General features: G+C 43.7%; 2 protein-coding genes across 2 annotated transcripts in view; both read left to right on the top strand.

The window, feature by feature from the left end:
* Positions 1–8762, top strand: part of C20H5orf47 (chromosome 20 C5orf47 homolog) — an 11807-nt gene extending 3045 nt beyond the window's left edge. The window contains exons 2-5 of the mRNA XM_003936192.3: positions 2514–2599; positions 4033–4132; positions 5533–5568; positions 8428–8762. Coding sequence (XP_003936241.3) covers positions 2514–2599; positions 4033–4132; positions 5533–5552 — 206 coding nt within the window. The 3' untranslated portion in view covers positions 5553–5568; positions 8428–8762. The remainder of the gene's footprint in view (positions 1–2513; positions 2600–4032; positions 4133–5532; positions 5569–8427) is intronic.
* A 30212-nt stretch (positions 8763–38974) lies between these two features.
* On the top strand, positions 38975–100084 carry NSG2 (neuronal vesicle trafficking associated 2). The gene is made up of 5 exons (XM_003936134.3): positions 38975–39156; positions 40057–40207; positions 57048–57131; positions 95344–95454; positions 98216–100084. Exons 2-5 carry the CDS (start codon positions 40079–40081, stop codon positions 98405–98407), a joined length of 516 nt encoding a protein of 171 aa, XP_003936183.1. The 5' UTR covers positions 38975–39156; positions 40057–40078; the 3' UTR covers positions 98408–100084.
* The last annotated feature ends 44095 nt before the right edge of the window (positions 100085–144179 follow it).

The raw sequence follows: 144179 nt of genomic DNA, 5'->3' as shown, positions 1-144179 counted from the left end.
AGCTCTAGTGGATCAGATTGGCAGCAGACCACCAAACACTGACCACGATCTTTTTTTTGGTGGACGTTTGGTTTTGGGAAGTGCTTTGGAGTTTCTTCTCGGTCCAGCCATTCCCACCTCCTAGTTCTCCTTCCTTGGCATCTGATCGTGTTACCCCTGCCACAAAGGAATTGGGGGTGGGAGAGATTGGAGGCCAGAAAACAGTTAATGAGGCAGTTACAGTAGTCCAGTGGAAAGAGTGAAGGCCTGAACTAAGGCACTGGCAGTGGAGGCAGAATGGACAAGATGGTATAGCTTACTGAAAGAGAGAATTGTGGCCAAGTCTGAAGTCTCTGTGCTGGGTGACTGGATGGATAATGGAGCCACTAATGTCAGTGACCACCCTGCTGTGCTTGTGAAGCTAAGAATATAGTCAAAGGAAGGGTGTCCTGGGGTAGACTTATAATAAACCAAGCCAGAAGTGCTTAAGTGCTTAGGTTTTACTCAGTGTTGGGTGTATTTGATGTCTGTTTTTGTTTTTATTTTGAGACAACGTCTTGCAGAGTCTCACAGGCTGGAGTGCAGTGGTGTGATCTTGGCTGACTGCAACCTCTGCCTCCCAGGTTCAAGTGATTCTCCTGCCTCAGCCTCCGAAGTAGCTGGGACCACAGGTGTGTGCCACCATGCTCAGCTAATTTTGTATTTTTAGTAGAGACAGGATTTCACCATGTTGGGCAGGCTGGTCTTGAACTCCTGACCTTGGGTGATCCACCCACCTTGGCTTCCCAAAGTGCTGGGATTATAAGCGTGAACCACCATACCCAGCCCTTAATGTTAAGTAGACATTCATTAAATGTGTCACCCTCCATGGATAAAAAGATGAGTTATATATTCAGTAACATTTACTTAACACCTATCGTGTTGTGGGCACTAGATCAGGTATTCATGACACAGGTAAATCAGACAAGTATTTTGCTCTCAAGGGACTTATTCATGAATAATGGGAATATAAACTAGTAGACATGAGTGTTGTTAAGAGCTGAGAATGGCCTTGATAGTCAAGTTCAAGGAAAGAAGAGGCATAGATGCAGGCAATCGGGGGACATGTATAGAGAAATCACTAGTGGGACAGTGGGAGTTATCAAGAGCATTGGCTTTGAAGTCAGAAAGACATAATCCTTAGTTTTGTCACTTATCAGCAGGATAATATTGACCAAGTTAGTTAATCACTATTATTCTCGGTGGTCTTATTTGTAAGATGGGGGTAATGGTTCCTATCTTAAAGGGTTGCTGCAAAGATTAAATGAAATAATATGTGTAGAGTGCCTAGCACGGTGTTTGACACAGAATGAGTGCCCAGTAAATGCTGGCATATTGAGCAGAGATGGCTTGAAGGGAAGGTGGTGATTAGCATGTCTAGCACACAGTGGACATGTACTATTTATTGAATGAAAATAAGTTTTGGACCAGAGTATGGAATACCTTGGAGACTCATTTTTTATAGTCACTGAAGAGTTTTGAATGGTGGAAAAAGTTTTTGGAGACAGGCGCACTTCTGGAAGACAAACTTGTAAGCTGTTTGGAAAATGTACTGAAGTTTAGATTCAGGAGTAGGCAGAGCAGCAACTTTTCTAACATTTCAAGTAAGACTAATAAATCAGGCCAGCTCCCTGTCCTTACAGAACTTGAAAGAAACATTTATAATTTATATATGATGGAAGATGGTGAATGCTATTGTGAAAGTGCAAATGAATGCTTTGGAAGTGGTGAATAATTTGGGGAATGAGAGAATCAGGGAAGGCTTTATCATGGTGGAAGCTCCATGAGATTTACACTTGGGGCTGATATAGGAAAATTAGGTGGAGAAAACATGTGAGCAAAGCACTGAGTATGGATCAGTGATGCAGTGATTAGAACAAGTGGGTCAGAGTGGGTGGAAAGAGGATTGGGAGAAAGATCTGAAACATAAGTCAGGAATGAAATCCATGAAATACACTGGAGCTAGTCTCAGCACAATACACAAAACGAGTGGAAGAAATTTGCCTGGGAGATGTGTCAGTGTGTGTGTGTGTGTGTGTGTGTGTGTGCGTGCATGCGTGCGTGCGTGCGTGTGCTGAAAGGGTCAGGAATTAGACACATTCGAGGAACCACGAGGTTTGTGTAGTTGGAAGTGTAACGTCTGCCTGGAGTTGCACTTAGAAGAATGAAGCCTGTAGGGATAGACTGGAGCAAGATGTGTTATCTGGTATTTGTTCATTCTGTTGTTGGTATTTCTGGGACTAGCCTGACAAATCAGAAACGGAAGACTGAACTAGCTGATGATTTTCTAGGTACTTAACAGATTATGTCTAGTTTTTTTTTTTTTTGGTTGTTTTCCACGTTACTAGTGAATTGGTAAACCAGTATTACCTGGTGATCAGAAATACAACGAGTGTAAAAATTCCCAGAGACCTCAAAAAACATGTATATGGTCTTATTTTCAGATAGTAAATTCTTATATATGTTGACCTTTTCACTTTCTTCTTAAAAATTAGGTTTAATCCAGAAGGATGCAGCTAAAAAGTTTGATTTTCCCATACCATTGAATGAAGCATCTAAAATGATGAAGAAAAAGAAAAAGGTATAGTACTGTAAAGGAGAATGAGCATTATTTGAATTTTAGATCATCCTCTCTAAATACAAATGTGTAAAGATATTCAAGACAGTGAAAATAGTTTCATCTTTTGAATAATTTAATTTTCTGAAATGAGAAAATAGAAGTAATTCAGCAGAAATGGAACTCAGTTTGGAGATATTTATTAACCATAAAGAATTGTTCTTTCAGTGTTTGAAGGTATAAAACACATTTTAACCAAAATGTAACCGCACTGGATGATTTTTCAAAGCATGATATATGTTCCATAGACTATAATAAACTGTGATATATAATGTAGTATAAGAAGAAAATCACAGATTTCATAGAAAAGAATAATGTATTTATATTGGTCTTTTTAAAGACAAGGAATATGTAATATATTTCTAGCAGGCAATCTGAGAAGGATGAACCACTGCTGCTAAACCGTTCTCACTGCTAGTTGTCCAAATGGCATGGCAATTTGAGTGTCTAGAACATATTCAAGATCATATGCTCTGCGAATCTTTGATTGCCACTGTATGTTTATACCTCACAGCATAGTTTATATTCAGTTTAAAGAAATTATTGGTTGTTAATGATACATAACATTGTGTTGCTTCTGAGCTTTGAGTTTGTTTGATGTCTGTATGGTATAAAATAGCATTAGAAGTGAATAACTCTTGTACCAAATATATTTTGAGTGAGCATCTAATTTTCCTACTGTACTAAGAGATGTGTCTTCTGAGAACCAGTTCCTTTTGGGTGAGGAGAAAAGAGCAATGACCAATACTTACTTTTAATTACTATGTGCCAGATACTGGGTACGTGCTTTATATATGTATTAAATATTTTTTCATTAATTCTTATAATCTGATGTATGAAGTTATTCCTAGATGTGATTAGAATACTCTCAAAATGTCAGGCAACTGGAAAACGGCAAAGCCAGAATTTGAGCCTAGATCTATTTGTTTGATTCCATAATCCTCATTCTTTCTATTCCAGTATATTCATACTCTCTAGTACTATTGCTAGGAGAAATAATTATTAACTGGAATAAAGTACATTTAAAAATCAAGTCATTTCCCAATGGTTTAATCATTGGAATATAAATTCACAATTTTTAAAAATTACCTTTCAGAATGGAATGTGTTAGAATCAATTGGGTAGGACGTTATAGATATTGCCTTTGAAAGGAAACTTCATCCAGGACAGTTAATTTAAATACTACAGGGAGGAAATTCTAGGGATTTCGAAAAAGGGAACAGATAATTCAGATCATGGGTAAACAATTACACTTAAGTTTTAGTTCTCTAAATGCTAGTATTATAATAATGATATCAGTTGACATACAACACAGTTGAATCATTCCCAGTTGCCTCTATGAAAATATATTCCTACTTTTCTGCTCAGCATTCCTTTACTGTGCTTATCTTTTTAAGGTTTTAGTATGGAATAGAGTACAGAAAGTCATTTCAAGAATGCTTGAAGAAAATGAAAAATACAGACACAGGCTGAAATGCCAAAGATTATCCGGTGAAAGTAAGTGAACACAGTTTTTATTGTATTAAAGCAAGTGGCCTCTGTAACAGTTCAGTTATCCTGGGATTGCATGAGATCAGCAGTTTTCTTAGTGGTCCCATGTAACGTATACTATAGAAATGAGGCTACCATATTTTCACTATTCATCATATTAGAAGTACAGAGCACCTCCAAGCAGTGAGTGCAGAGGAGAGCACAGGTATAGGAGTGAGTGGAGGAGTGTAGAAGGTGCATGCTGACTGGAATTTACTGAGTAAAGGGGACATACTTTTCTGTTAAATGTGAATCTTAATGCCAATTAAAAAATACAAATTACAAAGCTCATCAGTATTGATGAAGAAGAACATTTTAACTACAATATGAAATTGCACATTGTGTCACTGCCTATAGTCATTTCCTTTCCATGGAAGCTGCAGTCCCACTTAATGCATTTAACAAAGTCTGCCCTTGGTTTATGGCCTTGATGTCATTATTTCATTCCTGGAAAATAGCTCATGAATTAAACCTGTGTTCTAAAGCTGCATCAATATTGAGTTGATATTGTGGTTAGAGTGAAATTAGATGTAGTCTAGTATGTTTATTAAAGTAATTTGTAGTTCTGGATTTTCAAAAAATTAAGGTGGATAAAATTTGTGTAACTAGTAATGCCATGTGAATGGAAAAGTCAAAACTTTTCTTTCCTTAACATGCATGTGCTGATACGCATGCTATTATGGATGTTTCTGTGAGTTCCTAATATAGTCATTCTATGGCAACTTCTATTTCATAGTCAGTAAACCTGCAGTATTTAATTTCATGAAGAATATTTTCATAATATAATCATGAAAACAGAATGCCATTTTGCAAGCAGTGGAAACTTATGGTTCATATGATGTTGCATCAGTGGTAGCATGCATTGTCCACAATAATGGCAAATTAGTGATAATTTGTTTCACTTTTCTTATCCATTTAAGGAGAATGAGGTAGGGGGCTGATAGGAAAAAGAAAAGTAGTCAGAGGTAGCTTAAATTAAAAGGATGTTTGAATAGGCAGAACAATGTGCAAAAAACCTGGACATATTTCTGAGTGCTTATTCAGATCAGCGCATAACTTTGAATCTGTTGGGTTCTTTTCTGCCTCAGCAAGAGACCTTCTCTTAAATATGATCTTGTAAGGATTATTTAACAACTTAAAATAATATGCTGTGTTTTCCATAAACAGCCTCTTGTAAACAGAGGTATCCTTATATAGTTCATTATTTTGCATTACAGTATTAAACTAGATTACAGAACTTCTTTATAAAGCTAATAATTATGTCTAAAATGTATTACAATATTCATTCCTTAATATGTATTTATTAATGGGAAAAACCAGTGCTGGAGGACAACTTAAATTTTCCTTATTTTTTATGTTGTTTGCAGACTCAAATTACACAAGATGAATCTTCTTATCTTCTGGTAAGAATCTATTTAGGTAATAATTGTGTAATTTTTTTTCTCTTCCTTTCTATATCCTCCCTTCTCCAAACATTACTGTATAACCATTGGTAGTTCCAGCCTATTTTCTTTCTTAAATCCAATGATTGGCACACAATAGACACTCATTAAAATACTTATTGACCTTTAAAACTTCATTTGGGCCCCATCTCCATCATGCTCTTAGAAATTCTCTCTCTGTAGTCCATGTTTTTCCTTCTACTTCTTTTTTTTCTGTTGTATAGTCTGAGGGCAGAATCTTCTTTTTGTTCATACCTCTACTTAATTCTCTTTTCCTTTGAACATACTGTCATATTTAATACTATCTTACTACTGCTGCTTTTTATTTCTTACTGTCCTGCAGATTGTGTCATGGCCCTCATCCTACCTCACTTAACCATATTTACCTTTGCTACCAACTAATAACAAATGCTGTCCTGGGAGTAATTGTTGGTCCCGTTCTCTCTTTACATATTGACTCTGGAATAACTCACAGATTTTTGGAGCTTCGACTACTCTTCCTGGGTATAGTACCCTTACATCTGCATCCTACCCTTGACCTTTGGTCATGTACTTCTAATTTTCTTTAGGCTGTTCTACTATTACTTTTTTTTTATTTTTTTATTTTTTTTGGGTCACCACTGCTGAAATCTACATACAGTTAACAGTTACTTTTTTTTTTTTTTTTTTTTTTTTTTTAAAAGAGACATGGTCTCACTCTGTACCCAGGCTGGAGTATGGTGACTCGATCATAGCTCACTGCTGCTTCTAACTCCTGGGCTCAAGTGATCCTCCCACTTCAGCATACCTTATTAAGTAGATAGGACTACAAGTGCACACCACCATGCTTGGCTAATTAAATTTTTGTTTTGTATAGATGGGGGTCTAGCTGTGTTGCCCAGGTTGGTCTCAAACTCCTGGCCTCAAGTGATCCTACTGCCTCAGCTTTCCAAAGTGCTGGAATTGCAGGCATGAGCCACTGTGTCCAGCTGAGAGTATGTTTTAGACATGAAAGTGAACAAATTCATGCAGTCAAGAAAAGGATTAGGATATGTATACTGTACTTTGAATAAAGATTAACACGATAACCTGAGAAAGGTATAAAAGTATATTGAGATAGTACATCAAAGAGTCTCACATGAATTTTGGGCTGAGGATTTGTACTTCATTCAGTAGGGAAAGAAGAAATGGACCACTTTCTTAACCTTTTATTTTAAATGATTTCAAATGTACAGAACGATTATTAGACTAATACAAAGTACTCCAGTAAACTCTTTACCAAGATTCACTGTTTTTTAGCATCTTGCCATATTTGTTTGCTCATTCTTATTCTCTCTGTGTGTATAAATACTTCAATGTGTATAACCTAAGAGCAAGGGTATCTTTTATATAACCACATTACAGTTATCAGATTCAGGAAATTGAACATCAGTATCCTTAATCTGTAGCAGTTTGTCAGCCTTTCTTTGTCTTTTGTGATATCGATATTTTTGAAGAATACAGGCCAGTCATTTTTCAGACTAATTCCTCAAGGCTTTCTGATGACTACTCATGATTTGATTCATGTTATGCATTTTTTTGGCTGGAACGTTGTATATATAATATAACTTTCCAGAGGATCACATCTTGAGTTACATGATCTTCACTGATCCCTTATTGATGATGTTAACTTGGAGCTCTTGGTTATGTTGTTATCCATTTGTAGTTACTATTTTTTCTTTTGCAATAAGTATTTCATAGAAAGATAATGAGAGTATGCAAATATCTTGTTCTTTATAAATATATAGAATATTTTAAAGCAGTGGAGCTATCAGATTTGCATTTTAGAAAGAATATGATGTCATTTGTGGAAAGATTTGGAATGGAGTTGAAATAGGAGGTGAAAAAGAAAATATGATTGTAATAGCATCCACATGAAAAGTAAAATGCACTTAAATGAAGGTTGTAGAGAGTGCAGAGAGAAGGCGAATGATCAGGTATGGGGATAAGATGATACTGAGTTTTGAGAGTAAACTTCATAAAATGAGTTTTTAATGAAGGTACTGAATTTTACTTTTGGCATGTTGAATTTTAGGTAATAGTGAGGGACCCAGGTGAAAATGCTAAGCAAGTAATTGGAACTGTTGTAAGGGAGGTAGTGTGATATCTATAGTGTATAAAGGTCATATGTAGTTCTAACAGTAGATGTAGATTAAGACTTTAATGTGAAGAAAGAGAGAGAGGAGAGGACTGAGTACAGAGTATCAGGCAATGCTGAGGATAAAGAGGAATTTTTAGTTTCGGAGTCAGGGATTCTAGGGACTTAGGAGTAATGAGAGAGATGATTGTGGGGCTGAGGAGGGAGACAAATGAAATTTGCAGGAGATCAAGGGATTGGGAGTTCAAAGGAGGGCAGAGACCTTATCTAGTGAGAGTATAGGGGTATAAAAAGGCGGAGCATAAAAATATGTCATTTAGGAACATTTGAAAAGTTTCAGCACCTAGAGGTAAAGCACAAGTTCCAGTGATGACAATGTCTAAGCCATGTCCTTGCTTGTAAGTAGCCTGGAGGTGAAGGCCTGTGATACAGTGTTTCTGTGACACGTTTCTTGTAAATGGGACTGTTGAAGTCACCAAGGGTATTGGCAGGAGTTGGAGTGGAAAAGAAAATTATGAGATACACATTGAGTCTGTTGGAAACTTTTTATGTTCAACAAGAGAAAGTAAAAGTCATTAAAATCATAACTACAGGGAATGTCTAGGTCTTGCTTTATAGTCTTAGAAATGCTAAAAATTTTCAGTGACTACTGATGATGATATTTTGTCTTAAAAAGAATTCAATTTTGTCATTTTTAAATTTAGGATTAACCTATCCTTGGATGTTTCCCAAAGAAGATTGTGAAGAATCTAAAGATGAAACATTAAATGAATCCTAATTATTTGTTAATTTTGATGTGCATTATTGGAATTGGGACTTTAGTAGTCGAATAGAAAAACTACCTTCTTTATAAATTGATAGTATTTCTTTGCAACTTAATAATACCTTTAGTTAAATATTGTTACCACATGCGTGCAAGTGTTATTTTCAAAATTTAGATTAGCATATCAATGTAATTGCATGAATTTTATAATTGCCAATGTAATTGAATGAATTTCATAATTGCCAGCTTTTTCTTTTTATTAATGAGTCTACCATCGCTGCTTTGTTCATCTCTTCTTTTAGATGTAACTTTTAAATTAAACTTGGATTCATTTAAATTATTTTTGGCTTCCTCTAAACTTCTCAATTATTTTATGAAAAAAACCTTAGAATTTTCATAGCAACAATTATTTTGGATGTTAAAACTAAGCTAATGATTATTTAAGCTATCTTTTTATCCTAAGGAAAATTAGCAAATTTATACATTTATAACATGGATATATTATAAAGGACTATATTATAATATGGAGTATTTTAGAAACATTTTTGGGCAAAGATTAGAGGAGATGCTCTTTCACCTTGCCAGGCCCCTAAGTAATAGATAAGTTATTTATTTTTTAGTTTTTGACATTTAAAGATTTTTATCAGGCCTGCGACACATACATGAATTTTTGACAGAAGATGTAAAAAATATTTTTAAAAACCCAACCATTACTTGTTAACAAAAAGTGCAGAGAAGCTTTTTGAGCAGATACCACAGTGACCCTTCCATATGAGCACTTTTTCTTAGGCGGGAAAAAATGGATTCTTTCTCCATATATTTACAGCTAGTAGGAGTAAACTCAGGGTTTTACAAAATTCACTTATAAATCACATTTTAATGTTGCAAAATGTTATTTTAATGAGAGGATTAGAATTCTGAAAATCATTTAGAAGTATTGTTTAACAATACCTTATTTTCTATTCAATATTAAGCAGTAATCAACTTCTACCTCTGCCAGTTTTTCTGCTTTTTTGCTGGTGTGATATCTGTTCCTAAATTGAATCAAAGTCTTAAGTGGAACTGGAAACTTAGGAGGGAAAGACAAAATGAGGCTTGTTTATGACCGAACTCTGTGTAGTCTAGTTGCTTCTTCCCCTTGCAGTGGCAAGTACTTTTATATCCTGGATGATTACAGTGATGACTTCTATTCTTTTTTGGGGGCATTGAGAGGGTGGGCTTCCTAATTATTTTACAAAGCTATTACATAGTGTCAGTATACCAAATTCTCATGAAATAGTAAAAGTTGTAAGAACTGTGAAGCAATTCATAGTTTTCTTTCTTCCTGTAATAATTATAACTTAATTACTTCAGGAGACTACAGCAGTATAGAATTTGTGGTAACATGTTCTTCTAGTGACTGTTTAACAAGTCCACCTGTTTCTAGATGGCAGGACACATTGCCTGTGGAAATGGCCTTGGTTTTTTTTTTGCCATGTGGGATCTCAAGTTTCCCTGCATGAAGAGTCACGCAACCTCTTTGTATTATGCTGGGTAAATTTTCAGGCTGCTAAATCCTTGGGTGAAGCTTAAAATTTTAGGTTATGCAACTTAAGTCTGTTGCAAAATGAGACATATTTACACTGTTTATACAGTAATTTATGCTGCATAGTGTTGTGGTGAATGTGAATGAGGATTTTAGGTTTGCTTCAGTGTATATTTTTATTTATGTGACATACAGCATGGATAGTAGTCTGTTTTATTAGGTATATCAGATTTAAGAATCTAGTGCTGGATACAAACTCAATTTGTTTCATCGTTTTAGAACCATGTAGAAATGAAGACTCCCACTGAAATGAATGTTCTAAATATTTGTTCTAAATCTTTTAATTTTTAATAATTTCTGGTGAATATGTGTTGAATCTTTTATGTTAAATAGAATAGAATAAACATAAGACTTTACTGATACATCACTGAACATCCGCTGGAATACTGTGACTTACTTCTGTTCTGTAATTTCAGTAAGGGCCAATGACCCATCCCTGCTACATTAAAGACTTCACACTGCAATGTGGTCCTGCCTTCTCTTCGTCTTCAGCCCAACATGTTGTTTGTCTAGTTTCCCTGAGAAACATTCACTCACCAAATCTATATCTGGCTCACCAAGTCTATATCTGAAAGAGTCAGATATAGACTCTTTCCTCTGTGTAGGTGAAAGGCACTGTATTTTAGCCCAATAGTCTAATATTTGTAATTTATGTTTTGGGTTCTGCAGTGGTTGTTTATGCTTAGTTGTGCAGGGAGGGGAAGGAAGAGATCTTCTAGTGGTTTAAATGAAAAATTTTGGTGAGTACAGAATAGAGAAGAAACATATCGCTACTTCAAAATATTCAGCCATTTATTCCAGGTCACCTGGAAGGTTTCATGTCAATTTTCAAATTATGAGAAAAAAAAAGTGGAATCTTTTAAGCATAGGAACTAATTAAATTCAGGGTATTTTTACATCCAGTATAAACTGAGGAAATTTTAAAATTTGGGAAAAGTTCTTGGATAATCTAGGAATCTCATGGGAGTAAACGTAAAATAGTGAAATATTGGTCTTGAGTTTAGGAGCAGGTCTGTGGGAGTAGAAAAGCCTGGGAGTAGAGGGGGAATAGCACTAGTGTAGCATTTTGTTTTAGGGAGAATGCCAGGTTAGGTGGTGGTATGCTACTGCAGTAGTATTCTGGTTCCCGAGTCATGGACTATATGGCAGTGATGTTGAATATTGGCCCCCAATCTCTTCTGGTTTGTAGGGTTTCTGCTGAGAGATCTGCTGTGAGTCTGATGGGCTTCCCTTGTGGGTAACCTGACCTTTCTCTCTGGCTGCCCTTAGCATTTTCTCCTTCATTTCAACCCTGGTGAATCTGACAATTATGTGCCTTGGGGTTGCTCTTCTTGAGGAGTATCTTTGTGGTGGTCTCTGTATTACCTGGAATTGAATATTGGTCTGCCTTGCCAAGTTGGGAAAGTTTTCCTGGATAATATCCTGAAGAGTATTTTCCAGCTTGCATTCGTTCTCTTCATCACATTCAGGTACACCTATCAAACGTAGATTAGGTCTTTTCACGTAGTCCCATATTTCTTGGAGACTTTGCTCATTCCTTTTTACCCTTTTTTCTCTAATCTTGTCTTCTCATTTTATTTTATTGAGTTGATCTTTGACCTCTGATATCCTTTCTTCTGCTTGGTCAATTTGACCGTTAAAACTTGTGCATATTTCGTGAAGTTCTCATGTTGTGTTTCTCAGCTCCGTCAATTCACTTATATTCCTCTCTAAATTGTCTACTCTCCTTAGCATTTCGTCAAATCTTTTTTCAAGGTTCGTAGTTTCTTTGCATTGGGTTAGAATAAGTTCTTTTAGCGCACAGAAGCTTCTTCTTATACACACCTTCTGAAGCCTGATTCTGTCAATTCATCACACTCATTCTCCATCAAGCCTTTTTCCCTTGCTGATGAGGAGTTGGGATCCCTTGTAGAAGGAGAAGCATTCTGGTTTCGGGTATTTTCAACCTTTTTGTGCTGGTTTCTTCCCATGTTTGTGGATTTATCCACCTGTCATCTTTGCAGTTGCTGACTTTCAGATTGGGTCTCTGAGTGGATGTCCAGTTTGTTGGTGATGAAGTTATTTATATTTCTTAGTTTTTCTTCAGCGGATGCTCCTCCCCCACAGAGCTGGACCTTCCCGGGTTCAGCTGTGCTTGCTGTGAAACTCTCAACCCACAGTGTTTCCAATTGCTGTTTTTTTGTGGGTGTGGGACCAGCCGAACCTGATGACCTGGCTCCCTACCTCAGAGCTTTTTTTTTTTTTTTTTTTTTTTTTAGTTGAACGGTCAATTCTCTTCCAGGTGTTCCAGTCACCTGTTGAAAAGGCACCGGGATCTCTGTGATTTCCCATGTGGCAACCCACTGTGTTGCTGAAACAGCGGCATTGAAATTTGTGGCACTTTTTGCCCAGGGATCTTCTGGCCTGGCTCACTGTTTCAGTCCCCTCTTCAATCAGCTAAATGGGTGACTCTGTCTTCCTGGAGTTCCAAATGCCAACCAAAGGGGCACCCTATTCTGTATATTCTGCACTGAGAACTGCTGTGCTGGGGGTGGCAAAACAGCCTCTCTGACCAAAAGAGTTGTGTTGGTGACCCGTGGGGCTCCTTTGCCTGGGAGTCTTCTGGTCCGTGGGCAACAAAAATCCGTCTGGAAATGCGGCGTCCACTCACTCTCTGCGCTTTCACTGGGAGCTGCAATCCTGAGCTGCTCCTAATCAGCCATCTTGGATCTCTCTCGTATTTTTTTGATTTTCCTTGAAATTTCCTCTTTGACCTATGGATTATATAAAAATATGTTTACTTTCTAATTGTTGATATTTTCCTGTTATTGTTCTTTATTGACCTCTAGCATGATTCCATTTTGGTCAGAGAACACATTCTGTATGATTTCAGTTTCTTTACATTTGTTGAGGTTTGTTTGATGGCCCATGATATGGTCTATCTTGGTATAGGTTTCATGGGCACTTTAAAATAATATATATTCTGCTGTTCAAATGTCTATTAGATTCTCTTGGTTGATGTTGAGTTCTTTTGTAAGCTTGATGATTTTCTGTCTAGTAATTCTATCACTTGTTAAAAGAGGTGTGTTGATGTCTTCAATGGTATATTTTTCTATTTATTTTTTAGATTCTCAGTTTTTACTTCACATATTTTGCAACTTTATTATTTGGTGCATACTTGTTTAGGACTGCAAAGTCTTTGGTAATGGATAGTTTATCATTATATAATCCCCTTTTTTGGTCTGGTAATTTTCTTTGTTCTTAAGTCTACTTTATCTGATAATAATGTAAATATTCCTGCTTTCATTTTATTATATCTTTTTCCATTCTTTTACTTTCAACCTGCCTATATTATTATATTTGAAATAAGTTTTTCATAGATAACATATAGCTTGGTCATGTTTTTTAATCTACTCTGTCAATATCTGTCTTTTATTGGTATGCATATATTTAGATCATTTACATTTAATGTAGTTAATATTAGTACTTAAGTTTTCCATTTTATTTTAGTTTTTTTCTGTTTGTTATTTTTGGTCTGTGTGTTTTTTTTTTTTTTTTTTTTCTCCCCTCTGGCTTCTCATGTGGTCTCCAGTAACACTGAGTCAGTGGGAAGAGTAGGAAAATGAAGGGGAAAAAAGGCTCATTACTGGATAGTGGGGTGAAAGTCTGGGGTCTCTTAACTTGACTTTTCTAGCATCACCCCATTGGGGGTGTTGGGGCACATCAGCATAGCCTCATGAGTGTGAAAGCCTGGACTTACTACTCAGCTCTTAAACTGCTTTTAATGTGGTTGGGGACCCAGTTTTTTCTGTGGTATTTGGCTAGTTGAGTGGTTATCATTGTAAAGTTTTCTGTCTTGCTCAGCTGTTCCTTTCCTGGTCCTTCAGGTAGAGAGAGCTTGTTTTCGCTGGGCCTTTTTTTTGTCTATGCCCTTTAGCATTTCCAAGTTCCTGGCATCTTAAGCTTCAAGTCTGGAATATATGAAGCAAGAGGAAAGCCTGAGAACTCACTCTCGTGTTATTCCTTGCATCTTGAGGTTCTTAACTGGTCTGTTCTCTACAACTTTCAGAATGTTCTTATGTTTGTTTTATATATAATGTTCCAAGTTTTCAGTTTTTAGTACTTGGAGACAGGAATAGGGAAAACTATGTCTACTCTGTTTCCCTGGAAGCATAAGCCTCAGCTGATATTTTATAAATGAAATGTGCAAATGCAATTCAGTAAAGAAAGGGTGGTCTTTTCAATAAATGGTGTTAGAACAATTGGATATCCATGTGCAAAAAAAGTAAAATTTTTCTAAACCTTACATCTTTTTTTTTTTTGAGACAGGGTCTTACTCTGGCCCAACCTGGAGTACAGTGGCATGATCATGGCTCACTGCAACCTCAACCTCCCAGGCTTAAGTGATCCTTCTACTTGAGCCTGCCAAGTAGCTGTGACTACAGGCATGTGCCACCATGCCCGGCCAATTTTTTTTTTTTTTTTTTTTTTTTTTGTAGAGAGAAGGTTTCGCCATGCTGCCTAGGCTGGTCTTGAACTTTTGGGTTCAAGTAATTGCTTGGCTTGGCCTCCTAAAGGGCTGGGATTACAGGTGTGAGCCACGATGCCCAGCTCTCACCTCTTATATAAAATAAATATTCAAAATGGATCATAGACCTAAGGAGGAAAAAATGCAAATTTCCTAATTTGCATCGTTAGGGAAATGCAAATTAAAATCATGATGAAATAACACTCACACATATTAGAATGGATGAAATTAGAAAAATACTGACTATAACAAAAGTTGATGAGGATACAGAGCAGCTGGAGCTGTCACACATTGATGGTGGGAATGTAAAATGCTGCAGCCACTTTGAGAAATTGTTTGGCCAAATTTTTTAAAAATGAAACACTCAACTACCATACATCCCGGCAATTGGGCATTTATCCCAGAGAAGTGAATTTATGTTCACACAAAAGTCTGTACACGAATATTTATAGCATCTTTATTTGTAGTAGACAAAAATGGAAAACAACCCAGATGTCCTTTAATGGATGAATGATAAAACAAACTGGGGTATCTTCATACCATAAAATACTACTCCTCAATGAAAAGAAACAAACCATTGACACATACAATGCACCTGAATCTCCAGAGAACAATGCACAGTGAGAAAGCAAATCCAAAAAGGTTATGTACTATATGATTCCATTTATATAACATTCTTAAAATGGCAAAATTATAGAAATGTAGAACAGATGAGTGTTTGCCAAGGGCTAAGGAGAGGGTTGGAGATGTAGAGAAGTGCATGTAGCTATATATGTGCAACCTGAGAGATCCTTGGTCTGTATCTTGCACATATCAATCACGCTATCCTGGATGTGATTTTACACTATAGTTTTGCAAATGACATCTTGAGATATTCACTGGGAGAAACTGAGTAAAGAGTATACCGGATCTATTATTTTTTAAAATTGCTTGTGAACCTACAGGTATCTCAAAATAAAAAAATTAAAAAACTGTATCCTATTAGGCTTTTTCCTTATTATAATAATATATAATAAACAAAGGTTCCTTTAAAATATCAATTGATCATATTTCTGTGGGTTTATTTCTGGATGCTCTAATACCATTCTGTTGATCTAGGTATCTGTTCTTTCTCCAATACCATACTATCTTGAGGCAGTAGTAATTTTGGGGTAGTTTGGCCTATGACTGGCTATAGTAACTTTAGAAAATAAGCATTGTGTCTTACAGCTTAAGGTATTTCTTTCCCAAAAATTGTTTTGACTATTCCAGTTTTTTTTTTTTCTATATAAATTTCAGAATTAGCTTGTTGATTTCTACAAGAAACACTGGTTTTTTTAAATTGTACTTTGGGCTCTGGGGTACATGTGCACATCGCAGGATTGTTGCATAGGTACATACATGCCATGGTGGTTTGCTGTCTCCATTCCCTCCAAACCCATTGCATACATCAGGCATTTCTCCTGGTGTTAGGTGTTATCCCTTCCCATCCTCCCCCTCCCACCCTGCTGTTCCTCCCCTCCCTTCCCCTCACCTCCACCCTCCAACCTAGTCCAGTGAGTGTTGTTCTCTTCCCTGTGCCCAAGTGTTATCATTGTTAATCACTGCCTATAAGTGAAAACATGTGGTGGTTGGTTTTCTGATCTTGTGTCAGTTTGCTGAGAATGATGGTTTCTAGATTCATCCACATCTCTCCAAAGGACATGTACTTGTCATTTTTTTATGGCTGCATAGTATTCCATCATGTATATGTGCAGTATTTTCTTTGTCCAGTCTATCATCAGTGGGCATTTGGGTTGGTTCGAGGTCTTTGCTGTCATAAACTGTACTGCAATGAACATATGTGTGCATGTGTCTTTATAACAGAATGATTTATAATCCTTTGGGTATATACCCAGTAATGGGATTGCTGGGTCAAATGGAATTTCTATTTCTAGAATCTTGAGGGATCACCACACTGTCTTCCATAATGGTTGAACTAATTTACACTCCCACCAACAGTGTAAAAGTGTTCCTTTGTCTCCATATTCTCTCCAGCATCTGTTGTCTCCAGATTTTTTAATGATTGCCATTCTAACTGGCATGAGATGATATTTCTTTGTGGTTTTGGTTTGCATTTTTCTAATGACCAATGATGATGAGAATTTTTTAATATGTTTGTTGGCCTCATGTATGTCTTCTTTTGAAAAGTGTCTGTTCATATCCTTTGCCTACTTTTGAATGGGTTTGTTTGTTTGTTTGTTTTCTTGTAAATCTGACTTAGTTCTTTGTAGATTCTGGATATTAACCCTTTGTCAGATGAATGGATTGCAAAATTTTTTCCCATTCTGTTGGTTTCTGGTTCACTCTAATGATTGTTTCTTTTGCTGTGCAGAAGCTCTTAAGTTTAGTTAGATACCTTTTGTTTATTTTGGCTTTTGTTGCCATTGCTTTTGGTGTTTTAGTCATGAAGTCCTTGCCTGTACCTATGTCCTGAATGGTGTTGCCTAGGTTTCCTTCTAGGGTTTTTATGGTGTTAGATCTTATGTTTAAATCTTTAATCCATCTGGAGTTAATTTTTGTGTAAGGTGTAAGGAAGGGGTCCAATTTCAGCTTCCTGCTTATGGCTAGTCAGTTTTACCAACACCATTTATTAAACAAGGAATTCTTTCCCCATTGCTTGTTTTTGTCCAGTTTGTCAAAGATCAGATGATAAGCTTTTTGATGTACTGTTGGATTTGTTTTGCCAGTATTTTATTGAAGATATTTTCATCAATGGATATTGGCCTGTAGTTTTCTTTTTTAGTTGTGTCTCTGCCAGGTTTTGGTATCAGGTTGATGTTGGTCTCATAGAAAGAGTTAGGGAGGATTCCCTCCTTTTGTATTGTTTGGAATAGTTTCAACAGGAATGGTACCAGCTCCTCTTTGTATGTCTGGTAGAATTCAGCTGTGAACTCATCTGTACCTGGACTTTTTTGGTTGGTAGGCTATTAATTGCTACCTTGACTTCAGACCTACCTTGTTATTGGTCTATTCAGGTTTTCAACTTCTTCCTGGCCTAGTCTTAGGAGTGTGCAAATGTCCAGGAATTTATCAATTTCTTCCAGATTTCCTGGTTTATGTGCATAGAACTGTTTGTAGTAATCTCTGATGGTAGTTTGTATTTCCAAGGAATCGGTGGTGATCTCCCCTTTATCATTTTTTATTGCATCTGTTTTATTCTTCTCTCTTTTCTTTTTTATTAGTCTAGCTAGTGGTCTATTTTGTTGATCTTTTCCAAAAACCAGCTCCTGGATTTATTGATTTTTAAAATGTGTATTCTGTGGTTTTGGGGTGGAGTGTTCTGTAAATGTCTTTTACTAGTACTCTTGGTCCAGATCGGCGTTCAAGTCCTGGATATACTTGTTGACTTTCTGTCTTGTTGAACTGTCCGATATTGTCAGTGGAGTGTTAAAGTCTCCCACTATTATCGTGTGGGAGTCTAAGTCTCTTTGTAGTTTGTTAAGAACTTGCTTTATGTATCTGGGTGCTCCTGCATTGGATGCATATATATTTAGGATAGTTAGCTCTTCCTGTTGCATTGATCCTTTTACCATTATGTAATGCCCTTCTTTGTCTCTTTTCATCTTTGTTGGTCTAAAGTCCATTTTATCAGAGACTAGTATTGCTACCCCTGCTTTTTTTTGCTCTCCGTTTGCTTGGTAAATCTTCTTCCATCCCTTTATTTTGAGTCTATGTGAGTCTTTGCACATGAGATGTGTCTCCTGAATGCAGCACACTGATGGGTCTTGACTTTTTATCCAGTTTGACAGTCTGTGTCTTTTGATTGGGGCATTTAGGCCATTTACATTAAATGTTAACATTGTTATGTTTGAATTTGATCCTGCCATTTTGTTATGGGCTGGTTGTTTTGCCCATTAGTTGACATGGTTTCTTCATTGCATTGTTGTTCTTTACCATTTGGTGCGTTTTTGTAGTGGCTGGTACTTGTTGTTCCTTTCCATGTTTAGTATTTCCTTCAGGAGCTCTTGTAAGACAGTTCTTGTAGTGACAAAATCTCTCAGCAATTGCTTGTCCATAAAGTATTTTATTTCTCCTTCACTTATGAAGCTTAGTTTGGCTGGAAATAAAACTCTGGGTTGCAAGTTCTTTTCTTTAAGGATGTTGAGTATTGGCCTCCACTCCCTTCTAGCTTGTAGGATTTCTGCCAAGAGATCTGCTGTGAGTCTGATGGTTTTTACTTTGTGGGTGACTCAACCTTTCTCTCTGGCTGCCCTTAGCATTTTTTCCTTCATTTCAACCCTGGTGAATCTGATGATTATGTGCTTGGGGTTGGTGTTGCCCTTCTTGAGGAATATCTTTGTGGTGTTTTCTGTATTTCCTGGATTTGAATGTTGGCCCACCTTGTTAAGTTGGGGAAGTTCCCTTGGATAATATCCTGAAGAGGGTTTTCTAACTTGGATTCATTCTCCCCGTCACATTCAGCTACGCTGATCAAGAGTAGATTAGGTCTTTTCACATAATCCTATAGTTCTTGGAGGCTTTGTTCATTTTTTTCACTCTTTTTTCTCTAATCTTGCCTTCTCATTTTATTTCATTGATTTGATCTTCTATCACTGATATCCTTTTTTCTGTTAGATAGATTCGGCTGTTGAAACTTGTGTATGCCCTGCAAAGTTCTTGTGCTGTTTTTCAGCTCCATCAAGTTGTTTATGTTCTTCTCCAAGCTGGTTATTCTAGTTAGCATTTCATCTAACCTTTTTTCAAGGTTCCTAGTTTCTTTGCATTGGGTTAGACCATGGTCTTTTAACTCAGAGAAGTTTGTTATTACCCACCTTCTGAAACCTGCTTCTGTCAATTCATCAAACTCATTTTCTGTTTTGTTTTGTTCCCTTGATGGTGAGGAGCTATGATACCTGGGAGGGGAAGAGGTGTTCTGGTCTTTGATGGTTTCATCCTTTTTTCACTGGTTTCCCATCTCTGTGGATTTATCTCCCTTTTGTCTTTGAAGTTGGTGATTTTGGGAGGAATCTCTCTCTCTGAGTGGACGTGCTTTCTGTTGTGGTTAGAGCTATATCTTTTTTGGCCTGTAGAGGCACTGTTGGGCTGCCTCAGATTCAGTCAGGTTGCTGGGTGTGTGTCTTTCCCTGGAGTTTGTTTGCAGGTTAGATTAGCCCTGCCTTACCAATGGCATCTCTCCTTCTCCCAGCTTGATTTTCCCAGTTGGGGTCAAACTGGTGTATTCACTGCCAAGCTCTCTAGTGTGCAGGCTTTAGTTTGAGTTGTATGGGGTGGGGCCTGCCAGGCCTTCTGGCCTGTTTCCCTGCTTTCAACTCTGCTTCTGCCCAGCTCTATGCAGTTAACTTGCAGCACCAGTTGGGAGCCATCACTCAGATATGCATTGACAACCCATGGTGCCCCTCAGTTTGGTGGGGCTCTCATGGACAGTGGGTTGCAGGAGGGATGAGGTAAGCACAGGATTTGAATCAGAGCACTGAGGGGGTGAAGTTCCCGATCCTCCCTGCCAGCTGCATGTTCCAGGTGGGGATGTGCCCCACCCTATCTCAGTTCACCCTCCCCGGGCGGCTCTCTCCATGCTTTGGCTCCTTCCCTGGTCTATTTTCAGAGTCCTTCCAGTCCCACTGAAACAAACCTGGCACCACACTTGGAATTGTGGTGTCCTCTGGCCCTCTACATCTCATTTGCTGGGAGCTGCATAATTCTGGTGTTGCCTTCTCTTGGCCCAACACTGGGGATTTTTATTTAATTGCATTGAATCTATAGATCAGTTTGGGAAAAATTACCATTGTAACAATGTTGAATCTGAACATGGGATAAGTCGTCATTTATTTAGGTCTTTTTACATTTGTTTAGGTTTTGAATGTGTTTTGGTTTCACTCTATGATCTTGCACATAGTTTGTAAGATGTACTTCAAATATTTTGTGATTTTTGGTTCTATTCTAAATAGCACTTTTAACTTGAATTTTCCATTGTTAATTGTTAGTATACAGAATTTTTTGGGATTTCTACAATCATTTTGTCTATAAATGAGAGTTTTATTTCTTCCTTCCAATCTGTAAATACCTTTTACTTATTTTCTTTGTTTTATTGCACTGGCTAAGAATTCCAGAATGTCACATGCCATGTTGGGCTTTTTCTGACCTTAATATGTTCTCATTGGACCCCATTATTCTAGAAATCTGATGAAGTTTAGAGAATTTTTTTTTTAACAACTGAGAATAGTCTAGTTTGATTATTTGTGACCCCATTAGTATTAGTATTTACTATATGCTTTTCCTCCCTTTCTTCCTGCTTTACTCCTCTCTCTCTTCTCCCTTCCTCTTTCTTTCATTTCTCTCTGTTTTTTCTTTTTTTTAAATTTTCTTTCTTTTCTCTCTTTTTTCTTTTTCTCTTTTTTTTTTCTTTCTTTCAAGACAGGGTCTTGCTGTGTTGATGGCTGGACATGAACAGGGATATTTCCTTTCTGAACCACTTCTCTCCATCCCTAACCCCTAACAACCACTCATCTGTTCTACAATTTCTACAATTTTGCCACTTTCAAGAATGCCATATAAATGGAGTCATATACTATATAACCTTTTGGATTGGCTTTCTCACTCAGCATAAGTCTCTGGAGACTAAGATGTGTTGGATGTATCAATGGTTTGTTTCTTTTTATTGATGAGTAGTATTCCATGGTATAGAGATATCATACTTTGTTTCATCATCCATCCATTAAAGGACATCTGTGTTGTTTTCCATTTTTGTATACTACAAATAATGCTACTACAAATATTCATGTACAGTGTTTGTGTGAACATTTTTCTTTTCTTTTTAAAAAATTACCATGAAATGGAATCTTCCAAACATTAAGAGGCAGAGACCAATTTAAAACTGAAATTGCCTCAACAAAAGGCAATGCCAAGTAGTTAGCAAACATGTACTACCGACTCCTGCCTGAAGGTGGGAGTCTTCAATTATGTAATGGTCTAGGGCACGACTTGGGGAGGACTGGTGACATCCATGCACAAGGCCCCTACTTATGTGAGTGAGGTTCAAGTGAGACACTTATCCATTCCTTCCTTCATTCATTCCTGTAATATTTATTGCGTCTATATCCTGTACCAAATTCTGTTCTAGGTACCAGGGGAGCAAAAGTTAACAAAACATACAAAAATCTGTCTTTAAGGGAAGACAAGTGATAAAAAAAATAGCTAAAGTATACGGTATGTTTTAAAAAATAAGTGCTGGGAGGATCCAAGATGGCAGATTAGACACAACTTCAGCGCACGAGACGCAGAAACCCAGAGATCTCCTAGCTCCAACCGAGGTATCAGGTGCATTTCAACGGGTCTGGTCCGAGGGTGAGCAAAGCCCACTAGGGGCAAACCGAGGCCGGGTGCTGCTTCACCCAGAAAGTGCATCTGACTGGAGTTGGAGCCTCCACCTCTGGTGCTCCAGTCCAGATACAGCGCTTCCCCCAAAGCCTCAGCAATACACAGAACAGGGGATCTTTGCCAGTCAAATGCCGGGAATTACAAGTTCGGAGTTGAGTAAGAGTCTGCAGACTGAGCTATTGCCCCCTTCCCCCACCCGGAGAGAGAGAGAGCTGTAATCAGCAGCAGCTGGGCAGGCCCTACCCCATGACCAGAGAGAGAGAAAGCTGAAAGAGGGAGACTGCCGGGTGCAGCTGGGCGGGTCCCTACCCTCCCCCGCAAACCCCAGAGGGCTGAAGCTCTGACTCTGGTGGGTTGCATAGCCAGTGCTGTAGTCTGAGATGAACCCTGAATGATCCAGCCCAGTGGAGGAAGGGCACAACCCACCACTAGAGGGGTGAGACTGGGCTACATGTTTTAACAAAAAACACAGGAAGCCTACGTAGCAACAGGACAGCGTTCTTGACAACCCAGCAGCACCTACAGGTCAGCAAAAGAGGTGGACATAATCTCCCAGCATAAACAAAAAAGACACAGGAAGCTTCCCTAGTAACCTGAAGGAGTCCCTAGAAACGCAGTATCGCCCCAACAGGCAGACAAGCGACTTCATCAAGCAGCTCTCTAACACTACAGCCAAGTAAATCTATAAAGATGGGAAAAAGTCAGTGCAAAAAAGATGAAACCATTAAAGACCAGAACACCTCTTCTCCTTCAAGGGATCACAACTTCTCAACAACACAGGATCACAACTTGACCAAGAAGGAGTGCAAACAACTGATGGAAACAGGATTCAGAAGGTGGATAATAAACTTTTCAGAGCGAAAGGAACATGTTCTAACTCAATGCAAAGAAACGAAAAACCTTGAAAAAAGGTTAGATGAAACGTTAACTAGAATAACCAACTTAAGAGAAGAACATAAACAACTTGATGGAGCATGAGAACGCAGCATGAGAACTACATGAAGCAAACACAAGTTTTAATAGCCGAATTGATCAAGAGAAAGAAAGGATATCAGAGACTGAAGATCAACTCAATGAAATAAAAAGAGAAGGCAAGACAAGAGAAAAAAGAGTGAAAAGAAATGAACAAAACCTCCAAGAAATATGGGATTATGTGAATAAACCTAATCTACGCTTGATCAGTGTACCTGAATATGATGGGGAGAATGAATCCAAGCTGGAAAACATGCTCCAGGATATTATCCAGGAGAACTTCCCAAGCCTAGCAAGGCAGTCCAAATTTCAAATTCAAGAAATACATGGGCTCTTTCATAAGACCCAATAAACTGTTACTTAAATATTTGGTTTTATCATGTTGGCTTACTAGAATGCAATAAGCTTACTGTTTTAAAAAATAATTTATATTTTCTAGAACTCAGTGGATTTTTTTTTCTGGCAGAAAATTATTAATGTTTTTCCCATTGATTTGAAAATAAATAACAGCTGGCATTGTGATTCATGACTGTAATCCCAGCACTTTGGGAGGCTGAAGTGGGTGGATCACTGAGATCAGAAGCTCGAGACCAGCCTGAGCAACATGGTGAAACCCTGTCTTTACTGAAAATACAAAAAAATTAGCTGGGTGTGGTGGCACACATCTATAGTCCCAAATACTTGGGAGGCTGAGGTGGGAGAATCACTTGAACCCTGGAGGAGGAGGTTGCAGTGAGCCAAGGTCACATCACTGCCTGGGTGACAGAGAGAGACTCTGTCTCAAAAAAACGTGCATGTATTTGGGGGACATGAACAAGAAAGTATTTTAAAAATAACGGAAATCACCCATAACATTCAGAAAAAAAATCCAATGAATAGTTTTATATTCTTTAATCTTTATGTTTTCTCAAGGTTGAGATGATAATGTCTATACAATTTTTATTCCCCCTTTTACTTGAAATTATGTCATAAACATTTCCCAGGTTATTCCATATTCTATGCCATCATTTTTAATGACTGTGTAATATTTCATCATATACAATGAATCGAGATTTACCCATCTATCCCTGCTTGTTGATATTTAAATTGCAAAAACTCAATTCTCATTCTCATTAAGTCACAATGACACAACTAATTATGTAGTTTTATGTATCATGGGTATTTCAACCGTGAACAGGGTACTGGAATTGGATAGAGTCCAGAGCCTCAGGGGGGCTTCTCTGAGGATGTAATATTTAAATGGCTTTGAAGAATCCAAGGAATCAGTTAAGGGAGTGGTAAGAACACTCCTTGAAGAGGGAACATGAGAGGAAGCATCAGGGGAGAGTCTCTGGGCTGGGAGGGAATGCTTGTTTGGGAGGCCGGGGAAGCTGGAGTGCAGTCTCATGGGGAAGAGAGGAACAGGAAGAAGACAAGTCATAAAGTGCTTTGTGGGCTGAATTTAGATTTGAGACTGTGATCTTACAGACTGTGTGGGCTTTAGCACTGGTGGGAAGGAAAGCATGGTTGTTAGATAGGGAGATGGAGACAGACCAGAGTAGGGTGGAGTTGTGGAGACAGGGGTGGACTGATTTGAGTGATATCTGGGAGGGAGAATTGCCAGGACTTGGTGATTGGATGTAGGAAGAAGATTTCTTCTCAGGTTTCTGGCTGGAGCAATGGATGGGTGGATGATGGGACAGATTCCTGAAGGAGGCATGGCAGGAGGAGCAGAGGATTGGAGGGTAGAGGCTTAGTCTGTTCTGGCCACTTTCACCCAGTACCATAGATTGGGTGGCTGATAAACAGCATAAATGTATTTTTCACAGCTCTGGAGGTTAGAAGTCAGAGACCAGGGTGCCAGCGTGGCCAGGTCCTGGTGCACTCCCTCTTCTAGGTTCCAGATGGCTGATTTCTCCTTGTCACATGAGGGGTAAAGAGGTAGACAGCTCTCTGAGGTCTCTTTTATAAGGACACTAGTTCCATTCATGAGACCTCACCTTCTAATATCATCACTTTGGAGGTTAGATTTCAACATATGAATTTCAGGAGTACACATGTATTTAGTTCATAACAGAGACCATGAATTCAGTTTTGGACATGCTGAGATTCGGGCATCTTGAACCATCAAGTGAAAATATCAAGGAAATAGCTGTATATACGGGTCTGGAGTCCTAAAAGAATCTCTGTACTGAAGTTTACATTTAGGAGCTATCTGTATAGTGATGATATTTGCAGTGAGTGCTGAGTGAGAGAGTGTGGTATGAGGACAGCCAGGATAGAGACTGCAGTGGATACTGAACAGCCCAGACAGATCTCCCTTTGGGTCTGAGAGACTTTCGTCCCTCGGCTGCTAGCTGACAACCCTTAGCTATTAGCCCTCTCTGGGAATTGGCCTTAGCTGAAGACAGACACGTTGCCTAGGGTCACGCCTTCTTGGGAAACGGCCTATCTGCATCTCAACTTGGAGAAGCTATCAGAAGGGCCATCCCAGCTTCATAGCTACTTGTGGGGTCACTTGAGGACTTCATTGAGGCCCACCATGTTCCTCTGACCAATCCTGCTTCCTTTTCTTCCCTTCTTCATCCTGGGACAACCCCCAATACATGTCATGTATCCAGAGCTTCCCAGAGCTGGCTTTTTTGGCAACCTGTCCTGTAACTGAGAACTTTCCATTCAACTGTGGTTTATTTTACAACACAGACTAGGAAGGGTTTTGTTGGAAGAGACAGATGAATGGATCCTTTAATGGGAAAATAGTCTCTAGGAATGCTCTTTAAAGGCATTAATTTCTAGGCAAAATTCAAAAACTTTCAAAAAGCTCTTATTTCCTTCTAAATGGATTCCTAGACCTCAGTTGGAAAGGTTCTTTGTAAGTCACCCTGCTTGCATTAAGTTGATGTCAAGGTGTCACCCCTAGGGCTTGTCTCCTTTCGTCTTCGTCTATTTCTAGCCAGCTGGAGGAGAAATTTTGACTGGCCTTTCTGTCACTTCCTTTCTGCCTCTCTATTGTCCTTTTTCTGTTGAAATCAAAAGTAGGCAATGTCTCCTTCCTTTTAAAAGAAGAAAGAGAATCTCATGCTTTTCAGAGCTTTCTAACTGTGATTATTTGAAATTTAAATATAGGACTCCTAGTAATAGTCTGAGCATAGCTTTCTTTTGTGCTTGCGTCTGCGAGATTCTTAGAACAGATTTCTAAAAACCTTAATTCTTATCAGACCATTAAATTTTGAATAACATTCTTAAACTGACAACAGGATTTAAAATGAGACATTTAAAGTACTTTTATCACTCCTTTCATTGGCAGTATGCTTATACCCAGAAACAGAACACTACATGTAGGATGTAATGAAAACCCATCACAAAACATCACAAATCCTTTGAAACCTAGGTATGTAAAATAATTATTTTCAGATAAAGCATTATTTGAGGCCTTCTGGAAAGAGACACTCACATTATATCAATTTTTCTCCTACTTCCAATTATGATGAAAGTGTCTCAGGAAATGGAAATAAAATAAGAAAAAGTATGTATTAGTGAAAATAAAGACTTGGGTTAACCTAAGGTTTGACTGGCAAAGGTAGAAGAAAGAAGAAGCAGGAAAAGGAGAGAGAGAAGGATCTTGTGTGCTGATGATCTCATTTTACATGGAGAAAGATTGAAAGTGTGTTCCGTTTCCAAGGCTAAGAGATAAGTGTTGTTTCAAATGCTTTTGATTTATTAAGAAACAACTAAAGATGTAATTTTAACAAACTATGTCCACCTTCCAAACTATTGGGAGAAAAAGTTTGTGTAGAAAACAATGAAGGAAATGAAGAAAATGGCAAAGAATCAGAAAAAATTTTGCAAGTACATGACAATGCATGTTCTCCCAAGAACTACTTTTTTAAAATGTATTTTTAAGAGACCTGGTCTTGCTATTTTGTCCAGGCTGGATTTGCACTCTTGGGAACCCAAACTGTCCTCCTGCCTCAGCCTCCTGAGTAGCTGGGGCTATAGACAGTGCCACCATGCCTGGCCAACAGTTAATTTTAAGGGGTTAAATTCTTATATTGAAAATTACCTGTAATATGCAATGACCTAGTGAAGAAACAAGTCCAAGTTAACAGGCTGGGAAGAGCAAATAGAAACCATAGAAAGACGGGCTTGCAATTGTATTTTAGATAAAGAAGAATTCAAAGCATGAAATGCTAAATAGGATTAATAGATCATTTTACACTTATAAAAGTAAATTTCAAAGAAGATATGACATCAGGAAACAATGTGCTGAATATCATAGCTTTAATGCAAGGCGAAATTTGATAACAATGATGTACAATAGAAACACCCCTTTCATTTCTTGACAAATTTAGCAAGTAAAAAAATAAATGGGCCAGGCACAGTGGCTCACACCTGTAATCCCAGCACTTTAGGAGGCTGAGGTGGGTGGATCACGAGGTCAAGAGATCTAGACCATCCTGGCCAACATGGTGAAACCCTGTCTCTACTAAAATACAAAAAAATTAGCTGGACATGGTGGCAGGCACTTGTAGTCCCAGCTACTCGGGAGGCTGAGGCTGGAGAATCACTTGAACCTGGGAGACAGAGGTTGCAGTGAGCAGAGATCGTGCCACTGCACTCCGGCCTGGATACAGAATGAGACTTCATCTCAAAAATGAATGAATGAATGAATGAATAAATAAATAAATAGGGGCAGAGAAGACATAAATGGCATAACCAGTAGACAAGTTGTAGTAGCCATGTATGCAAATCTGTGTTTATGAAGGCTATGGCTTCTTATGTCCAGAGAATTTTAGCAGAAATAGTTCATATGTTAGGCTATTGAGAAAATACAATACATTCCCCAAAGCAGAAAACATCACGACTTTGGACTACACTTAATAAAACCGAAAAACTAGTTACAAAAGATATACATTATAGTGACAATGAAAACCAAGCATTTGAAAATTAAAGCAAACCAAAACTGTCTTACTGAACAAGTTGTGAGTCAAGGGAAGTAAGTCTTCAGGTATACGTTAAAAATTATAATGAACAGCCGGGCGCGGTGGCTCACGCCTGTAATCCCAGCACTTTGGGAGGCCGAGGCGGGTGGATCACAAGGTCAAGAGATCGAGACCAACCTTGGTCAACAAGGTGAAACCCCGTCTCTACTAAAAATACAAAAAATTAGCTGGGCATGGTGGTGCATGCCTGTAATCCCAGCTACTCAGGAGGCTGAGACAGGAGAATTGCCTGAACCCAGGAGGCGGAGGTTGCGGTGAGCCGAGATCGCGCCATTGCACTCCAGGCTGGGTAACAAGAGCGAAACTCCGTCTCAAAAAAAAAAAAAAAAAAAAAAAAAAAAAAAAAATTATAATGAACAAGCAATAATCATCAGAGATAAAGTAAAAAGTAATAGCATTAACTTGTTTCATGATAAAATAGGAAGAAGGCAATTCAATAAACTAGATATTTGTCCCAGGAAGTTCAAAAGACAAAAATAAACTTAAGGAAATCAGACAGTATAAAATAATTTTTAAAAAGTATAAATTAATATATTAGAAAATGAAAACACCACCACCAATCAATGTAAGACTGTTTCTTTTAAAAAAAATCACGATAGAATAATGAGTAAATGTTTGTTTGCACATACATGTATTGTTTTAAGCACTTTATAGATATGAACTCATCTAATCCTTATAATGACCCAATATGGTATTAGTAGTATCTTTACTTTTCAGTGGGGAAATTGAGGCACAGAGAAGTTAAATGACTGCCCCAAGGTCATAAACCTAGCAAGTGGCAGAGCTGGAATTTGATGCCGACAGTCTGGCTTCAGAGACTGTGTCCTTAATTTCCATACTATACTCACAATTATTAAGGAAGATGCTTCCAAACTCACAGAAGCAATATCAATTTAAAAATTGCAAGTGAAAACAATGCATATACTATAGTAAAAACATGGATGATTTAAAAACATTCTTTATAAGTTATTTATCATGAAAGCCATCTGGCAATATGAGATAATGCTCAAATGAACAATTATTTCTGTGTTTCCTCCAGGTCAGTGCCAGTGCATTGCCTTATGGATGTATTATTATTAAGCTAAGGGTAAGGTTGATAATGTTGGCACTCTTCAGAATGGTGCGGTGACAGATACCTGTTGTTTGTAATTGTCAGCACTCCTTTCTGCTTTTTGGAAATGCTTCCTTCCTTCCAATAAATGCCTTTGCCCAATTCAGTCATGTGGTTTGCATTGGCGTTGTCATCTTGTAAGTCTCATTTCCCTTGTCAGATGTGGGCACTGGACTCTACTTGGGCCAATCAGAGCCTTTCCTCAGAAGTTTTGAACTTAGGACTGGAGAGAGCAAATCTCACATTCTTCTTTGTTGAGGTGGAGAATCTTGTCTTAGCAATACTTCTGCTGAAAACAACTAAAATTTTGGTCAAAATAAAAAACAGGTTTTTGAAACAGTAAGCTACCACTAAACACATATTAGAATGACTAAAACCTAAAACATTGATACTGATGTGGGGCAACAGAAAGTCTTGTTCATTGCTGGTGGGAATACAAAACGATATGAACACTTCAGAAGACAGTTTGGCAGTCTCTTACAGAACTATACTCTTACCATACAGTCCAGTAATTGTCCTCCCTGGGACTTACCCAAATGAGTTGAAAAATCATTTTCACATAAAAACATGCATACAAATATTTAAAGCAGGTTTATTCATAAAACCTAAAACATTGATACTGATGTGGGGCAACAGAAAGTCTTGTTCATTGCTGGTGGGAATACAAAATGATATGAACACTTCAGAAGACAGTTTGGCAGTCTCTTACAAAACTATACTCTTACCATACAGTCCAGTAATTGTCCTCCCTGGGACTTACCCAAATGAGTTGAAAAATTATTTTCACATAAAAACATGCATACAAATATTTAAAGCAGGTTTATTCATAATTCCCCAAATTTGGAGGCAACCATGATGTCTTCAAGAGATGAATGGATAAACAAAATGTGGTGCATCCACACAATGGAATAGTATTCAGTGGTAAAAATACAGGAGTTACCAAGTCATGAAAAGACCTGGAGAAACCTCAAATGCTGAGATGATGGGGTTCTCTAGATACAGGGTCATGTGTTCTGCAAACATAGAGAATGACTTCCTATTTGAACATGCTTTATTTCTTTCACTTGCCTAATTGCCCTGGCCAGAACTTCCAATGCTATGTTGAATAGGAGTGCTGAGAGAGGACATCCTCATCTTTTGCCAGATTTCAAAGAAAACGCTTTCAACTTTTGCCCATTCAGTATGATATTGGATATGGGTTTGTCATATATGCCTCTTATTATTTTGAGATATGTTCCACCAACACCTAGTTTGTTGAGAGTTTTTAACATGAAGGAATGTTGAATGTTATCTAAGGCCTTTTCTGCGTCTATTGAGATAATCATGTTTTATTGTCATTAGTTCTGTTTATGTGATGAATTACACTTATTGATTTGTGTATGTTGAACCAGCCTTGCAACCCAGGGATGAGGCCAACTTGATTGTGGTGGATAAGCTTTTTGATGTGCTGCTGGAGTCAGTTTGCCAGTATTATGTTGAGATTTTTGCATTGATGTTCATCAGGAATAGTGGCCTGAAGTTTCCTTTTTTTTGTTGTTGTTGTGTCTCTGACAAGTTTTGGTATCAGGATGATTCTGGCCTCATAAAATGAGTTAGGGAGAAGTTCCTCCTTTTCAGTTGTTTGGAATAGTTTCAGAAGGAATGGTACCAGCTCCTCTTTGTACCTGTGGTAGAATTCAGCTGTGAATCTGTCTGGTCCTGGGCTTTTTTTTGGATGGTAGGCTGTTTATTACTGCCTAAATTTCAGAATTTGTTATTGGTCTATTCAAGAATTCAACTTCTTCCTGGTTTAGTATCAGGAGGATGTATGTGTCCAGGAATTTATCCATTCCTTCTAGATGTTCTAGTTTATTTGCATAGAGGCGTACATAGTATTCTCTGATGGTTGTTTGTGTATCTGTGGGGTCAATGGTGATATTCCCTTTATCATTTTTTATTGTGTCTATTTCATTCTTCTCTCTTTTCTTATTAGTCTAGCTATCAGTCTATTTTAATAATTAAAAAAAAAAACAGCTCCTGGATTCATTGATTTTTTGAAGGAGTTTTTGCATCTCTGTCTCCTTCATTTCCACTCAGATCATAGTTATTTCTTGTCTTCTGCTAGCTTTTGAATTTGTTTCCTTTTGCTTTTCTAGTTCTTTTAGTTGTGCTGTTAGGGTGTCAATTTGAGATCTTCCTGTCTTTCTGCTGTGGGCATTTAGTGCTGTCAGTTTCCCTCATAACACTGCTTTAGCTGCATCCCAGAGAGTTTGGTACATTGTCTCTTTGTTCTCATTGGTTTCAAAGAACTTCTTGATTTCCTTGTTTACCCAGGAGTCATTCAGGAGCAGTTTGTTCAATATCTATGTAGTTGTATGATTTTGAGTAAGTTTCTTAATCTTGAGTTCTAATTTGTTTGCACTGTGGTCTGAGAGACCATTATTATTTCACTTCTTCTGCATTTGCTGAGGAGTGTTTTACTTCCAATTATGTGATCAATTTTAGAGCAAGTGCCATGTGGCACTGAGAAGAATGTATATTCTGTTGTTTTGGGGTGGAGAGTTCTGCAGATATCTGTTAGGGCCACTTGATCAAGAATTGGGTTCAAGTCCTGGATATCCTTGTTAATTTTCTGTCTCAATGATCTGTCTAATAGTGATGGTGGGGTGTTAAAGTCTCCCACTATTATTGTGTGGGAGTCTAAGTCTCTTTATAGGTTTCTAAGAACTTGTTTTATACATCTGGGTGCTCCTGAATAGGGTGCATATATTTAGGATAGTTAGCTTTTCTTGTAGGATTGATCCCTTTACCATTATGTAATCCCCTTCATTGTCTTTTTTTATCTTTGTTGGTTTAAGGTCTGTTTGTTCAGAAACTAGATTGCAACCTCTGCTTTTTTCTGTTTTCCATTTGCTTGGTAAATTTTTCTCCATTCCTTTATTTTAAGCCTATTTGTGTCTTTGCACATGAGATGAGTCTCTTGACGACAGCACACTGATGGGTCTTGACTCTTTATCTAGTTTTTTTTTTTTTTTTTTTTTTTTTTTTTTTTTTTTTTCCAGTCTCTGTCTTTTAATTGGGGTATTTGGCCCATTTAAATTTAAGGTTAATATTGTTATGTGTGAATTTGATTCTGTCATCATGATGCTAGCTAGTTATTTTGCACACTAGTTGATACAGTTTCTTCACTGTGTCATTGGTCTTTGTATTTCAGTGTGTTTTTGCAGTGGCAGGTATGGCTTTTTTCCTTAGCATATTTAGTGCTTCCTTCAGGAGCTCTTGCAAGACAGGCCTAGTGTTGATGAATACCCTCAGCATTTGCTTGTCTAAAAAGGATTTTAGTTCTCCTTCACTTATGAAGCTTAGTTTGGCTGGATATAAAATTCTGAGTTGAAATTTTTTTTTTCTTTAAGAACATTGAATATTGGCCCTCACTCCCTTCTGGCTTGTAGGGTTTCTTCTAAGAGATCTGCTGTTGATAGTCTGATGGGTTTCCCTTTGTAGGTGACCTGGCCTTTCTCTCTGGTTGCCCTTAACATTTTTTCATTCATTTCAACCTCAGAGAATCTGATGATTATGTATCTTGGGGTTGATCTTCTCATGGAATATCTTACTGGGGTTCTCTGTATTTCCTGAATTTGAATGTTGGCCTGTCTTGCTAGGTTGCGGACATTTTCCTGGATGATATCATGAAGCGTGTTTTCTGACTTGGTTTCACTCTTCCTGTCTCTTTCAGGTACTCAATCAGTCACAGGTTCAGTCTTTTAAAATAGTCCCATAGTTCTCAGAGATTTTGTTCATTTCTTTTCATTCTTTTTTCTCTAATCTTGTCTGCCTGCCTTAATTCAGCAAGATAGTCTTCAATATCTGACATTCTTTCTTCCACTTGATGGATTTGGCTATTGATATTTGTGTATGCTTCATAAAGTTCTTGTGCTATGTTTTTCAGTTCCATCAGGTCATTTATGTTCCTCTCTGAACTGGCTATTCTAGTTAGTACCCCCTGTAACATTTTATCATGGATTTTTAGCTTCTTTGCATTGGGTTAAAACATGCCCTTTGCCTCAGTGATGTTTGTTATTACCTACATTTTGAAGCCTACTTCTGCCAATTCATCCATCTCATCCTCCATCCAGTTCTGTGCCCTTGCTGGAGAGGTGTTGCAATCGTGTGGAGGAGAAGAGGCACTCTGGCCTTTTGAGTTTTCGGTGTTTGTTTATTCTTTCTCATCTTCATGAGTTTGTCTAGTTTCAGTCTTCAAGGCTGCTTATTTTTAGATGAGGTTTTTGTGGGGATGCTTTTTGTTGATGCTGTTGTTGTTGCTTTCTGCTTTTTTGTTTTTCTTTCAATAGTCAGGGCCTTCTTCTGTAGGGCTGCTGCAGTTGGCCAGGGCTTCACTTCAGTTCATCTGGGTAACTCCCACACCTGGAGCTGTCACCTAAGGAGGCTAGAGAACAGCAAAGATGGGTACTTGCCCTTTCTCTGGAATTTCTGACCTCAAAGGGCACCAACCTGATACCAGTAGTAACGCTTCTGTCTAGGGTGTCTGGCAACCTCTGTTGTGGGGATCTCACCCAATTGAGGGGCATGGGAACCAGGACACACGTAACAAACTACTTTTGCTGTCCCTTGGTGGAGGGATTGTACTGCATTAGCCGGGAAACCCACTCAGACCTAACAGGAAGAAAGACTAAGTCTGCTAGTCTACAGAGACCATGGCCACCCCTCCTTCTAGAGGCTCAGGCCCAGGGAGATCGGAGCTCTGTCCCTAAGACTCTGGCTAGAGTTGCTGGAGTTCCTGCAGTGGGGCCCCACCCAGTGAGGAGGGATGTGTCAGGGTCCAGCCTAAAGAGGCAGTCTGGCCATGATTCTGCAACAACCAGTGTGCTGTGCTGTGGGGAATATCTCTTGGGACCAAGCCGTTCAGTCTCCCTGACTCCAGCAGGGAAAAATCACTGGAGCTATATTGACGGCTGCCACCCTTACTCCCAACACTGGGAGTTCAGTGTCTTAGGCAGCTAGGAGCTGCAGTGATGGCTGCCAACGCTCCCCCAGGGAACTTGGTAGTCTTAGGCAGATTCCAGCCAAGTGGTTGTTGAGAATCTGTGTGGCTCTGTGGTTGGAACCCAAGGCACTGGTGGCATGGGCTCTCAAGTGGTGTCTTCTGATTTGAGGGTTGCACAGATCTGTGGAATAAGCACATTTCCCATGCTGAGAAGCATGCTCAGTCACCGCCTCCCTTGCCTGGGGATGAGGACTCCCCTTGCCCTGTGTGGCTCTCAGGTGGGCCAATGCACCACCTTGCTTTTCATTGCTCTCGTGGGTCATGCCAACCACCTAGTCAGTCCCGATAATAGAACACGAATACCTTGGTTGCCAGTGTAGGATTCTCATGTTGTTTTGCTTCTTCTCAGTGGGAGCCTCCCACCACTGCTAGTCAGCTATCTTGGCTCTGCCCACCCTTCCTTGTTTTTAAAATTTTTTCTTCCATTTAATCATGCTCCATTTCCTTCCCTGTGAAAATGGGCTCTTGGGAAATAATCTAATAGATTCATTCACACAAAAGCTGATTAAATTAATTATGTGATCTCCAGGACCATAATTGCTAATGATTTTGAACATCCTTTAATGTTCTTATTTGCTATCTATTCATACTCTTTGATGAGATCGCCGTCCAAGATTGTTGCCCACTTTTTAATTTTTTTTCTTCATTGTCAAATTATGAGAGTTCTTTATGTATGCTGAATACAAGTCTGTTGTCAGGTACATTTGCAAATATTTTCTCCAAGTTTATAGCTTGTCTTTTTATTTTTTCTTAACTGTGTCTTTAGCAAAGCAAAAATCTTAAAGTTTAATGAACCAATGAACCCCAATGTATTAATCTTATCTTTTATAGATTGTGCTTTTGGCGTCAAGTGTATGAACTATTTGCCTAATCCTAAGACATGAAATATTTTTTTCCCATGATTTATTCTGAACATTTTACAGTTTTGTATTTCACTTTTAGATGTGTAGCCTATATTTATATAAGATGTGGGGTTTAGGTCAAAGCTCATTATTCAACATCATTAAAAAAAAATCTTTATTGAATTGCATTTGCGCTATTATAAAAAATTCATTGGCTATACTTTTGTGGGCCTATTTTTTTGTTCTCTCATCTCTTCCGTTAATCTATATGTCTATCCCATTGCCATTACAGTGCCGTATAAAATACTATAGCTTTATAGTAAGTCTTAAAATTGGGTAGTATGATTCTTTCAATTTTATTTGTTTTTATTTTTATTTTTCACGGGATGTTGATGAAAAATTCTTTCAATTCTATTTACTTTTTGAAAACAATCGTGACCAGGCATGGTGGCTCATGCCTGTAATCCCAGCACTTTGGGAGGTCGAGGCAGGTGGATCATGAGGTCAAGAGTTCAAGACCAGCCTGACCAGGTCTTGATGGTGAACTCACCAGGATGGTGAACTCTGTTCAACATGGTGAAACTCTCTGCTAAAAATACAAAAAAATTAGCCAGACGTGCTGGTGGGCGCCTGTAATCCTAGTTACTCAAGAGGCTGAGGCAGGAGAATCGCTTGAACCTGGGAGGCAGAGGTTGCAGTGAGCTGAGATTGAGCCTCAGCACTCCAGCCTGGTGACAGAGCAAGATTCTGTCTCAAACAAACAAAAATCAATTGTTTTGGTTATTCTAGTTATTCTGCCTTTCTATAAATATTTTGGAATAATCTTGTTTATTACAAAAATTCCTGCCAGAGGTTAGAATTGAAAATTGACCCACAGATCAATTTTTTTATGGATTTGACAGCATTATTACGTTCAATGTCCAATTAGTGAACTTAGTATTCTTTAATTACTTAGGCTTTTAAGATATTTTATAAACATCTTGTCATTTTCATAATACAGATCCTGTATTTTGCTAGATTTATGCCAAGATTTTTTTTATTTTTGGGAACTATTATAAATGGTATTGTAAAAAAAATTTTGATTTCAAATTATTCATTGCTGGTAAATAGAAATACGATTGATTAATTTGTGCACATCAATTTATTCATGATACTAAACCCGCATATTAAACTGGTTCAAGGTATTTAAAAATAGGTCTCTTGGTTTTTTTTAATGCAAGCAATTATGTTCTCTACAAATAAGGATAGTTTTATTTCTTCCTTTCCAATCTGTATGCCTCTTACTAATTTTTCTTGCTTTATTGCACTGGTTAGTACACTTCTAAGTAAGAGTGGTGAGATTGTTGCTTTGTTTCAGGTATTAGGAGGAAGCATTTTGTTTTTTACCATTAAGTATAACATAATGCTAATTTTTAATTTTTTTTTGTAGAGATGTGGTCTTACTATGTTGTTCAGACTGGTTTCAAACTCTTGGCCTTAAGTGATCCTCCCACCTCTACCTCCCAAAGTGCTGGAATTACAGATATAAGCCATTATGCTTGGCCAAGTTTTATTTTATTTTTAAGACTCCCTTTATCAGGCTAAGTTTCCTGTTGTTCCAATTTTGCTGAGAGATCTTATGGTGAATGGACATAAATTTTATTAAATTTTTTTTTCTTCATCAATTTTACTCCTAGGACAAAGCCCATGGGGTACTTTTCTTTATTGGTGGATTTGATTTTCTAATATTTTGTCGAAAAGTTTTGTACCTATATTCATAAGGTATATTGGCCTGTATTTTTCTTGTCTTGTACTGTCTTTGGTTTTGGTATGAGAGTCATGCTGGCCTCATAGAATAAATTGGGAGCTGTTTTTCTCTTCTTCTATTTTCTAGAAGAGATTGTGTATAATTTTAAAAAAATATTTGTTCCAACAGTGAAACTGTCTGCTTTGAAGATTCATTATTGGGGGAAGATTTTTGCTACAAATTCAGTTCCCTTAATAGTTAGGATTATCGTTCGGATTATCATTTCATCTTCAGTAAGTTTTACTAGTTTATGGTTTTTGAAAAATTGAAATTGGCCCATGTAATCTACTTTATCAAATTTATGTACATAGAATTGTTTGTGGTAGTCTCTTATTATCCTTTTAATATCTTCGTGCTTTGTAGTGTTAGCTCCTCTTTCATTCATGATATTAATAATTTGTGTGTTCTGTCTTTTCTCTTTGTCAGTTTTTCCAGAGGTGTATCACAGTTACTAATCTTTTTTTTTTTTTCTTCTGAGATGTAGTTTCACTCTCGTTGCCTAGGCTGGAGTACAGTGGCATGATCTCAGCTCATGACAATTAGGGACATTGAGCACTTTTTCAAATACGTATATGTTTTCTTTAGAGAAATGTCTATTCAGGTCTTTTGCCAATTTTAAATCATATTTTTGGGGGGCCTTTGAGTTGTTTGGGTTTCTTATATATGCTGGATATTAACCCTGGTCAGATGCATAGTTTGCAGATATTTTCTTCCATTTTGTAGGTTTTCTCTTTAGTTAGTTAGTTATTCCTTTGCTATGTAGAATCTTGTCTTGGAATTATTAAAAGTGTGATTTCTATGTGTGAATCAATCATAAGACATGTCAAAAGGAATTTCTTTTTCCTCTGGAGGCAGCAATAATAGGATTAAACACAAGTGTTCACAATTGACTCCATGTGGTTGTCCACATTGTGTTGTCCTGTTATCCTTAGACAATGATTGCACCTGAAAATATCTAGGTCTTAGGAAAGAAGGGAGTTGAGAACTAACATTTATTGGGACACTCCCATATCATATATCTACATACTTCTATTAAAATAGCCCTGTGTAGCTCAGATGTGTTAACCTTTGTTGTCTTAGAAAATCTTTCTCTCTCTTTGTCTACACACACACACACATACACATTTCATTACTGAACAATATATATAATACATAAGTTTTCTCCTGGCCTTTTATCTAGTAGAATGTATGCTCAGCACGTGGGCACTAACTACGGTAACCTATTTATCACATAAACTAGAATACTTTTGAAAGCAAAAGGGGACCCTATTACAAATGCCAAGACAGCTGGACCTCATGAAGTGCATCATAAACAGCACTGTGGCTGGGGAATAAACAAGCAACAGTGACTTAAGCCACAGCTTAGTGAAAACAGTGGCAACAGCCTTGACCATAGAGGATTTGAAGAGAGTCTATGAGCAATCCCCAGGGATAAAATAATTCAGCCATTCAGAACCTTGTCCCTAAGTAATAAGGGGTTTCCTTGAGCGTAATCTCTTCTCATATTCACAATTACTCTGCAAGAGAGATATTATTATTCTTATACCAGAGATAAGGAAATGAAGGTTTAAAGAATGAATGCAAAATGTACAGAATCCTTACAGCCAGAAATTGGTAGAGCAGACACTAGGACTTTGCCCTCTCTGATTCCAGACACCAACTTGGAAACCATATAATGTCCTGGGCTGGATACAAATTTTGGCGGTCATGGACCAGGGTTGAAGTCCCAGCTCTGGTTACTTTGGCTGACCTGTAAGATCACAGTGGAATGATGAGTATAGTAGCTTATGTGAATATGGTGCTTGCCATAGTCCCTACTCTGTACTAAATGCATTCCCTATGCTATCCCATGTCATACTTTGTACTAACCCCATCATGTCTGTACTATTGGAATCCTCGTTTTGCAAATGAGGGAAATAATCTGAAAGAGGATGGAAAAGTGCCCACTGCATGAAAGATACATAATAAATGTGTTTTCCTTCTGTCCTGACCACAGGGTCAGAGCATGGTAGAGATCTTGAACCATTCTGTTTTATGATATTGTTCTGGAAGGTCTTAGGAGGCAATCCCTTCTCCAAACGAATGTACCTGCTTTTCCAGTTTTTCCAAAGGCTCAAGGATTCCTTGTTATATGGTGCAAATAATTTTTTTTTAATGTGGCCAGAATCCCTCCCACTTTCTTAAAACCATTTTGTCCCATGCAGCGGTTGTGGCCATGCATAGGAAACAGCAGGTGGTGCCAGATGACAGATGGTGTGGGAGCGCGTTCCCCAGTAGGAGGGGGCGCGAGCGAGCAAGCAGGCAGGCAGCTGCCAGGAGCTCTTCCCCGCTCGCTCACGCCTGCTCTCAGAAGCTCCGATCCAGACACACGCGAGGCGCTGTCCTTTCAGCACCACAAGCTCGGGCTGAGGAGGGAGGACCCCTGGCCGTCCTCCTCCTCTTCAAATTGGCTTGAATCTGTTCTGACCCCCAAGAGTGCAGCACAGTAAGTAGGCATTTGTTTTTATTATAACCACTCCCCAATATCTTCCAACCCCTTTCACTCCCACAACAACGCTGTTTTGTCTAATAACGTTCCATCAGCAGGATTGAGAGAAGAAATTCAGTTGTGTTGAGCTTCTGGGGGTGGGAGGGGAGCACCATTTGACTTCCAAGAGATCTGGAGATGAATAAATGTGATTTGTTTATTTAGTTGGCAATCTTGCAATATGGGGGCTGCTAACTTTCCATGGAACCAAAAAAAAAAAAAAAAAAAATGGCCCTTCGCTATTGAGGAAATGGAGGCATTCCATGGCTGAATAACAGGATCAGGTTCAAGCTAGCCTTTTTGTTTTGTTTTGTTTAAGGAAATTGCACCTCATGTACAATCCACATATGATGTAACAGGGTACGCATAGAGACATTGAATGTATTTATTGTGTTTTAGGGTACTGCTGATGGAAAACCAGCATAATAAAACAGCAACCAGAGTGGTGAGGTGAAATTTATCATACTGCAGGAGGGGGTGGGGGGATGGGATAATAGGACTTCATTTTGTACTAAAAATAATCTTTTTACTGGCATTGTGTGAACACTTCAGCTTTAGTGTCTTGGGTTTTTGTTTTACACATATTTTTTTGTGTGTGTGTAGCTTTAGGATTTTCCTTGAATTCCTTAAATTTCAGTGCTGTTGAACCCTGTGGGCAGGTGGCATATTTTGATGATTAAAGAAGTTTTATTGGACAATGGGAATCATGTAAGGAAATCTAGTGGAAGATCAATGACTGATCACTAGATTTCGAGCCACTTGAATGGAGCTGTTGAGGACAGTGCTATTTTCTCTGTCGTCAGCCCTCTCTTTCTGCCTCACCTCCTGCTGTAACCAGAATCCCCCTGCTTGCTTTAGGTCTGGGAAGAAAGGCATAAGGATGGTGAAGCTGAACAGTAACCCCAGCGAGAAGGGAACCAAGCCGCCTTCAGTTGAGGATGGCTTCCAGACCGTCCCTCTCATCACTCCCCTGGAGGTTAATCACCTACAGCTGCCTGCTCCAGAAAAGGTAAAGCAGGTGCTCTTGCTCGCCTCAGCCCCCAGGCTCCCCCCATCTCAGGAAATAAAGCAGCAAACAATTCCACCTCACAAACCCTTTCATTCCATTATCTGCCAAATGTGCTCCATTTCTTGTAAAATATAGTTATTCCTTCCAGAGCCAAGACATCTCTTATGTTATTTCAGATTTATGGTAAGTGTTTATTCCTTTTTTGTTCATATCTGCATAAATGGGCAAGCAAATTAATCTTTCCTTGTTAAAGTTTTCTTACAGCTGATGAATACTAATAAGCTTCTAGATGGTGACAGAAAATTCATCTTGATTATTTTGGGAAGGTGTTTCAAAAATTGACAGGTCTAGATTTGAGGACAGAGGATTGGATTCACTCCAACAAGCATTCAGTTTGTAACTGCTAAGGCGCTGTCCCTGTACTATGAGTTGGTTATAAAAAGACAAAATTACAAAATCCTTTTCCAGGATGACAAATTAGTCTAATTCATCCTGTTACATGCTATACGCGAGGATTACAAAGATTGTGAGGGTGCGCCGGTGGAAACAACTCGATTTTGTTGGGGTGGAGAGGGTTTGGGAATGGGACTGAGAGGAAGGTTAGGCAAACTGCAGAGGAAAGCATTCGAATTGGGCTTTTAAAGGTGAGTAAAAAACCTTCCTGGCAGACCATGGAGCGGGGAAGGGAAGGCATTTTTAAGGCAAAGGGCACACATGTGCAAAGCATGGAGAGCTTTCGGGGAGCAGCATGACTGCAGGAGAGTGTCTTTGGGGGAGGCGTGGCTGGAAATGAGTGACTGGCTGATGGCACATCTCCTGACATGGGAGTAGTCCATGAAGAATGGAGGTGGGCATTCATACAAAGGTGGGGTGGGGGTTATGGACACATGGATACAGAAGGGACAAATAGTATCATTTAAGGTCCACCTGGGACAACTTGGGGTTTTATTATGTGAGCTTTTGTACATGGTAAGGGAGAGATTTGGAGGCCAATGATAGAGTTCCCTGGCTGAAGAGCGAACAATGGACCATTCCATCTGTTTGATTTCCCATTGGCATCTGTAGGAGGGCATTGTGTGTCTTAACCAATTGGCTTCAACCAATCAACAGAAGAGGAGCCAAAGCTAGATAGAGGGCCTGCTGATTGGCCAGGGGTTGAATCATTTGTTTTGAAAGTGCAGAGATTGTCAATATAAGAACGTGTAGGGGTGGGGTGGCAGACAGAGAAAATTCTTAAGAGCCATCCTGAGGAACTGATAAATCCTTTAAAGATAAATTCTGAACAGGCAACTACCACTAAAGAGATGAGAAGGGGCAGTATAAATAGAGTACCTGACACATGTATATCAGAGCTTCTTGGTTTTGAACTGCATGTTAGACTCACCTGGGGAGCTTTTGAAATGCCTGCTTTCTAGGCCACACCCCAGAACAATTGTTTCAGAGCCTCTGAGAGTGAGACCCAGGCGTTTATATGAATGAAATCTCCCAGGTGACTCCTGTGTGCAGCCAAAGTGGGGGACCAGTTTTAGGTGTGCATTACCCCTGAGAGTCAGGGATTATTCATTCACATTTATAGATGAAAATTTGGTGAGTTATACAAGCTCACAGAATGAGTAAGTAGAAATATTGAAGTTCGAACCCAGCTGTAAATAGAAGTTGGGTAGAAGAAGAGAGGGATCTTTTCTTGGGGCTTTGTGAGGCCAACAGCTATAGCTTTGCAGATCTGCATGTTCCTAACAGATGTGCAAAGAAAAGGGATTGTGTTGAGGTCATCTCTCCCCTAGCCTTCTACGTGCCTGCAGGTCATCTAGAGATTAGCATGGTCTCTGTCCTCCCTTACTCTCCCACCCACCTTCCAGGGCTTTATTCTTTCCTTGAGAGAAAACGCAGGTCTGATAACCACTGAGCATCCAGCCAGGTGTACCAGACAGTGTCCCAAAGCCTGACGGTTGATGCATTTTCTCTAACAGTGGGTCTGCATGTGTGCAAGAAGAAACCAATTATCCTGGAAGATCCGGGGAGCCCAGTGTGACACATCCTCACAGGGGCACACTGAAGACTCCCTCTGATTGTCACACACAGTCTTTCACCTGGGTGGCCTCAGTTTCCTGTTTTGTGATATGGGGAGGATCATACCTACTTCAAAATAGTCATATGTAAAGTGCCTGGTTTAAAAAAAAAAACTATAAGAGAACAACATTGCCATTTTTCAGGTGCTTCCTAAATTCTTGATGCTAAGCTGTATGTGCACACACACACACTCTCACACATGCATGCAATTTCAGTTCTTCTTCTCAGGAGTTAATATGCCCCAGTGAGGGAGTCACTACTTTGGTTCGAATTTTACACAAACTCAGACACAGGGTGGTAAAGTAGCTCCCCACAGCAAATAGCTGGGAAAGCATCCCGGATGCAGAGCCCAGGCAGTGCTGTTCCAAAACCTTCCTCCTCCGCAGGAATGAGGAGTGAACCGGCCTGGGAGTCCCCAGGTGTGGTCTGTGGCTTGAACTCAGCCAGTGACCTGCAGCGCACTCCATTCTTCTCTCTTAGGTCTCTGTCTTCTCTGACTGGGGAATTGTATTATCAGTTTTCTGTGCTAATATTTAGATTTTTTGAATCTTTACAAGAGTAAATTTTTTCCCCATGAGAACGGACGTGTTAAAAGTAATTTTTATTTAAGAAACTGAAGGTCTTCTAAATGCTTAGAATAGCATCCTGGTGACCAGCAATGACTCTGACGCCACCTCTTTTGGTGGATTCAAATCCCACTCCAACTCTTACCAGCCTGCTTTCGCTAAGAACTTGGAGGGTAGTTTCTTAAGCTGCCTCAGCCTCAGTTTTCTAGTGTGTAGAATGGAGATGCTAATTTGGGGACTCACCTCACAGGACTTTTGTAGAGGAGGCAGAGTGAGCCCTGACACAGCTGTAAGCCCTTTGGTTAGGCTCCAGTCAGATGGTGAATATTTGAAGCTAAGATGGTTATCAGAAAGAAGAATATTTGACCCCAAAGTCAGATCATGGCTTTCCTTTTTAAAAATGTAAAATACAGAGTGTGCTTATAATACTGAAAATCAGTCTTCTGAGTCTCCTTTAGCAGTATGAAATCTGAGTATCAAGAGAACATCTTGTGGAGGCTAGCTAGAGTCCTCCCATGGAACTTGTCTGAAGACTTGCTCAGAGCTAGGGGTGGGGAATCTGCAGGACATTCATGTTATTTCAGTTGATCTTCTTAGCACCCATTTGAGGCGGGTTTCAGTGCACCTATTTCACTGATGAGGAAACTGAGGCTCAGATCAGTATAATGACCTGCCCAAACTTTATAGAAGAATGGAAGGGCTGGGGTTGGAACCTCAGTGTACTTGATGTTCCAATGCACTGCCTTCAGTAAGAAGCCTCCTATTTTTGGAGAGTACTTCCTCAAACTCCAGACTCCCTCATCTGTGACTGCACCTACCCCGTGAGCCCTCCCCCTGGCAGGCTCCTGGACCTGGAAGGGACCTGGACTGGTCCCCCAAACAGAACACCAGAACCCCCAGTGCTCTCTCCCTGCCTGGTGCTGGAGAGACTGGTGTCTGCCTCTGGGAGGAGGACCAGTCTCATAAGTGGTCTCCTGCCTCTCCCTTTCATGAGCCTTAGTCCTCCACACTGCCCCCAAGCCTTCCCAGGACTGTGCCTGGGTCCTTCCCCAATGGAAACCCTCTGCATCCCCTCACCCCGCAATATCTCCTCCCTGAATCCTAACCTTACCACTCCAGCTCCTTCACCCCATCTGGTCTGCTGGCCTCCATTGCTTTCACTCCCACGTTGTGCCTGGAATGTCAGCGTGCCAGACCTTCCTGGAGCAGCGGAACTTCAGGCAGTGTTCTCTCCCTTGGGGACAGTTAGCAATATCTGAAGATATTTTTCACTGTTACAACTAGAGGGAGGATTCTACTGGCATTTTATGGGAGGAGGCCAGGAATGCTGCTAAATATACTGCAGTGTTCAGGACACCTCACTCCTGCTTCTGGGAAGAATTATCCTGCCCCAAATGTCAACAACACCAAGGTTGGAAAACCCTGCCCTAGAGTCTCACACACTCCCCAGGATGTTCCATGCCTCCTCCTCTATGAACATGCCATTCCTTCTTCCCAGAACGCCCTTCTGGCCCCTTTGCTTGTGTGATGTCAATATTCATCTTTCTAAACCCAGTTCAGAAAGCAGCTCTCCTGAACGCCTTCCTCAACCACCCATAAGAATAGCTGTAGTTGTATTTATCACACTGGAAGGCATTCCTTCATTCATTCATTCTTCATCTCTCCATCCATCCATCCATCTGTCCATCTGTTCACCACCCATCCATCCATCCAGCACATCGTGTAGGGTACCATCTGTGAGCCAGTCACTGTGCTAGGCCATAGATACACAGCCATGAAAAGACAGCATTGGCCACTGCTTTCATGGAGCTTCCAGTCCAATGGGGAATAGAGACTTTGAACAATCCATTGTACAAATAAAAGCATATAGATGCAAATTGTGAGAAGGACTGTTAAGGAAAGAACAAGGTGTTGTAATGAGAGGAGAAATGAGACATATAGGGGACCTGATTATAATAACAGGGTTTCAGGCAGCAGGCCTGGCGGAGCCCCCAGGAAGGTAGAGGAGGGGGCCACATTGGCTGGAGATATCAAATGATAGGGAGAGACTTAAGACATGAGGCAGGGTGGGCACCTGTTCATGTGGGGCCTGGTGCTTTTTTTTTTTAAAGTGATTTAAAGCATGAGAGTCATGCTTCAATTTTTGGAAGATTGTCCTCATTGCTGTGAGCCACCCTAGGGACAAGGGACAGGTTCAGTCTCATGCCTGGTCTTCTGACCTCCGTTACCTTTTCTTCCCAATAAGTCCTCCATGCAGCACAAGATTAGTGTCCCCCAAAACAGAGGTGGCTGGGTTGCCGGAAGCACCCCAATAAGGGGGTAGAAGAAAATGATGGGAGGCCTGACACCAGCTAGGAGGCCACGGCCACGTTCAGGGAGAAGAGGGTAGTGGGGCAGTGGCAGTCAGGTGGGGAGGCTGGTGGTATTTAGAGATGGTGCCAGGTTGCTTAGGAGGACAATTTGCTTTCTTTGCTCCATTTGCCCCCTAGACCTGAGGCTGTGTCATCTCGGGAGCCTTAGGCCTGGCATGCAGTGGGCAGTGGAAATTACTGGCGGATCCCTTTTCTCTTGCCTAGCTTAAAACTGGGCTCAATTTCTCTACTTGGTAGCTGAGGGAATAGACTCAAATCTAGGTGGCTTTTCTCTGGTCATGGGAGCGAGTTCTTGAGAAGCTGAAACATTAGTCTGCAGACATCAAATTTCAGGACAGGCCTTTGGGGCCTTGCTGCCTTAAGTAGCCACAATAGCTCAGGTGTCCCCACAACCCCTGTGACATGCTACCATGATCCGCATTTTACAGGTGCAGAAACAGGCTCAGACAGGTGGAAGGCAGTCCTAGGATACACCAAAGGAAAACAGTGCAGCCAAGATCTGCATGCAGGTGCGCAGGAAATGCCAGCTAGTGAGTGGCAGGTCTGCAGAAAGCAAACCACAGGCAGGCACAACCCACCTTGGGAGAGCCCCAGGTGAACTGTAATCACCAAGTCTGCTGCTGTGCTCTGGGCAAACGCTCCTTTTCTTTCTCTTGATTATTAAGTCTTTACGCATCTTGGAGGAGGCCACTTACCTGCTTGTGGGAGGAGAGGAACACAGACATTTAGAAACCAATGACTAGTGTATGGCATGCTTCAAATTTTGCATGGTAGGCCACATGCACTTTATAGTCCTAGAGACTGGGTTCAAATCTCAGCTAAGCTCTTTACTTACTGTGCAGCTTTAGGCACATTGCTTAGTGTCTCTGGGCTTTGAATTTGTTCATCACTAAAACAGGCAATAATATCTACCTTAGAGGGTGCTGGTGAGAGAAACAGTGTGACAATTGTCTAATGGGCCCGCTCAGTGCAAGGCATACTGAGGGAGCACACAGATACAGTTTCCTTCCTTTCACTGGGCATCCAGAATATGTCTCTTGAAGATGACAGGTTTAGGAGACTGCAGAAGTAGAGCATGGTGAGAAGGATAGGGTTTCACAGGTGGGTGTGGGGAGTTGTGGGGCCTGGTGATGCTCTGCCAGGGAGGCCTGAAAGGGAGACCTAGGGCTGTCACTGAGGACTGCGTGCCTTCTGGGCCTCTCTCTGGGCTTTCTACAGGGTTTCTTTTTCTCCCTGAGACACAGGATAGGAGAAGCATAGCCTTTCCCCAGGGAGCAGCAAAAATGCATATCCCTGCAGGCTCCAGGCTCTAGAGCAGGCGTCCCCAAACTATGGCCTGCGGGTCGCATGCGGCCCCCTGAGGCCATTTATCCTGCCCCCCCCACCCGCCGCACTTCAGGAAGGGGCACCTCTTTCATTGGTGGTCAGTGAGAGGGGCACAGTATATGGCAGCCCTCCAACGGTCTGAGGGACAGTGAACTGGCCCCCTGTGTAAAAAGTTTGGCACTCCTGCTCTAGAGCCTTATGGTTCTTCAGAGAATCTCAAGAGATGAAATATAAATCATCCCAAATTGGGACAACATCTCTGACCAGGCAGATCCAGCAAATAGGTACTGACCAATAAACATAATGAAAACACCTTATAATCTGAAAACATAATTTAAACAAACTGTACTTTTTAACTTATCAGATTGGCACAAAAAATGGATATTTCCTCGTGTTGACAACACGGGTGGCAAACTTGTCCTCAATTCCCTCTCGTTGTTATGTAATGTGATGCAGTGTTTTTCAGAGGGTATTTTGACATTGTCTGTAAAATGTAAACTGTGGATGCCATTTGACTGGTATGCTTTTCACTGGTAGGAAATTACCCTCTGGGTATATTTTTCAAGTATGCAAAGGCCACTGTATATTGAAAAGGACTGAGAGCAACTGGGACTTTTCCCTGAGAAGGGCCTGGTTAACTGAGCCGTGGCGCACGCAGGCGGAATCCTCAGCAGAGGTTTTGAGAATGAGGTTGATCTGCACACACCAGCATGGAAAGATGCCGCAGACACACTGCTCCATCCAAACAGCTTTAAAGAGAGTGGTGTGGAGTGATCCCATGTCGGGAAACACACATAGTGTGAGCATGTTTCATTCTTGTAATTCATAAGACAGTTTTGGAAAGACACACAAGGAACTGTTACGTTTTTGGGAAATGGGGATTGGGGTGGGTGGGTTCCATTTGAAAAATTTTATTCTATACTTTCCATGTTTTTTGTTGTTGTTGTTTTTACCATAAGAATGCATCAAATTTTATTCATTTATTTTTAGAGACAGGGTCTTTCTCTGTCATCCTGAAGCTGGAGTGTAGTGGTGTGATCCTGTATCGCTCCCTGCAGCCTCAGATTCCTGGGCTCAAGCAATCCTCCTGCCTCAGTCTCCTAAGTAGCTGGGACTACAGGCACATGCTGCCATGCCCAGGCTGATTTTTAAAACATTTTGTAGAGATAGGGCCTTCTTGTCCAGACTAGTCTCAGACTCCTGGCCTCAAGCGAACCTCCTGCCTTGGCCTCCCAAAGTGCTGGGATTACAGATGTGAGCCACTGCATCTGGCCTCAGAATTTTTATTAAAAAATCACTCCCATTTCATGGCTGGTGAATGATCTCAGGGAGTGGATGTAACTTGTTCACTTTCACACACAGGGAGATCACTGTGAAGCCACTGTCTCTGTCTGTACAGGGAGGTGTCACAACAGCACAGTATGAATTCAAATCCTAACTCCACCTACTTGCAGTGTGACCCTGGGCAAGTTTATTAACCACTCTGACACTCTGTTTCCTCATGACACTAACATCTTCCTCTAAGGATTGTTGTAAAGACAAAATGAGGAAAATACATAGTAAATATTTATCATAGTGCCCAGCACATAGTAGATGCTTAATGCTATGGTATCATTATTATTGCTGTAGTTCTTAACATTATCTGTTTAGTCCTAGAATCAGGCTCCTTGTTTCTGGAGGTCACAGGGACCACCCCAGGCAGCAAGGAGAGGTGAGCAGTGACATGACCTGTGGAAGACTCAGGTGGCAGAGCTACGAGCACCACTGTAATGACTCCAGGCCAGGCAGCTTGCCGCTGTTCAGCACAGAAGGAGCTGGAAGTCCCTCATAGAGAAACCCACGGAGAGCACCTTGTCTTGCTCCATGTTGTGCATTGCTGTAGAACTGGGAGTTACAGATTTGTTACACCACGTGGTTCACTTGAGGCCAACTTTTATACTGAGAAAGCAAAAGTCTAGCAAGAAAAACAAAGTTTATTCCATAGCAAGAACTCTGAACTGGGAGTTGGCATTCATACTAGAGACCTGCTTCTGACTCAGTCTTACTGTGTGACCTGTGGCAAATCCCTTTCCCTCTCTGTGCCTCAGATTCCCCATTTGTGAGTTGATGGGGTTGGACAATACTGCCACTAAAGTCTTCTGAGCACTGACATTTTGCCCTATGTTCTGGGCCCAATACCAAACTTCAAGGGCCCCAGGAAAAAACTCAGACCCAAAGAGGGAGCGTGGAGTGAGCAGTGAGAGGTGCTCAGTTTCCCACTAAGGATGCAGGCCCCTTCGGGCAAGTTTGCCTTCTCTCTTTAGAAATAGGATTTCTTTGTTCACTCATTCCTTCCACAGTTTTTATGGCCTCCATAATTATGTCCTGGTTCCCCAGGATCAAGGTTCAAGTGTTAGGTGGTACTTGGATCTGAGCTTAGGTTCAAGTCTGGGCTCTGCCTCCTAGTGGCCATGTGAGGTTGTGAAGTCGTTTCTGTTCTCTAGGACTCAGGCTTCTTTTCTGTAAAATGGGAATAATTACCTTTACCTCATAGAGTGATTGAGAAGACTGGCTTGGATAGAGGATGTAAAGTGTTCGGCACAGTGCCAGGCATGCGGTGAATACCTTTACAAAAAACCAAAAACCATGATCAATAGGAAAAAGTATGATATTCTTGAGTTTGAATCCAGCTTAACCTGAGGCCGATCATTTGATCACAGGCAAGTGAGTGGTCTATCAGAGGCTAAATGTCCTCATCTGAAAAATGGGAATAATAATAATGATTTTGAAGGAGAGAACTGAGGGTTGGAGAGAATGTTGTCAGGAGAATTAGGAGAATTGAATGAGTCCACATCAGCAGGGCACCCAGCACCATGCCTGGCTCATAGTAGGGACTCAGTGCCAGCCGTTCATTGTCCTGGCTCTGAACCTGTCTCTTTGCTCCAGGGATGAGCTGATGGATACAGCTTAGATCTATTTTTGGACCTTGCAAGTCCAGCTCATAAAAATACAATCTTGCTCCTTGTCAGCACTTCTGCACTTTTATTTATTGTTCCTGCCAATCCTGGGACCTCTCCATGTGGGAACCTCTTCATTATTGATAATCCTGGGAAGTAGTATTTTAAATTTTTATGATCTGTACTTTGCAGCGTCTAAGCCACCATGTATTATCTGGCCTTGCCAGTGAAATGGGTATTATATCCAGACAAGGGGTCTTTTAGGGATGAATAATTTATCCCATTTTCACAATGCCAAGTATGTTAAATTATGTTCTTCATATTAGCAGCTGACAGGACCATGGGGATCCAGTGTGTAAATATGAAAAGAAAACAAAGTTATTGCTTTGCCCGAGTCCATAATCGTATTTGAAAACCTGGAGTTTTATTTTTCCAAATATCTATAAAAGCCCACTTTTAAGAATAAAAAGAGTAAAAGCAATTTTGCCTCTCCCCTCTCCACTTTTCCGCTCTCATTTCTGTTGATAGACAAGGTGCTCAGGTCTCTGTCTTGCTCCATTTTCTTTTAACTGTGGGAAAAAATAGAATGTCTAGAAGAGAGGCTTTCTTTGCAAATTTATTTTGCTCCTCTCTTGCTCTCTATGCCTATGCAAGCTGATTCCTCTAAGGTACAATTAATAACGATTGGCTAACATTTCTTATGCTTTCCCCTTCAGAATACTAGGCCGGGCGCGGTGGCTCAAGCCTGTAATCCCAGCACTTTGGGAGGCCGAGGCGGGTAGATCACGAGGTCAAGAGATCGAGACCATCCTGGTCAATATGGTGAAACCCCGTCTCTACTAAAAATACAAAAAAGTAGCTGGGCATGGTGGCACATGCCTGTAATCCGAGCTACTCAGGAGGCTGAGGCAGGAGAATTGCCTGAACCCAGGAGGCGGAGGTTGCAGTGAGCCGAGATCGCGCCATTGCACTCCAGCCTGGGTAACAACAGAGAAACTCCGTCTCAAAAAAAAAAAAAAAAAAAAAAAAAAAAAAAAAAAAAAGAATACTAAAAAAAGTAACTGTGACTATATTGTTTATAGAAGGGAAATGTTTCTGGCTTTACTCCATAGGAACAAAACACCAAGTTTTATGAACGTCCTCTAGCTGGCTGGTTGCAGTAACTCTGTAGGGCTGTACTTTCCCTGCTCTCTTCCAGTCCCCATGCAGTGTACCTTCACTGTGGCCAGAGGCCTCTCCTGTGCCTGACTTGCATACCTGCAAGGGCATTTTCTCATTTATGATCATTCCTCAGCTCTTCACTGCCCTCACATTAATCTTCAAACTAGCATGGCTTTCAGAGCCTCTGTGTGCCTCTCCAGCTTCCTCCCTGTTACCCACTCACCTCACCTGACCTGTTCCCAGGCCACTTAAAACTGCCTCTCTGGAGTTGCCTCAGGTTTTGGCCTCCCAGGTGTCTTCTGAAGGTTTGGTGGTATTGTCTCTCGATCTAGAGGGATCTTTCTCCTGGCTTTGGAAACAAGGAAGCTGGCCAGGGTAAAGGTCCAAAGAGAGATGATGATGTCCTGGACTGGGGTAGAGGCTGTGCAACTGGATGGCTGGGTTGATTCAAGGGAAATTTTTGAGGAAGCTGGAGCTGGAATGGGTGGAATAATGGAACGAATTTTGAGACTAAAGGGAAAAGAAGAATCATGAGAGATTCCTGTATTTGATTTGACATAAACAGTGTTTTGGATAATGCTGCTATTGTCTTCTAAGTTAGGGATTACATGGCATGATGATGTTGAGGGTGAGGTGGCTGGGGCAGGAGGGTCAAAACCCAAGAGCTTTGGTGCAATCATCGTAACTTTCTTGTGTCGATTCAAGGGAGAATGTCTGGTAGGATCATCTGAGTGTTAAGTGACATCTGAGTGGAAGTATAAATTTGGGGGTCATGAGGATAAACAACTTGATTAGCCAGGTGTGGTGGCAGGTGCCTGTAGTCCCAGCTACTCAGGAGGCTGAGACAGGAGAATTGCTTGAACCTGGGAGGCAGAAGTTGCAGTGAGCTGAGATCATGCCACTGCACTCCAGCTCGGGCAACAGAGGGAGACTCTGTCTCAAAAAAAAACCAACCAAACAAACAAACAAACAAAAAACTCCAACCAACAAACCAACCAACCAAACAAACAAACGAAAACGAATAAACTTGGAAGTGATGGGAGTGAGAACATGCAGAGGGGGCTTGTAGATGGAAAGAAGAGTGGTCGTGAGCTGGCTTTGAGAAATCCCAACACTGAGAGGTCAGGAGAAAGAGGAGGAGCCTGGAGAGGAGACTGAAGAGGGCTGACAGGTGAGCCAGCAAGAGAACCAAGAGAGAGGCTGCCATGGTCCCAAGGGAGGAGAACTTTTCAAGGAGGAGGGAGAGAACAAGCCTGTCAAAAATGACTGAGAGGTCAAAGAAGATGAAGGCAGAGCACTGTCCATTTGTTCCAGGCAAATAGGTCAAGACCTTTTGAAATGGAGATGGAATTCCAAAGAGCTAACACTTCCTCGGGGTGAAGATAAAATACCGGTAGCAGCCTGAGTTGCTTTTGGAGAAAATGTGGCTTAGCTAAAGAAAAACGCAGATGACTGAGGACTCACATGGTGTCAGGTACCTGCCTGTCTCTTGGCCTGTGTTTGAGCTTTGTGGTTTGAGGAGTGAGGCCCTGAAGCTAAAGGAACTGTTTTCATTAGAAAGTCACTCAGAGCCTAAGTAGCATTTCATAGGGGTTCAGAGCAAAGCAGGACATGGATTTGAAGAAAGGTTCTGGCCCCAACTCTGCCTAACTTCAGTACCCTCTAAGCCCATGACTGCAAATGGTGAGTGGTATATTTTTTATGATAAATATATTATACATATAAATTATTACACTTGAAGCTGATGTAAATGACATCACACAACATATAAAAACCTCTTGGTGTCTGATTATTTTGTTCAATGTAATGTCTATGAAATTCATCAATGCATATGCAGTATAGCTGTGAGGCATTCCATTTTATGAGTAAACCACAATTTATCAATTCTCCTATTAGTGCACATTTGAGATCTTCCCAGTTTGAGGCTGTCAGGAACAAAGCTGCTATGAACGTTCTGGTATCTTTTGGTGGACCCATTGTGTTTTTGCGTGGACTTTTTGCTGACACCTAGGAAATCTGTTGATTTTGGTTTGCTTATTTAGTTTTTGGCTACTTTACCAAATTGTAATTGCTTTCCAGTTCATTTTCTTGGGTTTTCTTGGAAGACATGTGTATCAGATAGAAAGCTTTTAGTTTCAAGTAACAGAAAACCCAGCCAAAATTGGATTAAGGCCCAAAGAGTATGTATTTGCTCCCATAACTGTGGAGCTCAGAGTAGGTCTAACTTCAGGCAAGTTGCAACTCCGGGGTAGTATGTCATCTGGACCCAGCTCCATTTCTCTGAGTTCCTCTTGACTCTGTCCTTCTTTCTGTGCTGCCTTTGTTCCTCTCCTGGTTCCCATCAAGGTGGCAATAGTTCCAGGACTCAAGTCTTCACCACACCATCCAGAGGAAGAGTCACTCCCATGAAGACCTACAAGGCTTCTTTCATCAAGACACTAGTCAATACTACCTCATAGCTCATTGGTCCAAACTGAGTAACATGCCCATGTCTGAGCTAATCAAATTGTGTGATCAATGGGATGGTATGCTCTGATTGGCTCAACTTCACTAGAGCCCATTGCTGTCACTAAGGAAGGGGTCAATCCCACCAAACCACATGGCTGCCGCAAAGTGAGGAAGGGGTGGGTTCCTGAAAGGTATATCGTAGAGCTTTTGGTTGAAGAAGGAGATGGATTTTAGAGAAGCAACCTCAAAATATTTATTACTATGAGAATAAGAATGATATTGCCTGTAATGATTATTCATGGTCTTGTTCTGACAGTAGTATTTTTTAGTTCTGTCTCCTGCCTTAACATGTTGGCTAGAATATGGGATCTTTTAAGTTTACACAGAACGGAAATGGTTTTGAGCTTTTTCAAAAGCTCTGGGAAGGATGTTTATAAAAATAGGAAGAGGGAAAGACTAAGAAGCAAGTACTTCTTAATACATTTTAAAAAATGTTACTAGTCTCTGATTTTGCTTCTGACATTTGATGTGAAGATGGTCAAGACCAGTCTGAGGACTGTGGATCTAGAAAGGAAGGGATCAAGCCAAGAGGTGATTGAGATAGACTCGGCAATGTGGGAAGATGGACTACTTTTCTATCGCTGTATGACAAATTACCAAAAATTAAGTGGTTTAAAAACCACAAAGTTAGTATCTCACAGTTTTTGTAGGTTGGAAGTTGAGCCATAGGCTAGCTGGGTTCTCTGCTCAGGGTCTCATGAGCCTGAAATCAAGGTGTTGGCCAGGCTGCATTTCCACTGACACTTGGGATCCTCTTTCAAGCTCATTTAGGCTATTAGCAGATTTCAATTCCTTGTGGTTGGAGGACTGAGGTCCTGGTTTTCTTGTTGGCTGTTGGTTAAGGGTTGCCCTCAGGTACTCGCTGCATGGCTCTCTTTCACCATGTTAGTTTAATTCTTCAAGGTCAGTGGAGAATCTCCTTCCACTATGTTATGCTGGAGTTTTACATAGCACAATGTAAGCATAGGAGGGACTAGCCCATCATAACCACAGGTCCAGCCCACATTCTAAAGGTAGGAAATTATACAGCACATGAACACCATGGGGAAGGAATCTTTGGAGCCAAATTAGAATGCTGCCTGCCACAAAAAGCAATTGTTACCCCAAGGCTTGTGGCTCAGGCTGACCAGGAAATATATGTGTACTATATATATATCAATAGATATGTTATATGTATATATTATACACATATATATACACACATGCATGGGGAGATAAAATTAAAATTGTAAGTCCAAGTTTGTGAATATTCCTAAAACTGTGGGTTTAGAGAAATAATCAGACATCTAAATTTTCTGTACCACTTCATAATCTGACAGTTGATCTAGTGATATCTGAAATATTTCTAAAAACTGGAATTTGTAGAATATACTTTCAGTTCACAAACTACCTGTGTAGATGTTCTTTCATTAGTTCTATCCTAGAATGCTGTAAATTACTTAGGAGCTTTAGCATTTGCTTTTTTGTTTACATTAGCTTCTGGCTCTCACGTTCCCATTGCAGTTCACATGCCAGTAAAGCAGGTCCTTGTAGATCACATGCTGTTTCACACTTTTGTTTCTTTGACTCTGTGGTTCATTTTGCAGAGATTGTCTTTCCTTGTCTTGTCCACCCAGGAAACTTCTGTTCATCTTCCCAAACTCTTTTTTTTAGGCAGATCAGTTGGGGACATTCTCAAATGGCCTTGTTCTTGAGATGTCCTTGTGTTGTTCTTGACAGGCTGGGTGGGGTGACCCTGCAGGCTGACAGGTGCAGTGCTCCATTCTACAGCTGCCTCAGACATCTATGGAAGATAATGTGATAGCACCCAGATGTTATTGGATTAATGTTCTGAATGTCTAACTTGCATCAACTCATTTATGCCTCTCAACAATCCATTGAGGTGGTCATGGTGATTTCCCCATTTTGTAAATAAGAAAACCAAGACATGGAAGGCTTCATCAACTCACCCAAGGTCACCAGCTAGTAAGTGGTGGAGCCAGGATTTGAACCCAGCCCACACTTGTACTCTCCCTACAACATTGACAATATTGGTATCTGCTTCATGGTGCAGAATTAAGTGAGGTAAAGCATGTCAAATGCTCAGTACCTGCTATATAGTAAATGCACAAAGTATGAGAATTATTTTTATTATCTGTGGTACAAGAACTTCTGTTTTCCTATTCTTTGGCCTAGAGGGTAGGAAGAAAATAAAAATAACAGAGCATCCTTCTGTCCCGCTCTCCCATAAACTCTCATTCATGTTTGGCTGCATCGCTTCCCTGTTTAAGGAAGCCAGAGGCTTTCTTTTTGTTATTTGGAGGGACAGACTGCAGAGAGTGGGATACAGCAGCAGAATTTCCATTGAAATGGGCTCTAGAGGTCAGAGAGGGTGGGGTGCTGATGGCCGGGGGCCAGGGCCTCCTTAACTGGCTGAAGTCCAGCCATAGGTAAGCTGCGTTTAGGTGCCACCTGGTAGGGGTTTGATGTATGTTAGAACCATCCTCATCCCTTCTTTTTGAGCTGCACTGAGTCCATGGCATGCCTCACATATGTTAAAGGACATTCTTCATAGAAGAATTCTTGCTCTAGTTAATACACTTGGCTGTTGTCTCCAGGGAAAGTTGGTGGGCGTTTTCAGTGAAAATTCTGTTAATTTAAGCTATAATGGGAAGTAGAAGCGATCATGGAGAGAAGATTTCTTCATTTTGGCTGTGCGACCCTGGACAAGTGACGTAGCATCTCTGAGCTTGAGTTTCCTTGTTAAGAGAATGGATATCATAGTGACAGGTAGCTAAGACATATGAAGTGCTTGATCTAGTTCTGGCACATAATAAATGGTTCAAAAATATTGCTCATTATCAGCTCACTTAATTCTCAAAGCAACCTTATAAAATAGGGATATGATTAGGATTATTCTCCCTATTTTACAGGTGAGACCCTGAGGCGTAGACAGCTTCTATGTTCCTCATGGCACTGCAGCACTTGGCAACAGTTATTGATTATCTGTCAGGTTTCTTTTCTTTCACTTTGCCTGCACAGTGGGCTGGAGTTACGTAAATGTCTTGTCAGGTTGACAGCATATCTTGATAGGATGTTAACCACCTCTGCAAAAATATTCAGATTTTAGAAAATAACATGATACAACAGATTCAATAGAACTTTATATTTTTCTTCTCACAAGTCCCCAAATCAAACTGGATCTAAGGGTGTGTGCAAAGGTTTAGAAACAGAATCTTCATCATAACTTTCTATTTTATTTTAACTTATTTAGATATTTATTTAATTGTTGTGGGTACATGGAAGGTATATATATTTTTGAGGTACATGAGATATTCTGATGCAGGCATGCAATGTGAAATAAGCACATCATGGAGAATGGGGTATCCATCCCCTCCATTTATCCTTTGAGTTACAAACAATCCTATAACTTGTTTATATAACCAAACTGTGGAAGCAACTTAAATGTATAACAGTTATAGATTAATTGGATCAGTTGTAGTAAATACATGCAGTGAAATGTTATACTATACTGAAAGGCAAAATAAAATCATATATTTGTTTACATTGGAAAGTTGGAGACAGATAGAGTGTTGTGTGATAAAAGCAAGTTTTAAACTATAAAGTATGAATTCATCTTATAAAAGACATATTTTCATAAATAGTAAATATATAACAATATATACATACATAAGTCTACAAAAATTTCTAAAAAGGTGTAATCAAAATTGTTACCTAGGATTGTCCCTGTTGGAATGGGAAAGTATTATGAGTAATTGGAATTTTCTGTTATGTGTGTTTGAAGGGGGTTCTTTATTTTTTTGATCTTTATGTCACGTGTAATAAATTCTGGTTACTAAAAAAAGGGAAGGAAAATGTTTTAAGTCTCTATACATGCTAACACACTGGTTGAATCTTTCAGGTGATTGTGAAGACAAGAACGGAGTATCAGCCGGAACAGAAGAACAAAGGGAAGTTCCGGGTGCCGAAAATCGCTGAATTTACGGTCAGTTTCTTGATGGTGTCACAGAAAGAGTAAAGGTGGGGCTGGCTCCAGCCAGCTCAGCACACCTCGCACTTAGAGCAAGTACTGCTGTGGTCGGGGAAATGACGCAGGCTATTTCTGGAGGATTTCTTGAAGCCGTACAGTCTGGGTCACTGAGTTTAATCTAGTAATAAGAACTCTGCCTCTGAGGTCTATCCTACCCTCGTGTACTCCGGAATGTTCTGAGAAATCTCATAATTGATAAATGCCTCTTTGATTCCTTCTCCTTTCTCCTGTTCCCTTCTTCCTGCTTTTCCATCACAAGATCTAGGAAATGTGATGGAAATGCGTACGTCACTCAAATTTTAGTCTGTGGTTGCAACAAATATGGAAAAGGGGGAAGGGGGAAGAGCACCTGGCTTTTTGGTGGTGAAACCCTAAAGGTTGACTTCCTATTTCTTGGTGGAGAGGGCGTGAGGAGCACTGAGGGGTATGTTGCAGCTGTGATGAATTGCGTGAAGGAGCAACTATGCGTGCTCTGTGAGGGTGAAAGAGGAACCCCAGGGAATGCCCTGAGGAAGTCACTGAGGAGCTGAGGTGGGTGGGGAAGTGGGTATGCAGCAGGTACAAAGGTGCTGGGAGGTGAGGAGAGTGCAGCTTATGCAAAGGCCCTGAGGCTGGAGGGTGGCTAGCCCCAACGCTGAATAGAAATAAGGATGGTGAGGCCAGGCTCTAGGAGGGCATGGGGAGCAGACGCAGACGGGCAAAAGATGTGGTTGGAGGGCAGACAGTTCCAGGCACTGAAGGCTGTATGAAGACATTTCGGGTCTAATACTAAAAGTAACAGGAAGCCGCCAAAGAACTTCAGGAAGAGAAGGGACGTGATTCAATTTGGGTTTTAGAAAAAGCATGCTGGCTGTTACATGGCTAATGGAGCGTAGTGGATGAGAGGGAATGTGACGGCACTATTAGGCTACTGCAGTCAGGTGAAAAAACACAAAAAAACGGTAACGGATCAGATAAGAGCGACGAGTGGGTGGAGAGATGCAGGCAGACCTGAAATATATAGGAGGCAAAAATCTGGAGGCAGTAGAACAAGTGGTCCTGTGGATGGACAGTGCCGCAGCCTGGCTGGGCTTGAGCCTTGGTTTCACCTTATTCTAGCTGTGTGACCACAAGCAAGTCACCAAATCTCACTTACCAAATCAAGACAATAGCAGGGTTGCTGTGAAGATGAAGTACAAAGTACATGCAAAGCACTTGGCTCTGTGTAGGATAAGTGCAAAATTAATAGTAGCCTTTTTGTGTCAACTGTGACTGGGAGCTTTGAAAGTGAATGTGACTCTTGGTTGGTTATCTGGGAATTGAAGTGTATGCAGGGAGAAACATACAGGTTGGTTTCTATCTTTGACTCGTTTTCCTCCTGCTAAATCAATATTGAAGCAGCTGCGTATGTGGCCCAGGGGAGGAGTGTGGTCCCTCTGTGTGCATCCCCTGGAATGTGGAACTTCTCTAGATGCCACCCTCCTCCTGGAGAGCAGGGGCTGGTCTTACTGTTTGTTGTACTTTCAGTGTCTGCCACACAGCACAGGCCCAGTGAAAGTGGACCAAGGCCTAGCTGCATGTAAGTACTTGGGGGGATAAGCAGGTGCCTTATGAATGAACACGGGGCTTGCAGGAGAGGCCTGGGGTATCTTGGTGCACCAGGCCACGGGGTCAAGTTGACCTGTCTTTCTGGCAAGTGGTCACAAGAAATATTCCAAGATTCACAAATAAGAATGTTTACTGCAGTACTATCTATAAAATCACAGTATTAGAAACTCAACTTTCAACAACTTTCTTGTGATTTTATAAATGAGAACACATCCATAGGATGAACTACTTTACAGTTTCTTAAGAATCACCTTTTTTTCCTCAGAGAGTAGTTGTCTCTGAATTATACATTTATGATATAATTTCATATAATTCTTACTTTTCTATGCTTTCTAAATGTTATGCAACATGCACTTAATTATTTCAATAATCAGACAAAAATGAGAATTATTTTTAAGTGTGCTTAAAACAAACAAATAGAGTGTTAAGTGTTTTAAATGAAATTATTCTTTATCCAGCAGTCATTTGAAATGATGGCTATGAAGTGCAATAATTTGGGCAAATACTTAAAGAGAGAATGTTGAGTGAGTAAAGCAGAGATTAAAATTGTGTGCTTTCTAGGACTGGAGCTGTGAAAAACTACAAACACAGAGGATCAACAACATGGAAATAAATGTATTAATATTAAAATGCTGTCTATGGCTGTGTTCTTAGCAGTGAGGTAGGGCCATGGTTGTTTTTTGTCTTCTTTGACAACTTTTGGTGATGTGGCTATTTTATCATATCGAAATGAGAGATTGATATAATCTCCTATGGCTTGGAGAGGGGACATAACGTGCTTACCCACCAGCAAGTGGCAGAGCCAGTGTGCAGAGCCAGGGCCTGGTGGCCTCTCTGCTCAGCCGTGATGCCTACAGTAGGTAACTGCTGGGTAGAACAGAAATGAGTCAGCTAGGTCAGAAATGAGTCAGCTAGGTCAGGGACCAGGGTCTGTAGAGGTTCTCCACCCCCATGCAGTTTGACTCAGTTAGTCCTGGGGGTCAGGAAAGAAGGGCTTTGTGGTTCAGGGGCAGCCCTGACTGTCAGGCGTGGGCAGAGGGGGACCTGCACTTGGAACAAAATGGGAGGAATGGAACGGATTCTCTTATGCTTATGTAAAGCTGCAAGCATTAATTAGCCTGGTTTTTCGCTTTGTTAAAGAGAGCTCTCTCAGCCCCGTGAAGGATGCACCTGCAGGTGCAGGGGTGGACACAGGGAGGCTAGGGAGGAGGTGTGGAGGTAATTAGAAGAGTCCAAGGGTCTGAGCTGAGTTGGCTCGCTGGAACTCAGGATCCAGAGGAGCTGTTTTGGAGGTGGAATTCACAGGACTTGCTCCCAGTTGGAGGAAGGGCACTGGGGAACTCCTTGGTGTTTGGCTTGTCTGCCTGCTGCTGAGGTAGGGAGCTGGAGAGATGCTCTGATATGAGGTGCCTGGAGGTCGTGGGTGGGGAGGGGGAAGATAGGTGGTCTGGCTACCCTTGGAACTAACAGGCTTGGGGATCAGGATGGAGATTTCCACTGGAGAACCAGGGCTGGCGTCAGGGAATTTATGGTTAGAGAGCTTGGTGCTGTTACACAGTCAATGGGTTACCCTGCAATTGTATTGCCTGGGGCTGCGGGAAGCTTAGGAACCGCAAAGGTGCACCCCTTCTCGTTCCAGCCCCTTCATGGAACTGGGACAGCTTGTGATTTGAATTTCAAAATTAACCTGGAGAAAGCAGTTTATAGTAATTATACTGTAAGAGAGAAAAGAAGGGAGTAGGATGGGGAGAGATGAATAGAGAAAGATTAACTGAAAGAATTGTCTGGAATTTTTGTCATTTCTGAAACTAAGGAGGCCCTGCAGCCATGGTAAAGGGCCACAGACTTGAAAGATTTTCATCAGAGTTATGTGAGAAAATGGGAACATGCAAAGAGAAAAAAAAAAACCCCTCCTTTCTTAATCTGAGAGGGAAGGGTTCTCTAAAATTGATTTTGCTATGGAAGGTGCTGGTGCTGTGGAAGGTGTTGGTGTCATGTTGAGGGTGCTGGTGTTATGGTGATCCTGGTACTCTGGAAGGTGCTGATGTCATGAGGATCCTTGTGCTGTGGAAAGTGCTGGTGCTATGGAGGGTGCTAGTGTCATGGTGATCCTGTTGCTATGGAGAGTGTTGGTGTCATGGTGATCCTGGTGCTGTGGAGGGTGCTGGTGCTGTGGAAGGTGTTGGTGCTATGGACAGTGCTGGTATCATGGTGATCTTGTTGCTGTGGAGGGTACTGGTGTCACAGTGATCCTGGTGCTACGGAGAATGCTGGTGTCATGGTGACCCTGGTACTGTGGAGAGTGCTGGTGTTATGGTGATCCTGGTGCTGTGGAGGGTGATTGTGTCATGGTGATCCTGGTGCTATGGAGGGAGCTGGTGCCAAGGAGAGTGCTGGTGCTCTAAAGGTTACAGTGCTATGGAAGGTGCTAGTGCTGTGGAGGGTACTGGGGCTATGGAAGGTACTTATGCCATGCTGCCAGGCCTGGTTGTTTCTAGGTTAGTCCATGAGCTGGAGCTGAGCCTGGGTTTGGAAGCCATTGGTGCTAAGCTGTGGAGACGCACAACTGTCCTCCAGGGAGACACTTGGGCTTGAGGCTAGGCTCACCTGGGCATCTGAGATATTGGCTTTGCCATATCTTAGCTACGTGACCTTGGGAAAAATCTCTTCACTCCCATGCTCCCAGTTTTTTCATTAATAAAACCAGACAATCATAGTGAATAGTCTAAGGCATCCTCAAACTTTTTACACAGGGGGCCGGCTCACTGTCCCTTAGACCATTGGAGGGCCGCCACATACTGTGCTCCTCTCACTGACCACCAATAAAAGGGGTGCCCCTTCCTGAAGTGCGGCGGGGGCTGGATAAATGGCCTCAGGGGTCCGCATGCAGCCCGCGGGCCGTAGTTTGGGGACGCCTGGTCTAAATCTTTGGTGTACTCTAGGGGCTTAATAAATGATCATTTTATTTCCTTCCTATTCATATCTTATTTCCTCTTGTGTTCTTAGCTTCCTGTCTAATTAGCTGGGTTCTGTCTGTTGGTTGGATCTGGGCCTCTCTTTGCAGGCTTTTCTCCCTGGAAATGTGACTGGGAGAACCTGGAGGAACATTTCAAGGGGTAGCCGGCTCAGTATCAGGATTCATGAGTAGTCTCTGGCTTTTCACAATGATTCCTGGAGGCACGTGTTTGCTTGTTGGTAAGGGCAGGTCATTTTATTTTATTTTATATTTTTTTAGACGGGGTCTCACTCTGTCACCAAGGCTGGAGTGCAGTGGTATGATCATGGCTCACTGTGGCCTTGACTTCCCAGGCTCAAGTGATCCTCCCACCTTAGCCTCCCAAACAGCTGGGACAACAGGCACATGCCACCATGCTCAACTAATTTAAAAAGTTTTTCTTTTTTGCTAGAGATAGGGTCTCACTTTGTTGCCCAGACTGGTCTTGAATTCCTGGCCTCAAACAATCCTCCTGCCTTGGCCTCCCAAAGTGCTGGGATTATAGGTGTGAGCCACTGCACCCAGCCTGTCCATTTTTTTTGTAGGCTATTTTTTAGTACTTCAGTTATAAGATGAATAAAAATAATGTCTTAAATATGCTTTGACGTCTACTTTTCAGCCTAACAACAATCTTGGGAAGTAGGTACTTTTTACAGATGAGGAAACTGATGCTCAGAGAAGTGAGGTGACTTTCCCAAGGTCGCTTAGCCAGGACGTGTTCGAATAAAATGCGAACCCAGCTCGATGGCTCTATATCCCATTCTCTCTGCCACAACTTGATGTCACCCTGCCATTGTCCTGGCCAAGCTGTGGCCTTCCTTCCTTCTTTGTCTCCCTCCCTTTTCTTCTTTGTCATTATTAATATTGGTTCTGGGCTGGGCTCAATACTTGTTGCTGGGAGATACAAAGTTGGATAAAAGAAAACCCCTTCCCTGAAGGAGCTTGCAAGTGTGTGGATTAGACAAGAAACATTTCTGTGCAGCTTTTCAGTTGGACTTTTTCTGGAGTCAGCAACTCTAGGATCCCTTCCTGGTACTCTTAGCTGAATTTGGGCCCTCCTCTGGGCTCTGCAGGGTCACGTGGAGACCTCCTTCCCCATTGTCCTCTGCCTGGCTGATACCACACCTGCAGCCCCCTCTAGCTTCTGATCCCTGGAGGGCAGGGAGGTGACTAGTGCATCTCTGTGTTCCCAGTTCCCAGCACAGGCCTGGCATGGAGTAGGCTTTGGGTGCATTGCATTGTGGGGCCCATCCCTTGGGATGATCTCAGGAGCATCCCTGACCCCACATCCTGATCCAGCATTCAGAACCTGCCTCATTAGGCTCTGGCCAGGGCCACCTCAGAGTGGAGGGCATGCAGGCACTTGGGGAAGGATCCTGGGAATGCCTGAGGACCAGACATAGAGCACATCCCGTGGAGAGAAGCTGTAGAGGGAGGGGCGCCTTAGCCCAAAGGGACCAGAGCTCACCATTCTCTCATTAAAATGAGGTGGGGCCAGGAACTGAAAATGAGAGGGCCAGTCATTTTTAAAGAATCGGTGTCAGTAGGCTATTATTAAAACAAACAGCAACAAGCAAACAAAAATAAAACCCCAGTTGAAATTTCAGGCTAACATTAGAACAGGTGGATTTTTTGCTGTTTCATCCGTTCACCAATTCATTCCACTCTCTGGGCTCCTGCCTGTGACTGGTGCTTTGTGTGCGCTACCCTGCTGAATGGTCCCAGCACGCCAGGCTGGTGGGATTATTACTCCATTTGCACGTGATCAACCCAGGCTCAGAGAGGTGGAGTGAGCCATCTGAGGTCCACACCCTGGAGGCTGTGCAGCTGGGCTGCCTGCCCGGGTAGACAGGGTCAGGTAAGGCTACTCAAAGGAGGCTGCTGCTGAGTGGAAGGGCATCCCCAGCTATATAGGAAGGGCTCCCTAGGGATGCTGCTGAGCTCATTTACCTGCCAGTGGCTCCTTCTCCTTTCCTTTCATAATACAGGGCCAAGAAATGGGGGCCTTGGAGCCTGTCTCAAGCCTCAGCACTGCTCACATTCCCTCCAACACTGACACGGGAAGAGGTAGGGAGATATACAGAAGCCAGCCTCCTCAGTGCTAGCCACCACATCTAGCAGCCACAGAGCCAGGCCACTGTCCCCCTGGAAGTCTCTAGTGACTGTCCTTTCTTCTCTGTTCTTACTCCAACACTCTGGTTTAACCTACACCACCGCCTGTCCCAGCGCTCTCCATGGTCCTGGCCCCTTTCCTCAGCCCCCTCCAGTCCTTCCTCCTCCTCTTTAAAAACAGATGCCCCAAAATGGCATTCCTGTGACTTCATTGCTCACCTGCCTCTCCCTTAGATGCCTCCACCTCCTGGAAATACTGGCCCTTCCCTCATGATCCTGTCTGTTTGATGCTTCTCTGACTTCGTCCGTGTCTTCCCTTCTAGCTGGGTTGCCTTTCCTGCCTGCCATGAGGCCATCTCCCTACTCATCCCTCACCACCCAATAGACATGGCCTGGGCCTGTGCAGTTTTGCCTGCAGTGCCATGCAAAGCTTTCCTTTCCTCCTTTAGGTTCCTGCACTTCCTATAGGACCCTCCCTTCTAGTACCAATTAAACAGAGTTGGCAACAGCGACTTACCTACTGGGTCTCCTGCTGACTGGACTGTTCCTGCTCTTTGAGGCAGGAATGGTGTCTATTTTGTCTCTGTACCCTAAGAAGCTGGCCAGCATCTGGCCAGGTGAAGCACCAAAAAATGCCTTTTTTTTTAAATTGCATTTTAGGCTTGGGGGTACATGTGAAGAACATGCAAGATTGTTGCATAGGTACACACATGGCAGTGAGCACTGTTTACAATAGCAAAGACCTGGAACCAACCCAAGAATGCCTTTAATAAATGAATAAGGCCAGGCATGGTGGCTCACACCTGTAATCCTATCACTTTAAGAAGCCGAAGTGAGAGGATTGCTTGAGCCCAGGAGTTTAAGACCACTCTGGGCAACATGGCAAAACCCCATCTCTATAAAAATTACAACAAAAATTAGCTGGAGGTGGTTGCACATGCCTGTGGTCTCAGCTGCTCAGGAGGCTGAGGCAGAAGGATTATCCGAGCCTGGGGGGTTGAGGTTGCTGTGAGCCGTGATGGTGCCACTGTACTCCAGCCTGGGCGACAGAGTGAGACCCTGTCTCAAATGAATGAATGAATGAATAAGGAGGTGAATGAACAGATAAAAAAAATTCCTCATGGCTGACCAAGAAACTCCCTGTTGATCACACCAACAGCTCTGCCTGCCTTGTTTCCAATATCTTTATTTAAAATCAGAACTCTTTTCTGAACTCTTGCTGATAACACATCCTCCTAACTCTCTTTCTGATGCCATATTTCTAAGGAGGTGAGACCACATTTCTAGCTTCACCATTTGCTTCTACCAATTTTTCATCAAAACTCCAGGGCCTCCATTTCATGGGATTCTAATATTTGCTGACAGCAGCAAATGGAGATAAGAGATTTTACTTTATTATCTGTTGTCTTGCTTTTTATTGCGTGCGCTCTCTCTCTCTCTCTCTCTCTCTCTCTCTCTCTCTCTCTCTCTCTCTCTTTAATTTTCAGGAACATTTTTAGGCAAGTTATTAAAAACACTGCCTGCTGGGTTAGGAGCAGAGTCATTATTTGGATGGAAAGAATTTGCACATGAAGACTTGGTGGAGATGGGCTGCCAGAGTGTTTCATGTTTATTATTTCACTTCTGGCCAGGGTTTTATTGAAAATACTGGTCTATGTTTTTGTCTGGGTGCTTTCTCTCGGCTTTATAAGTGTTCTGTTAGAGTGACCTTCAAAAATATATGCTATTATTAATTGATAGTTGCAAAGCAATTGTGGCTTAATTTTTTTTTAAATGAAACAGTCCTCTAGAAGAGGAAACATGCATGGTGCTGCCTTAGGAGGACTGTGCATGGGGTTTGATGAGAGACAGGGTGATTCAGTGACCACCCCACAGCAAAAGGATGGGCTTTTATTACCGGCTTTACATTTTCATTGATCCAAACAAACATTGGTGAGTAATTGCTGCAATAAAGAAAGTCACTTGTTAATAAACTTAGTGTAGAAGAAGACTTCTAGGGTGTAGCGAGCACTGTTCTTTCCCATGGGACTCCTGCAGGGGTGGGCTGGAGCAACTCACACCCACTCCCGAGAGCTGATTCTTCCAAGTTTGCAAGCCAGTTGTGAAACTGTTGGAAGCTTGAAATCAATCATGGTGGGAGTATTTACACGGAAATCAGCAAATGCTACAGATCTCCTCCTCTACCCTCAAGAGATGGTTTCTCAGCACACCTCTGTGTGAAAGGCAATATGGAGGAAATCATGGGTTAGGGAAGGCGTCCCCAAACTTTTTACACAGGGGGCCAGTTCACTGTCCCTCAGACCATTGGAGGGCTGCCACATACTGTGCTCCTCTCACTGACCACCAATGAAAGAGGTGCCCCTTCCTGAAGTGTGGCGGGGGGCCGGATAAATGGCCTCAGGGGGCCGCATGCGGCCCGCGGGCCATAGTTTGGGGACGCCTGGGTTAGGGGTTTGATTCCATGGGTTTGAGAACTAGAACACATCATTTCACCTCTCTGAACCTGTGTTTCTCAATCTGCAAGATGGGTGGCTGATGGCTCCATCATAGGCCTACTGTGAGGCAATGTAAGTTAACATGGTTGTTCCACGATGGCTTGATAAACGCGAGCTTCCTCTCGTTGTTGCATGCTAGTTTCAATTCTGGGGAGTGGGGTCTCTTGCTAGATGGATGCTGCCACCTAGCTTGGGTCTCCAGTGGGAAGCTATGCCTGGTACCTGTGGGCTTCCATCCCGGGGGACAGTGCCCTGGCTCAGTTGCTCCTCCTGGCTTACGCTTCCCACTGTGCCAGCTTCCAGCTTTCCATCTCTGTCCCACCCCTTCACGCACTATGAGCAAAGCCAGGTTAGATCATCAGATCACTCTCCTGCTTGAGAAATCTGTGATGTCTCCCTGCTTCCTAGGGGCTGCAGTGTGATGTCCTTAGCACGGCACTGCAGGCCCTTTCAAAGGTGGGCCTTGCTGCTGGTTCCTGTCCCTCTGCCACTGCCTTCAGTATTCTGGGGCTCTCATAGCACTGCAAGACTGCCGTGCCTTTTCACACCTCTGGCATTGCCCACACAGTGTCCTCTGCCTCCACTGTTGTCCATGTGTTCTGCCTGGAGACCCAGCTCAGAGCTAATCTCCCCTGGAACCAGTTCTGGACTCCCCAAGTCACTTTCACACCTGGAAGTCCTGGGATCCCAGCACTACAACATTTCCTTCCCTTCCTGTGCCTCACTGATGAGATGGCACATTGGCTTTCCTAGAGTTCTGCTACCTGACTGGATTGCTGAAGGTGCCACTGAAGAGAGGGCTTCCTAAAGGTTTCTCAAATCCTTGGTTGGAGTAATGAAAGGAAGATGCTCACAGAAAGGAAAACAACATTTAAAAAATACTTATTTGCAATAATAAATAATAACATTTTATTAAACTTCTATTATGTGCCAGGTAGCCTGTGAGTCATTTCCCATCTTATCTTTATCACAACTCATGAAATGGGCTTATTTTTAACATACAGGTGAGAAAGCTGCGATCAGCATGATTAATTAAGCCACTCAGGGTCACACAGCCAATAAGGGGGCAGAGTCAGGCTTTTCTGACCCAGAGGGGTATGTGTGCCGACATGTGGTTATGTGCATGTGTGTGCAGGCACACATGTGTATTCTTTTATCTATACCATCTTCCAAATTGGGAAACCCTGCACATTCGGGGAATTGCCTAAATTAAGCTAAACTGAAATGTGGTTGCAAGAATACCAAAATTCTGCGGCAGATCCCTGTTATTTGCTAAGTGTTAGGTTAATTTTCCGTTGGCTCTCTTGTCTCATTTTTTTCTCTTTGAATACACTGTGTGGCCAAGTCCTGAAATGCATTGATCCAAAAGGGAAAAAGAGAAGTGACAATTTCCCAAAAAAGAGACGCCGTTTTCCTTAGGGTCTGTCATGCCACCTGCTCCACAATCCCAGTCACAAGGCAGGAGGGTTCATCTCCTGACTTCCTTCTCTGCTCTCTGGGCCTCTGCTCCTGCAATGCATGATTATATTAAATGTGATTTTTAAAAAGTTGATGATGTTTAAGCTCCTGGAACTGTTAGAAGAAGGCCTCAATAAAGTGACTGTATATGCAGCTTTTCATGTTGCCTCCAGGTTCTATAATTATAAGAAAACGAGTTGTTATAGCAACTGCCATGTAGGCTTTGCTTCCTCCTGGAGATGCTGAGCGCTCAGCTCTGTGATCCGAGCAACTGGGAGGGAATTTAGTTCTTTTAGGGGTTTCAACCCTCACTTGGGTGATCATCGTTAAGTCATTCTAATTCTCCACAACCTGGACCCGGTTTTACTTTGCAGTCTGACAGACCTGGTTTGAATATTCTATAACTCACTGGCAAGTCACCTCACCTCCATCAGCCTCAGTTTGTACTTTTGCAAAATGGGGATGCCGGTGCTCAGCACTTCAGAGGACCATTGTGACGATGGTGCTTGTGACGTGGCTAGCACAGTGCCTGGCATGTAGTAGCCCCTGATATAGATTGGACATACTCCCCTTGACTTCTTTCACTGGGAGCAAATGAAGCATGAAAATGCTAAAAGTAGAGAGGGTAGGTGTTTTCATAGTGTTTGAAAAAGTATTGTCATTAATTTGGGTAGCATTTGTGGCTTGAAAATCAGGCTGCTAACCAGAAATTCTAGGCTGAATCATGTATGAGATATGAGACAGGGGAAAAAGAGAGATGAAGAAGAGAGAGCAAAACCTGTGTATTAATGACTGTTTGGCTAAATGAAACTGACTTGAATGGAAACTGCTCCAGTTTCTTTTTATATTGCATTTCTCTGAGGCTATGAAAAAAAAATTCTGCTTTCTAAAAGAATCTTTAAACTGAGTCAGGAAACCTCGTTTCTGGTCTCAATCTTTGGGCCTCAGTTTTCCCATCTGTAAAATGAGGAAGTTGGGTGAGATCATCCCAAAGGCCCCTGGAACAATCGTTCTCAATCAGAGGTAATTTTGTTTCTCAGGGGACACTTGGCAACATCTGGAGACATTTTTGGTTATCACAACTGGAGGTAGAGGTGCTATTGGCATCTAGTGGGTAGAGGCCAGGGGTGTAGCTAACCATCCTGTGATGCGTAGGACAGCTCCTTACAACAAAGCATCATCCAGCCCCGGATGCTGAGAAGTCTTGCTCTAGAATTTAGCAGCATGTTGCCTGGGCCTAGAACCAGAAATCACACCACAGTCATGCCACCAAGGTAAGTCAGATTTGTTCGATATTTCAGTTTCTTATCCCAGCAATCTCCCAGAGATTTGAAGCCTTAGAAAAATGAGAAAAGGTAAGGACAAAAAGACTTCTCAAGGATGTAGGAAGCTTAGCAAAGAATGAGACGGCCGCAGGAAGCGCGGTGCTGCACAGCTCTCAACAGACCTGGTGTGATTGTTTGGTGCACAAAGCAAAATGCACTCATTGCAATTTTAGGTCTATACATAGCTTTATTATTTTTGGGTAGAGGAGGATAAAAACAAATCTTGCAGACATTTCAACTGACCTCATTTCCAGCTCCTGTCTTCAGCTTTGACATGTCAAGCCATAGTCAGAGTGTGTGTGTCTCTTCTGAAACTCACAGGCGATCACTTCCTTCCCCTGCTTCAAACCATTCTGGGGCTTTTCTTGGCTGTTAGGGTAAAATCTAAACTCCTTCGCTTGCTATACTTGGTCTTCGAAGACTGTCTCTCGCTCATCTCTTCAGTCTCCTCCCACCAAGCTGAATTACCTGTGGAATTCTCAACACACTGGACCGGATTTAATTTCTACTCCTCCGCTTAGCTGTTCTTTCTACTCCGAATGCTCTTCCCTCGCCAGAGTCTGGTGGCCGTGTATTCATCTCATAAAACTGGCTGGAACATCACCTCCGGATGATGCCTTTTCTGGTAACTTCACCTCTCTTCCCCATTTTCAGATAGGACTGATCATTTCCTCTGCTGGGACCTTATTCACTGGGCAGAGTTGGTCATCTTTCCCTCCTTCATGCAGTTATTTCTTAACCTGCGTCTTTTTGGTCCTATGAAAGCCTGGGCTCTTGAGGACAGAAACTGCCATGATTCAGGTGTCTAGCTCCTTATGCTTATACATTCTGGGGCTTTGAATACAGTAGGTGGTCAGTAACTTCTGTTTTAAATAAGGATAATATACACATGTACAACATTCCAACAGCACAGAAAGGCATTTCACTGAGAAATTCAAGTCTCCCTTTCCCTCCCTCATAATTCTCACAAAAAATATCTGTTGTCTATGTCTGTGCTGTTCACATTGGAAGCTCCTAGCCACCTGTGGCTAGATACATTTAAATTGGTCAAAACAAAATACAATTTAAAATTTAATTTCTCAGCCACACTAGGCTGATTTCAAGTACGTGGTAGTCATGTGAGCCTAGTGACTACCGAGTTAGACAGCTCAAATTTAGAGAACATTTCCATCATTGCAGACAGTTCTGTTAGTCCAGGAGTAGCTTCTTATGTTCTTACATTCTCATCCAGGGACATTTCCTAAAGGTCTTTTTTTTTTCCTGAGACGGAGTCTGTCTCTGTCACCAGGCTGGAGTGTAGTGGTGCGATCTTGGCTCAGTGCAGCCTCCACCTTCCAGGTTCAAGCGATTCTCCTGCTTCAGCCTCCCAAGTAGCTGGGACTACAGGCATGCACCACCATACCCAGCTCATTTTTGTATTGTTTTTTAGTAGAGATGGGATTTCACCATGTTGGTCAGGATAGTCTTGATCTCTAGACCCCCATGAGCCGCCTGCCTCGGCCTCCCAAAGTGCTGGGATTACAGATGTGAGCCACTGCGCCAAGCCTACGGGTCTTATATGTACAGTACACACACACACACACACACACACACACACACACACACTTAAACTTGATTTTCTTGTTACATACTCAAATGTAACCATTTTATACACATTCTCTTGTACCTTGATTTTTTCTCTTAATATCTCAGAGATCTTTCCACATCAGCACATTGAGATCCTTTTTGTTCTTGTTAATGGCTGTAGACAGAGGATGTTTCATCATCTTTCTCAATTAGTCCACGATTGTTCTAGCTTCCAGCCTTCTGCTGCTGAAATCATGCTGCAGTGAACTTCCTTCCAGTGAACTACCCACACTTCTACAGTTTGAATGTTTATGTTCTCCCAGAAATTCCTATGCTGAAATGCTAACCCCAACTTGACATTAGGTATTAGGAGGTGGGGTCTTTGGAAAGTGATTAGGTCATCGGGGTGGAGCTCTCATGAATGGGCTTAGTGCCCTTACGACAGAGGCCCCAAGAAGCTTGATCTACCCTTCCACCATGGGAGGACACAGATAGAGGCACCATCTATGAACCAGAAAGTGGACCCATCCCCGATACCAAATCTCCTGGTGCCTTCATCTGAGGTCTCTCAGTTTTCAGAACTGTGAGAAATAAATGTCTGTTGTTTCTAAACTACCCAGTCTGTGGTATTTTGTGATAGCAGCCCAAATGGACTAAGACACGTGCACATACACACTGCATACACACATCCCTTTCATATGTTCTGCAAGTGTACTTGGAGGACATGAGAGTCTTCAATCTTAAAAAACTTGACAGAGGTAGTACAGCTTCCATTTTAATTAATAGGGTTTTCCAAATTGCCTTCCAAATACGTTCCACCAGTCTGTATATACTTCCTCCACAGCGCCTAAGAGCGAGCTACTCTTCCCCATGTGCCAGCACCAGGTTTTAACCAACTCTAAGTCCTACCCATCTGATAGGTAGAAAATGGCCCCTCCTCTTGAAGTCTGTATCTCTCTCTCTCTCTCTCTCTCTCTCTCTCTCTCTCTCTCTCTCTCTCTCTCTTTGTGATGGAGTCTCATTCTGTCACCCAGGCTCAAGTGCAGTGGTTCGATCTCAGCTCACTGCAACCTCTGCCTGCTGAGCTCAAGCAATTCCTATCTCCGCTTCCTGCATAGCTGGGATTACAGGTACATGCCACCATGTCTGGCCGATTTTTGTATTTTTTTTTTTTTTTTTGAGACGGAGTTTCACTCTTGTTACCCAGGCTGGAGTGCAATGGCCCGATCTCAGCTCACCGCAACCTCCGCCTCCTGGGTTCAGGCAATTCTCCTGCCTCAGCCTCCTAAGTAGCTGGGATTACAGGCACGCGCCACCATGCTCAGCTAGTTTTTTGTATTTTTAGTAGAGACGGGGTTTCACCATGTTGACCAGGATGGTCTCGATCTCTCGACCTCGTGATCCACCCGCCTCAGCCTCCCAAAGTGCTGGGATTACAGGCTTGAGCCACCGCGCCCGGCTAATTTTTGTATTTTTAGTAGAGACAGGGTTTCACCATATTGGCCAGGCTGGTCTTGAACTCCTAATCTCAGGTGATTCTCCCACCTAAGCCTCCAAAAGTGCTGGTATTACAGACAGGAGCCACCATGCTCGGCCGTGCCTGTCTTTCGTTATCAGTGAATCAGAGCTTCTTTCCACGTTCTTATTGCCTGTTTGATATTTGGCTCTTTTCTGGAAACATTCTTACCTGGTTGGATCATTTGTTCATTCCTCCTGATTTGCGTGGCTACCTCCCAAAGCCACAGACTTAGTTTTTCTCCCTTGTTTGGTATTTCCTCAGTCTTCTTTCACCTTTTGGTTTTGTTTATAGTATAACTGCTTTTCTCATTCTACAAGATTTCTAATTTGTTGTGCTTTAACTCAATCATGGACTCTAGAAGGCATGAGGGAAAATATTGATATATTTGACTCTAAAAATTAAGCTCTTCTCCCACCCTAAATTTATGTTTTCTTCTGGTGCTTTTATGATTGTGTTTTATAGGTTACAATTTTGATTCATCTGGAATTTGTCTCTGTGTAAAGAGTGAGCTGGGAATCCAGGTTTATCTCTTTCTGAATGGCGGTTTGTCAGGTGTTCTAAGGTCATTTATTAATCTTTTCTCTCTGACTTGACATGCAACCTTTTAAAAAAGATACAGCATTTCCATATGGGTTTCAGTCTACTTCTGTTCTTTCTTTCCTTCTATTGATCTGCCCGTTTTTTGTTGTTATATACCAAATTCTTTGAATTACAGCTTTGTTATACATCTTTATATCTAAGTAAATTACTCTTCTCTCATTCCTTTCACTCTTTAGAAACTCCTTACCCATTCTTGCATTTTGCTTTTGCAAGTAAATATGCATATAAAATATGTATATAAAATAAATATATGTACATATAAATATATGTTATATATAATATATATAACTATGTATAAATAATCTTATTATATATAACCATATATATGTTTATATTTCGCTACTGTTACTTTTTACTTGGGTTACATAAATTTATGAATTTCGATTTGAGGAGATACTGCATCTCTGTAATATTGAGATTTTCTTTTTATTTTTTTTTATTTTTAAGAGTGAGTCTTCTTCTGTCGCCCAGGCTGGAGTGCAGTGGTGCGATCTCAGCTCACTGCAACCTCCATCTCCTGGGTTCAAGTGATTCTTGTGCCTCAGCCTCACAAGTAGCTGGAATTACAGGTGCGCACACCACCACGCCTGGCTAATTTTTGTATTTTGTCATACAAATGAGGTTTCACCATGTTGGCCAGGCTGGTCTTAAACTCCTGACCTCAGGTGATCTGCCCGCCTTGGCCTCCCAAAGTGCTAGGATTACAGGTGTGAGCCACTATGCCCGGCCTAAAATATTGAGATTTTCTATCCAGAAACAAGATTGCATTTGTCAAAGACTTTATCACTTTCAGTTGAGCTTTAAGATCATTTTTGCAATTCTTGTTAAACTTATTCTAAAGTATTTTACCTTTATTGTTTTTGTTGTTGCTACTGTAAAAGGAATCTTTATTATTTTTTCTAACTACGTATTATTTTTACTCAATAAAAATGCTTTTGAATTTTGTATATTTATTCGCCACTAGGCAGCTACCAACTTGTCTTACTGTTTCTTTCTTTCTTTTTTTTTTTTTTTTGAGATGGAGTTTCGCTCTTGTTACCCAGGCTGGAGTGCAATGGCACGATCTCGGCTCACTGCAACCTCCGCCTCCTGGGTTCAGACAATTCTCCTGCCTCAGCCTCCTGAGTAGTTGGGATTACAGGCACGCGCCACCATGCCCAGCTAATTTTTTGTATTTTTAGTAGAGACGGGGTTTCACCATGTTGACCAGGATGGTGTCGATCTCCTGACCTCATGATCCACCCGCCTCGGCCTCCCAAAGTGCTGGGATTACAGGCATGAGCCACCACGCCTGGCTGTCTTATTGTTTCTAGTAATTTGTTTAAAATTTTGATTCTTTGTTTTACAAAGAATATACAATTGTTCCATCTGCCCTAATTCTAATATTGCTTCTCTTTTTCTGTTATTTAGTTTTCTTATGTTATTTCCTCTTGGCAATTTCTAGATTTCTGATGTCATTTTCTATCTAATTGCAGTGGTCAGTACTTTCGGATTTGCTATTTCTAGTGTTTTAGTATTTACATTTTGATGGGTTTTTTCTCCCCCCAAATGCCCACATTTATGGACATGGTGATATGGTTTGACTTCTTTGACTCAGCATTACGGTAAATTGTACTAACATATTTTCAGATATTAAGCCATTTGTAAGAATGTCCTCATTTGATCATGGTGTACCATGGAGTTCTGTTTGCTAATACATTACTGTATTTAATTTTTTTTTTTTTTTTTTTTTTTTTTTTTGAGACTGAGCTTTGCTCTTGTTTCCCAGGCTAGAGTGCAATGGCGTGATCTTGGCTTACTGCAACCTCCACCTCCTGGGTTCAAGCGATTCTCCTGCCTCAACCTCCTGAGTAGCTGGGATTACAGGCATGCACCACCATGCCTGGCTAATTTTGTATTTTTAGTAGAGACAGGGTTTCTTCACATTGGTCAGGCTGGTCTTGAAATCCCAACCTCAGGTGATCCACCAGCCTTGGCCTCCCAAAGTGCTGGGATTACAGGTGTGAGCCACCACACCTGGTCTGTATTTAAAATTTTTGCTTTATTAATACTGCGAGGTTGTGTTGAGTTTTACTTTTTCTGCTGTCTTCAATTAGGTCTGGTACTAATGTCATTCTGCCCCTGTGAAAATAGTGTACATGCATTTTTCTTTCTCCATGTCCTGGAAAATTTGAGAGTAGAGAAATAATCAGTTTATTTATGTATTTTTTAAAAACAGAATTAACCTACAAAATTACCTTAGCATTTGGAGGAATGTGGGTAGTTTTCAGTAAGTATGTGAAGAATTAATATACAAATAAACTTCATTTGTGCCCGGCCACCTCTCTAAAGCTTTGAAAGATTGTGTTTAGAAATTTACCCATTGTCTTTCTCTTAATTGTAACTCCCTTCAGCAATTTATCTCAGAGTGACCCCATTCAGTCAATAAGTGTTTGCAGAATAGCTTCCATGTCCTGAGCGTTGGGGTAGACGGTGTGGGTGATTCATAAGATGTGGCCTACAATTTAATGTTCCCAGGGTGCTGACCTAAAGCTGAAGCTTCCATTTATGTGAATTTGGTTCTAGAGCAGTATCATTTATCATTGAATATTAATGGAGCGGTATTTGCGGATTACCCTATAGGCTTACGTTAGTCATCCTTGGATCTATAGTATAGTAGCTCACTCCAGGCTGCACACACTGAGCCAACACATCATCTTTCCTTCTTACGTCTGAGTCTGGCTTTCATCTCTGCTGCCGGTCTGCAACCCACGTTGCTCTGTGGGGCGTGGCTTTGCCACTGGTTCCCTGTGCGACTCACTTCTCTTCCATGAGTTTGGGTCTTTTACCTGTAAGAAGGAGACACCGATCTTATTTTGCCATACTTAGATAGTATATGTAAAGCATCAAAACACAGTTGGCACCCAGAAAATCTACATTTACCTCCTTGTTTTGGTATCTCCCAAAATACCTAGCTGAGTACTGGGCTATGAACTACTATGGGGTATGGGATACTTGTTCAGGCCTAGAATATTTTTAGAGCCCTTGACTTGTCTTCCTACTCTCCAGATCCACTCCTTCCAATTCAGTTTCCATCCAAGCTCAAAGTAATTTTAAAAACACTCATGGAACCGTGTCCACGAATACCGGACGTTAAAGACCCATGAGGTCTCTAGTGCCCCCAGTCAACTGTTCAGTCTAAACCTTATGCTTCTTCCTCAGGCTTCCTCTGCTTACCATTCAAGACTTGTCTTTCACTGTCCTGTGCCACCCCAATGTCCACACCTTGGTGCAGGCTCTTCTTTCCACCTGGATCCCCCTTAAACTCTCTCCTTTCAGGCTGGCCCAGGAGCCCCACTCCCCAGTGCCATCTCCATCACATCACTTCTCACCTTGCCTTCTATGAGTCTCTCCTGAGAGCAGACACCACGTATGTGTCATCCATGCATCCCACGTGCCTGGCCCAGGGCCGGCAAAGAGCCAGGCATTCAGCTTGTATCTATTGTCCAGTGAACAATTAGACTTTGGCTTACATGGTAAAATATGAATAAGATTTTCTCCATTTTAGTTCTCTGGGGATCCCTGGGGTAAACTGTTCTTTATAACAGAAATGAGGCCAGGAAAATCAATTGTGTTTCTTGGCTGCAGAAGACGGAACAGTGTGACTTTCCCGAATGTCTCAGGGCACAGCACTATAACGGGTGCTAAGAGGTGAACTGTGCTGGAGGCCCCTTTCAGTCTTACGTGCATTTCAAGCTGAACTCCAGTGAGAACTCACCATTCAGCTGCCCACTGCTCATGAAATTCAGGAGCTGGCGTGCTTGCAAAGCTTCCTTGCACACTTCCTTTCTTCTTTTTAGTAGTAATGAGCTGGTCGGGCAGCTGCTTGGTTGCCGATGATTTTAGAGTTAAACACCCACACTCCAAGATGCTGCCTTCAATAAATGGAGGGAGAACAAAAGGCCACAAAAAAACAGGAGAACGAACGTGGATACGGCATCTTCTGGGCTCTAGGCACAGTGCCTGCTGCATTTGCCTGCTTCCTTCATTGCGTAACTGCCCTGCGATGGGGACACTATTGTAATCACTCCCTTTGTACTGAAGATAGAACTGAGAATGGAAGAGGTGACCTGTACACGGCCACATGGGTGAGATAGGGGCCATTTGTGTGTCTTCTGAGCAATCAGTTTGTTTTTATCTTCTGGAATCTGTGAACGTTATGACAGACACAGAGTTTCCTATCGTTGGTCAGGTTTCTGGAAAGCCTTGAGCTAATGTCTTGCCCACTTGCTGTAAGTAGGGATACTGTTACCCCACCTGCCTCCAGCTTCTGCCCATCCTTTTTCTTCCCGTTTCTCCCATTACTATTTTCCTCATCTATAAAATGCGGATAACAATAATTATACCTGTCACAAAGTATTGTTGTGGAAAAACCAAGTAAAGTGCTCAGGGGAGAATTGGGCACAGTGTGCTCACTCGACGTGGAGCCTGTGAGTTGCCTGAAGCCATTTCTGGAAAAAGACGGACGTGTAACAAAGGGAAGATGAGTGAAACAAGTCCCGTAGCATTTATTGACTTAGCATAGCTTTATTGAGCACCTACTGCAGCCGAGCCCTGGCTAGATATAGGGGCTAGCAAGATGAATCCCCAAAGGCCTTCGGCCTCAAGGGACAAGTAGTTCAGTCAAATCCCAGATCTGCCACAAGTGAATGTCAAACAGGCTTTCTCAGCTGGGTTGATGCGAGTTTCCTCCACGGAGCCTGTAGCAAAGAGCATTCCACACTCTCTACATCTCCTGTCCAACTTTATTTTCTGTGTCCAGGAAGCAGCCCAGATCTGAACCTTACCTCTAGCCATGTGGTTTGTCTGTAGCCCCTCAAAGAAGAGCTTTGCATAAAGAAAGACACCTTGCTGACGCCTCACCCTGGGTCATGATGCCCCGCTCATCCTGCCAGGGCTGCGGGGGTTACGGTTGACTGAGCACACAAACAGAGGACCCAAATTGCAGCTGCGACAGGCAGCTCCGCTGAGGGAAGATAATTTCATTAGGTTCCAGGCTCTTGCTCTAATGCTCTGTGGCGATGTCTCTGTGGCCTTGCAGGCTGGCTGTGCGTGCACTCCTGTGTCTACTGGATAATTTTCCTGTTTTTGTACAGTCAGAATGGTGCATAAGGATGTGCACGTCCATTTTTTGGAGCCAGGAAGAGTGGGTGAAATGCAAGAGTCTGATTTCTGCCCCGATCAAACCATGGGAAAGTTAATTAAGGCTGTGATTTACCAGACCATCCTGATGAAGTTAAGCAGTCCGGCCAGGCTTCCTGCTATTTTAGTGGCAGGAAGTCAAATCGTTGGCTCTATTGGTGACTCTGTAGGTGTGCACTTAAATAATAATGACAGTAATTCCAACGTTTGTAGGAGCTTTACATCCAGCATTTTTGGAAGTCCACCCAGTGTACCTAGTAGGTGGGTGTTATGATTTAGATAAAGAGATGCAGACAAGGAGATGGAGGCTCAGAGAGGTTGCATCCTGTACAGAAGGTAACACAGCCAGGAAATTGTGGAGCAGAGATTAAATCCCAGTCTGATGGTAGGGCCTGTTCTTCTCCCACCTCACACTGCTTCACTTTTAGACTCCTGCATCCCAGGCTCTGAACAGCCAAAATGAAACTGCTATATTATTTGTATCCTGAACGCTTGCTAGCCTTTCATTTCCTTAATAACAAATTAAAATGATCATCGTGGCAGCTGTAAGTAAACTTCACGACCTCACTGCTCCAGGCCCATTTGCCTGCATTTTGGGACAAATTTGGAGCTACAGTCATTGCCTGTGGAAATAGCAAGACTGTGTGACAACTCAATTTCCCGAGTTTCACTTTGTGCAAAATGACCCTGGTGAGACTTGTGAGGGTTTTCTTGTTTGGATCATTTTTCCCAGATGCTGGGGATTGACGCGTTCGCGGATGAAAGCTCCACATCCCAGGCCCGAGGAAGGCCTAGATGTATTGAGCAAATGTCAGAAAGAAGAGGCGCGGCCTGGCCTGGCTGTGTGAGCCTAGGCGGTCCCCTCACCCTGCCACAGTCAGATGGACATCTTCATCAAACCGTTGTTGTTATTTTGCACACCAAGCCCAGCTCCCAGTTTATAGGAATGCTCAATGAATATTAACTTCTTCTCCTCTGTTCTCCCAAATTCCTCCATTGTGGTAGGCAGTGGCCTGTATGTATTTGGAGATGTTCTGTGGACACGTGTCTCAGGCCCATTTAACCACCTGCCCTAGCCTGTAAAGTAATTGGCCACAGGAGCCCACGGCGCCAGCTGGGAGCCAGCTCCCCAGCTCAGCCCTAGACAAGTCACACTCCTGGCCTCAGCCTGGGCCTTGTTGAAGAGATTAGGGTGATTTCTGGCTAACTAACCCTGGGCCAATCACTTTCTGGAAACTTATTTCCTCTTAACATAGGGATAAAAAGCCCAACCAGGGCTGGGCACAGTGGCTCACATCTGTAATCCCAGCACTTTGGGAGGCTGAGGTGGGTGGATCACGAGGTCAAGAGATCAAGACCATCCTGGCCAACATAGTGAAACCCCGTCTGTACTAAAATACAAAAATTAGCTGGGCGTGGTGGCACGTGCCTATAGTCCCAGCTACTTGGGTGGCTGAGGCAGGAGAATTGCTTGAACCCGGAGGCAGAGGTTGCAAAGAGCCAAGATGGTGCCACTATACTCCAGCCTGGCGCCTGGCGACACAGCAAGACTCTGTGTCAAGACAAATAAAAAGCCTAACCAGACTGGGTTGTTGAAAGGCTTAATGCAAGTACCCAAAGAAAGTAATGAAAATACCATCCCCAATTTAAAAACTGGGAAATTTCATGTAATTTCATGGTCTCTACCTTTCTTGAAAAACCAGATCAGCCCTTTTAGGATCACATTCCCACCCTTGACAGTGATTGTCGAGCTGGGCAGCTGCTGTCCCCTGTCAACGGGGCAGGTTCCCTCCAGGTCCCAATCATGCCACGCCAGCCCTTTCAGTCATTGGTGGTATGTGCTTGTTTCTTCCTTGTACAGGGAAGGTCACCAGGCCAGGCTGGTTCCTTCCCTCTGACAAGGTGAGATCCAGGTGAACAGGTTTCAATCTAGGATGCACTTGCCTTAGCGTTGTTGCCTTATGAAGGCACAACCTTGTGGATTAACGCCTCAACTTCTCCATCCCTTAAGAGGTTCAGTGTCAAAGGTCTTAATATTCTCTGGCCCATGTTGAATGATGACTTCAACTTTTAAAATGAAAAACATTTTGGGAGCCCAGAAATTTATCTCCTACATCAGCAGGGCCCTCGGACCCTCGCTCTTCTTCCTGATGATTATGCCACAGCACATTAATTTGGGAAATGAGTTATTGCTTTGGAATGTTTCAGTTCAAACTGTGCTTTTTCTCTTTCAAGGATTCCGCAACTATTAATGAGTTTCTGGCTCTACACCCAGGAATCACACTTCTACACTCCCTCTTCCCATGAGGAGCTTTCCTCTCTGGGTTCTGAAAGAGACTCCTGAATTATTGCTCATATAAAGTTTGAGGCCACAGATGTTTCATTTTCCTTTTACTTTCAAAAGGCAATCTACTTAGATTCACTGGGGCCCTAGAGAATGCTCCTCTTTAATGGGTTTTTGGGGGCTTCCATGGGGAGCTGATCAAACATTATGATAATGCAATCTTTTTGGTGTGAGGATGGAAAGAACTTGTGTGTTTCACGCTGCCACAATCATACAGCCACTCTAGAGGCTGCAGAGTGAGTAGCAGGTACACATGGCCTTTAGGGGTCACATCTGAATTCAAATCCTGGCTACTCCATTCATTAATTGAGTTCCCTTAGGCAGGTGACTTGACTACTCTGGGTTTGATTTTCTTCATGTATAAAACAGGAAACATGACAGGATCTACCTTATAGAGTTGGCTTAAAAAATATTAGGAAGGAATGAGGCTGAGCATGATGGCTATGCTTGTAATCCCAGCACTTTGGGAGGCTTAGAGAGGAGGGTTACTTGAAGCCAGGAGTTTGAGACCAGCCTGGGAAACAGCGAGGCTCCATCTCTACAAAAGAAAAAAAAAAAAAAAAAAAAAGAAAATAATAATAAAAAAATAGCTTGGCATCATGGTGCATGCCTGTAGGGCAAGCTACTTGGGAAGCTGAGGTGGGAGGATCGCTGGAGCCTATGTGGTTGAGGCTGCTGTGAGCCGAGATTGCCCTGCTGCACTCCAGCCTGGGTAAGAGAGGGAGACCCTGTCTCAAAAAAATATTGTTGATAAGAAATGAAGTTAAAATAACTATATCATGTTTAACAGATTTTAATACGCATCTTAAGTGTTTCCAATGACATCATTTTGGATATGAGAGCACAGCCCAATGACAAAACCAACTCCTTCTTTAGGAATTGGCCCCAATTAAGGGATTAGACAGAACAATGGGCAGTAAGCAGGCCCTCCACACGTCACCTCCCAAACCTGTCTTTCGATTTTAGGGTTGTCATTTCTATCCAAGAAGGCATCTTTATAGAAATTGTTCTGATATATTGACTTAGGTGCCATTTACCGAACACGCACTGTTTCAGACCAAAGCCAGATAGGTGAACAACGTCTAGGGGAATCCAGGCACAACCTTCCAAGAATCCTCTCCCAGTGAAGTCATGCAGGACGTGCTTCATTCCTGCAGCTATTTCAGAGGTGTGTGGGAATGTTCGCCAGGGAAGCTTGTTAGAGACTATGTCCAGGGTTTTCACTGGGGGCTGGTCACGTAGGCACCCTTTGCTTAGCACCCACCCATGTTTTAGACTCCAGGTGTTCAACACAAGCCATATTGTAAGTACAGATTAGGCAGGGTCAGCTGCTCTTTTCAGTTCTGGAAATGGTGGGAACACTCTTAAAATCCAACTTCCCTGACACTAGCCTAGGGGCCAGCCTTGCATGTGGACCTTTCCAAGGGTACCAGTCTCAGGCTGGCTACGTGAACTGTTTTCTGTGAAAACGTCCCCGAGACTCCTCCCACGTAGAGAGTGTCTGTGTGTCTGTGTGTATTTGTTTAGGGCAGCAGGGTGGGGAGGTGAAGACAGGGTAGAGATTCCTTCCTCCTCATGGACAAGGTAGCGAATTGAGCACAGGGACAGAAATGCCGTCTTCCCCAATGTGGCTGACTTATGCCCAGAGGAGATACTGCTGGGCATGCTGGACTGTGGTATTGACAGGCATTATTCCTATCCTTGCGGGAATTACAGGGAGACGTGGAGTGGTTTATCTGGCAGGGGAACCCCCACTGGCGCATCTGGCAGTGCCACACATTGACATTTGCAGATGATTTTTAATTTTCCAAACCAACTTTGCTGATCTGATTCTTTCTTTTCTTCTTCCTTTTTTCTTCTTCTTTTTTTCATCAACTTTTCTGCCAAGAGAGGGATTGAAGAATGAAAGTAATTTAATGGAATGAGCTCTTTGGGCTGCCGGGCTCATGTCTCCATGGAGATGGTAATGCAGGCTGTGTCTAGACAGAGGGTTGGTGGAGATGCAGCAGGACAGCTGTGCCCCTCCGACTGGAGCCCGGATCCGCACCGACAGCCCTCTAGGCTGAGGGGGATGTTCTGGCCCTCTTCTGGGGCCTGTCTTTTGAGGTTGGCTGGAGCAAATAGATGTGAGTTCTTCCGAGTTCACCTGTGTGTCCTTTGGCCAAGAGCTGGGCAGGTGACCACCGAGGCACAGGCCCTACTCTTGAATAGCTCATGGACTGCTGGGACAGGCTGATGTGTCATGAGGCTGTGATAGCACATATGATGTGTGGCCACAGCTGGAAATGATGGCCTTGGGAGCCCTGGAGGGGCCTTGCTCATGGGGGAAGTCTGGGAAGGCTTTCTGGTGTGTGTGTGGGGCACCCTCCAAGTGGGAAGCCATGGAAGGCATGCCAGTAGCAGACAGCCTAGAACTTTCAGGAACTCGGACTGTCTTGTGTGTGTGTATGTGTATGTGTGTATGTGTGTGTGTGTGTGTGTGTATGTGTGTGTGTGTGTGTGTGTGTGTGTGTGTTTCTGGGGCAGGAACAATTGGTGAAGTGGGACAGGTAATCAGGGGCCAGAAAGAACACGTGTTTTGGATCCAGACAAACCTGGCATCTAGGTCTTGAGTCCCTACTAACTAATGGGCTGGGATAATCCATTATTTAATCCACAATTTACCCGACTTGTCCAAGCCCCAGTTTTGCCATCTGAAAACCAGGAATATCAACAGTCCTCACTTTATGGAATCTTGGGTAGGACTTAGTGAGATGATACTTGTCAAGTGCTGAGTAGCTGATGATTTAAGGATGTCAGTTTCTTGTCCTGCTTTATTCAGAAACCAAAGGATTTTGAACGTTGTCTTGCTCCAGTGACAGTCTCCAGGATACTTGCATTCAAACCACCTGGATTTGTATGGAAAATGCTGATTTCTAGGTGTTATAGCAGGACGAGGGGATCAGAATCTATGTGTACTCAGGACTGTGCATCTTACCAGTCCCCTTAGATGGCTGTGATGCTTAGTCAAGTCACAGACCTGCTGTAGCAGGAGATGGGAAGTCAGGGGAGGGCTTTTAGCCCCACCATGCAATGTTCAGAAGAGTAATTTAAGAAGAGACTTTTGGTGGCCAACAGGGAGAATGGATAGGGTGGGACAGGCAGGAAGGCTCAGAGAGGAAATGACCCACGTCAAAGGTGCTTTTCTGCCCCATTCATGTGAATCGTCAGCAAAACCCTTAAAGGATGGGGCCGTCGGACTCTGGGTAAGCTCAGACACAGAGGATATGGTCCTGCCCTTGAGGGGCTGTCGGTTGGTTGGGGAGTTTGGACCGCAGATGTAATACAGTGTAATACCCAGGCAACACAGAGTAATACCCAATGGCTTCATGCTGAGGAGATACCCAAACCAAATTCATAGATGATACATAATTATAAAAATAGCAATGACAGCAAGAAGCGTTTATTTGTCACTTAAGCATTTACATGGCACTCTTTCTTTTTGCATTAATCATCTCGGTTGTACCTCATGACAGTTTTTTGTACATTAGTGAAATTATTTAGAGCCACTGTATAGATGGTGAGGTCAAGGCCTGTCTGGATTCTGAGGTGGCCCAGACTTGGTGCGTGAGCATGCTCCATGTGATTATACAAAGTTGGAGGGGCCACAGTGTGTAAAATGGGATGGAACAGAAGGATTAAGATTTGTGCTGGAATGCATGTGAGTGGGAACAAGAAGCAAGCCTGTAAAATCCTATGGGGAATTGATGGCAGTATCATAATAGGTGTTTTTCCTTTTGGGCTTTCAATATTGTTCTTATAATAATGGTACAATAAATTTTAATAAAAATGAACTCTGATATCATTGTAGGTGTATAGGCAGCATAACATATGGTTAGCCAGCTGGGCTTCTGAGTTAGACAGGTCCGAGTTATAATCATCACCCTGACCCTCACATATGTGTAGTCTTTCCATTTATGTCTGATACAACATTGTACAATGGGCGCATTGATAGCCCCTACTCCACGGAGTTTCAAGGGCATAAAGTATTGTAACGCATGTATGCATTCCATGTATGCTAATTAACTAAACGCATTCCCAGGAGAGGCTAGGCATTTACTAGGATATGCCAGGCCCATCCTGAGGGCTTTTATGTACTACCATGCCCCGCCATCCAACAGCAAGGGGGAGGCCGCCATCAGTGTCACCTATCCTTCAGAGAAGTAAGCTGAGGATTCCAAAGGGTAAGCCAACTTCCCCAGGTTCATGTAGTGAGCAGGTGGTGATCTGAGCTTTCAGTCTAGACCTTCTGGCTTCAAAGGCTCTGTTTCATTCATTACTTGGTACTAGGGGAAGGGCTAGGAAAATCCGGGTGTCATCTGGGCAGAATTTACAGAGGTTGCAATCCCTTTGAACTTTCTGCTCAAGCCCTATTGTCAGGATCTTTGGGGCTCAGCCAGGAACAAGGTGGCAGGAGGGCTAATTCTGTCTCTGGAGGTTCTAGCTGCCACATACAGAAGACAAATGTCTGTTTGGCAGCCCTATTTTTATTTCCCCACAAAGTTTAATTTCCCTGATGTGAGTAGTTCTATTGCTTTGAGGTTTCTAGGGTTTGCATTCTTCATAAAAAAGAGTGGTTTATTGAGCACTGTGGTGCCAAGGTGTGGCAGTACCTGAGTGTTAATTAAGTTTATGTTTCCTGACACAGTGAGGGTCCCAGATCAGTGTCCTGGCTTGACAGTGGAAGGGTTTTTGGTGTTCTCCACTGTCTTCCTAATTCCTGAGGTTTCTACCTGGGTGGTGACATATCTTCCTAGGATAAGTTTATAATACACATTGTACATGATGATTTACTTCATTGCACCATTACAAGCAAATGTAGCTGCAAGACAGGAAAATATGTATCACAAGGCCAGTTAAGGTATGGTTAGGGCTGAAGGCTTTAGAATCAGATACTCCAGAGTTCTAAGGAGGCTGTACTTGTTCAGTTACCATGTGGCCTCAGACAAGTTACTAAACCTCTCTGTGCTTTAGTTTCTATAGCTGTAGAGTGGGGGTAATAATTCAGCTTCCAGGGCTATCACGAGGTTTAAAGGATATCGTACATAACAATCACTTGTCAAAATGCTTAGCTCAATTATTGAATAGTCAACTAGTGATTGTTATTATCAGGTAAGCCCATAGGCTGGACCAATACCAGGCAATCTATAGGCACCATCTCATTTAATGTTTACAGCAATTCTGTGGGGTGGGGTTGATTTTTTTTGGTCCCCATTTAACAGATGAAGAAAGAGAGACTCAGAGAAATGAAGCATCTTACCCAGGGTCACACAGCTTATCAGGAGCAGAAGCCAGATTGACCCCTGTCACGATGTGACCATAGTTACTGCAGAAAACTGCCTAAATATTTTCCAGAATGCGGGGTCCAATTCTGCCAGTTGTCAGAAAGAAGCTTCTCATCTTTGAGGAGCACAGCAGGTAGACAAAGAGGTCACTTCAGGGTCAACTAAGAATTCCTCCAGCATCAGACAAACTATACTTCAGATGGCTACATGCAGTGATTTCATCCAACTGGGTTCTTCCCTTCCCTTCAGTCACCCTGTCAAGCTGTAGAACAGTTAAGACAGGTCCTGAAAACTCACTGCAGCCAGTGCTTTGTACCAAAAATGAGGATAAGGTGTGGGCTAGGCAATGAATTAGCCTCTCCCCTATCCCATGCCAGGTCATGAGTTGCAAGTTGGGAATAAGATTTGGTTTCTGTCCATGTAATGCACACAATGAACAACTGAGATCCAGTGGGCTGAGTGCTAAGTGGTAGATGGACGCACAAAGTATAGGTGAAAGCACAAATATGCAAAGGAAGGCTTCTCAGAGGAAGTGACCTGGTGAGTTGGGTTTTCAAGCATGACTAGGAGTTCACCAAGGGGAGACTGGCTGAAAAGATATGCAAGAGGAGTTCATATGACAGTTTTTCTGAGTGGCTGGAGCTTTTGAAGTCCATGCTGAGGAGCATGGCGACAATATGGGGAACAGAGGAGCCCACATTTGTAGCATGTACATCAGGCACTGTGGGAGGACGCTATATTCATTTCCTGGAGCTGCCAAAACAAATGGCCATAAACTGTGTGGCTTAATGCAACAGAAGCTTGTTCTCTCACGGTTCAGGATGTCAGATGTTCACAACTGAGGTGCTGGCAGGGCCCTGTTTCCTCCGAAGTCTCCAGGGAAGAAATGTCTCCTTACCTCTTCTGGCTTGTGGTGAGTGCAGGCATTCCCAGGCTTGTGGATGCATCGCTCAAATCCCGCCTCCCGTTTCACGTGGCCTCTTTTCTCTCTGTGGGTCTGTCTCCCTCTGCATGTCTCTCATAAGGGCGCTGCTTGAATTAAGGCCCTACCTGCATAATCCAGGATGGTTTCATCTCAAGATTCTTAACTTCATTATATCTGCAAGGATCCCTTTCCAAATAAGATCACATTGACAGGCTCTGGAGATTTGGTGTGGGCATATATTTTGGGGGCCACCACTCAACCCACCGTCAGGCCCCACATGCATTATCCCATGTAACCCTCAGAACTCCAAGAGGCAGATGTTGTTAGAATTCCCCTTTGACAGAAAAGGAAACTCACTCAAAAGATTAAAGGCAGGCTTCACTCGAGCAGGGACGTCTCTGTGCTCTTTGTGTGCCCAATGGGTGCAGTTATCTCTGACTCACTGTAAGCGCTCAGTTAATATTTAGTGAATAAATAAGTATCTCAGCCAGGCTTTGTGAGGAGCATAGCATAGGCTAAGAGCCCAGGCCATCCTACATATAACCAGATGCCTGACTGTATTACTTCATGAGCTGTGTGACCTTGAGAAAATTATGCAACCTCTCTGTGCCTTAGTCTTCTCATCTTAAAATTGAAGATACAATAGCACGTACCTCATAGGACTGTTGCAGGGTTAGCAAGAGCAAATCCATGTGCAGTGCCAAGAACAGTACCTGGCACGATCAGTGCCCAGTTCGTGGAAGTGGGAAATATTACCCCCGCACTGCGTCCCAGCAGGGGCAGCAGACAGGTGAGGTTAATTACAGTGGCCTAGGAGAAGTGTCTGGAAGAGCTGTGACTAGACAGAGTAGCGGCTCAAAATTGCCCGAGGACTTTTGGGGAAGTCTTTGGGGAGGAGGAGATAGTTGAGCTGAGTCTAGGGTGAGCAGGGACTTGACGGGGTGGGGAGTGGGAACTGGCATTCTGGGCAGAGGCCAGCAGCTGCAAGATCACGGGGGTGGGGAAAACTAGGGTGTCTGGAGCTTGGAGGGCCAGGGTTGGGGCTGAAAGGGGAATGGAGGTTAAATGCAGAAGGGTCTTGTCTGCTCTGCCAAGGAGATGAACCCTGATCCTGCAGGTGTGGTGGCGGCTCGTTCATCAGGGAGGCAGCGTGACCAAGATGGCTTGTTGGAGAGTCTAGGGTGGACTGGAAGCCCAGGGGCAGCCAGGAGCCTGCTGCACCCAGGGGACAGGTGATGGTAGTCTGCCCCGGGGGGCTTATGATGAAGATGGGGGCAGGGGGAGATAAATAAGCCATGTCAGAGGCAGAAGCTGCCAGAGCTGCTATCTGACTGGGCATGGCTCTGGGGGAGAAGTGGAGGCAGGGCTCGCTGCTGAGTCAGGCCCCAGATGTGGTGGGCAGCGCCGCCTCCTGTCACCGATAAGGGTCAGACACTGAGGCTGGTCATGGGTGTGGTGAGGTCAAGGTGCCCATGAGACACCTTGGTGCCTTTTCTGGACTTACCTTTTGCCAACTAAGGAACCTTGGGCAAGTCATTTCACCTCTCAGAGCCTCACTTTCTCCATCAGCAAAATGGAGATGATAATTCTACCTCATATGATTGCGATGATAGTGTACACTGCGTTCCCAGTCACTCTTAGCGTCTGTTAGGATCGTTATGACTCCTGCCACTGTGATTAGGTGGAGTGAGGGTTGTGGGGCAGCGGTCGCTGTGACTGTAGACCCAGCACATCTTTGCCAGAGTCGCCAACTCCATGCTCTATTTTGAGTTCTTCCTCTCTTCTCTCTCGAATCTCACAAGCCTAAAGAGGAACCTTGGGTGCTAACCCAAACCCTGATTCTTCTCAAGGCTGAGGTGCTTTTGTCAGGCACATGTGGGGTTGGTGGTCGGCGGGGCTGAGGAGGGGGAAAAGCACAGGAGGAGACACGCAGGTGCTCAGCGCGCCACTCCAGCTGCACGTGGCACCGTTTGGGCCAGGTTGCATGTCTGCCTGCTTGTGGATGTCTGGGGGAGGCTGCGTGTGTGTATGCCTGTGTGTGTGTGTCTTTCTCCTTGTGTGTGTAACTGTGTGTTACTGTGTGTGTGTCTCTGTGTGTGTGTGTCTATGTCTCTGTGTGTGTGTGCCTTTCTCTCTCAGTGTGTGTGTCTCTGTGTGTATCTGTGTGTGTGTCTCTGTGTGTGTGAGTGTGTGTCTCTGTGTGTGTGTCTGTGTGTGTATGTGTATCTCTGTGTGTGTGTGTGTATCTGTGTGTATGACTGTATGTGTGTGTGTGTGTGTCTGTCTGTCTGTCTCTCTCTGGTCCTAATTCAACTCAACACTGCAGTTCAGGAAATGTTTCTGGTCCCCACTTTGTATGAGCCACTGTGCCGGGCACAGAGAAAAGGGTGCCACTCACTTGCTGCCCAAGGCCTTCCCGGCAGAAGGTGGCTGGGAGGCATGAGGGGGGATGGGGATGCAGTGTGCTCCAGTAAAGGAGGAGCTGAAGCAGGCTCCGTCTACAGAGTGGGGACAGATTGGGGGTTCAGGGCTGGAGCTGAATGCCAAGATGTTCTCCTTGCTGAGGAAGGGTGCACGGGGGCTCCAGGTCTGGAGAAGCAACTACAGGAGCTCTCAGGGGCTGGAGGGGACAGTATGAGCCAGTGGGGAGAGGCACGTGAGGCTGGAGGGTGGCTGAGGGGGACCAGGGCTGCCTCTGTGGGGAGCTCCTCTCTTGGGCAGGGCAAGGGTGATACTGGCCTCCAAAGCCCTGCAGGGCTGGCCCCTGACGTCCTTCCAGCCTCATCTCAGCGCTCTCTCCTCCTTGTCCCCTCTGTCACAGCCAGACTGCTCCTTCTAGGCCCTCTGGAACCTCAAGCTCCTCTTCCTTGTAGGATCTCTGGGAAGCTCGGAATGTTGCAGGGCTCTGGCCCAGGGCTGCCTGGAGCCCAGTCCCCTCTCGCTTTCAGGACCGTCCCATCAAAGGGCTCCCTCGTGTGCCCTGTTCAGACCACACTCAGGGCTTGGTTTGTGACTGTTTGGTGATTTGTTCATTGAATGTCTGACTGTCTCCCTTCTGTGAGCTCCTTGAGGCAATGACTGTGCACAGCCTCCGGCTCACAGTAGGTCCTTTAATAGGCTTGCACTGAGCGGATGATGAGTGGCTGAGTGAGTGGATGAGGGGAGATGGGAACAGAGGGAGTGTGGTTCTGTGGTGCAGAAATCCTCCAGTCTAGCGCTGGAGAACTAGCGAGCTGTCTATTGCGAGGCTCAGGTTGTTAAATTCAAGAGGTGAAACCAAGGGCTTTAGAACGTCCCTGAGGATGGAGGTTATATGAACTGAGTCAATAAATATTGATGTGGAGTCCGGCTTTCATGTTCAGAGGTGCTTTGCAGGGAAGTGGGAGTTTCTCTCCCCGGCCCTCTTAGGCTGGTCCTGCACGGTGGAGCTTTATTGCTGGAATCAGGCACATGGGGCCTCTGAATTTCACCAATCCACCAGAAATGGGGAGACCAGGTTCAGCAGGCTGCCTCGCAGAACTGAAACCTGCCTGTAGGAAATCTCATCTTGGAACTAAACCAGGACTCTCCAGCTCCTGCCCCACCCCAGCAACCATTGCCAACTCTGAGCCAGAATCCAGAAAGCTTGCATGTGGAGCTCGCCCGCCTGACCTGGCCCTTCCTCCTCTTGTCGCACGGTGCTGTGCTCAGCTCCGATGCCATCTTAGGCCATTGACTCCACCCCACTGCCCCGTCTGACCTCAGCACCTGGGACATGCCTTCCCACTGGCCTCCTTGCCTTCAGCCTCCCCCCGCAAACCTGCCTCCTGTTGCCCCAGAGACATCCCTCTGAAACATAATTCTGACGCTGTTGTTTCCCTGCTTAGAACCGTCACTGACTCCCTGTTGTCCTTGAGATCAAGTCCAAGTGTAATGTGTTCTCCGCCCCCTGCCCAGGCCCCCAGGCTTCCCCATCACTTACACCCCTTGGGTCAGCCATGCCAAGGCCTATGATGCCTCCAGAACAGCCTGTGTGCTCTCCATGTTCTGTCCATGGCTGATGCCATTTCTTCTGCTCAGAGCTTTCTTCCCCCCCTAGTCCTAATGTACTTCCATGATGTCACTTCTGATGTCACATCCTCCAAGAGGACGTCCGTTTTGCCCCCACCCCCAGGCTGATTAGGTCCAGAAGCCCCCTGTGCTGATGGCCTCAGTCATGGTGTTGCCTCTGCTTTGCAAGTGTCTGCATCCGTCAGTCCATCTCTCTCTCCCCCTGTAGACTGTGAGGCCTCAAGAGAGGGCCTGTGCCTGATTGGCCACAATGTACTGTCTGATCTCCGCAGACTCAGGGAGTGATTGGCCTTCAGTTGCAGAACTTACCAAAATTCAGGGCAGGGAGGCAAACTCTCCTTCAGCTAGAACAGCCTCCATTCAGCCTAATTCTGGGGTCATGGAACAGATGACGCGGCCTGGCAGAAGTTGGTCCTGCTTGGGCCGAATCCCACGGGCTGCACCTGTGGCAACCAATCAGCATTAGACCCCTGACTCTGACAGTCATGGAGGGCACCTGGCAAGTGTCAGCACACAGTACTGATTGCATGTGGGGACCACCTGCCTGGACTGCACCTCCAGAGATTCTGGTGTAATTGGTTCGAGGTGGGGCTAGAGCACCAGGATCACTGGAAACATTTGAATCCCAGGGGATTCCAACATGCGCAGCTTCCTGAGAACCACTCACAGGCAGTCCTACTGGAGCAGTGGTTCTCTTCCTGGTTGCACGTTGTAATTACCTGGGGAGCCTTGTCTTGGACTCATGGAATTAGAATCCATGAGGGTGGTGGAAACCTAGGCATCAGCATTTCCTAGCTCCTCAGCTGTTTCTAATGTGAAGCGGGGTTTGAAACCACTACCTGAAAGGGGCCTCCCTCCCGCCCTTTTCTGTTTCCAAAAACACTTGCTGGAGACCTGCTCTGTGCTCATGCTCTCTAGCCTTGGTGGCGCTTCAGTGAATCAGCCCCTGCAGTTCCTATTTGGGATTTCTTTTCTTTTCTTTTTTTGGTGGGGACAGATTCTCGCCCTGTTGCTCAGGCTTCAGTGCAGTGGTGCAATCTCGGCTCACTGCAATTTCCACCTTCTGGGTTCTCTTCAGAGTAGCTGGGACTACAGGTGCGCTCCCATGCCTGGCTAATTTTTGTATTTTTAGTAGAGACAAGGTTTCACTATGCTGGCCAAGATGTTCTCGATCTCCTGACCTTATGATCCACCTCCCTTGGCCTCCCCACGTGTTGGGAGTACAGGCGTGAGCCACCGTGCCCAGCCGGGATTTCTTAACTCAGGGTATGTTAGCAGTGGAAGAGCCCGCCCTGTAAAGGGAACCTGTCCCACAGGCAGGCTTGCTGGGTCCTACACCAGCTCCTAGGAGCCCTTTATTAACTTGCTGCTAATCAGCGGCCGCATCCAGCCCTGTCTGGGCATGTCCATACCCATGTTGGGACGCCTTTCCAGGCTCCTGAGTCTTCCAAGAGGCCTGGGACTCTGCCTAGGCAAGGGTTGGGGTTTGCACATGGTCATTCTGATGGGAGGCTTTCTAGGAGCTCCCTCAGACCCTGCATCAGGCTAGAGGCAATGGCAGGCTGAAGCTGAGGCTCTGAACTCCCTCCTGCCTATGCACGAGCTCTGCAGCTGCACTGTAGTCGTGGATGAGCCTGCGACTAGGTGTCCCCATCTCTCATAGGCAGCTCTCTTAGCTGGGCCCAGATGCGCTCAGGGAAGGGATGACAGCAGGATTTTAATGTCCCTTTATCAGAAAGAGTCACCACTTAGGAAATTGGCTCCCTGCTCCCAGTGCAGAGCTGCAGCTGCCAGGCTGCTCCCTGAACTCTGGGAATCTGTTTTAAGAAACTAAGGTAAACCTCACATAACATAAACTTAATGACTTTGAAATGTACAGTTCAGTGGCATTTAGTGCATTCATAATGTTGTGCAACCATCTCTTCTGTCCAGTTTGAAAACATGTTCATCACCCCAAAAGGAAACCCAATGCCCCTTATCAGTCATTCCCCATTGCCCCTGACTCCCTAGTCCTAGTGGCCTCCAGTTTCGGTGCCTTTCCCTGTCCTGGGTATCTCATCAGATGGAATCACATGACATGTGGCCATTGGCATCTGGGGTCCTTTGGCTCAGCATCGTATTTGGAAGGGCTGTTTGCATCTGCAGCTGGTCCTTCACTCCCTTTCATGGCTGAATAACATTCCACTGCATGGATAGACAACAATTCGTTTATTTATTCATTAGTGGATGGAAATTTGGGCTGTTTCCATCTTTTGGCTATTGGGAAATCTGGGAATTTTAAATTACTTTATCTCTCTGCTCCAAATACATGTTGATCACATGTTCCTAGGTCCTCAGCATTGGTGAGTAGCGGTCCTAGGTGGCCCCCTTTCCTGTACTATTCAGATAGGATGTTCCTAGGGTGCCTATATGTCTTCAGGGTATCTCTTACTTTAAGTCCAGCTTCTGTTGAGTTCTCCACTTCAGCTCCACCTCTTGCCTGGGTGATATTGGACTGATCTGTGGCATCATCTCACCCCATACTGTTCTCACTCCAATGCAGGGCAGGAGGCTGATGAGCATGCAACAGGCTTCAACTGCCGGCTCCGGGTAATGGAGAGAAGGGACATCACACTGTGTCAACAGTAGCTTAAAACTGAATGTTACACGGTATTATCTTAAAAATTCATACACACACTCATGAGGAGTCGCTCAAGGACAGTGTCTGCCTGTGGGATTCGGACAGAATCCTCTCCGTCTCCACCTTCCTCTTTTCCTTTTCAAATTCTTCCCATCCAGTATTTAAAACTGCCGACAAGCAACTCCAGAGTTTTGAAGCAATATCGACTCCTGTCCTTATAAACATGCCCTGGGGTGGGAAAGAGATGGCACGGGCACTCCCAAAGTTAATTTTATTCTTTTTCTGAGTCAAAAGGAACCTTTTCTCCATGAGAAGAATCCTACCATATTTATAGGCCAACTGACTGAAAGGGTCATCAGCTTTAAAAAATAACACACACAGAAATTCTGCTTGTAATGTTAGATGCCTCAGTATCACGGGAGCTTCCCTGCCCCCTTGTACATAGGTGGTGGGATGGGATCAGCACAAGCCCAGAGGTGCCTCTGAAGTTAGCCAGTTACTGCTTTCAGATGAATCCTGATGGTGACCCCACTTTGTTTGGGTTGTATTCTTTTTTTAAGTGTTATTTCAGGTAGTGGATAGGAACTGGGTTTATGCTCTGAATGAGCTGGAGACCACTGCATGCTTTCAAGCAGAAAAGGGCCATGCTTTGTTTTATTTATTTATTTATTGAGATGAAGTCTCACTCTGTCACCCAGGCTGGAATGCAGTGGCGTGATCTCAGCTCACTGCAGCCTCCATCTCTCGGTTTCAAGCAATTATCCTGCCTCAGCCTTTTGGGTAGCTGGGATTATAGGTGCCCGCCACCATCTTCGGCTATTTTTGTTTTTTGGTTTTTTTTTTTTTGGGTATTTTTAGTAGAGATGGGGTTTAACTATGTTGGCCAGGCTGGTCATTTACTCCTGACCTCAAGTGATCTGCCCTCCTCAGCCTCCCAAATTGCTGGGATTACAGGCATGAGCCACTGCACCTGGCCCCTGCTTTGTTCTCGATTTTTACGAAGCTCTGTTTGGTTACTGTGTGCTGAATATATCCAAGAGTACAAGAAAGTCACCACTAGTTAGAAGCCTGTTAGATGGTGCAGGTGAGAGATGATGATGGCTGGTACCCAAGTTGGAAATTATCAAGGTGGTAAGAAGTGGTCAGATTATGGGTGTATTTGAAGGCAGAAATGATGGTTCCTTCTGGTAGATTGGATGTGATGTGTAAGAAAAAGGGAATCAAGGATGCCTGAGCTATTTGGCCTGAGTGACTGTAAACGCGAAGTTGAAGTTTTCCGAGATGAAGAAGAATGCAGGCGGAGCACGTCTGTTTTGGGAGGAGAGTGGGAATTTGGTTTGGGAATGTGTCGAAGGTGTGTATTAGATGTGCAAACAGGGGGAAAGAGGCAGTTGATGTCCGAGATGGGAATGCACCGCTGGTGGGGGAAGGGGGGATGGAAAGCAGGAAGCACTGGAAGTGACAGCTTAATGACCAGCCCCCCACAGCCCACACAGGTAGCAGGAAAAGTAAAATGAGGGGAAAATCACATTTGAAAGCAGAAAGGAGTGGCCAAGCGCAGTGGCTCATGCCTGTAATCCCAGCACTTTGGGAGGCCAAGGTGGGCAGATCACCTGAGGTCAGAAGTTCAAGACCAGCCTGACCAACATGGTGAAACCCTGTCTCTACTAAAAAATACAGAAATTAGCCGGGTGTGGTGGCAGGCACCTATAATTTCAGCTACTCGGAAGGCTGAAGTAGGGAAAAGCACTTGAACCTGGGAGGCGGAGGTTGCAGTGAGCTGAAATCACGAAACTACATTCCAGTCTGGGTGACAGAGCAAGACTCTGTCTCAAAAAAAAAAAAAAAAAAGAGCTTCAGAGATTATTCTGAAGAAGGGGAAAACTGAGGCCCAAACAGCACAGGTGATTTGCCTAAGACTGCAAGTTAGCAACAAAGCCAAAACAGAGCCAGTTCCTTGGGCCTGTCGCCCTTTCTAGCACACCATGCTGCCTGCCAGTTCCAGGTTCTGACAGCTGCATGCAGGGACTAAAGGTGGGCAGAGTCTCAATTCTGTGTTCCCGCAGGTCACCATCCTTGTCAGCCTGGCCCTAGCTTTCCTTGCCTGCATCGTGTTCCTGGTGGTTTACAAAGCCTTCACCTATGACCACAGCTGCCCAGAGGGATTTGTCTATAAGGTAAGAGGTGGTTGGGTAGCCCCAGGTCACTGTCAAGTTCAGTTAGAGGGTCGATCAATGTCTTCTTTTCACTGGTGTTCAAATTCTGGTTGTGACAACCTCCCTACTGACTACTTAAAATGTAATGTGTGTTTCGCAAGGAGTTTCCAAGTTTTCGTGAGGGACTGTCTCCAGTATGCAGTAGAATTCCCCCCCCAGGACGGTGCTTTCCAGGGTCAGGAGGTGGTCCAGCTTCGACAGCACATCAGCGGTGAGGGAAGCTCGCTACCTCTTGACATGGACTGTTCCATCTTGGGAAACCTCGGCTTGACACGGGTCTTCCTGGCTTGACGGCTGTGTGCTTCCCCTTGCAGGGAAGGCCCTCCAGAGCTGTGAAGGCAGGGCTGGGGCTTCAGAGGTTCTTTGAAGCTCTGTCTCCAAGTCTCACAGCTGGGCCCCTCCCCTTGACCCATGATCTGATTAAACTCCTCTGAAAGAACGAAACCTACTACATGACCTCTGGGGGTGTCCTTGCCCCTCTGAACCTCATTTTCTCACCTGCAAAATGGGGGCTGATAATGCCTGCTCCCAGGATTTTCGGGAGACCTTAAAGAGAATTTAAGTAAAATCTGTTAACAAAGGGCCTATTTGATAATGAGCTCCCAACAAATGTTAGTTCCAATAAAGACAGAGTCTGTTTCAGAGCTAACAGAGCTAACTGTTAATATTTATAATTACCATTTGTATCTCTAACACATCAGACCATTTCCTAGACGTTGCCTTAAACATTATCTCAGTTGGGCTGCACGACCACTCTGAGAAATAAAGTTTCTTTGGTTCCCATTTCACATATGAGGAATTACACCTAGAGAGTGTTTAGTTAAAAGGGTTTTCCAAGACATGGCAATGATGATGTTTCTGTGTGGGGAGATCAAATGGGAAGTGTGTCAGCCTGAAAGTATGTGTCCTTCACTTCTGCACTACCCAGACTGCACTCCAATCTGACCGCCTCTAGCTGGCTGACTCACCTGTCCTCTGGCTGCCTCTCTGGGTCATTGCTCACAGCCAATGATGTCTATTTCCTGCATTTTATACTTGTATCTCATTTCTCTTATATCAAAAGTCTTGGCTTCTAACAACGTTCTTGTAATGATGCATTTGCATTATCCTACAATATACATAGAACAGTTACAAAATAGCACCAATGTTACTACTACTAAGAGGTGATGAACCTGGGGACTACCAAACGAACTTGGAGGTTTCTCTACAGCTCTGTGTGTCCTTAGAATACACTCCACCGAGAGTGTAATCTGACTTCCTAGACTTTCATGGAGGGGGTTTGGATCTGACTTCCTGGATTACAGTCCAAGTGGTCAGCACCTGAGGCTCTGGAAGACTTGAAATGGGAACAGTTGAATAAACTGTGACATATCCACACAGTGAACTTCACTACAACTGGGAAAATAAGTAAGGAAGGCCTGTATCCATGGGCAGAGAACACTCTCTGAGATAGCAAGGGTGAATGACGGAAGGAAGGTCCTGCCCGAGTGTGGGAGAAGGGGAGGTGAAAGCTTTTTGCTTTTTGAAAGAAATTCAGGAAGTATAAATTTAAAAAATTAATAAAAACGATTCCTCAGGAGGAAGGTTGGGAACAGAGTGGAGGGCCAGGGATGGACGCGAGGCTTCTCTGGATCTGTATTCCTAAATATTTGTCCTTGAAATATGTAAATGTTTGACATATTTACAAATAAATGAGAAGAAAGAAGAGGTTCATTGTTTGAAGAACCTAGCTCTATGTCAAGTTAAGGACATAAACATGCAAAGAAAATAAATCTTTCAACTGGTTGTAGATGACAGCATGTGGACCTCACACCTTCAGTGAAGTGTATTCTAAGGACTCACAGAGCTGCAGAGAAACCTCCAAGTTCGTACGGCAGTCCCCAGGTTCATTACCTCTTAGTAGTAATATTGGTGCTATTTTGTGACTGTTCTATATAAATAGTGGCATAATGCAAATTTACCATTACGTCAATGTTGTTAGGAACCATGACTTTCGGTATAAGAGAAAAGAGATGCCTGTATAAAATGGAGGAAATAGGCCGAGTGTGGTAGCTCACGCCTGTAATCCTGGCACTTTGGGAGGCCGAGGCAGGTGGCTCACCCGAGGTCTGGAGTTCAAGACCAGCTGACCAACATGGTGAAACCCCATCTTCATAAAAAACAAAAAATATAGCAAGGCATGGTAGCACATGCCTGTAATCCCAGCTGCTTGGGAAGCTGAGGTAGGAGAATTGCTTGAACCCAGAAGGCAGGGGTTGCAGTGAGCCAAGATTGTGCCATTGAACTCCAGTCTGGGCAAAAAGAGCAAAACTCCGTCTCAAAAAATAAATAAATAAATAAAGGAAGGAAGAAATAAACAGTTATTGGTTGTGAGCAATGGCCCAAAGAGGTAACCAGGAGACAGGTGAATCAGCCAGCTAGAAGGGGGTCTGTGGGGGTCCCTACAGCATCCACTACAGTCTGACAGTCTGCAGAGAAGGCTGGCTTGAATCACTGTCAATATCAGGTTCAGGTCATCTGGCTTCTTCTAAGTGGAGCTTTGATGTTTGTGCTGGTGCTGGTTTTGGGAAGGCTGCTACATGCCAGGACCAGGTCAGGAGCTGTCACCTGCCCTGTGTCTGAGAGCCGGATGCAGCTGTGCCCCAGTCAGGGTGACTGTGTTGCTGGGCAGATGGGGAGCAGTTTGTTGAACGACCCCTGACTCTGTCTCTTTCTTCCCCAGCACAAACGCTGTATCCCAGCCTCCCTGGATGCTTACTACTCCTCCCAGGACCCCAACTCCAGAAGCCGCTTCTACACAGTCATCAGCCACTACAGCGTGGCCAAGCAGAGCACTGCCCGGGCCATCGGGCCGTGGCTGTCGGCAGCTGCTGTCATCCATGAGCCCAAGCCGCCCAAGACCCAGGGCCACTAGAGGCCTGCCCCAGCCAGAATGGGGGAGGGGAGTGGGGTGGAGAGGAGGACCCCCATTGGCTAAGCCAAGATCCAGTTACAAGACAACACTGTACTCCTGGGATATGGGGGCGGGGGCGGGGCAGGGCAGGGTGGGGGGAGGAACGCACCAAAAACATGGTGTGTACTGGAGTTGTCTGAACCGATATTTCTTTTCGTTCCTTGGTATTGTTGATTCGTTCCCAAGTCAGGCTCATGTACAAAGGCATGTTTCGTGTTGATTGTTCCCATGTAAGATATTTTTAAAGCCACTGCTTATTCTTTATTAGGAAAATGTAACAGCAGAAAAGGAAAGAAACAAAGAATATGAACAAAAAGCATTAAACTGGCTCCATCGGAAGACGTTGAAGGGCAGTGAAGAGCACAGACTCTGTGGGTTTCTTTGATAAGAACATGTAGTTTCAGTGGAGGCTCCAGGGGTGCAGAATATGTGAGTGACACAGACCAGGACTATTTGGTTAGCTTCTGGTCTGCAGGGTAGGAACATGGGAAATTAGGAATGGCCAAGCTGGAGAGAAGAACTGATTTTGGCATTTCTAAGCCCAGCATGCACACAATCCATAGTGAAATGTACCAGCCTCTGGTACATTTTGCAAGATGAGCACAAACTTTCTGGGCCTCTATACTAGGACCTGGGCAGACCCACATGACTGGGCGCTGAATGCTCACCCTGAGATGGTGGGCTCTGCGTCAGCAAACGCTGAGGAGTGGGCAGATTTTCTTTGTCATTTTCTTGCATTTTCTAGGTCCACACCTGGATACTGCCCATGATGATGAGACAGCAGTGGGTGGAGAGGGAGGGAGGGAAGGCACAGCCCCAAGAAGGAAGGCACGGGACGGGCATGTGACTGACACCAGGCCATAGGTGATAAGCACAGGCACCCGACTTCTAAGTTTTTGTTTGTTGTTTCCCGAAGTGCTGATAACAATAGCAACCACAATAGGATTCCAGCCAGGAGCCTCAAGTGACAGCCAGGAAGAGATCTGAAGCTTGGGGCCGCCACAATGCCAAATCATGTCTAAAGGAAGCTGAAAAATGGGACTGTCTTTTGCCTAGTTCATTGTGTTAAAAGGAGACATTTGTCCAAACTCTCCAACCCAGTTCTAGAAGCTCCTGATGAGGGGGCAGCATCCAGCCTTGACCAGGCCTCCCAGTGTCCTGGAACCACATCAGGCATTCTGCTGCCTCTCACAAACGTTTCAGGAAGGCCAGTTCTGTAGGGTGTCAGCTCCAGGACCCATAGGTCCAGATCCAGCTGAGAGAATTGGTTATTTGAGCTGTGGTACTTTCTCACGAGTCTCTGACAGGCCAGGTAAAGGGTATTTTTTTGTGGCTTGCTATGTTGCTGAAATCATCGTATGCAACAGCTGGGTAATAAGACTAGCATAGCTCAAACTATCTTGCCAACGCTCTCATCTGATTTTTCCTCCCTTCTCCCCCAACCTCCCATCACCCTGAGTCACCTGTAAATTCATTTGTCATCCAAAGCAGAATAACAGATTGTCCCTAGCCAAACTGCTGAGCGCTTTATAATTTCGTGGTGTATTTTTGTCAGTAGGTAGCAGAGGCTGAAGTATTTTTTGGTGTAATTCTTGAAATTTTCTGACAGGAAACAAATAAAGATAGATGTGTCTGAGAGTCTTGACCTTCCTTTGCAACATTCTTTATCTCCTGCTCAGTAACACTGCTGGGGAAGATGCTGGTGGCAGGGGTTCCAGAGAGCAGGGTGAGCCCTGCAATGTTCTGTTGGGCTGGGGCTAAAATTGGGCTGTACGGGAACTTCCATCCTCAGGCAACTGGGGCCTGAGATGGTGCTGAGGTCCTAAGGAAGGACCAAGAGGTGCACCTGGCTGCTTGTCTGGCAGCTCAACGTCCTTCATGTGGTCGATGCCTGCTGGGCACTTTCTAGGTCCAGGCTCTGCTGGGCATGGGGAAGACAGCAGTGGGTGACACAGAATCATGGCCCTGAAGTCTGGCTATGGAGTTGGATGTGAAAATAAAGGTGTGATGATGCCATTGACTTAATGCAACTGGTGGTTACCCACAAGTGAGGAGGAAGATGTTGAAAACTCCTTTTTAAATTAGCTCATTTAGGGCTCAGCATGACCTTGGCAGGTAGCGGTCACTGACCCCATTAGACAGATGAAGAGATGGAGGCTCAGAGGGTAAAAAGAGACTGTAGTATGAGGGCTGTCGCAGAGTAGTGGGGTGGGGGGGTCCAAACCCAGGCTTTACGGGACTCCTTTGCACCTCCAGACTACTTCTGTTCCACGTTAGACCCCAAGCAACACTGTCATGGTTCCAGTTAATTTTCCAGAAAGTCGAGTTGCAGCTATCATAAGAGTGAATGAGCTGATTCTCAGCCAGAACCCAGTATCAATGGTGACTGTGAAGAAGAGACCACACTTAAATGCCCTGTGCGCCCTGCCAGGTATTAAATGCCTGTGTGTCTTGGTCCATACAGCCCTCCTCCCAGTTCTGTGAAGTAGGTACTCCCACCTTCAGCACCACTGCCGTCTGCTTCGTCATCGTCATCCCCGTTTGGAGATGAAGAACTGGAGGAGCAGAGAGGTGAAGCAGCTTGCCTGAGGTCCCGCAGTCAGTAAGCAGCAGAGCTGTGACTGAAGCCCACGCCGTTTGGCACCAGGGTCTTCAGCACTGTGCCATGGTACGGCAACTACACATCTTTGCATCCTGCTTTGTGGGTTGTCGCTTGTGCTCACACATCTTCTCTAACGTGGGTGGCAGGCCGTCTGAGGAAGAGACCAGGATTGACTTTGGGCAGAGTTGGAAGCTGAGGCTCCCAGTGGGTTGCTGTGCTAGGGGTTGGGGTTGAACATGCATGGTGGATGGGAGAAAGAAGGGAGATGGCACAGAACCTCCCGGCTGGGGCTGCGCAGGCTGCCGAACACAGGGCCTCAGACAAACCCACCCCCTCCCATACAGCCTCGGGTTCCCAGCCTGGCTATAGGAGATGGCGAGTGGGAAAGCACAGGGATCGGAGCTGGCATCTCACCCACAAAACCTGGCTGACCCGCATAGCTAGCAGAGACACGCCCGATGTTTCTTTCAATTACACAGAATCAGCTAAAGGCTTAATGAACACATGTACAAACACTGTGTCATAAGTGGGAATGCCACTCCAGTGCCTCAGAAAGTGAGACAGCTGTCACTTCTCTGGAATGAGTAGACTGTGGGTATACGAGTAGAAACAAGGGGGAATGGGAGGGCCAGGAGAAAGGGGCAGATATTTCTGTTTTAGGAGTGATTCTGGGGCCAAGTGCTATCCTTATTGCAATAAAGGAGGATACCTAACTCTTCCCTCAATGTATCCAAGGAGTGCAGCATCCGTTAGAAGAGTTTAACCAAACGTGGTGTGGTCAGGGAAATCTCTGAATTTTGCAGGATGGGGTTTTACAGAGCCCTGCTGGTTTTACAGAGCCCTGGAGGGTCCGGGAAGCCAGACAATGATCCTAAAAACAGCACCTTCGTTTGTAGATCAAGCTCTATTTGTGTTTTTTGCGTGCTTTTTAATCTACTCACCAACATTGGGAACCTTCCTAGAGAGCCCCCAAGATAAGACAGGACAAAGGCTGTACAGAGAGGGTGACTGGGCTGGGCTCACCTGTGGCAAGAAGTTCTGAGGCAGGCCGGAGGGCATGTCTGTGTGGGTGTCAGCCTGGGTTCTGGGAGGACCTGGCCCTGGAACTGGGCCTTGAAAGACGGGTTGCACTATGACAGGAAGAGTTCGGGAGGGTGGAGGAAAGACCCCACAGAGACGTCCTACCACGTCATGGGAACAGCATTGTAAAGGTTTGGAGGAGGGAAAGCCCAGGGCTTCTGCTCACAAGGCTGCTGGGGCGTCTTCCCTAAGCCAGTGCCAGAGGCAAAGATTCAACTCTCTGCCCCTGGGCTCAAAGTCCAGGCCAGGGGGAGAGGAGGAGCGAGATGAAAGAGCAGTCCACAGCTGCATGTTGGGGAGAAGCAGTGATGGCGCCCGGAGTAATCCCAGCGGTTGAATGGATCAGAAGGTATTTAGGGAGATACACATTTTTTCTGGAAAATTGAAAGACCACCTGTCAGAACTGCTGTTGGTCAATTTATCTTCCCTCAACTCCCGCAATGTGTTCTAATCCAAATGGGGAGTCATGTGGAAGAAGAAGAAATCGATCTCCAATAATTTTTCCAGGAAGCACACAATACCGTCTCTTTAAAAAACAACACTCCTGAACAGTGGAGAGGGAAGGACTGGTTTCCACGGCAACGTCAGTGCTGTTTCCCATAGATCAGACTCGGGCTAGCACAGCAGGCTGTTTATGTGAGTCTGCCCTTTTGTCAGAAATGACCTGTTTCTAGAAACACAGATCTAGAATTCCATTAGTCAAAGTTGCCCTCAAAGATGGTCGCGCTCCTCTCTGGACACTCCCCGCTCCTCTCTCTCCTTGCTGTCTCCTCTCTTTTTCTGTCTCTGCCTCACTGTCTCCTTCTAAGGGAATGGTGTCTAGAGGCTGTGGACTGAGCTTATGTAATTTATTTTTCAATTCCAGGCCCTCGGTGAGCTCCTTGGTGGGTTTGGGCCAGGTGTGGGGGGTGTGGCCGGTGGCACGGGGACAGGGAGGTCCCAGGAGGAGAGCGGGCAGCCCTGGGACCTGGCGTGACTCCTCCCGCACTTCCCTCTGCCAGTTCCTTTCCTCTCTTCACACCGCAGCTTCCTTATTTTAAAATGGGGATAAGAATTGTCTCTGCCTCATTTTGTGAGAACTCTATGACATCGTGTTTAAAGATTTACCTAGGGCAGGAATTCAACAACTTGTAGCTACTGTGGCTCAATCTCTCTGCCTCAGTTTCCTTATTTGTCAATTGAAATTACTTGTAAACATAGCCCCTACCAATAGGGTTGCTGTGGGTTAAAATAAGGTTACGGGCTTGAAGTAGCTATAACAGAGAAATTGATTACCTCCTGTCCATGCTCAGGAAGCTTCCAGGCCCCTGTCCCTTTTCTCCCAGGGCGGCCTCATGTCATCTACTGCATGTTCATCAACACAAAGCCACAGGCTGCCCCATTTTCTTCCTGTCTACTCACAGTTTTTAATTGCTACATTTAGTTACACAAATACATCATCTTTAGAATTTTTTCATTTTATTTTACGTTCTGGGATACATGTGCAGGATATGCAGGTTTGTTTCATAGGTAAATGTGTGTCATGGTGATTTGCTACACCTATCAACCCATCACTAAGGTATGAATCCCAGCATACATTAGCTATTTCTCTTGATGCTCTCCCTCCTCCTGTCCCACCCCCACCAAGCCCCAGTGTGTGTTGCTCCCCACCCTGTGTCCTCTGGTTCTCGTCGTGCAGCTCCCACTTATAAGTAAGAACCTGCAGTGTTCGGTTTTCTGTAGCTGTGTTAGTTTGCTGAGGATAATGGCTTCCAGCTCCATCCATGTGGCTGTGAAGGACATGATCTTGTTCCTTTTTATGGCTGCATAGTATTCCCTGGTGTTTATGTACCACATTTTTTTTTAACTCAGTCTATCACTGATGGGCACAAATATGTCATTTTTAAAGATTAAAAATAAAGTGTTGCTATGACGTCTCTGTCACATTTTCCAAAACCATTTTGATTAAATTCTTTACATGCACTCAAAAACAAGCAAGCCCTCTCCGACCAAGATTACAGACTTTATTCAAATCTCACCAGTCTTTCCACTAAAATCCTTTCTCTGTTTCAGGATCTGATCCAAGCCCCTGAATTACATTTGGTTGTCTCCTCAGTCCTTTCAGTTTTGTGACAATTCCTGCCTTATCTGGTCTTTCACCACCTTGACACTTTGGATGTGCTGATCAGGTACCTTGCAGCTTATCTCTCAAATTCGCCTGACGTTCTTCCGTGATCACATGGAAGATAGGGGTTTTGGAGGAAGAATCGAACACAGGCAATGGCCCTTCTTAGAGCGTCATATCAGGGGTATGTGCTATTGATATGTCTTATTACCAGCAAAGTTAACCTTGACCCCTTGATTTAGGTGGTATTTGCCAAGTTTCTCTATTACAAATTATATATATTTTTTCTTTATAATTAGTAAACATTTGAGGGAAGTTCCTTAAGGACAGTGCAAATATTGTTTCTTCTTTCGCACATTAATTTTAGTGTTCATCAGTGGATCTTACCTGCAGCAATTACTATTATAGTGTTCTAATAGTAATTTTATATTTCCCCCATTTCTTATACATCTATTAACTGGAATTCCCTTATAAGGAAGAGTTGTCACATCTCCACATTTATTTATATTAGCATAGACTTATAAATTATTTGTTCTTTGGATTACAATCCAATCCAATATTTATTTTGTTGCTCAAATTATTTCTGCACTCCTTGGATACATTGAGGAAAGAGCTTGATGACATACTAGGAATCACCACTTGGATGTGAGTGGAAGTGATGTGTGTCACTTCTGGGATGTCATTTTTAAGCAAGTGGTAGGTGCTTCTCTATTCTCTCTTCTACACCAACCCTTCCTACCCTGTAATATCTGGAAGCTGAGGCCTCTCAGGCCTTAGGAGATAATGGAGCTTCAGGCTGGAAGGAGCCTGGATCCCTGAATCTCCGTGTGGAGGAGAGCCACATGGAACTGCCCACATTGGGCTGTTGCCTGAGTAAAAAGTAAACTTTACAGTGTTATTAGTGAAATTTTGGGGTTTATTTGTTACAGTGGAATGACCCTGACCAATACACAAATGAAACCCATTTTCTCTCTGGACACCATTCCTGGGGCTATAACTATGGCTAGACTCATGATGCTCCACCTGGCTCTCCCATAGGTGAGCTCTCTCCAGAAAGCCTCTTGGCCTCCAAGCTTTCTCATCCATCAAACACATTCCAGTTCATACTTCAGGACTCAGGCCAGGCATCACTTTTTCCATGAAGACATCCCTGATCTCAAACTAGGTCGGATCCTCCACTGTAATTTCCCTGAATCCCGTTTATCCCTCTGTTGCAGAATTACCACAACCTATTTTTATCATCAAATTATTTATCTGTGAATTCCTAGTTAGATGTTTGAATCAATAGATGAAAAAATAATCTCTATGCCAATAACTCCAAAACGTCTATCTCCAGCTCTGATCTTTCTGTTGAGATTCATACCCATACACACCTCTTCCTGCTGGCTTTTTCTAATTGAATATCCTCAGGCACTTCAGACTCAACATGTACCCCAAAACCTTTGTCACATTTCCCCCAAATTTGCTTAATTTCCTGTGTTCCTTAAATTATATGATGATTTCACCAACCACTTGGCTTTCCAGAGAGGAAACCTGAGTGTCATTATTATTTCATTGAATAGATGAAAAAATCGAGGCTCAGAGAGGTTACATGCTGGGAGTAGTGAACCAATATGCAGCCCAGTGCTGGGTACATGTCCCTGTACCCTGGCGTAGAGCCCCTTTGTGTCCCTTCTGCCCTCCTCTAGCCTCCTTGGAGGCCTCTCTCAGCCTCAGTCTCCTGCAGAACTACTGACATCTCCACCGGCTGGCTTCCCTACCGCCCGCTGCTTAAATAAACACATCTGATTAGGAGGATGTGCCTTCCTATGTCGGTAATTTATTCCCTTCTATGCAAATTGTCCAACTAATTAAAAAGGAAAAAAAAAACAACACAATTTAGACCAGTGAGCTCTTGAAAGAGATAATGAAGATGCTGTAGAAAATCCCGGGCCTTGAGTCACACAGATCTGGGTCTGAATCCCAGCTCCACTGCTGTCTGGCTGGGAGATTGCGGGCAGGTCATATCAGCCTTCCAGCTTCACTTTCTTCATCTGCAAAATGAAGATAAGAATCCCAAGATGCTTCCTCGCAACCCTCAGGAAGAACCAACCCTGTGGATACCTTGAGGAAAGGGTCCAGATGTTTTTGAAACTCTAAGATTCAGTAGAAGTAGTGGAAGAATATTCCTTTACATTTGATTGCACAAAAACAAACCAGTGGCCCTCATGTCCTCTTGAGGACACGGGACTAAACATGGTCACCTTGCTAGAAACTCATGGGATTGTGATATGACTCAGGGCTGTCTAAGTCTGTTATGGGTTGATTATGTCCCCCAAAAAATACGCTCCAGCCTTCATCCCTCAGTTCCTCAAAATGTTACTTTATTTGGAGGTAGAGTCTTGACAGAGATACTCAAGTTCCAACGAGGCCACTGGGGAGGGCTCTGATCCATTCTGACTGATGTTCTTATGAAATTGGGAAATTAGATGCAGAGAGGGAGACGCATGAAGACAGAGGACTGGGGTGATGCTTCTACAAGCCAGGGCCCCAAAGATTGCCAGGAAACTGCCAGAAGCTGGGGAGGCGAGTCCTGGAACAGATTCTTCCTTGGGGCCCTCAGGAAGAAACAACTCTGCCGACACCTTCATTTCATACTTGCAGCCTCCAGAACTGTCAGATGATTAATTTCTGGCTATTTAGGAATGAGAGAACCATTTTGGTCTCTAGGAATGGAGAAACCAGCAATGACCAAAATGCAGACCCTCCATCTTTAAGGCAATAGTGACAGATGCCAAACACAGCCCCAAATGCTGTCCTTTAGTCTTATAAATGTCCCACAGCCATTCAGGCAGTGCCCATATTGCCTGGATCAGCTGGTAAGGACTTAAAAGATGGAAGGGCCTGACGCTGCCCTTATGAAGTTCCCACGTGAACACTGGTGGGGCTGGACTTAGGGTTACAAAAAGCTTGAAGAGAACCATATTAAGGAAGTATACCACAGCCTCTAATGCTGGGGGTTTCACAGTATGGTGATAGAGAGGACAGTCCGCAGACAACAATGACATCGTGCTGACAGTCATACCCACATCAGCTACCCAACCATTTGCCAGCCAGGAGAAAAACAAGAGGGGAGAAACTGTTTGGACTTGACGAGCTGGAAAACAACCCCTCTTTCTGACTTATTTGCTGGTAGTTTTCAAACGTCTTTTTCTGTGATCATGAGAGTAAGATAAAATAGCATCAGCAATTTGAGCAGGAAATCAGCAAAGGTAGTTGGCATTTAATTGCATTGAGAACAAAAAAACAGAGGAACGTCTTTTAAAGTGATTATTGCATTTTTTCCAGCGTGAGAACTGGTGCTTTTGATTAGTGGTTCTTTGACCCTTCTCTCAGCAACCCAGATGAAAGCTGGTCGGGCTGGGCACAAGGCAACCTGAAATTCACATCCATCTTCTGCTGTGTTCCTTTAGTAAACAGAGGGGGCGGCTGCTGGTGTAGACAGACACCGTCTCATTGGAGAGAGCAGTGCCCTCCAAGTGAAGGGGGCAAAGGGGCTTCAGATTCTGCGTTGCTGAAAAGCAACAAGCAATCCTTTCTGCTTGGGCTTCGGCCTGTAGTCTCTTCCTGCAGCTGTGGGAAGAAAGCTCCTTTCAGCTGAGGCCTGGAAAATACGCACAGCTGAGAAGCACACCATGTGATTCTGTGGTGCCCTGAAATGCCTATCTTTCATCCAGGCCCATCAGACAGCTTTATTGTGGCTGATCGAACGCTTTGCAAATGAATTTCCTTTCCTGAAAGCAAAGGGACAGCTTTATTACACACCCCTCCTCCCACTCAATGAGATGGGGAGAATTCATTTCACCAGATTTCCTCCTGAGAAGAGCACTGCATTTATTTGGAAGAAATGCTTTGAGAAGCCAGTTGGATGAAGGGGAATAAGCTCAGGCAGTGGTCTTAAAAAATTTTACTCAAAGTCCCCCTAACACAGCAATAATTTTAAAAAAGCCTATGTTTTCCCTTACCACGTTTTTAGGATGAGATGTAAAGTTTTGAAATCACATGTTTAAAGAGTTGTAGAAGATACAATGTGTGATTTATTGCATTTAAATATGTGCTTTAAATACAGTTTCTTTGAAACCTCGAATCTGCACATTTAGCTCTTTCAATTTTAAAAAATGTCTGCCATGTAGTGCAAATGGCAAGGCTGTCTATTTAATTCATCAGCCAAATCAAACCGTGCTGAAAAACAGCTGACCTCATTCCCCAGTTCAAATACATTCGACCTTGAGACAAGCATCCCATTTCCACATTCTAAGTTAGACAGACAGACAGAGAGAGATGGTTGAATAAAGTCAGACAGGAGCCCTGCAAATAGTTGACTTCAGTGTTCCTCACTCACTGTTTCTGCTTTGTTGTGGAACTGTCCATTCTCAAATCTTTCCTTCTTTTGGGACCTGGAGACCTTACCCTCTGTGCCAAAGCACTGTCGTAATACTGAGAAGCAGTTTTCACTTTTGCTAAGTGGGAGAAGGGTGACTAGGAAGCAGGGGTGGCATAAGAAAAAAGGGCAGGCAGACTTTGGAAATTGCCAGAGGTCCCGTGTTAGAAGCCAGGCTATTGGAAGCTGAAGATCTGAAAACTGATTTCCTAAAACAAACCTAAGTCTTTGTTTGCCATCCAGGGGTCTGCTCCACCCATTTGATGATTCTTAGATACATAAGTGGAAAGGGGAATGAGGACAGCTTGCTAAAAGGTTCACAGATTCATTGAGATGGCTGGAACCCACCCCTAAGCTCCGCTTCCTGAGCCCAAATCCAGGCCTGTGCAGAGGGGCCTCCTAAGGAAGCCAGTGTTGCCTGCAACAGGGCAGGGTGAAAGAACAGAGAAACAGCACTGAAATAGCCTCATCTCTCTCAGTCCAGATGATTCCCCTCTGGTATTAAATAGGTCAAGCCTTTCTAGAATTAATAAAACAATACAGCGGTGTGGATATTAAAATATTCTACATTTATAGGTCTTTTTGTCCCAATAAATTACCGTCTAAATTATGAATGCTCTTCTCTCTCTAAAATCTGTCTGGTGTCTTGGTAGTAGTTTGGGATTCTTTGGAGTGCACAGAGGCAAAATAATCATGCTGTGTTATCAACCTTTTAAAAAGATGAGCAACGTCTTTGTGACTTCAGAGGTACCTGTCAAGCTTCTGTTATCTTCCACAATACTGCAAAAGCTTCCCAGCCAGTCACCCACTTAGCTGGGCTCTTCTTTTTCAAGTCTGTCTTCCTCAGAGAATGCCAGAGTGATCTGCCTTTTTAAAAATCTTAGAAAGTTGTTGGTGGGAGTGTAGAATGATACAGCTACTTTGAAAAACGTTTTAGAAAGTTTGTACACATATATATGAACCAAACATATACCTAGCCTATAATCAAGCATTTGCACTCCCAAGAAATAGGAAAGCACATGTCTGCACAAAGACTTGTATAAGAATATCCATAACAGTGTTTCCACACAAGCCAACACAGTAGAAGCAGCCCAGGCCTCCCTCCATCAGTGGGATGATGGGTAAAGGAACTGTGATCATCCTTGTAATGGAATACTATTCAGCAACAGAAGGAACGAGCCCCTGATCTATGTAATACCGCAGATGATTCACAAAAACATTCTGCTCAGTGAAAGAATCCTTACTTCAAAGAATACATACTGTCTCCTTCCATTTACATGAAGTTTTGTAACAGCCAAACTAGTCTTGAATGATCGGAATCAGGACAATGCCTGCCTCTGAGGGTGGATGGGTGGGAGGAATTAACTGGGGAGGTTCTAGGGTGATGGAAATGTTGTGTATCTTGAGAGGTGTGTGTGTTTTACAGGAATATCATTTGTCAAAGACTTGTGCATTTCACTGTATAAAATCTTACCCCAGAATATAAAAGGCACTCAACAAATAACACTGGCTAATGGTATGCATGCTGAAATGTACAAGAGGAAGTGGGTCAATGCCTGTAACTTACTTTGAAATGTAGAAAAATGACATGGGAGAAATGGATGGATAGAAGGGATGGGTAGATGGAAAGATATGTGATAAAGGAAAGGCAGCCAAATGTTAACACTAGGTAGTTGGTGGGTGCATGGCTGTTCACGGCACTATTCTTTTAAAGTAGGGCTGTCATATTTTTTTAAAAACTAATTTGAAAAATTTCAGTAGCTTTTAAAATACAAGTGGTTTCTGATTACCTGAATGAGTTGTACAGTGGTTAAGCCTGAGATTTTAGGGCACCCCTTGCCCAAGCAGTTTACACTGTACCCAATATGTAGTTTTTATCCCTCACCTTCCTTTCATTCCCCCTCCTTCTGAGTCTCCAAAGTCCATTACACCACTCCGTATGCCTCTGTGTATCCATAGCTTGGCTTCCATTTATAAGTGAGAACATACCATATCTGGTTTTCCATTCCTGAATTACTTCACTTAGAGTAATGGCCTCCAGCTTCGTCCAAGTTACTGCAAAAGTCATGATTCTGTTTTTATGGCTGAGTAGCATTCCATGGTGTATATATCTCTCATTTTCTTTATCCACTCATTGGTAGATGGACACTGTGGTTGCTTCCATATCTTTGCGATAGTGAACTGTGCTGCAGTAAACACATGTGTGCAGGTGTCTTTTTTGATATAATGACTTATTTTTCTGGATAGATAGCCAGTAGTGGGATAGCTGCAGGGAATTGTAGATCTACTTTTAGTTCTTTAAGAAATCTCCATACTGGTTCCATAGAACTTCTGCTAATTTACATTCCCACCAGCAGTGTACAAGTGTTCCCTTTTCACTACATCCATATCAACGTCTATGGTTTTTTGACTTTTTAATAATGGCTATTCTTGCTGGGTAAGATGGTATCTCATTGTGGTTTTAATTTGCATTTCCTTAATCATTAGCGATGTTGAGCATTTTCTCATATGTTTGTTGGCCATTTGTATATATCCTTTTGATAATGTCTACTCATGTCATTTGCCCACTTTTTGATGGGATCATTGTTTTTTTCTTGCTGATCTGAGTTCCTTGTAGATTCTGGATATTAGTCCTTTGTCAGATGCACAGTTGGCAAATATTTTGTTCCATTTTGTAGACTGTTTACTCTGAAGAAGTAAATAGAAGCCTTTTAATTTAATTAGGTCCCATTTATTTATTTTTGTTTTTATTGCATTTGTTTTTGGGGCCTTAGTTACAAATTCTTTGCTTAGGCTAATGTCCAGAAGAGTTTTTCCTAGGGTATCCTCTATAATTTTTATGGTTTCAGCTCTTAGATTTAAGCCTTTAATCCATCTCGAACTGATTTTTGTATAAGGTGAGAGTTGGGGATGCAGCTTTATTCTTCTGCATGTGGCTATCTAGTTTTCTCAGCACCATTTATTAAATAAGAGTGTCTTTTCCCCAATTTATGTTTTTGTTTGCTTTGATAAAGATCAGTTGGGTGTAAGTATTTGCTTTATTTTTGGGTTGTCTATTCTGTTCCATTGGTCTATGTACCAACTTTTATACCAGTACCATGCTGTTTTGGTAACTATAGCCTTGTGGTATAATTTGAAGTTGGGTAATGCGATGCCTCCAGATTTGTTCTTTTTTCTTAGGATTGCTCTGCCTATTTGGGCCTTTTTTGGGTCCATATGAATTTTAGGATTGTTTTTCCTTATTATGTAAAAAAATGATTTTGGCATTTTGAAAGGAAATTGCATTGAATCTGTAGATTGCTTTGGGTAGTGTGGTCATTTTCACAATATTGATTCTTCAATCCAAGAGCCTGGGAGGTGTTTCTCTTTGTTTGTGTCATCTATGATTTCTTTCAGCAGTGTTTTGTAGTTCTCCTTACAGAGATCTTTCACCTTCTTGGCTAAGTATATTCCAAGGTATCTTATTTTATTTTATTTTATTTTTTTTGCAGCTGTGGAAAGGGGATTACATTCTTTATTTGATTCTCAGCTTGGTTGTTGTTGGTGTATAGAAGTGCTACTAATTCATGTACATTGATTTTGTGACCTAAGACTTTCCTGAATTCGTTTATCAAATCTGAAAGTCTTTAGGAGGACTCTTCAGGGTTTTCTAGGCATACGATCATGTCATCAGCGAACAGCAATAGTCTGACTTCCTCTTTTCCAATGTGGATGCGTTTTATTTCCTTCTCTTGCCTGATTGTGCTGGCCGGGGCTTCCAGTACCATGTTGAACAGAAGTGGCGAAAGCGGGTATCTCTGTTTTGTTCTAGTTCCCAGAGAGAATGCTTTCAGCTTTTCCCCATTCAGCATGATGTTGGTTGTGGCTTTGCCACATACAGCTTTTCTGATTCTGAGGTGTGCCCCTCCTATGCCTCGTTTGTTTGGTCTGTCTTAAACAACACTCTCTGGCACTATGAGTTTAACATTATGCCTGCTGTGAGATACTTATCAGGCGTTTTGCTCACAGGGTTTTCATACTAATCTTCTGAGGTGTGTATCGTCCTGGGTTACAGATGAGAAAACACCGGTTCAGAGGGGCTAAAAGAACATGTGCAAGTTCACATCATTGTTTAGACTTAAGTCTGGATTAGAACCCAGGAAGCCCACCTCTGACACCCAATTTTGATAATCTCACCAAGATCAAAGCCTGCCCTTTTAGAGTCAGCAGTTATTTAAAATCTTGGAAGGTAAGGTTGGAGAAGCCATCAGGGTGTCTGCTATCCTCCAGGGACAAACTCGACAGAGGCTGCTTGACTTTGGCACCGCACACTTGACTGTCTTACACAGCCCCAACTATCTGTCCCTGGAGCACTGTGATTTTGAGACAATGACTGTTATGGGTTGAATCCTCCCCCAATTCGTATTGTGAAGGCCTTACTCCTAGTACCTTTGAACGTGACCTTATTTGGAGGTAGCAACTATAAAAATGATAAAGTTAAGGGTGGTCCCTAATCCAATATGACTTACATTCTTCTAAAAGGAGGAGATTTGAACACAGAGATAGACATGCACATAAGGAGAATATACCACATAGACAGGAGGGCAGAGATGGGATGATGGATCTATAAGCCAGAAAACTGGCAGCAGCTAGAGGAGATGCGTGAAACAGATTCTTTCTCAGCCAAGAGAAGAAGCCAATCCCATTAACATCTTGATCACGAACTTCTACGCTCCAGAACTGTCAGACAATCCATTTCTGTTGTATAAGCCATCCAATGTGTGACACTTTGTTACGGCAGCCTTAGGAAATCATGCAACAGTGACGTAATTCTTAGTCCTAGGGCATTTTATGCTGTGACTTGTTTTGACACCTAGCTCCCATCCACACACACATACTTAAGAATGTTTAGCTGATTTCTTCAGTATGACATGTTGGAAATATGTCCCTAGAGAAATGTGACTTTGATAGTCAGAAGACAGGACTTAATTTATACAAATCTATTTTCCAGGTGACCTTTCAGGAATTATCTGTATGTCATGCACTGCCATAGAGATGCTGGGATTGAAAGTGAGACTGTTCATTAAACCATTACGTTTTTACTAAGTTATGCAAACATCAAGATGTCTATGGAAAAAGTATTTCATGCTCATTTTAAAGAGTGAAGACTCAAGGTGAATAGCATATTTTTTCCCACTTAAAGGAAAAGAATAGAACACCTTCTCTTCCTCAGTCTCCTTTCCTTTTGTCCCTTATCTGAGCTCCTATAACATGTCCTGTAGGATGTGTGCTAGCTGCTAGTGACAACGTGTGGCAGACATGGTTCACAAAAGATTCATGAATGTCTTTTATGGGGTAGAATTGTTGCAGAAAGAAGTGGTTGAGCTTTGGACTATATTTCCCATACCTTCCTAGAGGAGGTCATATGACTGAATTCTGGCCAATAGAGTGTGGGAGAGAGTGTAGGCTATTTTCCCATCAACCTGATTCTTCATGATAGATCAGAAAACTTGGTTCATTTAACTGCAGCTACCTCACTTCATTGTGACATGTTTTTGGTTGTGGTGATCAGAAACCTTTTGGCAGGTTAAAGAGAAGGAAAATAAAAAGGCTATCATGGGGAGAGATGAGGGACTTGTTAGAACACTAGCTTTTTTTTTTTTTTTTTTTTTTTTTTGACATGGAGTCTTGTTCTGTCTCCAGGCTGGAGTACAGTGGTGAGATCTCTGCTCACTGCAACCTCTGCCTCGTAGGTTCAAGAGATTCTCCTGCCTCAGTCTCCCCAGTAGCTTGGACTATGGGACTATAGCCCTCCCAGTAGCTGAGACTATAGCTGCCACCAAGCCCAGCTAATTTTTGTATTTTTAGGAGAGAGGAAGTTTCACCATGTTGGCCAGGATGGTCTCGATCTCTTGACCTTGTGATCCACCCATCTAGGCCTCCCAAAGTGCTGGGATTACAGGCATGAGCCACTGCACCCGGTCAGAACACTAGCTTTGAAAGGTACCCCTGAGGCAGGGAGATGCTCTTAGGAGGCTGGGGAAAAAGCATTAAGTAATATTGAGTCACACAAAGAAAAGGTTATTCTCTCAAATCTTTATACATCTTGATACATTAAAGAGACAGTCTCAATTTAGATCTACTTTATTTTAGTACATTTCTCTGCATCTCCACCTTCAATGTATAATGGTACCTAGCTAATATTTACGTTGTTTTAGTTATATTTACTTTTGTCATTACCTGTATGTATAGCAAATGCCACTAATTTTCTATTTACAGTCTTGACATGCAGTTTGCTTTGTAAATAAAAAGTTTTAAGCAAACATATCTATTCAGTTTAAAGAAGAGTATTAAGTAACTAGTTGATGTGGTGTGAGGATACGGCTAAGACAGGGATAGTATTCAAATGCCCAAATATTACCTTTTGGAAATGTGTTTGAGAAATACAGGCCAGGAAGATGCTGTGCTGTTTCAAGGAGCAGGGTCTTAGGGACCAGAGAATGGAAAGAGAGCTCATGAAACCCTCCAATTCCATTCTATCTCTGTCTCTGTTCACACATCTACTGTATTTTGGTGTTTCTCAGCAGACCAGCTTTATCACAATAGAAAATGGTCATCAATAGCTCCCAAATTTTATAGCCACTTGGGGCATGATTGACTGACTTGCTCTCATTCTAAATTTCACATTCCATAGAAATGGGGTCCTTGTCCTAGTGGATTCCGAGGCCCATCTGTGCACGATCACTTATATCCATGAAGGCAGGAGGACACTGGACGTACATGACTGTCTGCGCTACAGTCATGTGCTTAGAACCAGGAGTGAGTTGGGAGAGAAACAGAGATCCTGACAAGCCAGAGAGAAAAAAGCAGATGATTTTGACATGCAAACACAAGATTCTCTCCCAATAAAAAACTCATCAGGAACGCTAATTAATAATATCTCATATCAACAAATCACTGATGCCTCTGAGATATATAGATATATATATCAGTAATTATATATATATATATATATATATATATATATATATATCCCCTACAAATCAATTAAAAAAGAAAAGAACTCAATGAGTAATTAGGCAAAGAAGATGGACCCATTCCTTCACAGACAGGTAAATCCAATTGGCTAAACAATACATGAAGAGAGGCCCAAATTCATGAGTAATGAGGGAAACAAAAATTCAAACAGCAGAGAAAATCCATTTATATCTATGAGTTTGACAAACATCGGTAGGTGAATAACGCCAAGTGCTGATGGGGATGTGGGGAGACCAGAGCTCTCCTGCTCTGAAGCTGGAACATAAGTTGGCAGAGTCCTTCTAGAAAGTGACCTGTAACACTTAGCAAAATGAGCACACCTGTGCCCTATGTCCCAGTTAGCACACTCCTAGGTATACGATCCAGATACATTCTTTCTGATGTCTGTGAAGGAAGATATACTAGGGTAGTTGTTGCTAGGCTCTGTGTGGAAGTGGAGGAGAGCATTGAAGGCAACCTGGGTGTCCATCATTAGGGGCAAGAACAAGCACAATGTGGTGGTTATACACTGTGTGGGATACCACGCAGGAGCCAGAAACCACAAATCAGGTGTACACACAGCTGCATGGAAAGGTCTCCATACAACAAAACTGGGAAGCAAGTAGGAAACCCAGTGAAATTAACCCCATGACACAATGTATCTAAATTAAAAGCATCACACACAAAGCAATATTACCTATTTCATTAGAATCAGTGCATATTTAAAGCTGTGTATGAGACATAGTAGGCTGGGTACTAAGGGAGGTCAGTCTAATAAAGTATCAGGGAGGGCCAGGCTTGGTGGCTCATGCCTGTAATCCCAGCACTTTGGGAGGCTGAGGCAGGTGGATCACCTGAGGTCAGGAGTTTGAGACCAGCCTGGTCAACATGGTGAAACCGAGTCTCTACTAAAAATACAAAAATTAGCTGGGTGTGGCGGCAGGTGCCTGTAGTCCTAGCTACTTAGGAGGCCGAGGCAGGAGAATTGCTTGAATTCAGGAGGTGGAGGTTGTAGTGAGCCAAGAGTGAGCCACTGCACTCCAGCCTGGGCACCAGAGTGAGACTCCATCTCAAAAAGAGAAAGAGAGAGAGAGACAGAGAGAGAGAGAGAGAGAGAGAGAGAGAGAGAGGAGAGAAATTTAGAATAAAGAAACAGGGCATCTAGGCAGCCACTTGGAGGCTATCTGACCAAAAGTCTAGGTAGTGCATACATCAGAGACAGCAGAGACAGGAGTGGACTGGGACAGAGAACCCAGTTAGGGGCTACTAGAATAGTCTGGTTGAAGAAAGATAAGTGGCTAACCTCTGTAATCCCAGCACTTTTGGGGGTCGAGGTGGGCAGATCACTTGAGTTCGGGAGTTTGAGACTAGGCTGGGCAACATGGTGAGACCCTGTACCTATAAAAAAGACAAACATACAAATTAGCCAAGCATAGTGGAATATGCCTGTACTCCTAGCTACTCAGGAGGCCAAGGTGGGAGGATTTCACGAGCCTAGAAGGTGGAGGCTGCAGTGAGTCAAGATTGCACCACTGAACCCAGCCTGGGTGATGGAGTGAGACCTGTTTCAAAACAAAACAAAACAAAAGAAAAAAGATAAGACTTGAACCAAGTTTGGAAATAAAGTGATTCCAACAAATTTAAGAGACACATGAGAGGAGGCAGAAATGATGGGACGGGTGATGGACTGAATGTGGAGGGTGAAGGAGAGGGCTGCATCTAGAATACTTCTTGTGTTTTTGCACACTTATGTGGACTGTGCTGGCATTACCAGGACATGGAACCCATGGGGAGCACCAGATTTGGTGTGAAAACAATGAGCTCACTTTTGATTGTCCATACAGGATAAAATTATTGGTGTGTCCATGATGAAGTGTGTGAATGTTTTACTTCAAATAAACATTTGGTAACACAGTTGAGTTGACCAGATTCCCTAATATTACACATGCTGCCATGCTAAATTAGCCTTTACAAAATGGCTACGATGACTTCATGAAATGAATTTCTGGACCCAAGAAGAAAACAAATAATATTTATATCTCAGCAAAGGTCAGATTCACACAGACCAAGATTGAATAAAAGGTTTTCATTTGTTGAACTGAAATACAGCAGTTTATTTTTAAATCTCTAAGTTATAAACTGGGATTTGTGCAAAGCATTTGATACCCCGTGGACTCCAAATTGTGATGAATATCAATACATCAGGGCTTTCATAATATAATGCCAGAGTTAATTGAAGAAAACAAATACTTATGACAGCAGCAAAGATTTCATTACCCAAACTCTCGATTCATATAACAATTGGCCACTGCAAGGACTGAGGTCTGGCCTCAGTCTCTGACTTATACAAAGGCTCACTGAGGAGTAAGACTCATCTTTAAATGTTATACTGAACTCCACAAGGTCTCACTACAGGTTCGAGCAGAAGAGAGTGAAGATTAGATGAAAGGTGGGGCAGGTTACCGAACTCACTGTTAAAAAGCCTGGGTTCCTAAAGACACACGCACACAAATGTTCACTGCGGCACTGTTTACAATAGCAAAGACCTGGAACCAACCCAAATGCCCATCAATGATAGACTGGACAAGAAAAATGTGGCACATATACACCATGGAATATTATGCAGCCATAAAAAATGATCAGTTCGTGTCCTTTGTAGGGACATGGATGAATCTGGAAACCATCATTCTCAGCAAACTGACACAAGAACAGAAAATCAAACACCGCATGTTCTCACGGGAGTAATGTTGGGCTGCAGTGTGGGACTGTTCCACCTCTCTGCACCAATTGCAATACGATCTGTCAGTCTTCTCAACAAATTGTGATGAAATATCCATTAGGTATCATGCACTATACTTGGAAATGAAGATACAAATAAAAAGTCATCAGAATGAAAAAGATTACACTCATCCATCTACTGACACATGCATTTTGCAAACATTTATTGAGTCCCCGTGTTGTGCTCAATGGTCATATGTCCTGCTGCATGAAAAGCCCATGTGAGCTGTATCTCATGATGAATGTGATAGGCTGGGTCTTCACTTACTAGTGTGACCATGTGTGAATAATTTCACCTCTGACTCTCAGTTTTCTCATCCGTAAAATGGGAATGGTGATATGTCATGATTCAATAATCTTGCACAGAAGGTGCCTGGAGGAATAGCCACTTCTTGGGTTTTAATATCTGAGCTCTTTCTTCCCTCACCACTCCACCATCCCCCACTTTTTTTTTTTTGGAGACAAGTCTCACTCTGTGGCTCAGGCTGAAGTTCAGTTGCACAATCATAGGTCACTGTAATTTTGAACTCCTGGGCTCAAGTGAACTTCCCACCTTAGTCTCCCAAGTAGCTGGGACTAAACCCATGTGTCAATGCACCTGGCTAATTTTAAAATTATTTCAGAAGTGAGCTTTCACTATGTGGCCCAGGGTGGTCTCAAACTCTTGGCCTCAAGCAATCCTCCAGCCTCAGTCTTCCGAGTTGCTGGGATTACAGGCTTGAGCTGCTGTGTACAGCTTCCTCTTCCCTTTAAAGAGCTCAGACTATCTGTTCAGAAATTCTCCCTCTTGAAGCCATGGTTTGCCAACAATTGGTGCCAAAAAAGAGGGAGAAAAGCAGGTCAGAGTTTAGGCCTCCACAATCTCACTTTACATAAACAAAAAGGAAAATAGTGCCTGAATCCAGGAATGGGGAAGGATTAAAAAGATGTTAATGTGAACATAATTAGCATGGAAGAAAAAAGGGCAACTTGTTCTCTTTACTGTTGACATTTAGACAAGACTGAGCTTGGCAACGAGAAAGGAAGAAATGGAGGCCACGCTCCAAGGCACCATGGCCTTGTCCCCACTACGCTCGTCTCTTCCCTCTCCTGCGATACTTGTCCCCTTGAGTTTTCTGGGAGGTAGGTGGTAGAATGTAAGAAATTTGGGTGTTGATGTCTGAAGGAACCGGATTTGATTCCTGGCACTCCCCTGTCCTACATGTGAAAACGTGAGTAGAGTGTTCAGCCTCTCTGAGCCTCAGTTTCTTCAACTGTAAAATGGAGGTAGGAACACCCCGCTCATGGACTGAGTGAGGCAGTGGATGTGAACCATCTGGCACATAGTAGGCATCCACATGCGATTGTTTCGTCCCCTCTTGCTTTTCCTTGGGAATCCAGGCCTGTGCTAATATCAAGCAGTCACGATTTTCATTAAAATTTTTCTTAGGGCTTCTTTTTCCTAATTTCATTCTCACCTTGACTCCAGAGGCTCAATCCTACCTCCTCATTCCTAGATCTCCTTAGCTTCCTCCCAGGCCCTGGTTTAGGACACTCCACCCGTCTCCTGCCCCACCCATCCCTGTTCTCCTGCCTGCATTTTCTTTCCCTCTCTCCTCCCCACTGCCCCAGAGTGATCTTCCCAACCTTAAATTTGACCTCAGCACATTCCTGCTCAGAAGTTCTCAGAAATTCTTGCTGCTCTTGAGATGAGGCCCACACATCCTGACCTTGCATTTCAGGGCCAGCCCTCACTCAGCAGATTCCTGGTAAACCCTATGCTCCAGCCATAAGGAATGATATGTCCAAATGCAAACACGTCTCCTTGTTTGACCCCCTGGCTCTTTGCAGGCACAACGTCCTCCTCCGCCTGGCTAACTCCTACTCATCCCTCAAAGCCCAGCTTAAGTCTCTCCTGAGGGAAGACTTCTTGGCCACTGCTGAAACAGAGTTCTTCCCTTGGCTTCTTTTGTCTCTATTTTTCCTTATTCAGCTGTTCGTGTGGCATTCATCTTACTGAATCCATATTGTCTTTGTGCTTGTGAGTTGTTCTACACCATACAGAGGTTCTCTGGGTGCAGAGGCTACGCCCTGTTATAATTTATTTATAAATCCATTCTACAGGCATGTATTCAGGATCTCTTTTGCCAGGCTCCTGGCAGGCATCAGCAACTCAGTGGAGAACAAGACAGCAAGTCTCTGCTTGGAAGGGATTCACACTCTTCCAGGACAGTAAAGACAGAAAACAAATAGATGAATGAGAAACTATCTACTGGTGATGAGTGCTATGAGAAGAAGAAAATCGGCAGGGGCAGACTGCTGGGGGTGTGTGCTGGGTGCATGTTGGGTGGTCTGAGGAGGTCTCTCTGTATCTGACATAGAAGACACTAGAATGCTTGCCGACAGAAAGGAGGAGGAGGAGGACTAATGGGTGTACTTCCCTCTCTTTGATGCGTGTGGCCTTGTGACTGGTGGCAAGGTCATAAGTGAGTGCCCCTGGGTTTATGTTTTCCAGAACGGCCATTCTCAGATTGGATTCATCTTAACAACGCCGACAGATGCTTATCTTTCTCACGACAACCACTGCAATTACTCTATGGGTGGAGAGACCTGGTGAGTAGGTGCCAGAGGGGAGCAAATGTGGGTTCAGTATCAGGGGAAGCTGTGGAACAATGAGTGCCATGTGACATCCTCATAATAACAGTAATTATGACAAAAATAACCTTCACCTTCCCTTTCTCTGCTTTACCTTTTGCCATGTCTAAAGTGTGCTCGTAGCCAATGCCGTATTTGAGTCGCTGCAGCACTGTGAGATCATGGGCACTGTCTGTAGAAAGGGCCACTGGAACCCACGGAGCGCAGTGACTTTCTGGGGTCACACAGCTGAACCAAAAATCTAACCTGGGGTGCTCATTCCCATATCTAGGTTCCAGAAAGGGTTGTCTTGGGGAGCAGTAAGCTCTATCAGCAGGTAGGTGAGGAGAGGCTGAGCACCCACTGTCTCCCTGCAAGGAGACAGAGAAGCCTGAGGGACGGGAGGATGTGAGGCTCTGCTGTCTCTGTTCTGGACTTCTCACTGGAAGATCATGGGAACAAGACATTTTTAGGTACATGGAGGCCTTTCATTTTTTCATTTCCTTCACATTAGCAAGAAAGCAAGCCTGCCCTCTGCCTTTTTCTCATTGAGATCTCTTCAAGCCTGCTTGCCAGGTTCAAAGCTGTGTGAAAGCTGGCTCATGGTTTGTTGTGTGAACTTCAAAATCTCACGTGCTAAGCCTTACACGGGTGCCCGAGCCTTTCCCCCTTGTTCCATCATCCCTGCACCAGTAAGACCGAGGACTAACCTCTGTAAAAGATGATGGAGTTTTCGATAACCATTTGAAGGGTCACTATTTGGTTCCTAGGCACAGACAACCACCTCTAGGGGGTTTCCTGGGTGGGGAAGTGACGCTGGAATTGGCCAAATAGGTAGGCGCGTTTCGGTGGGCGTTTACGGCACTGCTCTGCATCGGAAGCACTTTCTTGTGCCATGGGCCTTTGTGATGCCTCAGGGAGGGGAGCACCGGAGGACCTGGAGGTGACTTCACTCTCTCCAGGGCTTTGGGTTTGCTCAACTCTGGAGGCTAGAGCTGGGAAATGGGGCCTTGGATGGAGAGCAGGCTGAGGAGGTTGCCCCCTGCAGCAGAACATGGCCGCGGGCTTCTGAAAGCCCCTGGAGGCTCCAAATCCCTGGAGTGCAGGCAGGAGGGTGTTCAGAAGGTGTGGCCTCTCCAAAAACCAGCGCCTTTGAATTCAGAGCTGGCATTCAGTTCCTGCCACAGCCAACACTCGCCTTTCTGGAAGTTCCTGAGGCTGGAGGTAAGAACAGGGTTTGCTGTTGAAGTTCCTCTTAGCAGCGGCTTTGAGGTCAGACAGAGCAGGTTTGGGTCCTGGGTCTGTGGCTTACTCACTGTGGGACCTTCGACATAGCCCTCTGTCCTCTGTGCTTCAATTCCTCATCTGTCACTGGACCCGATATTTCTACATGGGAGAATTTATATATGTAAGACGCTTAGAGGAAGGGCTTGGTATGTGATAGCGGCTACCTATTTTGTTATGAGTATTGTTACTGTTACTGAGGCAAGCATCACTCTCTTGGCAAACGCTAGGAAGCATTAGGCTAAAATTCTTTCTCAAAGAAGTAATGGGCTGGGCATGGTGGCTCACACCTGTAATCCCAGCACTTTGGGAGGCCGAAGTGGGTAGATCACCTGAGGTCAGGCGTTCGAGACCAGCCTGGCCAACATGGTGAAAACCTGTGTCTACTAAAAATACAAAAATTAGCTGGGCTTGGTGGTGGGTGCTGGTAATCCTAGCTACTCAGGAGGCTGAGGCAGGAGAATTGCTGGAACCCAGGAGGTGGACGTTGCAGTGAGCCGAGATCGTGCCATTGCACTCCAGCCTCGGCAACAGAGCGGGAAAGAAAGAATGTCAATGGCTTGCAGTGATCACGGTATCAGTATCTAGGCTTCTGGCGGCAGATGCAATAAGCTGGGGACACCTTTTTGGGTAGAGGACCAGCCTTTTGAGTTTGGCGTTACTGGGAGTCTTTGGAAACAAACAATAAATCCTTTATAATAAATAGTAGTAAACAAAATGAGGGCTGATTTTTTTGAAAGTTTAATACGTGCTGGGCACTGTGCTAAGTGCTTCCTAATGACTAATTCTTTTAATCTTTTCAATACCAGTATGCACATGTTCGTATGAACTCTGTTTTACAGGTGAGGAAATGGAGGCCTAGTGAGGCCCAGTGACGTGCTCTAGGATACTGTTTAGTCCTCTGTTGCTGTGTATTAAAATTAACCCCAACTTAGCAACATACAACAACAAACACTTACTATCTTACAGTTTCTGTGGGTCAGGAATTGGAGAGTGGAGTTGCTGGGTGGCTCTGGACCAGGGGCTCTCATGAGGGTGTCATCAGAAGTTGGCTGGTGCTGCAGGCATCTGGAAGCTCGGCGGGGCTGAAGACCGGCACCTGGGATAGCTCACCCACGTGACTGCTGGCAGGAGGCCTCGGGGCCTTGCTGTCTGTCAGCGGGATCCTCTCCTTGGGGTTGCTCGAACATCTTCATGACATGGCAGCTCTCCTTCCCCAGTGCGAGTGATCCAAGACAGAAAGCAAAGACCAAGCTCTGACCTAGTCTTGGGAGTCACATGCCATCATTTCCAATTTATTCAGTTTGCTAGAAGTGGATCACGAAGTCCAGCAGACACCCCCCAAAAAGGAGAACTAAGTTTTAACTTTTGGAGAAAGTGTTAATGCATTTCAAAACCACTGTAGTCGTGAACCTAGTCTCAAATTCAAATCTAAGTCGTCTTGGTCCAGAAGCCTAGGGTCCTCCTGTTGCCTGGACAGGCCACCTTACACCCTCAGGAGTGATGTGCCATTGTTGGTCCATCTCAGGTGTAAACAGGCATCATCTGAGGAGCATCCAGAATCAGGGATGAGCTGCACCTGACCTAGAATTTACGATGTGTTTTTATTGGAAAACTGGTGAATCACAGAGGGGCCTTAGGGGCTAAGGTTATCAGCTGTCCTCTGCTCACCTGTGGTCAGAGAGCACTGAGGAGTGCAGTTACTTGGAGTTTCAGGAGTGAAGGGTGAGGGGTCCCATTGTGTGTGTGTGTGTGTGTGTGTGTGTGTGTGTGTGTGTGTGTGGAGCAAGGTTGGGAAGGCATTGGTACCTTTGTGGTCTAGGGAACTGAGCATGCTCTATGAAGAAAGAAAGACTTGAACTTTAAATCTCCTCTGAGCCTCATCTTTCTCAACTGTAAGTTGGGGATAAACATTGTTCTGAGAACCATGAACGTGCAGTGTATGCAGAGGGCTGTAGCATGCCGTTGGCACTCAGAGTCACTCTACGTCTCCTCCTCAAACCAGAAGACCCAGGGAATTGGGAGGGATGCGGGTCCCCCTAGGGAAGCAGATGAAGTTAGAATCGGGGGGCTTCCCTCCAGAGCTAGATTCTGGGTGTATCTGATTCTTGCCAAAAACAAGGCCTTGCTCCCACCACTTCCCAGAGCCTAGCTGTGACTCATTTCTTCCGCCTTTGTTTTGACTGGTGCCTGATGCAGTCTGGCTCTGCAATGATGCAGATGCTGATGCTGTTGCTAGGCAACCGAGCTACAGCATGAATCCCGAGAGGCCTCTGTTCCGCTCACCCCCAACCCAGGGCTGCCCACAGTGGTTGACTTCGAAGGGCCTGGAAAAATTGGAGAGGTTCTTATGAAAATCCACAGGTATACGAGGGCAAGGAGCGTATGTGTGTGTGACGGGGAGAGAAAGGCAGCAACAATAACAACTTGCACGTCCCGAGGGCTTGTTCTGTGCCCATCACTGCATGGATTAATTCATTTCATTTTGTGTAACAGCCTCAGGATGCATGTTGTAAACTCTTCCCATTTAACAGACAAGAAACCCAGGACTTAGAGGGGACAGGGGGCTTATCCAAGTCCACTTAAACATGAAGTGGTAGGGCTGAGAGGCAAACCCAGGCCTGTTCGATTCCAGGGCTCCAGAAAGATGAGGAATTCGATTTTGATTTCTTCCCTGCTCCATCCATTGTCTATTGCGGCACATTCTCTGCAACACAACCAGGGGTTTGTTTGGAAAACACGAAGCAGATCATGTGGCACTCCAGCCAAGGCCTGCCCTTGGGCACCATGCTCCTTCTCTCCATGCCCTCACCCCTTTTTTGCTGTTTCTTCTTCCTTTTCTCCGAGTGTCACGATCTTCTTGTCTCAGAGCAGGCAACTTCCTCGCCTGGACCTTGGCAGTCCCTCCTCCTCCTTCAGGTTTCAGCTCGGACGCCCCTCATCCCTGCAGCTCACCCTCCTTCCCTGAAGCTGTGGGGTCTTTCTGTTCCCAGGACTGCATCCACCACGCTCTGCCATTCACGGGGCTCTCCTCTGTCAGGCGCTGAGGTTCCAGTCTTGCTCACCCTTTATCTACCCCAACACCTGGCCCAGGACCTGGCACAGAGGAGAGGGGAGAGGCCGTTTAGTATTTTTTGAATGAACAAGCATCTAAAAAGTGAATGTCAGAATTTGTGAAGTGAGCTTCCTGAGGTCTTTGGTCTAACATTGATTTGGGAGGAAGCAGCTCATTAATATTTCTCTGTCTCTATTCGGGGCCAGGCATTTAGCTGAGGGTCTAGAGCAGGTGTCCCCAAACTACGACCCATGGGCCGCATGTGGCCCCAGAGGCCATTTATCCGGCCCCCCGCCGCACTTCAGGAAGGGGCACCTCTTTCGTTGGTGGTCAGTGAGAGGAGCACAGTATGTGGCGGCCCTCCAGCAGTCTGAGGGACAGTGAACTGGCCCCCTGTGTAAAAAGTTGGGGGACGCCTGGTAGTGCATGTTACCAAATAAGCACGTACACCATGCAAACAGCCCGTTCTGCAGGTGAGAAACCTGAGGCTCAGAGACGGGAAGGGACTTGCCCAAGGTGGCACAGCTTGTGATCACCATGCCACGATCCAAGCCCGAGTCCATCTGGTGCCATGGCTCTGCTAGGAAGCCCCAGTTCTCTCTGAAGGGCAGTTAAAATGAAGCTGCGCAGAAATAAGAGCACTGACATTTTCACCGTTTCCACAGCGTTTGCGGGCACCTTCGGTTTGAAGATAACACCTGCCAGAGAATGGAAAGGCCAACCAAATGAGACGGTGGGTGCAGGGGTGTGGGGAACCACAGAGTAGAGGAGTTATGGGAAAAGTGAGGAGAGTGAGCTGTAGCCCTACCCAGCATGGCTCTGGCCTCTGCCCAGGACACCAGGAGCCTCCTCCTACCCCGACCCTGCTCAGCAGACCCCAAACCAAGCCCCAACAGAAACGCATTGCTCCTCCACAGGTCAAGGCACTGGCATCGCTGCCTTCATCTTTGCACCCTCAGCAGCCTGGCCACTCTGACCCTCTGCACCAAGGAGTTGGGCAGGGTCTCCCTGGGCTGAGAGAGGCTATGGCCACCCCTGGACTGCAGTAGGTCTTCTCAGGGAGAGGGGCAGGAGGCATTTGGAGAAGGAAGTCAGATTGCTCTGGACACATGCAGTGAAGGGCGGGTGGGGGCAGGCTTTGAGGCAGGGCAGGGCAGCTCAGGGACAGCTCAGGGGCAGGCAGAGGGGATCACTTCTCTCTCTCCAGGGCAGCCACAGAGCAACTTCCTCTGTCCATGATGTCTGCAATCTCATTTTCTTTTCACAAAAGTGAGACTTATTACCTCCACATGACAGAGGACCTGGCGTCTCATTCATTCATTTATTCATTCATCTAACAGGTTTTATTGAGCACCAGTTAAGCACTAGACCTCTCCACTTAGATGCATAACCTCCCTAACCTCTTCCTCTCCGGTTCTTCCCGTCTCCCTCGGTAACTCCCTGTCCACACGTGAGGACAGCCCCTCTCTATTCTCTTCCACATCCTACGCTTCTGTGCCTTCCTACTTCCTCCACTTCTGATATATGGTCAGACTAGATTCATTTCTTCCCAACTCCAATACCCACTCCCTGGTCTCTGTGGGCTCTTCTGTGCCAGGGTGTGGGCATTAGCCTCCTGATTGTTTCCTTGCTCCCTTCTCCCCTTAAATCACACATTGGATCACGTCCAGCTCCTGATGGAAATCTTCCATGGCTTCCCGAAGGACTCTGAAGGATGTGCTTTTCCTACTCGACACTGCGTGCCTGAGATGAACTGCCCTCTGCCCACCTCTCTCCACCCATCTTTGCATGGCTGACATTCAAGCCTCAGCTCATGTCACTCTCTATGTTGGGATCATCCCTGTCCTAGTCCCTCTCTGTCACATCACCCTATTTTATTAATTGGTAACATTTATTTTCCTGTGTATTATTTTTCCGCCTCTATGATAACTATAATCTCTATGGAAACAGGAATTAGTCCTGTTTATAGCACCTGGAACAATGCCAGGCACTGTGCTGGCAAGGCTGATACACTGCAAACTCCCGGGGGCACAATTTACACCAAAGTCTGTATGAGGGACGCTCTGTAATAGTGCAGTGCACAACTTGTGTAGCTGTACATGGCAGACCCGAGGATAACAGTTGTGAGAAAGACTGAAACAGTTCCTGATCTCACAGAGGTTTCAAGGGCTTAGCTCAACAATCTGAGCCTTTTATAATAGTAAGTGCCAGATACTGTCATACAATTTACATTTTTCCTAACAAAATCCATCATTTTACAGATTTTAACATTTTACAGAATTTGACGCTGAGGCTCAAAGAAGTAAAATGATCTGCCTTAAGCTTACCCACATGGTGAGGGGCAGAGCCAGGACACAGACACGCTTCAGTCTGGTGGCAGAGTCCAGGTCCTCAGAGATGCATGATCCCTGTCCCACGGAGCGCTCTGTCTTCCTGGGGCAAGGCTCTAGTATTTATTGTGCGCTTAGCATGTGCCTGTCATGATGACAAAGTTATGTGCATTTTTTCTTTTCGTATTTAAAATCTCACAACAATTGGGGATAGAGACTCAAAGAGGAAAAGCAGCTTCCCCAGAGTCACGCATACGGAGAGTCAGAGCCTGGGAGGGGACCCGACATCATCTGAGTCTCAAGTTCTTGCCACGTCATGGCACTGACCAGGAATGATGGTAGTTAAATGTGGCAGCTGTTGTAACTGAGGAATGAACTGGATGCTGAGAAGGGGAGAGGAAGGTACTTTGCTCTGCTCAGAGAGGGACGAGCTTCACAGAGAACCACCTGGAAACAGAAGCACGGAGAGTTCCCAGGCAAGCTGGGGCATCTCAGAGGGTGGGCCTGGAGAACTGATCTCCATGCCTGAGGCCATCATCAGAAGTGTCCCTGGGGCCATAACCCAGGCCTCCTGACCCTTTTCCAAGTCCAGGACCCTGGATGATTTTGACTTTCTTCTCTCCTACCCCGACGACCAAAGGAGACATTCATTAGCCATCGGAGGGAATTGACAGGGAGGGTGATTTTTCCGGCAACCTGAGCCCTGTTGAACTCAGTCAAGCTGAAAATTTCTGATGAACTAAAAGAAATACAAAAATGGACCCAGTTTTTCTAGATCCTTCCCTCATCTAAATAAATGTCAGTGGCTTGAGAGAAAGGGGGCACTTGGAAGACCCAGCCTCCAAAGGTTTTAACTGCATGTCAAGATTGCTGTCCTGTGGGATTCCTCCCATAATGAGATTTTTAATCATCCCCTTCACAGATGCCCTGGCTGCCTTCCTCCGTCTGTGTCAGCAAATGGCACCACTTTCCCCCTTTGCTTATAACTGAGAGCTGGGAGTATCCATACCTCTTTCATCCAGTGTATTCCCCACATCCACCTGATCAACAAGTTCTATTAATTCTGTTTCCCCATAAATCCCAGGCCTGCGCACAGCCCTCCGCTTTCCAGGTCTATCTGCCCACAAGGTTCCTTCCAGCATGTGATGCAGCTGACACACAGCTGGTTGTGATTCCACGGTGGTGGGGGACGGGGGTGCCACTGTAAGGGAGCTGTGGGTAAGAGGAGGAGAGAACCGCTAGCTCTTTCTGGTCTGGGACAAAAGGGTGACATTGGAGCTGAGCCTAGAAGGCTGGCTGAGGAGCCTACAAAGCCTACAAAAGAACTGTTGACCAAGGGTCTCAGTCCCAGAAGTCCCAGAACCTGCTCTGGGGATCTGGAAGGGCAGTTTTCCAACAGACCTTTCAGTGTTCAGTTCTACAAACAGAACAGACCCCATCCCAAGTGCCATCTACCTCAGCTCAATGCCCTTGCTTGCCCTGGGCAGGCAGAGATAGCACAGCCTGAATAAGGCTTAACAAAGGTGAAGAGGGGATAGGGACGCTCCCATTTTTGCATCCATACAGTGGATGTAATCATCCTCCCCATCAGATCTGTGAGAAGGTTAATTAGGGTCATGGCTGACCGCAGCCTGCCATGGGAGAGAGGGACAGGAGGGGACAGAGCTAGAACTCAGGCCCAGAGTGGGTGTACAGCAGGCTTTCCCTACCATGGAGAGTGGGCTTGGGAGCCTGACTGCCAGGACTTGAATCTCCTCCACTATTGACTAGTGGGGGCTCTTGAGTGAACTGAGTATCCTGATGTGTCCCACCATTTGTCAAGGCACATACAGCAAATGACCAAATTTATTTGTCATCCTAGATTCATGATGTCAGGTGGAATCTTGGAGGGCTTTCCAGAAGACACAAAATTTGAGCTGGATAACAGAAAACCTCTAGTGAGTTATAATTTATGTTTGATACATTGCATCCATTTAAAAACTGTAAAATTCAATCAATTTTGACAGAAGTGTACAGCCATGAAACCAATGTCACAATCAATATACAGGTTTATTTCCATAATTACAAAAGGATTTTTCATACTCCTTTACACACCCTACCTTCACCTATACAAAAGTCCCAGGCTGCTGTTGATCTGATTTTTATTACTATATAATAATTTGTTTTCCTTGACTTTTATATAAATGAAATTATGCAGATTGTGTACGTCTATCTTCCACTAGCATACTGATTTTTTAAAAAAGTTTAAGGTATAATACACATACAGCAACACTCGCCTGTTGTAGTACATGGTTCTGCAAATTTTAACAAATGTATATAATTAAATAATGCTGTAAGATTATCAAGATAGACAATCAAGATATAGAATAGTTCCATTAATCACTCCTCAAATTCCTCCATGCTTCTTGTAGTCAATCTGTGCCCCACCCTCAGCCCCTGAAAACCATGAATGCATTTTCTGTCCTTACGGGTTTTGTGTTTAAGTGGAATTATGCACTGTATAGCCTTATGAGTCTAGCTTCTTTCAGTTAGTATTACGAATTTAAGATTCATTCATGCTGTGGAATCTCAACCATCTATCAATAAATAGCTCTTTTCTTTTCTTTCTTTCTTTTTTTTTTTTTTTTGTTTGTTTGAGATGGAGTCTTGCCCTGTCGCCAGGCTGGAGTACAGTGGCACAGCCTCGGCTCACTGCAACCTCCACCTCCTGGGTTCAAGCGATTCTTCTGCCTCAGCCTCCCATGTAGCTGGGACCACAGGCATGTACCACCATGCCCGGCTAATTTTTGTGTTTTAGTAGAGACGAGGTTTCACCATGGCCAGGATGGTCTCGATCTCTTGACCTCATTATTTGCCCACCTCAGCCTCCCAAAGTGCTGGGATTACAGGCATGAGCCACTGCACCTGGCATTTTCTTAAATTTCTGAGTAGCATTCACTGTGTGGATGTTCCAGAGTTTGTTCATTCACTTACCAGTTGAGGAATATTTAGGGTTGTATCTAGATTTTGTTGATTGCAAATAAAACCACCATTTACATACTCATTTCATCTCACTTAGGTAAATGCCTGGAGATAAACTTGCTGGGTCCTGTGATGAGTGTGTGTTTGACTTTGTAGGAAGCTACCAACCTATTTTCAATGACCATGCCATTTCACATTCTTATCAGTAATATATAAGAGTTCCAGTTGTTCCTCATCTACATCAATATTTAGTATTGTTGTAAGTTTACAACATTTTTAATGTTATTCATTTTAATAGTTATGCAGTGATATCTCATTTTGGCTTTAATTTGCATTTCCCTTATGTAAATTCTTATATGCTTTTTCTTGGACTATTTATTTTCTTATTATTGAATTTTGAGAGTTGTTTAGATATTCTGAATACAAGTTTCTTATCAGATATGTGATCTGCAAATAATTTCTTTCAGTTTGTGGCTTGTATTTTAATTATTTTAATAGTATTTAAGGAGTAGAAGTATTTAATTTCCAGCATTATGTTGCTCAATATTAAATTGTTTGTAGTAGCAGGACCTTACAACAGTATACTGCCAATTCTTCTCTCTCATCCTTTGTGCTACCATTGCCATAAATTTTACTTTTATACATATTATAAAGACACAATACATTGCTACTCTTGTTGCTCTAGTTAGTTGTCATTTGATGCAGGTAAAAATAGGAAAAACTGATTTTTATATTTATCTTTGTTTCTACCTTCAGTGTTTGCTTTGTTTTGTTGTAGCTCCAAGTTTCCATCTGGTGTTATATTTCTTCTGCCTGATAAAGTTCTTCTATTTTTGGTAATGCAAGTCACCAAGCTGTGAGTTCTCTCTCCTTTTGTTTATCTGAAAAACCTTATTTCTCTTTCATTTTTGAAAAATATATTTGCTGGGTATAAAAATCTGTGTTGACAGCATTTTTATCTTAGCTCTTATTAACATCACTCCATTATCTTCTGGATTGCAGAGTTTCTGTTGAGAAGTCTGCAGTGAGTTATTCTTATCTCTTTCCTCTCTGTCTACCTTAAATATATTGTCTTTTTCTTGTTCATTTGTTTTGTTTTGTTTACCTGTTTAATTTGGTTATTCAGGTTTTTCTCAGAATATATATTGTCTTTTTCTTAAGTTTTCAGCAGTTTGAAAATAATATGACCAGTGTCTGGATGTGATAAATTCAAAAAAAGTTTTTATTTTTTTAGGCTGCCTAAAATTTTGGTTTTTATAAAGGTGAGAGAAATGTTCTTTCCAGCTTTATGAATTCTAAGCTAAAGCTGTAAGTTCATCATTATCTAGCAAGCATATTTTAGATTTCAGACATGCTATTTTTCAGGACTTGATTTTCTATTTGGTAAACACATACATACACACACATTCTGTTTCTCTGATGGCATTCCCTATTTTTTTATTTATTGGGTTTTTAAAAAAAATCTCATTGAGCAAAATTAGAATTTTAAAAAACAATTCAAACATCAGAGTCATCTTGTGGTTTACCATTGTTGATTTTTCCTTTCTATTGCAAATGAGTCAAATTTTCCTAGTTCTTCATATGTTGAGTTATGTTGATTTAATCCTGAACATTTTGATTATTATGGAATAATAAACTCTGGAATATAACAGAAACTCTGGCTTTCTGTTATATTCCCCCCAAGAATGTTAATATTGTTTTGTTTTAGCAGACAATTAGCTAGATTCCAACTGTGATCTCTTGTTTGCCTGGAATGGATGGTAGCTCATTTCCCAGGTCTGGATTTAATCCTTATTTGGGCTACTTGAGTGTGTCCTATGCAGGCATGGTTCAGGGGCCTGGCCAGATAACTGGACAAAGTTTAAACACCAAACCTGGGTCTCCTCATCTCTAGATCTTTCCTCTCCTGGATCCTTAGTCCCCTCCTCAGTTTCTGGTGGCTGTGGCTGTCCTCTTTTACCACAGAAACATGATGGGTTTTCTTCAGAGCTTCAGCTGCCCTATACCACTCTGAGGGTACAGTCCTCCCTCAGACAAAGCTGCAAAACTGGGAACTCACCCGATGCCAGTCCTTTCGACATTCTGACTTCCCTCCAAAATTCGCCTGTTTTTAATCACTCTCTAGAGTCTTTAATGTAGTTGCTGTTTATATTCTGTCCATAGTTTATAGTTGTTATTTCTGGGAGGATTGATGTCTGCTGGGACTTAACTCATCACACTGTAAGCAGAATTCCAAGCTCATTCTTAAAGAAAAAGTACTTCTTTTTGCAGAAATTGTGGGCAAGGGCATCCAAGGCAAAAGGATCAGCATGACAAAGGCGTGAAGATAGGACAGAATGTGATTAGCTCAGGCTTCTCTTAGGATATCTTTCCTTCAAATAAATATACAAGAGAAAAGGCTTGCAAACAGATACAGCTACAGTTTCTGGCATCTCTACAGCCTGCCTTTTCCCCTTGAGAGAAAGAACTGAGATAATGAGTGCTTTAAATTCATCTTTCTGAATATAGACCAAATCCTACCGCCCATGTTGTCTTCCACACACCCCCTCAGCCCGAAGCCCTGAAGGGCAATGACAGACTTTGAACCCATTGTTTGAGACGAGGTCAGGAAACTTATTTCTGGTATCTGGATATTGTCAAAAGAAATACATCTTTTCCTGTCTCTTTAAAATGCCTTGCAGATTTTTGTGACACATCCATAAATTTATCTAGAAACAGATTGGCAGCAAGCTCGATATCAATGATTTAGAATGTGTGCCACTTTGGACCCTTCTTCTGCTCATCTCTTTGCCCACCCCAGCATGGCACCCATGTCAGGAAAGCAATCTGCACATGCATCAATACTGTGGGCTGGAACTCTGTACAATTGTGATCAAAGGCTACTATGTTTGATTCCTAGGAAGCTCATAAATGTGCCATTGTGGAGTGAAAAGAAGACATACAAGATAATGTATTCCATCTGACCCATGCATTATTTTTTCTGATGTTAGTTAAAATAATTTCTGAAAACTAGATTTTTAATGGGCAAAAACGCAGCTACTATTTATGCTCACGTAAAAAAACAAAAGAATAAGTAAACCTAGATGGTTTTTTCCTCTCCACACACATCTACCCATAGTATTGGCAAAGAGTGAAATCAGAATGGATTCACAAAAGATGAATATGATGTTTTACTTATGGAAGCGTTGCCCAATCAGGATTTACCAGGAAATAAATGTTCCTTTGTGAGCTGTTTCTTTTCAAGGAAGCTCTTTTCCCTCTTTAACCTCTTTTTGTGACAGCTAACGCTGAGGCCGTAGTGGCCTGTATGGGTGAGAAGGTCTGTATTTGCCCCTGCTCCTTCAGTGGGAAGGAGGATGTGGTCTCTGGTCCTGAGGGCGGGGCGCCGAGACCTGCCTTTCCTCTGCTTTGGGCTGCTGTGGAAGCCGCACCACTCAGGAAAGCCCACCCTGTGGGCTGTGGAGGGATGAGCATGGGGATGCTGGGGCCACTCTCATTCTCAGCTATGCCCATCTGAGCCAGCAGGTCCTTGGACAGGACACTTGGGCCCTTTCACAATCTGGATCCCAGTGACGTTCTGGAGCTCTTCTCCTGTCACTACTGCTGCCTCTACATCACCCAAACACACCTCCACCTCAGGACCTTTGCATGTGCTGTTTTCACTGCCTGGACCACAGGTCTCACTTCCTTATTTCCTTCCATCTACTGTTGGCTTCTTAGAGAAGTCCGCTCTGGCCACAGTCCCTGTCCTTCCCAGATTTATTTGCCTCTGGGCATCTCCTGGCATTTTACATTTTTGTTTGTTCACGGTGTGTCCCTCTCCACAGGAATGCCAGCTCCCTGAGAACGGACACTTTGCTTTGTTCACTGCTATATCCCTTGCCTTTTGAACAGTGCCTGGTACATGGCAAGCATTCAAAAAATTTGTTGAATGAATGAATAAAGTGTGGCTTGCCATCTGTCTTGATTGCACTCAGTCTTAGTTTCCTCATCTTTAAAATGGGAACAGTGTAAATTAGTTACACCATTATGGAAAGCAGTATGGCAACTTCTCAAAGAGCTAACGGGGGAACTACCATTCAACCCAGCAATCCCATTACTGGGTAAACATCCACAAGAATACAAATTATTCTGTGATAAAAACACTTGCACACAAATGTACATTGCAACACTATTCACAATAGAAAGATGAAATCAACCTAAATGCCCATCAGTGGCAGCCTGGATAAAGAAAATGTGGTACATATACACCATGAAATACTATGCAGCCATGAAAAAGAATGAGATGATGTCTTTTGCAGGAACATGAATGGAGCTGGAGGGCATTATCCTCAGCAAACTAACGCAGGAAGAGAAAACAAATATGACATGTTCTCACTTATAAGTGGTAGCTAAATGATGACAAGACATAGTACACAAAGAAGGGAACAACAGAGATTGAAGTCTACTTGAAGGTTGAGGGTGTAGGGTAGGAGAAGAGAGAGGAGAAGAAAAGAAAACTATTGGGTACTGGGCTTAATACCTGGGTGATGAAATATCTATGCAACAAATCCTTATGACATGAGTTTACCTATGTGACAAACCTTCACATGTACCCCCAAACCTAAAATAAAAGTTTAAAAGAATAAAACAGGATTAGTAACACCTACCTCACAAGTTGTTATGGAAATATGAGTTATGTTGCTATATAGAATGGGAGAGTTCCATACAACAAATAATATGAGTGAAACAGTTTTACTCTTTGAATAATATATGTGCTGAGCATCATCATGTTACAGATGCATTTTACTGTGTACTCACCATGCAATGGAAAGGGCGCTAGCACCTTAAGTGGATGGTCTTAGCTGTGAGCAACGCTGGCACTTGGCTGGTCTACCCAGGGCCAGTTCCGATCAGCCCAATAGCTGTTTAAATTAGTTGAAGGCCCCACTGAAAATGAGCTGGACGTTATTATCTGCAGTGCTGTGAGGGAGCTAAATGCTATTACCCACCAAGTTTGATAATTGAGGAGACTCAGAGGTGAACTGCCTCACTCTCTGTCACATAGTAAATCTGGTGTAGAGTCAGGGTTTAAAGCAGCTCCATCACACTCCATCCATCCATCCATCCTTCATTCAACAAATATTTTTTGAATACCTACCATGTGCCAGGCACTATTTAAAGACTATAGCAGAGAATAAAATGACATTTCTTCCCTTGTGGAGCTCATGTTCTTCTTGAGGAACACACGATGAACAAATAAAAATAAAATATGTCAGGTGGTGACAAGTTCTCTGTCTTAGGGGCCAGAGCAGGGCAGGAGGGTGGGTCCCAGAGCGGAGATGGTAGCAGCAGCCAGATGGGTGCGGAGCTTCAACACAGGGACCGCGGTTCCCCATGCAATATTGCCCAGGGTCACCTCCAGGTCTGGGCTAACCAACAGGGCAGCTGTTTATTTAGTGAGGTTGTATTGGCCCAGGGGACTGTTACCTCCCTCAAAACTTGTCTCCTGGAGTGGGAGTCCCCTGGAGAGGAATTGTCCTTGGTCACATGACCCCAGGAATGCTAATGTCCTCTACCCATGAATTGTGCAGAATGGGGCTTTCTGGTTTGTGGAGAGCTCCCTGTCCTGGGTCTTCAGTGACCAAGAGACTGGGTGGCAGCTGGGAGCAGAGCATGGGCTGAAAAGTACTGGAAAGTGGAGGGTCACAGTGAGGGTGAGTGTCCAGGCTGAGATGCTCTTAGGAGGGTGGGAGGGTCAGGGTGGGGACAAGAATTTGAAGAGTACTGCCCCATGTAGTCACACACTCCTGATGTCCTTTGGTGGGGCAACTGGCCAGCAACTCAGCAGGCTTTCTAGAACCTTTTCCAGGGTACCAGGGAGATGAAGTAGACAAAACCCAAGCCTTGCCTGAGGCTCTCCCAGTATAGCAAGGCCTCCTCCTGTCAACACCAGCTTTGTCCAGGGGCTAGAAGGGAGGTTGAGGGTGGGGGGCTCCCCTGCCTGCTATCCCTCCCCAGCCTCTGAAAGCTATCTCACCTCTTCTTTTCTGCCTGGGAAAGTTCAAGAACTTGAAGTTCCAGCTTAAGAATCACCACCTTGGTTAGTGACCTGCTCCAGCCAAGGGACCTGGTTTGAGACCTCCCTCTTTGCGCCTCCATAGAGAGGCAGCATTTCAGAGCATGAGTTTGGAGTCAGACATACCTGTTCAAATCTGGGTGAACACTGATCACTGCCATTCGGTTCAGGGAGGTCACGTCACTCTGATTTTTCTCATCTGTAAAGGATGATAAAGAATACCACCTTCGAAGTGTTATTCAAAAGATACATGGAGTGACTTAGGTACAGGGTCTGGTGTCGAGTGGGCGCTTGATATGTCACCAACTAGTCATTATGGTTATCATCGTGCCTTTTTCTTCTTCTGATGCCAGTGCACGCTCCTTGTCTGCCTTAGTTTCCAGACTCTGGCCTCCATGAGGAAGGGCCTGGGCCCTGTTTTCTTTCGTGTCCTGGAGTTTAGAGAGGGGTGAGCAAGCTGCAGCCCATCTTCTGTTTCTGTGAATAACAAAACACAGCTGAAACACAGCCACCCCACTTGTTTCCACGTTGTTCATGTCACAAGAGCAGTGCTGAGTAGCTGCAGTAGAATATGTATAGCTCTCAAGCCTCACATATTCAGTCTCTTGTCATTTACAGGGAAAGAACAATCTAACGCCTCACAGATGTTCATAAATACTTCTTCCAGGACCCAGCAGATGAATAGGTGCTGTATAACTGTGTCATGGATTGTGGTAATGCATTAGCTCAATTGGAATATTCCTCTTGCTAGTTTTTTTTGGGGGGGTGGGGTGGGGGGGAGTAGGTTGGCTCTCTCCCCCTGGAGCTAACTTATATTTAAAGCTGACACCCTGATTATTAACTTCATCTGAATGTGGCTGGCTGTGTGGGTGGGTGGTGAAGCCCTGGAGGAAAAAAACGCGAGGGAGAATGAGCAGGGAAGAGGGGAGAGGAGGCAGAGAAAGAAGAGACAGCAGCTGCCTCCTTGGCTTTTTCTGGTGCCACTGGCCTTGGTCAGGCCCTCATTAAGTCAAGCCTGGACTGTTGCAGTAGTCCAGCCCACAGCTTGGCATGTGGGAAGCACTCAGTAGATTTTTCATTGAGTGAATGAATGGGACGCCTGTGCAGCATTAGAAAGAGCACAGGAGTGGAGCCCGAGACGGAGTTCACAGTGCAGCTTTATCCAGCAGAGGGACCTCATAGACGCCAGCTTGCCTCTGCTCCAACAGGGACAGGATTCTTGCTCTGCTCCCTCCTAGGAGGGTGGAGAGCAATGCATGATGCAGCAGGCACCCAAGGAAGAAAACCGTCATTTATGAAGCAACAACTGTGTGCTGGGCACAGAAGAGGATATTTTACATTCCTAAACTGATAATCACAACAAGCCAGTGAGGCGGAGATCAGCCAGTTATATAGCTGAGAAACTGAGGCTCAGGAAGTCAGGCTGATGGCCTTTTCATGTCTCTGAGCTTTAAAATCTGGGCTTCTCCCAGGAGGAAGGGGGAAGGGGAGGTGGCTTCCTCAAGTCTAAGAAGTGAAATTCTTAGCTGGACGGAGAGGAGCTTACTATTTACCAAGAGCATTCTCAATCCATCACCCTCATTTAATAAAATAATCTAAATACATTAAATATGTATATCGCTACCATTTAGTGAGTGCTTATTTTGTGTCAGACACCATGGGACTTGCCTTGACATGCGTTACTTTGCTAACTTCACATGGCCATGCAAGGGAAATCATTTTAACCCCATTCTGCAGATGAGAAAACCGAGACTCTGAAACGTTAAGTGACTTGCCCAAGGTCACACAGCTAGTCAGGGCAGACCTGGGAACTCTCATCTGTATGACTCAGACTGCTAAATTGACTGGCTCTCATCCTGCGACTTATTGGTCACTGACAAGGGGTTCACCAATGAGAACACGTGGACACAGGGAGAGGGACAGCACACACGGGGGCCTGTTGGGTGGGAGGGAGCACAGGAAAAAGAGCTAATGCATGCAGGGCTTCATCCCCAGGTGATGGGTTGATAGGCGCAGCAAACTGTCTTGGCATACGTCTACCTGCATAATAAACCTGCACATTCTGCACATGTACCCCAGAACTTAAAAAATAAAATAAAATAAAAAAGAAAAGGGGTTCACTTTATTTTCCTTCCAGAAAAAAGGTCACCATTTAGTACCGCAAGGGAAGCATGATTGATGACAATAATTATAATATTGTGCAACAGAGTTTTCACTGCTATCAGGTCCAACGCCACAAACATAGCCCAAGCATCCCGGCTCTTTTGAAAGAGTTGATAATTAGGTTCTTATAATTACACACCCCATTTTTTCAGAGATAGAAAGAAAAAAATTGGTTCCTGAGTTGAGAGGGAGTTCTTTACCAATGGTCAGAAATGGCTATTTTAACAACACTGGGGAAAATCTGAAATGTAAAAACATGCCTTTGGGAGCTGAGGCATATGGAGCGTAGGGCCAATGACTTTGCATCTAGAAGGGTTTTTGCATTTAAAGACTCTATAACCAAAATGAGAAAAGATTTAGGCAAGGCTTAATTTTAGATTGGATTTCATTGACTACAGCTGATGCTAAAGGCAAGTGTTTGATTACAGCGTGTACCTAGAGGTACCCTGGGGGTGTAGATTGGGTGTTGCTCTCCCCAGCATTTTCTTCCCCTTCTTTGGCCAAAAGACTGATCTTCAGGTGGGACACACCCCTCTTGGACATAAAGAAGGAACCTGGGACATGACCAGCTGCTGAGCTCTTCCATTGCTCCTCGTTATCTGGGCGAGTGAGCTGACGTCTGTAAACCTCAGGTTCCTAATAGGAATAGGCATAGACATTGTACCTGTACCATAAGATTGCTGTGAGCCTTAAGTAAGATAAAAGCTGTCAGTGTTTTACAGAAGTAAAGTGCTTAGAAATGTAAGCTATTGTCATAACTGTAACTGCTTTTCTCGGTTTAGGAAGTTACAGTCTCCGAAAGTGGAAAAACTCAGACTTCAGCTGGGTACTGTGGCTCATCTGTAATCCCAGCACTTTGGGAGGCTGAGGCAGGTGGATCACCTGAGGTCAGGAGTTCGAGACCAGCCTGGCCAACATGGTGAAACCTTGTCTCTACCAAAATACAAAAATTAGCCAAGCGTGGTAGCACATCCTGCAGTCCCAGCTACAGGCAAGAGAATTGCTTGATCCTGGGAGGTGGAGGATGCAGTGAGCCAAGGTAGCGCCATTGCACTCCAGGCTGGGCAAGGGAGCAAGACTCTGTCTCAAATAATAACAATAATAATAATAACTTAAACTTTCTCCTCTGCTCTCACACCAAAATGGTTATCATCACAGAAGACCTCTGTGACCAAATGTGTGTGTGTGTGTGTGTGTGTGTGTGTGTGTGTGTGTATTTCTCCCCACCACCAAGCAAGCAATCAGTTCTGCTGCAGACACCAGCTGGGTGTCCTTTAATTCAATTCCGCCACTACCAACCTGGAGACAGGATTGGATCCCATAAGTTGAGGGCTCAGACTCCAAGATTATCCCCCCCACAGATACCACCTGCAAGTCTGGGCCGCTGGAACTTCCAACAGACTGGTTTCAAGTTGGGGTCCCACAACCCCCTCTTCGGGTTCCATTCACTTGCTAGAACTGCTCACAGAACTCAGGGGAATCTCACATTTACCAATTCATCACAAAGGGTAGTTTAGAGAATACGAATAAACAGCGAAATGAGATGGTACATAGGGAAAAATCTGGAAGGGTCCCAAGTACAGGAGCTTCTGTCCCCGTGGAGCTGGGGTGCCCCACCCTCCTGGCACATAGATGAGTTTTTGTTCACTGTCCTGTCAGGCTCCACGTGTCCATCTATCCAGAAGTTCTCAAAACCCAGTCCTCTTGGATTTTTGTGGAGACTTCACTATGTGGGCAAGATTGATTAAACCACTGGTCATTGTGGAGGCCGGTGTGTGGGGCTGTAAGTCCCAACCCTATAACCTTGCCTTGGATTTTCTGATGACCAGCTCCATCCTGAAGTTACCTAGGGGAGTCCAGCCAAGAATCAACTCATTAGCAAGCAAAACATATCACTTTGGAGTTTCTAAGGATTCTAGGAATTGTATACCAGGAAACTGGGTTGAAGACCAAATGTGTATTTCACAATATCATGGTCACATTTTTTTTTTTTTTTGAGGTGGAGTCTTGCTCTGTTGCCCAGGCTGGAGTGCAGTGGTATGATCTTGGCTCACTGCAATCTCTGCCTCCTGGGTTCAAGTGATTGTTCTGCCTCAGCTTCCCGAGTAGCTGGAACTACCTGCGCATGCCACCACACCCAGCTCAATTTTGTATGTTTAGTAGAGATGGAGTTTCACCATATTGGCCAGGCTGGTCTTGAACTCCTGACCTTGTTATCTGCCTGCCTTGGCTTCCCAAAGTGCTGGGATTACAGCTGTGAGCCACTGCACCCAGCCCATAGTCAAATTCTTTAAACTGTGAAGTTAAGCACATACAAGTTATTACAAATCCTTCTGAGGATTTCAACTATCAGTCCCTCCTTGCCTGGTGGTTGGGCACATGCCTCCGTTTTTCTTGCCCTCTCCTCTAGTCTTCATGCCTATCCTCTAGACTTTATGCCCTGCCTTCTTCTGAGCTTCTCAGTTTTCTTCCAGGCTCTCATGAGTTGGGCTGAATGGCAAGTACCTCTTCCAGCATCTCTTCTCTTGGCGACAGTGCTGTGCCTATTTCACTGACTTGGAAAATGTCTGTGCAACACCATGAGTAAGGCATGATGCTAAGGTTGCGCAGGGCTAGGGAGGTGGTTGACCAGCTGTCCCTACAAGCAAATGCCCACGCCTTGAGCTTCTCTGTGAGTAGTGGCTCAGGATCTGTGAAACGCTTTTCTTGGAACTTTGCTCTCTTCTCCAGGACCCTCTGATGCTCTCCTTGCTTCTCCTGCATTGTCCTCTTGGAGGTGCCCAGCTGCTCCGTGTGCCATTGCTGCTACTGCAATTGTGCCTTTGGAGTGACTGTCTTTTCCAGCTTGCCGGGGACTGAGGGATTTCTGGGGTGCTCCTGGACCTTGTTTCTCTTCTTCCTCTTCTTAGTTTGATGCTGATTCTCAGGCCAAGACCCCTTCACACTGCAGGTGTGAGCATCTCTCATCTCGCTTGCTTCCTTCCCTCCCCTGCCTCTCTTCCCTGCCCCTCCCCAGCACCCCAGGGATCTCCCATTTCTAAGGAGGAATGGAACTGGCATTCTCACCATATGGCTGGAACTGGAGCTCTCCTGATGAAATTAGCTCCCACTTCTGGACCCCCATTGCATTCCAATCTCATGCATCCTGTATAATTTCATCCTTGTCACCACCCTGTGAGGAAGGGACTGTCATTATTGGCGTCTTATAGGCAAGGAAGGTACAGAGATGGAGAAAGTCGGCCACCAGCCAAGGTCACACCACAGGGTACTTGTGAAATTGGATTTAGGACCCAAATGTCTCCAGCTCCCCGAACACCTCCCTCAGACTAACTACGCTCCCTACCTCCTGGCCGTGGAGGAATCTAGGACAGCTAGAAAAGCCGAGGTGAATCAAGACGTGAGGATGGCGAAGCAGTGGCCAGGTTTCTCAGCATTTCACCTTCGCTTCCCTCCAGCATGGCTCCACTGCATGTTGACTGCGGTGGTGCATAATTATTCCCTGATTGTTTGGTCGTACATTTCAAAAAACATCTGTTGTGTGTTTGCCTCCATGCCTAGCACATTATTAAATGTTTCCCCAAGATCATTTTATGGATGCTTTTCTTTTTTTTTTTTTTTTTTTTGAGATAGTGTCTCACTCTGTTGCCAGGCGCCAGGTTGGAGTGCAGTGGCGCGATCTTGGCTCACTGCAACCTTCACCTCCCGGGTTCAAGCAATTCTCCTCCTGCCTCAGCCTCCCAGGTAGCTGGGACGACAGCAGGTACACACCACCACGCCCATATGTGTGTGTGTGTATACACACATATATATATATATATATATATATACACACACACACACACACATAGATATACATATATATATATATACATATATATATATATATATATATATATATGGAGTATTTTCAGTAGAGACAGGGTTTCACCATCTTGGCCAGGAAGGTCTCGATCTCTTGACCTCATGATCCACCCGCCTCTGCCTCCCAAAGTGCTGGCATTACAGGCTTGAACCACTATGCCCGGCCATTATAGATCCTTTTTAAAAGTCACACAACAATCCAAGAGGGTGGATGTTAAAATGCCTGTTCTACAGATACAGGACGAGGCATGGCGAGGCTGTCATCAGCCACGCGACACAGCTGGTGGTAGGCAGCGCTGGACTCTGTTCCCAGGGCTTCCAAGTAAAAGCCACCTTGGTGGAGCACTCATCACTGGCAAATGCTCACTTTCACATCCTCAAGCAAATCGTAAGCTCTGACAAGGCAGCAGACATCTCTGAGGTTTCTTCATCATCTTCCAAGCCGCTTTGGTCCAGTGCTAAGCACACAGTCCATACTCAGAACTGACCTTTGAATGAACACTTTCCCAGATTACCGCCCCTGCAAAAGCCTCCAAAAACCAAAAAACAAAAGAACCCCAAAACTCAAAACAACCAAAACTGTGTGTGAGGCTCATTTTCTTGGTGGAGGGATTAGTGTTGGGTTATAAAAAAAAATCTGGAAGGAAAAGAAGCAGTTCTGGGCCACCCGTCTGTGCTGGGGACACCCGATTATGACTGTCTTAGATGACAGGCCTGGAACTGCAGGACGGAAGGGTGATTATGCCCATTACACAGATAGGATGACTGAGTCCCAGAGGAATCTGTTCTCCTTCCTCAGGTCTCAGACTTCAAAGTGACTGCTTTTATCCTCCCTACAGAAGCTTGGCAGCTTTTCCACACTGCTAGCTGTCCTGCTTAGAGATTTTGACTCAGTGCCAGGTAAGCCAGCTCCTGAGGTGCCTGTCAGAGTCTCCCCTGGGGGGCTGTGTTTGGCTATGCCCTCTGAGAAAGTCCTCCTGGACTCCAGCTGAGACACAGATGACAGCGGCTCCGGCTGGCAGGCACTCTCCTCATTAAGACCTTTGGAAATGCTGCATCTATTGTGGCTTTTTCCTCAAGGAATCAATATTTTTGGTGACAACAAAACCCTGGGAAAGAAAGCCACAGAGCACAGGGACCAGGCAGAAAATTAGAAATTCTCGTTGAGTTTGGTTGTGGAAAGGAGCTATAGAAAATCTTAGTCTGATGAATTCTTGCCCAGCTGTGCAGGGGAAATTTATGAGATCAAGCTTGCAAGAAACGTGACTGCTGTCCTGGAAGCCACTCACGGTGCTGGCTGACCAAGCCTGACTTCTCTTGATGTGGGATTTGGGGATTATATTATTCAGGAATTGGAAACTATGGCTTAGAGGCCCGAAGCTCACAGAGAGATAGGTTGCTTTAGGGAGAAGAAACGAGACAGGGTCT

The sequence above is a fragment of the Saimiri boliviensis genome, chromosome 20 (assembly GCF_048565385.1).
Source record: "Saimiri boliviensis isolate mSaiBol1 chromosome 20, mSaiBol1.pri, whole genome shotgun sequence".
NCBI lineage: Eukaryota > Metazoa > Chordata > Mammalia > Primates > Cebidae > Saimiri > Saimiri boliviensis.
The sequence above is the reverse complement of the archived record's forward strand: the minus strand, read 5'-3'. Positions and strand labels throughout refer to the sequence as shown.

Bases quoted from the DNA above. Each gene is read 5' to 3' on its own strand.
- NSG2 (XM_003936134.3), top strand. From the start codon at position 40,079: ATGGTGAAGCTGAACAGTAACCCCAGCGAGAAGGGAACCAAGCCGCCT. The intron at 57,132-95,343 runs GTCAGTTTCTTG...GTGTTCCCGCAG, and splicing joins CGAAAATCGCTGAATTTACG to GTCACCATCCTTGTCAGCCT. The intron at 95,455-98,215 runs GTAAGAGGTGGT...TTTCTTCCCCAG, and splicing joins CAGAGGGATTTGTCTATAAG to CACAAACGCTGTATCCCAGC.